Below are 144,179 nucleotides of genomic sequence, written 5' to 3' on the forward strand. Positions count from 1 at the left end.
GGATTAATGAAGCAAAGAAAAACGTTTCATCCAGCACTTGAAAATATAGTATCCCAATTCCACGAAATTCACGGACTTGATAAAATCATTATTAATTTTATTGGTGTACAAAAGTACAAATAATTAAAATCATTGCGTCTTACGCGTTTCAAGCCGAACAAGGGCTCTTACTCATAGCATAACGTAAGTAAACAAACTAAAAACACTTTATACACCATACCAGGAAGAGGAAAACTCACCCCACCTCTAACTAATTAATCTATGCATCCAGATGGGTCATCAGGGTGTGAACACGTAACCAGCAAACTTTATCATGAATCCTAAGAAAAATTCCCTTCACATAGTGAGTGAATGAAGAACAAACATCAAAATATTTTTTTATGTTCAAAATATTACTTAATTATTATTATTATAATTATTATAATTATTACTAGCAAAACATTTGATCACATCAGGCATACATTTAGACATATACATATTAAATGTGTTATGCATTTAAAAAAAAATAAATCGAAAAATACCAGATCTAATATGTGTATCACGGTAAACTCCAAAGGATACAAAAATTGAATAAATATATGCCCAAAGGAATGTGTCACAACATTTTTGACAATAATATTTGTATACAAAAATTTGTTTGATGTTTGATGCTTGTGACACATACCTTTGAGCATATATTTATTCAATGTTTGTGACGGCATGTAGCAGCGGAAGAGAAGCAGGGACGCCAGGACTCTGCCATAACGTTCCTGGACCCCGCAGAGGAAAGATGGTGGCAGCGCGGGACTGGTCACCAGAGCAGGCTGCTCCCTGGACCGCGACTTGAATCGAACAAGAAACGAAGCAGCTATGCAGGAGGATATGGACGCATTTCCTCTTCATACAAGACCACTGGAGGGAAGAGATGAGGAGCCTGGCAGTGGTGGTGCAAGCCCGTGAGATCTAAATCCCACGTGAGAAGCGGGTAAGCGGATACCCAGTCCCAGTTGATTCCACTAATCCGGCCGATGCGGCTGTGGGATCCGGTCCGCCCCCGCTCACAGGAAGCGCCTTACTACCGCCACCCCCGTCCTCAGCGGACGCCAAGCTGCCCATTCCAACCCCGGCAGCGGAACCTTCAGCCCCAATCTATGAGGAACCAGCTGCGGAGCTCCCAACCCCGTTACCCAATCAGGTCACGACAGTGGTCACCCAGACACCGGCCCGACCAGACCCAGCCGGATCACTGGGCCCGTACCTCGAAATGGAGCACCTGGACTCTGCACCCCCGGCTGTGGAGAAGTCGGTTCTTCTTCATGAAGTGGCGAGGGCGGAACCTGAGGAGCTACCGGTTCTGCCACCGCGCGGCATCCCAGCGGCTGTTGGGGCTGCAGGAATAAAGCTACTACCCATGCCAGCAAGGGAAGCGAGGTCGGACGCTGACACCCCCTACTGGGAACGACACCAGCAAAAGCTCTATCCGGAGATGACAACCCAAGATCAGCGATGACAGAAGATTGTTGCCCATGCTCGGAAGGAGAAAGAGCATCTTAGGAGGGCCACCTTCCACGTAAAGGGACCGCAGCGCAAGGGCCATCTGAGGCATTTTGACCCCAACAGAGGATGGAGGTTTCTGATGGAAGCGGGCCTTCAGGAGGAGGTGTTTGTCTCCCGGAGAGATATAGAGGAGCATCTTCCGAGAGAGCACTCGGGCCGCAACCTAGAACCAGGAGACGTGGTGTCCTATACTCGGCATTGGGGAGAGCGGGGTTGGTATGCCCTGGATGTGAAGCGGCTTGCCATGGTTAATGAGCAGGTCCTGCCAGCCTCCGCTGTCGATTATAGGCACCCAAGTGAGTGGAACCCGGCCATTTAAAGTTAGTAATGTTAGAAAGAAAATCTGTGTTTTCCTTTATTATTTCCCATAGTTTGTTACTTTCCTTGCATCATAGTAAATAGTAATGTTTATAAAAGAAAAAAAATACTGAATAATCACACCGGGTTAATCAACAGAGAATTTTACCAGATTGAAAAGTTGATAGAATGTTTGCACAAGGTGCATGGACTACGGTTTTATCTATACATATATTTTAGTAATAAAAATAGACCATGGCCATGGGACTAGTTGTGGCCAACACAGAGTTGTGTTATTATATATAGTTGCACCTCCTGTGCCTACCAGAGTCGTCTTTGCAACACCCGGGACCTTAACCTGGTCACGGACAAACCGGATAGGAATGCAGCAGGTCTGGTTGTTTGGGTGGCGGGTTGATGGGATCCGGGACATTGGGACTGGACTGTCACAGGAAGAGGCTGCAACAGAGTAGGTTGAGCCTCCGCTACTGACATAACCGGTAGCGTTCCTAGTTGAAATGATGAACTCTGACTGTTAAGTAATGTTTAAGAAATGTGCCTCCCTTATGTGGGATGAAAATCATGTAAATAAAATGTTCCTTTTTTCTTATAGTTATGCAAATAAATCTCTGAATGTCCTGTAGCTCGAGGACAAGCGACGTTTAAACAAGGGGGAATGTGACGCCCCTGGACTATCAGGTCGTCACAGGGTACTGCACAAGCTGCCCTTCCGTGCAGTATTCCGCCTCCCTCTTGGTTCTGGGTCCCTAACTAAATGGTGTTGCTTCCAACAGCAAATCAAATCCTAGATACACCCTGCACCACACCCATCATACACACCAGTAGACAGCTTGAGTGGAATAGAGTCACCCACCTGAGGGGTCAGGGAGGGAAGGTGAGCAGTGTAGTCAGTGTAGTGTGAGGAGAGTTGAAGGAGGGTTGGGAAGTAGCCCTCGAGCTGAGAAGAGCTCAAAGGAAGTCAGGAGCGGTGATTCCTGAAGTAGCTGTCTAGGTTGGAGATGGTGGTCTGGGCCTAGAGGAGTCGGACCCCCGGTCACAGGGGATTGTGGTGAGGTGCTCAGACCTGTCGAGGAGGAAAGCCTAGCACTATCACCAGTCCGGGACCGAAGGCACGACAGGGTACATGAACCCTAAGTTGGGGAGTAGCTTCAGGCAACTCGATTATCACCTGAGGAGAACGGAGCCTTTATGATCTGTTCCCACCCGCTTCAGAATCAAGGCATTAGCGCAACGAGGGGGATAGTACTTTCCAAACCAAAACGGTCCAGAAAATCCCAAGCGTGAGCCCTGAGAGAAAGCTCCCATACTTATCCATAGTAGGGAGCGGGGCCTGGCTAGTTCCATGCTACCGGGCCATCAAGTTGAAGTCAAACTAAGTGCCAGGAGGCAGGTCACGGATCCCCAGGCAGCACCATTGGGGACGAGACCCGGACGAGCTCCCCTCAGCGGCAGCGGTACCCAGAGACTTGGTCTACCCGGTTGTCAGTGTCTGCTTATGAACTGAGTAAGTACGAGAGTGATCCCTGCACCCCACGGCACCCCTCACCTAGTCCCGGGGCCTTCCCCTACCCGTGGAGGGTAACAACACCTTGCTTCCCCATTTCATCACCCCGGGTACTCCCAGCGGAAGCGGTGGTACTTCCCAAATTACCGTACACCACGGGGGGGCGTCACAAACTACATATCAATTCCCCTGTAAATAGCCCCCTTTCATTTAAGTGGCCGCATGACCCCCAGGTCCGGAGACCCTCGAGCCACAGCGAATCCGGATCCGAGCAGCTCAGCAAAAACCTGCTGACAGATTCCCTTTAATCCTTCATGTATGGCATAGCAGACAAGGAATTCCTGTAAAGCACCGTATTTGTACGGTGGGATGAAGGCGCCAGCTCAGAAACAGAGCCAATGCAATCAGCAGCGTGTGTCATCTTTATATTACAGCTGACACTTTGCTGTAATGGCTGCGAGTGGTGCTAGCAGCCATTTAATCATTTTCATGTAATAATAACAAGTGCAGAATGTAGGTGCACTTTGACTTAATTGTGAGAAAAGCGGAATACAAATATTTATTGTTGTTGTAATTGTTTTGATAGAGAGGTGCAACCTTTTACACTTCCTCAGCATCCATGTCATGCAATCACTGGATGCTGAAGGTTTCCATGGCAACCATAGGAAACACAATGACCTACCAGGGCAGAGGCGTATCTAGGGGGGCTGGAGGGGCATCTGCCCCGGGCGCAACTATCAGGGGATGCTGTCGGACTCCCTGATGTGATGCAGTGAAAGTAGGCAGCGAGGGTGAGGGAGGAATGTATACGAACATGGTTTGGGGAGCAAACAGGTAAGAAATTTTGAAGACACAGAATAAAGAGTTAAATGGTATGAGGAGCAAGTGGGCAGGATGGGGAGTGAGGGGGAAAAGTATATGGACATGCAGGAGGTAGTGAGGAGACAGTAAGGGATGACAAGAATGAAAGTATAAAAACTGGGTAGCATAAGGAGACACAGTGTGAAGGACAATGTGAAGAGGCTTAGTATGGAAAGGAGAGGGAATGTGGGGGGCATGTACTATAAGAGGGCCAGTGTGGGGTCATATTTCGTGCAGACAACACAGTGAGGGGTCATTATTTATTCTGGGGCACAGTGTAGGGCAGATATTTTTAAATAGGAGTATTCTAATCATTCTGCTATTTTTTTGGGCATTGTGTCGGGATGTGCTGCAGAGAACTGGAGAAGATGGAAATCTGCAGAGACGAGATGTGAATGTGAACAGTAATCATGGTGTCAGGACAAGGTGAAGATTAGAAAGAAACGACTAGAGACAATGTCATCTATAAGGTACCTGAATGTAAATGTTCATTTGTGATACTGACTGTGTCTCATCATAATCCTCGGTCCCACTTGCGAATTGCTTCTGATGTGAGCGCTATGGAACCCCCACTGATCAGCTGTTCTTGGTGCAGGTGGCTGGAAATGCTGGAAATGCTTATTTCTGGATCTGCTCCATCCTCTGATGGTGTCCGCGGCCGGGTACTGCACATCCACCTCATTGATTTTAATAGGAGACTGCTGCCACTATCAGAAGATGGAGCAGATCCAGAACTGAGCACTTCCGGCCACCTGCCACCACCGACATGGCACCTAGAATAGGCGATTGGCTAGTGTGCCAGGTGCCGGACCCTGACCAATCGGACATCGGTGACCTATACTAAGGAAAGGCCATCAATGTTAAAGTAGAGGACAATGTCTTTAATAAAGTCTTGTGTCGTCTGACGAGTTAAGGGTTACTATGTTTTTATTTATGTTGTTAAGAGTATTAAAGGGGTTGTCCAAGTTTGTGATGAGCCTGCAGTCAGTCTATGTGTCACTTAATGTGACTGCAGACTTCTGCATTCTCACAGTGCACATACTGCACGCTGTCAAGATTCTCTGGTGCTGGTGGTGAGAGCTGGAGGTTATAAAGCTGCAAGTATGCGATTTACATAGGTGTGGTCACGTGCTGAACAGACATGCTCAATGAAAATGAATTGACTGAGGCTGGACACGTCAAATCAGAATGTGGCCAGAAGTTTACAAATCTCATACTTGTGCTCACATGATCGTCCACTATCGTCACTGGCACCGGAGAATTGTAAAAGTGTGCAGAGCATGCATTTAAAGAATTAAAAAGCCTGAAGTCACGAATAGAGTCACTGCAGACCTTCATCTCTAATCTGGACAACCCCTTTAATTACAAAATTAAGCAGTGTAGGATCCTCAGTTCTAACAGCATGTAATATACCCACTGTCACAATTCAGCTCTGCTTGCTGGTTCCAGCAGTCACCACATGGCCACTCTACTCATATGTGATTTTCATACTTGCATGTGACAATTAGCATTTCTTCATACGTTTCTCATGGAACATTGAGAGAATTATGAAGAGAAGCTCGTCATCACGTGACTGTAAGTGTGCAAGTGATTGGTCACACGACGACCACCCAAACTGCTTGGTGGGGTTAGAGTGCCAAACTGAATTCTTGCCCTTGGCGCTGAAAAGCCTAGATACACCTCTGTCCCAGGGGCCTGTTAGTCCCTGCTATAAATGGAGTCTAACAGGTCAACTGGCAGTGTAAAGGTTCATTCAGATGTCCACTTTTTTCATACAAGTGCTATCCGTGGTTTTCATGGATAGAACTCGTAACTCTGGTAGTCTATGTTGTCATTCAAATATCCGTGATTTTTCAATTATCAAAGTCTGGTCCAAAAAAAGGTTTTTTGATTTTTTTTCGTATGTGAGAAAATTGAACATCTTAATGAGCTCTTAAACTGACAGATCTAATAATTTGCAACAAACAAGTATTTTAGCATATTATACCAGTGATTAGACAAATAAAAGTTCAAGTTCTTTAGCGTGACTAAGTAAAAAAATCAAATAAATTCTGTGAAAATATAAATAAATAAAATATGAAGAAAATAACAAAAAAATGTTTTGCCAATAAAAATACTGTTTTTATTTTGAACCAAAAATAAACAAAAAGCGTACACTGATGAGCAAAGGGTAATGACGATGTTTTAAATTTTGACTTTCAGGCTCCATATCTCACCATGCACTACAGCTTAGAATGTGAGACTACCTTCATTTTATAGACAATCATCTTGTCTATCTCATACATAAATTTGACTTGCAACTATTTAGCATATAATTTGTTATACAGATTCTTGTCATTTCACTGCATTGTTACTATTTACTCCGAAAATCTACATTTAAATATGTATTGTTTTGTTAATATTTTGTAAATCCACCTTTGACTTTCAACACTGCCTGAATCCTTCTGGGCATACTCCAGATCAGATTCAACCATGTCTCTCTCGACCATTATCTGATCCCAGGTCTCTTCAACATACTCCCAATGTTGGTGCATACTGGTTGACACACTTGAATATATATACAGCTTTTTCTTCAACTCTATCAATACGTTTTTGAGTGGCTTGAGGTCTGGGGGGCCAATCCAGCACCTCTACTTCATTGTAATTGGACCATTTCTTCACCAATCTCCATGTATGCTTCAGGTCATTGTCCTGCTGGAACACTATATTTTCTTTTTCATACCCATAGTACTCGAGTGTATGAATTAACTCATCTTTTAGGATACTGACATATAGCTCAGCATTGAAACCATCCTAGATCCTGGTCAAATAGCCAACGTTTTTGCCTGTGAAACATCCCCTTATCATTAGACTTCCTCTGCCGAACTTGACAGTTCCTTCAATTTCTCGATCCGTTAGCCCCTTTTTCCCTTATTTCTTTCAGACCCATTTGCACCCATTAGAGCCTAGTCTATTGACTTTTGTCTCATCGCTCCAAATTACCCAATTCTTATCTTTTACTGTCCATTTTTCATACTTTTTTGCAAAGTCGAGCCAGCACATCTTATGACAATATGGAAGTCAAGGCTTCTTCACCTTTTTTCAGTCCACAATTTTAGACTTGTATAACTTTCGTCACAAGGTGCTTGCATGGACGTCTGTGATGTCACTATTTTGAAGCATATGAGCCACGTACACTACCATGATTGTCAAGCCTACTTGTTCACTCCGATTTTTTACCTCAACATCCATCTCTTATCTTTTGGCTAGATAAAGGGACTTCATTTCATATTCTTCCAACTGTTATTGCACTAACATTATGCAGTGTGGCAATTTGCTTGACTGAAACACCGATATCAATGAGCTGGATGATGCTGTTTTTCTTTTCTTGAGAAATGTTCTTGATGACTGCTCTTTGATTTAAACCAGTGACCTTTCACTTCGTAATCAACCTAATAACACACTGAGGGGCACTGCAGACAAAATTTGAGATGCTGCCACCTGACTGCAGGCCCCCTATGCTAATGCTAGGTGGTTTCTCCCCCTGGAAAGACTCACCAGCTACCCCCGGCTCCTGTGGTATGACCTGATCGGATATATGTCACTGCACTGCCCAGCTTCCGGTCTCTTTGTTCCTGGACCCGGACCTGTTTGGGCGGCCGGTGGCGTATACCCGCTTCGGAAGGCGGTAAGAGAGCTATCAGCAGGGAGGGAGAGTTTTGCCCACGGTGCTTTAGCTGTGAGCGGCTCCCTCCCTGCTGAGGAAAAGGTGACATGTGCCGGCGAGCGGTGTTTTCAGGGAAATACCCGCCCGCCGGTCCGCCTGTGCTCGCCGTCCGTCGCAAATCCCCCATCAGCAGGGAAGGAAGCGTCCTACTCACAGCGCTGTTAGTTGTGAGCCGCTTCCTCCCTGCTGAGGCTCCAGCTAGGTGTGCCGGCGAGCGGCGTTCTGAGTGAACTACCCGCCCGCCGGTCAGCTGGAGCCCGCCCCTCATTTTGAAAAGAGCGCGAAAGCGCTCTTTGCTTATGGTGCCGTCCGCCCGCCGCCCTGCCTCTGCCAGCAGTGGGTGCGAGTGCAGGCTGTGAGCCGGGCGGTCCCTGATGCAGCGCAGGTGGAAGCGCTGCAGCGGAGGACCCGCCGGTTTTTGTGGGAATAACAAACCCCGTGCCCCTGCTCCCTCCAGTGCCCTGTCACCGCTGCCCTGTCACAGCCAGTACAGGGGAGCGGGGAGAATGCGGGGGCAGGCTGTGGATGGGCACAGCCTCTGATGCAGCTCGGATTGGAGGTGCTGCATTGGTGTCTGTGCTGACTGCAGAAGTCAGCAGAATCCACCCATCCCCATTGGTATCCCCAGACAAGTTAAAATAAATAAATAAATTAGAAAAAATAAATAAATAAATTAGAAATAAAAAATAAATAAATTAAGTAAATAACTTATAAATAAATAAATAAATTGAATAAATAAATTATAAAAAAAAAAAAAAAAAAAACTGTTAGTCATGAAGGAGCTAGGGGTCATCTGGGTATCCCGGCCAGTGGGGTGAATTACGGGGTATGGTCAGGCCTCACTTCAACTGTGCAGGGTGGGGGGGAGGTAAGCTGTGACATGTGCATTGTACAACCCTCACTCACTTGTATAATCCCCTACCTCCCCTTCTGTGGGTAGCGGCTTGGATCGGACTCTGTCCCCCCTCCCCCACCCACCTGGGGATATGCACGGGCGTTGGGGCCCCGGGCGTCATGAGTCACATGTAGATTTAGACCCCCTTTTTCTTCAGACTAACCCCTGGTGGGGTCCCGCGGCGGGATGATGAGCATCAGGGTGTACATTGGCCTGGACAGCGGAGTGCTGTTGGAATTGGGCAGGAACATCCGGAGTCCGGCCGCCCCCTTTTTATTCTGCACATTCTAACAAGTACCGTTACGTGGAATTGCGGGGTGGAATAAGCGCCCTGGGGGGGGGTCACGTGACCAGGTCACCAGGCAACAGGTTTTCCTCCCTATTCAACATTCTGTAATTAAGTTATGTTTGACCGACACTATAGGTGTACTGAGGAAATCATACACCCGCCTTAATAGGCGCTATAGCAGCTGCCATTACTACCTCTTGTGGTCGGCATTCCGCAGTCTGATTGCTTTTACTGTAAAGAACCCTTCCCATATAGCTGCGGTAGGAGGAAGTAATGTTCCAGTCCTTTATAGTGAACACACACGATTTATGCAAAAAAAAAAAAAAAAAAATGGAATCCCCTCCTCCATTCCTTGCAATAATCTAGTTGTCTTCAGATGTAGCCTGTCAAGTGATTTATAGGAGGGTTACAATATGTGGGCTCACAGGAGATGTGAGATGCGAAAATTGTCATTTTATGTAAGTGCATAATTATGCCCGCTGATATTTCCTGAGCAATTAGGTCCACATAAATAGCCTCAAAAAAAAAAAAAAAAATACACAATTTTAGTTTAGGTCTCAGGTGTGCACAACTGACCAGTGTTTTCCCATGTGTTAGTAGACAACAATCATTCTAATACTAGACTATAGAGGGTGTCAAGTAGCTTCATTATTTGAAGCACCTATTATGAATTTTAAAAAAAAAAAAAATTATGGAAAAGCCCCTCCCTTTGGGTTTGACTTTTGTTTTGGAAGGTTTTGCCGCATGAAAATAGCGTTTATCGGCTATTACCCATCGTATGGAGGTTTATCTTTCGGCCCCTGCGGTTCCATAGGTATGAACTTCAACTTTGCGGTTAAGGTCATTTCTATTGCTGTCATTGTTTCCAAGGCGCCTTTCCTAGGCTTCCGGGGTAGGACTAAGCGGCAGGATCACGTTACCCGGTATCGGTACATTGGTCCAACCCTAGGTGCGGTAAGATTAAACTTTATTTTCCGCTACATGGAATCAGGCACCTGAAAAGGAGGAACTGATTGTGTAGCTGAATTTTTCTTTAAGCTTCAACGGCTACATTCGCTTCAAGAGCAGTAACGGCTGAACCGATAGGGGGTGTATTTAACAGCAGCAGGTCTGGCTGTTTGGGTTTGTTTTCAACACGTTTTTTAAAAAAAAAAAAAAAGTGGTATTATCAGTTGGTTACCAAGCCCGGGGGAAAAACCCGTCTAACCACCTGTTTACAACTTTCCTTATCAGTAGTGGGCTGTTTAGGCTTTTCGGTTTTTAGAATGCGCATAAGTTAACGAAAGGTTAAAGTCATACCAGGTATCCAGTTGCCGTGATAGTATTGTTTACTCCCTATTGATTTTCCAATTCCAGGTATCCTCCTTACCTCCGTCCGCTGGCAGGTCCAAAGGGTTTTGATTCCTTAAATTCGTAATGGTACTCCCATCGAAAGGAGGCCGATGACCCGGCCTCTCGTTAAAACACAGACATGGTGGGCCCATGGTAGGGTATGCAGCGAGTGGGGTTTACCAGGCGGGTGAAAAGCATGATGATTTTCAAGCGATCCCTTGCTAATGTATAACCGGCAGTATTTAGTGATTCTACTTCACCAATGGGTACCATTTTTTCCTGTTGTGAGCAAACTGGTACGGGCTTTTTGCCCTGCAATTTTTCAGTTGCGGAACTGGACCTGCGCGACCAAGGCCTAGTGGGACCCACGGTATGGAATGGGTAGTGGTTTAGCGGCAGGTGGGTGGATGTCAGGAGGCCTAATACTCCTGGCTGTTTGTCGATCTTATAAGGTGCCGGGTCGGGTGGTTACGCCCATTGTGGTTTTGATCTTAAAGCTTAGTCACACAGGCTGAAGAAAGGCCTAGGTCTATCTAGCCAAGCCTGTCTTTCCTCACAGTTTTGGGATCTTTTTCCCCACCTCTGGTTGGTATGCCTAAGGGGTTAGTGATAGCCCTCAGACGAACAGGGATGACGGGGAGCATCTTTTAACCATGAAGATTTTTTCCCATATTTGGCGGACAATTTCATAGCGGTAAATTGGTGATGGTTGTTATTGTAGGTGCGCTAGTTGCAGTACCTGGGATGTAAACACCCCTCCCTTCCCCCCCAGAACTGGGGTGCTGCTGAAGCTTTGGGGCAAGTGTGTATGAGCGTGGTTTCAATGGGATGGGTTTGGCAACGCAAATGCATTTTGAGGAACGTCCGTACCGAGTTTGTTTTATAAACCATCACTAGTAGAAGGGCAAGAGGCTACTGACTGTCATATAGGCTAGCGTAACATTACATACGTTCCAGATTTGTGTATTAATAAAAAAAAAAAAAAAACGCGAGTTTTTGCCAAATCACCCCAAGGGAAAGGGGGTCTGCTGGTTAAGAGAATTTTGATGGTTTCGAGAGTTTTTCCTTTCTGACAATGTTTTCCTTTTCAGATGTAAGTCGGCCTAGGTTTCAAGCTTAGGTCATGCCCATACTTTTCGGGCAGCGGGAAAAGGTGATCCTCGCCCTGGCGGTTCGTCCGTGGTTTCCATTGGCCTGGATGTGATTGGAGAAGTTGCCGGGAGCTGGTTGAGCTGAGTGTGCTACCTGAGGTGTTCAGGATTGGTGAGCCGCCCTCCACAGTTGACTTAGCGATACAAGTAGATGTCACAGATTTGGTCTCCTGCAACCTAGCGGCGCTTCGCCTCGTACCCTCATCCGGTCAGAGATGGTACAACTTTTCCTGTTATTTTCCTAATTTAAGATGGGCAAGGCAGAGGTGATTTTCAGCTCATATTGGAACGTATCCAAGGAAGGATGTGTTACGGGGCTGTCCTTGGTGCACGGGCAACCAGTGCCTACCTAAGTTGATTGTGTAAAATATATATATATATAATTAAAAAAAAAAACAAATGGTGTGGTACCGCCAGCTGGAAGGTATTAACTTTGTTGTCCTTATGAGGGAGCGGGTGCATCTTCAATGATGCGGTTTCGGATGGGTTGATAGTGGGAATGTGCGAGGAGATGGTTCAGGTATTGTGGTTTTTGGGGGGGTCGCCGCTTGCTAGCGCTGTGCTGCTCCTTGGCGGAAGGGGTAGGAAAAGTGGTGGTGAAATACCTGCACTGGACGGCCGGTGGCGGAAAATTTCCCAAAACCCCATGGTGTTGGCTGGTAATGCCTAATTTGAAAGCTGCGACCATAATTTACGCCAAAGTAAAAGATGAGAGTGTTTTTTCCCTATGCCTCTCCATAAGTGAAAATAAAAGTAATTTAATTTATAATGAACTGTGTGGTGTCTTTCTAGGGGGGAAAAGGTGGTGTTTGGGTCCTGGCAGTCTGAGGGGCACTGCAGCCAAAATTTGAGATGCTGCCACCTGACTGCAGGCCCCCTATGCTAATGCTAGGTGGTTTCTCCCCCTGGAAAGACTCACCAGCTACCCCCGGCTCCTGTGGTATGACCTGATCGGATATATGTCACTGCGCTGCCCAGCTTCCGGTCTCTTTGTTCCTGGACCCGGACCTGTTTCCCACCCTCCCTCCCCTTTGTTTTATGAGTTTTTGTGGAGTGTCTTTGTGTTAAGTCGCAGCAGCGGAAGGGGTAGGAAAAGTGGTGGTGAAATACCCGCACCGGACGGCCGGTGGCGGAAAATTTCCCAAAACCCTATGGTGTTGGCTGGTAATGCCTAATTTGAAAGCTGCGACCATAATTTACGCCAAAGTAAAAGATGAGAGGGTTTTTTCCCTATGCCTCTCCATAAGTGAAAATAAAAGTAATTTAATTTATAATGAACTGTGTGGTGTCTTTCTAGGGGGGAAAAGGTGGTGTTTGGGTCCTGGCAGTCTCAGCTATTCAGGAATATGAGAACAGGTTGTAATTTGTAGTTTCTAATCATTGTGGGTCATTGTTGTGGATTACATAGACTTGGGCGGGTGTTTGAGGGTTATTAAAGGGGTTAAAGAGGGTATTTGTTTTCTATTTCAAATACAGGATTTTTCTCTGTTTGTGTTTATTTCTTTTGACTTACAGTAATGATGATGTCTCATGGACAACTCTTCAGTACCAACCAATGGCTTTATGGTAGCTGTGATTTTTGACAAATCACATGTATCATCAATCCCATATTACCCCAATTGCCACCTCACCAGGGTAATCGGCTGCGGGCTGATATTTTTTAGCTGGGAAGGGACAAATAACCATGGACCTTCATAGCCTGATAATAGCAGTCCCCAACTATCTGCTTTGCCTTGGCTGGTTATAAAAACTGGGGGAACTTCACATCATTTTTTCAATTATTTATTTATTTATTTAATATGTGGGGGCCTCCCTTTTTTTGATAACCAGCCAAGGTAAAGCTGACAACTGAGGGCTGCTATTATCAGGGTGGAAAGAACCATGGATGTTGGCCACTTAAAATCAAAATTTAATTCTCTGCTTAGGAGGGTAATAAATAAGTATATCATAGAACAAAAAACCCTTTAAAATCAATTTATTGTTTTTTTACATTAAGCACTGTGCACTTTATTGTATCAATATGGCAGTTTATTAGACACTTCACTTTTTTCGGCAGGGATATACAGGGATAGGCAGGGGAAGTCCATTATGTAACATAGGGTGCCTACCTCTGCTGCCAGGTAGGGTACAGGAGGAATGACTCAATTAAGGTCAGCATTAGTGCATCCAGAAAGAAAAGAAGAGTGGTAGTTATGGGCGACTCACTACTAAGAGGCACGGAGGCAACTATCTGCAGGCCGGACATAACCGCACGAGAAGTATGCTGCCTCCCGGGAGCAAAAATCAAGGATGTGGCCAATAGGATACCAACGATCCTCGGATCCAAGGACGAATACCCGTTCCTATTGATACATGTAGGAACAAACGACACGGCAAGAAATGATCTACCAACTAGTTGTGAAGACTTTGAAATTCTGGGGAAGAAAATAAAGGAACGGAACGCACAGGTTGTTTTCTCATCAATCCTCCAAGTCGATGGCCATGGTGTCAGAAGATGGAATAGGATATTAGATTTGAACAACTGGCTACGACGATGGTGCAGGCAGCAAGGATTTGGATTCTTGGACCATGGAGTGAATTACCTCTACGATGGACTTCTCGCAAGAGACGGGATACACCTCACAAAACCTGGGAAACACACGTTCGCCAGAAGGCTTGCCACACTCATCAGGAGGGCTTTAAACTAGAAGAAGAGGGGATGGGAGAAAAAACAGCAGACAAGAACATGCAGCAGAAGGACAAACTAATCAAGGATACTAGATGCTGTTAAGAGGACCCAAGACAGGGTACTAAGAAGGAAGCTAAGAAAAGGGGAGCAAAACTTCTTTCCTGCATGCTGACCAATGCAAGAAGCCTGACCAATAAGATGGAAGAACTGGAGCTGGTAATGTATGAGGAAAAATACGACATAGTAGGAATAACTGAGACATGGTTAGATGACAGTTATGACTGGGTGGCTAACCTGCAAGGATATGAATTGTTTAGGAGGAATCGTAAAAAAAGGAAAGGGGGTGGAGTCTGTCTATATATAAAGTCCAGTTTAAAGCCCAGAATAAGAGAAGATATTCAAGAGGGAAATGAAGAGGTGGAGTCTCTATGGGTGGAGATACAAAAAGGGAAAACTAATAAAATCTTCATAGGGGTTTGTTATAAGCCACCAAATATAACAGAAACCACTGAAAATGTATTATTGAAACAAATAGACAAAGCAGCAAATCACAATGAGGTGATTATTATGGGGGACTTCAACTACCCCGATATAGACTGGGAAACTGAAACCTGCGTATCTGTTAGGGCCAGATGGACGGGTAGACCCTGGAGGTGGATCCACTGGGCCGAACTCCCGGATGAGGGAAAGGAGTCCGGTAGCCGGAGCACTTTAGGTAGCAGGACAGTCCGTGCACTGGGAGAAAATGGAGAAGTCCCTGGGACCACGAGGTCACCGATGGTGGTCCGGGTGACGGAGCTCAGGTTCGGAAGCCGTGATGGTGTCAGGCGGGGTCCGGAACCGTTGGAGCGAGATGACGGGTCACCGCAGGGATCCGAGATGGTACGGACTGTCAGGATGGCAGATGGGCAGCGTTCGGGGTTCGAGGTACAGCAGGACCGGATGGCGATGCAGGCTCGGCTCTAGAAGACAGAGAGGTAAGTATCTCACAAAACACAAGGAGACCTGACTCCTAGCTTGGGAAAACACGAAGAACAGGCCCCGCTCCCTTGGACATTAACCCCCTATATACCCTGTACCTGTGTGCATCATTTCCTGTTAATTGACACTAGCCCTTTAAGAAAGGGTCAGTGACCGCGCTCGCGCCCTAATGCGCATGCGCGCGGCCCGGGTGCCAGAAGCCAAGGCAGGAAGCTGAGAGGAGGACGCAGGGGAGCCGGCCAGGAACTGGGAAGCCGTCGGGCGCCGGGAGCGGAGACCAGGGGGCCTGGGAAGTACGGGCACCGGAGGCTGGAGAGCGGGGAGCGTGGCAGGTGAGCCGGGGAGCGACGCAGAGGACCCGGGGAGCGTGACAGTATCTCAGAAAGGAAACCGGCTTCTGTCAGTAACTAAGGATAATTATCTGTCCCAACTTGTGCCGGGCCCAACTAGAGGGGCAGCCCTTCTCGACTTAATTTTAAGCAACAGGCCAGATAGAATAACAGACGTACGAGTGGATGGGCACCTAGGGAATAGTGACCACAATATAATACAATTCCACTTGTCCTTCAGTAAGGTGCCTTGGAGGGGGGTTACAAAAACGCTGAATTTCAGGAAAGCAAAGTTTGATCAGCTTAGAGAAGACCTTCGCCAAATTGATTGGGACAATGTCCTCAAAAATGGGAGCACAGAAAATAAGTGGGAAATTTTTAAATCGGTATTAAACACCCACTGCGAGCGAGCCATACCATACGGAAATAAAAGGGCTAGGAACAGGAGAAAACCAATGTGGCTAAATAAAGATGTAAAAGGGGCAATGAATAATAAGAAAAAGGCATTTAAAAAGCTAAAACAAGAAGGCAGCGAAGAAGCATTAAAAATATATAGAGAAAAAAATAAAATGTGTAAAAAAACAAATACATTTAGCAAAAGTAGAAACTGAGAGACTCATTGCTAAGGAAAGCAAAACAAATCCCAAACTATTCTTTAATTATATAAACAGAAAAAAGATTAAAATTGATGGTGTTGGCCCTTTAAAGAATAATGAGGGTAAAATCATAGAAAGCGATGTGGGAAAAGCAAATGTTTTAAATACTTTTTTCTCAACTGTGTTCACACAGGAAAAGCATATGCCAGGGGAAATGCAGAGTGATCATGTAAACGCTTCATTAAGTATGACCTGCCTAACCCAGGAAGAAGTGCAGAACCGACTTAGTAACATTAAAATTGACAAATCACCAGGCCCTGATGGCGTTCACCCTCGGGTATTAAGGGAGTTAAGTAATGTGATAGACAGGCCTCTATTCCTTATATTTAAAGACTCTATAGAAACTGGGTCTGTTCCACTGGATTGGCGGCTAGCAAATGTGGTACCGATATTCAAAAAAGGGTGTAAACGGGAACCTGGAAACTATAGGCCGGTAAGCTTAACATCTGTTGTGGGTAAAATGTTTGAAAGGTGTTTAATGGATACTATTATGGAATGTCTCAATGTTAATAATTGTTTAACTCCATATCAACATGGATTTATGAAGGATCGCTCCTGTCAAACTAACCTGATCAGCTTCTATGAGGATGTAAGCTCTCACATGGACCGAGGAGAATCATTGGATGTCATTTATCTCGACTTCGGTAAAGCATTTGACACTGTCCCACATAAAAGACTGCTAAGTAAAAGGAGAAAGCTCGGGCTCGGGAAAATGTGTGTAGATGGGTAGGTAGCTGGCTTAGTGGTAGAAAACAAAGAGTGGTTATTAATGGCGCATACTCAGATTGGGCCAGGGTTACTAGTGGGGTGCCACAGGGGTCTGTATTGGGCCCCCTACTATTTAATATATTTATTAATGATCTGGTGGATGGTTTACAGAGTAAAATATCAGTATTTGCAGATGATACAAAACTATGTAAGGTAGTTAACACAAAGGAGGACAGTTTGCAACTACAGATGGATTTGAGTAAATTGGAGAATTGGGCTGAAAAATGGCAAATGAGGTTTAACACAGATAAGTGTAAGGTTATGCACGTGGGAAGGAGAAACAGATGCTACGATTACTTACTAAATGGGAAACCGCTGGGGAAATCAGACATGGAAAAAGATCTTAGTCAATAAGAATCTAAATTGGAGTGCCCAGTGTCAGGCAGCAGCCACCAAAGCAAATATGGTGATGGGATGCATTAGAAGAGGTCTGGGGGCACGAGATGAAAACATCATTCTCCCTCTGTACAAATCACTCGTCAGACCACACTTGGAGTATTGTGTGCAATTTTGGGCGCCGGTGCTCAAGAAAGACATTACTGAACTTGAAAGGGTTCAGAGGCGGGCTACTAAAATAATAAATGGAGTGGGTGCATTACAATACACGGAAAGGTTATCAAAATTAGGTCTATTTACTCTAGAAAAGAGAAGACTTAGGGGAGACCTAATAAATATGTACAAATATATCAGAGGGCCATATAGAGATCTCTCCCATGATCTGTTTGTACCAAGGACTATGACAAGAACAAGGGGGCATTCTCTTCGATTGGAGGAAAGAAAATTCCTACATCAGCATAGAAGAGGGTTCTTCACGGTAAGAGCAGTGAGGCTCTGTAACTCTCTTCCTGAGGAAGTGGTGATGGCCAACTCACTGAATGAATTTAAGAGAGGAATGGATGCTTTTCTTGATAGCAAAAGTATAGAAGGTTATAAATAGAATAATCTTACAGGTAGATAGAAGAGCGACCAAGATTATTAGAGGAATGGGTGGGCTGCAACACCAAGACAGGTTATTAAACTTGGGGTTATTTAGTTTGGAAAAACAAAAGCTTAGGGGGGATCTAATCACAATGTATAAACATATGAGGGGACAGTACAGAGACCTTTCCAAAGATCTCTTTACACCTAGGCCTGCGACTGGAACACGGGGGCATCCGCTACGTCTCAAGGAAAGAAGGTTTAATCATAACCACAGACGAGGATTCTTTACTGTACGAGCAGTGAGACTATGGAACTCTCTGCCGCATGGTGTTGTAATGAGTGATTCACTACTAACATTTAAGCAGAGCCTGGACACCTTTCTTGAAAAATATAATATTACCAGTTATGTATATTAGATTTTATGACAGGGTGTTGATCCAGGGAACTAGTTTGATTGCCGGATGTGGAGTCAGGAAGGAATTTTTTCCCCATTGGAGCTTATTTGACACATTGGGGGTTTTTTGCCTTCCTCTGGATCAACATGTTAGGCTACGGGTTGAACTAGATGGACTTAGAGTCTCCCTTCAACCTTAAAAACTATGAAACTATGAATTATTTTCCCTTTTCTGTGCACTTACAGTAAATGTTTGATTTTTTTTCACAAAAATTACACCTGGTTGGGATTTTAATATTATTCTAATACGTATTGGCCACTTGCCAGCCTGAATTGCAATATATTTGTTGACTTTGTTTTCCAAAAATTGTAAACAAATTGATTAAAAATGTTATACAGCCCCAAATCATGTCTATAAAAACTTGAACTCATCCCACAAAAAACAGGTCTATCGTCTGTCAATGGAAAAATTGAGGTTTTTCACTATACCAATAGCTAATTACTAGTTGGATAACTAATTTATATGAGATTGGTGGAGGTTCAACACCCGGCACAGATCAGTTGAAACATTTCCGTCAGTGAATAGAACTAACAGCAGCCCCATACTTAGTTAAGTGACCTGTACTGTGTTTTATCACCAATTGAAGTAGAAGGAATACAGTACTCAGCATCAATTTACAGGACTGCTTTGTACCACCCATACATTGCTTAGTGTGGAGCAGTTTAAGCTAATTGACGAGAGTGTCAGACACCCACCAATCTCATATTGAGATAGGTCATCAATTGTTAAGAACTGAATAACTCATTTAACATTTCATAGAATCATAGAATGTTAGAGTTGGAAGGGACCTACAGGGTCATCTGGTCCAACCCCCTGCTCACAGCAGGATTCACAATATCATCCTACACATGTCTGTCCAGTCTCTTTTTGAAGACTTCTATTGAAGGGCAAGTCACTACCTCTTGTGGGAGCCTTTTCCACTCATTGACCACCCTCACTGTAAAAAAGATTTTTCTAATATCTAATTTGTGTCTCTTCTTAACCCGTTCACCCTCGGGCGATTTTCCGTTTTTCCGTTTTTTGGGGGGGGGGGTTTCTCCCCTTCTTCCAAGAGCTGTAACTTTATTTATTTTTGTGTCAGTATAAGGGTTTGTTTTTTGTGGGACGAGTTGTACTTTTAAATTAAATCAAAAGTTTTACCATATAATGTACTGGAAAACAAGAAAAAAAATTGCAAGTGCGGAAAAACAGCAAAAAAAATGTGATCGCACAAAAGGTTTTGGTATATTTATTCACCATGTTCACTATATTTTTAAAACTGATGTGTTTGTGTGATGTCACAGGGCGGTATGAGTTTGTAGACACCAAACATGTATAGGTTTACTTTTATCTAAGGGGTTAAAAAAATTCACACGTTTATCCAAAAAAAGTGGCGCACTTTTTGCGCTATTTTCCAAAATTCATAGCGTTGTAATTTTACGGAATCTATGGCTCAATGATACCTTATTTTTTGCGTCTCGAGCTAAGGTTTTCAATGGTACTATTTTTGCGCAGATGCTACGTTTTGATCGCCTGTTATTGCATTTTGGGTAAAATTTGCGGCGACCAAAAAAACTAATTATGGCATTTGGAATTTCTTTGCCGCTACTCTGTTTGTCAATCAGATTAATTGATTTTATATTTTGATAGATTGGGCATTTCTGAACGCGGTGATAACAAATATGTGTATATTTTTTATTTTTTAAGTCTTTAATTTTGAATGGGCTGAATGGGAGTGATTTGAACTTTAGGTTTTTTTATTTTTTTAAAACTGTTTTTAACTTTTTTATTTTACTAGGTCCCCTAGGGGACTATAACGATCTACAGTCTGATTGCTCTTCCATTTCTCCAGATCACAGCTACACAGCTGAGATCTGGAGAAAACTGTTTTACTCTCACACACTGTCCTCTGTCGGTAGTGAGAGAATGTAACTAATGATAGCTACAGAAGTCATCAAATGACCCTGTGCTACCATGGCAATCATGTTATGTGACTTCAGATGGGTGTGGGTAAGTTATCCATATGGCGGCGCGCTGATACATCTCGCTGTCAGAATTTGACAGTGAGATGTAAGGGGTTAATAGGCGCGGGTGGAATGCAATTCCACTCGCGCCTGGCAGGCATACATATCAGCTGTTGAAATCAGGCAGCCTGCGGGGATTAACCTCACATGATCCATGATGTAACCAGTACGTAATGTGTTGTGAAGATTAATCAGTTTCATCCCATTGCTTTTAGTCTTTCTTTGTGCAAATGAGAATATCGCGGATCCCTCTACAATGTGATAGCCCTTGAAATATTTGTGGACAGCAATTAAATCTCCTCTCAATCTTCTTTTTTGCAAGCTAAACATTCCCAAATCCTATAACTGTTCCTCTTAGGACATGGTTGGTAGACTGGTCACAACTCTGGTTGCTCTTCTCTGAACTTGATCCAGTTTGCTAATATCTTTTTTAAAATGTGGTGCCCAGAACTGAACACAGTTTTTCAGTATTCAGTGCTTGAAGACTTGGCCAAGGTAAGGAAGGGGGAAATCCAAGCATCACTGAACACGACACACAAGTTGAAATGTAAAAACTGGGCCAAGAAATGGTTAGCCAAGAAGTGGACTTCTTCAATGTATGTGATGGAGCATTGTCCAGAATAAAAATCATGGTTTTCTTCAAAGATACAAACCTTTTCCTTTACCACTGCTTAAATAAAATGTCTTTTAATAAAAAGCAAATCTGGCAGCAAATTTTGGAAGTTGATTTTCAGCCTACCTTCAACCCAAAAGTTCCAAGTGATATATTTCATGGTCCTCAATTATAACTGTTGTGTATGTTTAATCCTCATATTCTCTCTCAACTTGCAACCAACTTATTAGATGTTCTCCCTTTCCCAGTTTTACCTCCCTTTTTTCTTCCCCCTCTTACCAGTTTCCCCAATAAAAATTTCACTACTCTCCTCAACCCCATACTCCTCTTCCTATCCTTACTCCCTTTCTCATTTTTACAGTACTTACAGTGCTGGCCAAAAGTATTGGCACCCCTGCAATTCTGTCAGATAATACTCAGTTTCTTCTTGAAAATGATTGCAATCACATATTCTTTGGTATTATTATCTTCATTTATTTTGCTTGCAATGAAAAAACACAAAAGAGAATGAAACAAAAATCAAATCATTGATCATTTTACACAAGACTCCAAAAATGGGCCAGACAAAAGTATTGGCACCCTTAGCCTAATAGTTGGTTGCACAACCTTTAGCCAAAATAACTGCAAACAACCGCTTCCAGTAACCATCAATGAGTTTCTTACAATTCTCTGTTTGAATTTTAGACCATTCTTCTTTGGCAAACTGCTCCAGGTCCCTAAGATTTGAAGGGTGCCTTCTTCAAACTGCCATTTTGAGATGTCTCCACAGGTGTTCTATGGGATTCAGGTCTGGACTCATTGCTGGCCACTTTAGTAGTCTCCAGTGCTTTCTATCAAACCATTTTCTAGTGCTTTTTGAAGTGTGTTTTGGGTCATTGTCCTGCTGGAAGACCCATGACCTCTGAGGAAGACCCAGCTTTCTCACACTGGGCCCTACATTATGCTGCAAAATTTGTTGGTAGTCTTCAGACTTCATAATGCCATGCACACGGTCAAGCAGTCCAGTGCCAGAGGCCGCAAAGCAACCCCAAAACATCAGGGAACCTGTTTGACTGTAGGGACCGTGTTCTTTTCTTTGAATGCCTCTTTTTTTTTCCTGTAAACTCTATGTTGATGGCTTTTCCCAAAAAGCTCTACTTTTGTCTCATCTGACCAGAGAACATTCTTCCAAAACGTTTTAGGCTTTCTCAGGTAAGTTTTGGCAAACTCCAGCCTGGCTTTTTTATGTCTCGGGGTAAGAAGTGGGGTCTTCCTGGGTATCCTACCATACAGTCCCTTTTCATTCAGACGCCGACGGATAGTACGGGTTGACACTGTTGTACCCTCGGACTGCAGGGCAGCTTGAACTTGTTTGGATGTTAGTCGAGGTTCTTTATCCACCATCCGCACAATCTTGCGTTGAAATCTCTCGTCAATTTTTCTTTTCCTTCCACATCTAGGGAGGTTAGCCACAGTGCCAAGTGCTTTAAACTTCTTGATGACACTGCGCACCATAGACACAGGAACTTTAAGGTTTTTGGAGATGGATTTGTAGCCTTGAGATTGCTCATGCTTCCTCACAATTTGGATTCTCAAGTCCTCAGACAGTTCTTTGATCTTCTTTCTTTTCTCCATGCTCAATGTGGTACACACATAGACACAGGACAGAGGTTGAGTCAACATAAATCCATGTCAACTGGCTGCAAGTGTGATTTAGTTATTGCCAACATCTGTTAGGTGCCACGGGTAAGTTACTGGTGCTATTAATTACACAAATTAGATAAGCATCACATGATTTTTCAACCAGTGCCAATACTTTTGTCCACCTCCTTTTTTATGTTTGGTGTGGAATTATATACAATTTGGCTTTATGACAATTTATTTTTTTTTTTCATTGAAGACAAATTAAATGAAGATAATAATTAGAGATGAGCGAACTGGTCCCGGTTCGGCTCGAGGCCGGTTCGCCGAACGAGGGTCCCGTTCGAGTTCGGTTCGTCGAACGTTCGACAAACCGAACTCGAACGTATAGGCTATAATGGGAGGCAATCACAAACACATAAAAATGCATTATAAATGTACACAAACAGTTAATAAACATTGCCATAACACTTACCGGTCCTCGCGATCCCTTCTGCACTCTGTCTCCTGCCGCTATTCCATCCGATGATCGCTGAATCCTCCCGGTGACCTGCATAGCCAGCAGAGATGCAGGACCTATCGTGACGTCAAAATAGCCATGTGACCAGTCACGTGGCTATTATCTCATTGGCTACAGACTGGTCACATGACTATGACACGTCATGTAGGACCTGCGAGTGCATCTCTCTGGTACATGGTGCACATATGTGTATCGCCGTGTACCGGCGACATGCTCTAGCACACGGTCGACTCCCCGTTCCGTTAGGGACCGGCTGACACAGCCGGTCATTAACGGAGATCACCGTTGCCATAGCAACGCAGTTAGCGGTGACGCCACCGCTAACCGCGGCTCCGGGAGCACCGTTGCTATGGTAACGCGTCTGTCAGCGTTACCGCTGTTACCGCTGACAGCCAGCAGTGATCACTCACGGAGTGAAGGCTGCACGCTGCTTCCCGATTGTAGTGAGCATTGTAGTGAGGATGGAGGTTCCCCAGCCCCAAGTGATGAGCTGGTGAATCTCATCCTCACTACAATCGTCACTACTACTACACTAGAAAGAAAGAAGACAGAAGAGCAGGATCGTGGAGGGCTGACAGGGGTAATAAAGATGGAGTCTCTAATGTGTCTGTGTATTTATTTCTATTAAAGTATTTTTTCTCTGTGTGGTGTCTTTTTTTTAACCCTTTATTGGAGATTCTTAATGGCCGGGTCAAACGTGCCTGACATTAAGAATCTCTGGCTTAATACTGGCTGGTAAAACAAAGCCAGTATTAACTCATGATTACCCAACAAGCCACCCGGCTCCAGGGCTGTTGGAAGAGTTGGATACAGCGCCAGATGATGGCGCTTCTATGAGAGCGCCATTTTCTGGGACGGCTGCGGACTGAAATCCGCAGCAGAGGCGCCCACAAACCTCGGGCTAACCTGTGCTGCGGATTCCAATCCCCAGCTGCCTAGTTGTACCCGGCTGGACACAAAAATAGGGCGAAGCCCACGTCATTTGTTTTTTAATTATTTCATGAAATAAGTGAAATAATTAAAAAAAACGGGCTTCCCTATATTTTTGGTTCCCAGCCGGGTACAAATAGGCAACTGGGGGTTGGAGGCAGCCCGTGGCTGCCAGCTGTACCTGGCTAGCATACAAAAATATGGCGAAGCCCACGTCATTTTTTTGGTGGGCAAAAAACTTCTGCATACAGTCCTGGATGGAGTATGCTGAGCCTTGTAGTTCTGCAGCTGCTGTCTGCTCTTCTCCATACAGACAGACAGCAGCTGCAGAACTACAAGGCTCAGCATACTCCATCCAGGACTGTATGCAGAAGTTTTTTGCCCCCTGAAAAAATTATGTGGGCTTCGCCATATTTTTGTATGCTAGCCAGGTACAGCAGGCAGGTACGGCTGCCCCCAACCCCCAGTTGCCTATTTGTACCTGGCTGGGAACCAAAAATAAAGGGAAGCCCTTTTTTTATTATTTCATGAATTTCATGAAATAATTAGAAAACAAATGACGTAGGCTTTGCCCCATTTTTGTGTCCAGCCAGGTACAACTAGGCAGCTGGGGATTGGAATCCGCACCACCGGTTGGCCTGAGCTTTCTGGGCCCCACTGCTGCGAATTGCAGTCTGCAGCCACCTCAGAAAATGGCATTTTCATAGAAGCGCCATCTTCTGGCACTGTATCCAACTCTTCCAGCACCTGCCTGCTATACCTGGCTAGCATACAAAAATATGGCGAAGCTCACGTCCTTTTTTTGTAGTTTTTTGGCAAAAAAAATAAAAAATGCTTCCCTGGATTTTCCATTGCCAGTGAAGGTAACACCAAGCAGTGGGGGTTAGCAGCCAGTAGCTGCTTGGATTACCCTTAGCTAGCAATACAAAAAATGCAGCGGGAGCCCATATATATTTTTTTTAATTATTTATTTAAATAACTAAAAATAAAATGGGCTTCCCTGTATTTTGATTGCTGGACATCACAGTGCTGTTAAAATAAATCTTTAAAAAAATGACGTAGCGCTCCGCGGTATTTTTGATTCTCAGCGCAGATAAAGCAGACAGCTATGGGTTGCCACCCCCATCTGCCTGCCGTTACCTTGGTTGGCAATCAAAATACAGGGAAGCCCATTAATTTTTTCTATTTAAAAAATAGTTAAAAAAAAAAAATTACGTTGGGTCCCCCCATTTTTGATAGCCAGCTAGGGTAAAGCAGACGGCTGTAGCCTGAAAACCACAGCTGGCAGCTTTACCGTGGTTGGGGATCCAATGTGGAGGTCCCCTCAGGCTCTTTTTTATAATTATTTTATAAATATTAATAATTACACAATAAAAGTAGGGTCCCCCCCAAATTGGATCACCAGCCAAGGTAAAGCGGACAGCTGTGGTCTGGTATTCTCAGGGTGGGAAGGTCCATAGTTATTGGGCCTTCACAGCCTAAAAATAGCAGGCCGCAGGCACCCCAGACGTGGCGCATCCACTAGATGCGCCAATCCTGGCGCTTCACCCCAGCTCATCCCGTGCCCTGGTGCAGTGGCAAACGGGGTAATAAATCGGGTTGATACTAGCTGTAAAGTCACCTGAGATCAAGCCCAGCAGTTTGTGATGTCATGGCGTCTATTAGATTCCCAACATCATAAACTGTCAGTACTAACAAAAAAAAAATCGACAAAAGAAATTTATTTGAAAAAACAGTCCCCAAAACATTTCCTCTTTCACCAATTTATTGTAAGAAAAAAAATAAAGGGGTCCCACGACGACTCTGGACCGTCTAGAATATGGGGGGGAGACACTCAGGGAACGTATCCACCATTTTCTAGGAGTGCGGACCCTTCATGTGAGGAGTGTGGGTGCAATGAATCTGCACTCACTCTCCCCGGGTCCACAGCAGCAGAGTCCATGTCGTAATGGTTGCTACCAAAGCTGCAATGCCCTGCTCATGAGGTAAGGGCATGCCTAATCAGGAGAACTACTGTAGAGGAAACTCTGCTCACTGGTATATAGGTGCTCAGAGGTAATAATAGATAAAATTAGTGAGTAACCTCGGCACTCTAAATCTCCCAGACTAAGTCAGTAAGTCACAATGGATAGTAATGCAAAATCACTCTTTATTGGTCCGTATTAAGAAAAATTTTTTTTTCATAAGCATATATGTTTTTGTCCAAAACAAGTTACAAATGACGTTTCGGCCTGAGCCTTCGTCAGATTGGACTTATCTGCATGTAATCATGAAAAATGACAATAATCAGTATCACATAAGAGTGAGAGAACAATAACATAAACTTGAACAATGTAGAGGTACAATTGGGATGCAGCAAAAAAATTGCAACACAGCAAGAAATGAAACACATGATACAAATGTCATAATACAGTACAAGGACAATATAGTAATGACAAATATGGGGTCAGAGTAGACTTAGACAGCTCTGGTACGAAAGAGATGTCAATCATAAAGTAACATGTGCAGTAGGTGTAGAGCTACAGTATGTATGGCAGAGCTAATGGTTAGACCGACCATAGAAAAAGAATGGAGAAAAAGTGGAGAAAAAGTGGAGCATAAGAGGAGAAAAAGTGGAGAAAAAGTGGAGAAAAAGTGGAGAAAAAAGTGGAGAAAAAGTGGAGAAAAAGTGGAGCATAAGAGGAGAAAAAGTGGAGAAAAAGTGGAGAAAAAGTGGAGAAAAAGTGGAGCATAAGAGGAGAAAAAGTGGAGAAAAAAGTGGAGAAAAAGTGGAGAAAAAGTGGAGAAAAAGTGGAGAAAAAGTGGAGCATAAGAGGAGAAAAAGTGGAGAAAAAAGTGGAGAAAAAGTGGAGAAAAAGTGGAGCATAAGAGGAGAAAAAGTGGAGAAAAAAGTGGAGAAAAAGTGGAGAAAAAGTGGAGAAAAAGTGGAGAAAAAAGTGGAGAAAAAGTGGAGAAAAAGTGGAGCATAAGAGGAGAAAAAGTGGAGAAAAAAGTGGAGAAAAAGTGGAGAAAAAGTGGAGCATAAGAGGAGAAAAAGTGGAGAAAAAGTGGAGAAAAAGTGGAGAAAAAGTGGAGAAAAAAGTGGAGAAAAAGTGGAGAAAAAAGTGGAGAAAAAGTGGAGAAAAAGTGGAGAAAAAGTGGAGCATAAGAGGAGAAAAAGTGGAGAAAAAAGTGGAGAAAAAGTGGAGAAAAAGTGGAGCATAAGAGGAGAAAAAAGTGGAGAAAAAGTGGAGAAAAAGTGGAGCATAAGAGGAGAAAAAGTGGAGAAAAAGTGGAGAAAAAAGTGGAGAAAAAGTGGAGAAAAAGTGGAGATTAAGAGGAGAAAAAGTGGAGAAAAAGTGGAGCATAAGAGGAGAAAAAGTGGAGAAAAAGTGGAGAAAAAGTGGAGAAAAAGTGGAGAAAAAGTGGAGCATAAGAGGAGAAAAAGTGGAGAAAAAAGTGGAGAAAAAGTGGAGAAAAAGTGGAGCATAAGAGGAGAAAAAGTGGAGAAAAAGTGGAGAAAAAAGTGGAGAAAAAAGTGGAGAAAAAGTGGAGAAAAAGTGGAGCATAAGAGGAGAAAAAGTGGAGATTAAGAGGAGAAAAAGTGGAGAAAAAGTGGAGCATAAGAGGAGAAAAAGTGGAGAAAAAGTGGAGAAAAAGTGGAGCATAAGAGGAGAAAAAGTGGAGAAAAAAGTGGAGAAAAAGTGGAGAAAAAGTGGAGCATAAGAGGAGAAAAAGTGGAGAAAAAGTGGAGAAAAAGTGGAGAAAAAGAGGAGAAAAAGTGGAGCATAAGAGGAGAAAAAGTGGAGAAAAAGTGGAGAAAAAAGTGGAGAAAAAAGTGGAGAAAAAGTGGAGAAAAAGTGGAGAAAAAGAGGAGAAAAAGTGGAGAAAAAGTGGAGAAAAAGTGGAGAAAAAGTGGAGCATAAGAGGAGAAAAAGTGGAGAAAAAAGTGGAGAAAAAGTGGAGAAAAAGTGGAGAAAAAGTGGAGCATAAGAGGAGAAAAAGTGGAGAAAAAGTGGAGAAAAAGTGGAGAAAAAGTGGAGAAAAAGTGGAGCATAAGAGGAGAAAAAGTGGAGAAAAAGTGGAGAAAAAAGTGGAGAAAAATTGGAGAAAAAAGTGAAGAAAAAGTGGAGAAAAAGTGGAGAAAAAGTGGAGCATAAGAGGAGAAAAAGTGGAGAAAAAAGTGGAGAAAAAGTGGAGAAAAAGTGGAGCATAAGAGGAGAAAAAGTGGAGAAAAAAGTGGAGAAAAAGTGGAGAAAAAGTGGAGCATAAGAGGAGAAAAAGTGGAGAAAAAAGTGGAGAAAAAGTGGAGAAAAAGTGGAGCATAAGAGGAGAAAAAGTGGAGAAAAAGTGGAGAAAAAGTGGAGAAAAAGAGGAGCATAAGAGGAGAAAAAGTGGAGAAAAAGTGGAGAAAAAGTGGAGAAAAAGTGGAGAAAAAGGGGAGAAAAAGTGGAGAAAAAGTGGAGATTAAGAGGAGAAAAAGTGGAGCATAAGAGGAGAAAAAGTGGAGAAAAAAGTGGAGAAAAAGTGGAGAAAAAGTGGAGAAAAAAATGGAGAAAAAGTGGAGAAAAAGTGGAGAAAAAGTGGAGAATAAGAGGAGAAAAAGTGGAGAAAAAGTGGAGAATAAGAGGAGAAAATAAATGGAGAAATAGTGGATAAAAAGTGGAGAAAAAAATGGAGAAAAAGTGGAGCACCCTTTGGTACCTTTCATGTGGCACTAAGGGGTGCTTAGCTTTGTATTTAGCCAAAAAAATGAAAAAAAAAATGACGTAGGGTTCCCCCTAGTTTTGTAGCCAGCTAGGGTAAAGCAGACGGCTGCAGCCTGCAGACCACAGCTGGCAACCTCACCTTGGCTGGTAATCCAAAACTGAGGGCACCCCACGCTGTTATTTTAAATTAAATAAATAATTAAAAAAAAAAACACGTAGGGGTCCCCCAAAATTGGATCACCAGCCAAGGTAAAGCAGACAGCTGGGGCCTGATATTCTCAGACTAGGGAGGTCCATGGTTATTGGAATCTCCCCAGCCTAAAAATAGCAGGCCGCAGCCGCCCCAGAAGTGGCGCATCCATTAGATGCGCCAATCCTGGTGCTTCGCCCCAGCTCATCCCGCGCCCTGGTGCGGTGGCAAACGGGGTAATATATGGGGTTAATACCAGATGTGTAATGTCACCTGGCATCAAGCCCTGGGGTTGGTGAGGTCAGGCGTCTATCAGATACCCGACATCACCAACCCAGTCAGTAATAAAAAAAAATAGACGACAAACACATTTTTATTTGAAAAAACACTCCCCAAAACATTCCCTCTTTAACCAATTTATTAGATTGAAAAACAAATCCAGGTCTGCTGTAATCCAAGGGGTTGCCATGACGATCCACACTGTCCCAGTCAATGAAGAGCAGGATGTTCCCCATTGGCTGGGAGAGCAATGCAGTGACCTGAGCTAACATCAATGGGTCAGCCCAGGTCACTGCAGGGGGGTGACAAGTGCTGCTGTCAGCGAGGTACATTACCTGCGCTGATCTCCAGCACTGCCGACAGCCCCTGTCACTGAGTTCAATGACCGGCGCCTTCCCCTCAAGTATCGCGAGAGGTCCGTGACGTCACCGCTAGTCAGTCTCGGGTCGGAAGCGAGAGGTGATGTGACAAGCGGCGGCCATGGAGGACAGTGACAGCGCTGAGGTCGGGATGGCGGGACTTCATCACCGCAGGTAAGCCGAGCGGGACCATGTGTGTGTGTGTGTGTGTATGTGTGTGTGTGTGTGTGTGTATGTGTGTGTATGTATGTGTACATGCCGCGGGCAGGAGGGGGCGGAGTGAGCTTGAGCTGAGCGGGAAGTGTGGGCTTCCTGCACGTAACTAGGATAAACATCGGGTTACTAACCAAAGCGCTTTGGTTGGATACCCGATGTTTATCTTGGTTACCAGCTTCTGGCAGGCTGCCAGCGATGGCTCCTGCACACTGTAGCTGTAAAAAGCCCTGCTTTTTGCTGCTAGAACCGTTCTCGAACGTATCTAGAACTATCGAGCTTTTGCAAAAAGCTCGAGTTCTAGTTCGATCTCGAACAGCCCCAAAAATCACTCGAGCCCCGAACTGGAGAACCTCGAACCACGAACCGCGCTCAACTCTAATAATAATACCAAAGAATCTGTGATTGCAATCATTTTCAAGAAGAAACTGAGTATTATCTGACAGAATTGCAGGGGTGCCAATACTTTTGGCCAGCACTGTAAATGGTAAGATTATAGAACATAAGAATGAATAATGCAATGATAATACAACTCCTTCAAATTTGTACTTCCCCACAAATTTTCTAAATAAAAATATTTTAAAACAAAAAGGTCCAAGCAGCTCATCTCTAATAATACCATCCCATAGCAGTATCCCACCTCCACCTTGCTGACATCTGAGTCAAAATGAATGTTGATGCCCATTACTGATCCAGCCATCCAACCATTTAAAAACTTTAAAGATATTTAAAGATATTTTTTGGCCTAGTCTTCACATTTCAACTTATGTATCTTGTTCAATGGTGGTCAGGTTTCAACTTCCTTTACCATGGCCATGTTTCTGAGCACTGAACACCTTCCACTTCTGGGCACTCCAGGGAGGTTAAAGTTTTGGCATGTGACAGTATGGGATGATAAAAAATTAGCCTTAAGCGGGCTTTACACGCTACGAGATCGCTACAGCGATCTCGTTGGGGTCACGGATTTTGTGACGCACATCCGGCCGCTGTAGCAATCTCGTTGTGTGTGACTCCTAGGAGCGATTTTGGATCATTACAAAAACGTCCAAAATCGCTCCTCGTTGACATGGGGGTCACTTCTCAAATATCGCTGCTGCAGCGTGTACGATGTAGTTTGTCGCTCCTGCGGCAGCACACATCGCTCCATGTGACGCCGCAGGAGCGAGGAACCTCACCTTACCTGCCGCCTCCCGCAATGCGGAAGGAATGAGGTGGGCGGGATGTTACATCCCACTCATCTCCGCCCCTCCGCTTTGATTGGTAGGCCGCTTAGTGACGTCGCTGTGACGCCGCACGGACCACCCCCTTAGAAATTAGGCGGTTCGTCAGCCAGAGCGACGTCGCAGGGAAGGTAAGTAGTGTGACGGGTCCGGCCAATGTTGTGCGCCATGGGCAGCGATTTACCCGTGTCGCACAACCGTTGGGTGCGGGTACTCACGCTAGCGATATCGGTATCGATATAGCAGCGTGTAAAGTGGCCTTTACAATGGATTCTCCTCAAATCTTTGGCAATTATTATGAATATATTTTTCTCAACATTGTTTTGCAACCCTGTTGATTAATTGTAAGAAAAACTTTTGATAAGTCTGTGATCACACCACAATATCATAATAATTTCAAGAACATTGCATCCCTATGTAAGACATGTAATAATTTTTTATCAAAATACCTAGTTTACGAATAATTCTGTATGCTGTGTATACATAGAAGCTCAATAGACAGCATATAATGCTCTGTGTAGGGATGCAGAAGAGCTGAGTTTGGGTCATGCGCACTACTTCAGTTTGAAGCCAGGACGCGTACACCTGGCTTCATAGTGCGCATGACCAAAACTCTGGGGTCATGCGCACTGAGGCACAATCCAGTGTCAGGCGGCGATGGCAGCGGAGAGGTGAATGAGATCATCCTCTGACGCTGCACATTCATTAGCATGATAGCATGCCCACAGAGTCATACTAACATGCTAATGGGGGCGACTGGCCAGGGAATTAACTCCCAGGGGACTACTGCCCTTGCTCAATAGCATACAGTAAAAGATTTTTAGAAATACTTTTTCTAAAGATCCCTTTATTTATGCTAGTGTATACAGGGATGGTTAGGCAGGGATTAGCAATATGTACACAGAACTGCTTGTGGATCTGGGTGCATATATGACCTGACAAATTCCCTGTAACTGTATAGTTAAATAAAACAACAAAACAGTAAATGCAGAGATATTTATTATTATAAACCCTTCCACGTGTCATCTCACAGTGCTGTCAGTTCTCACCCTGCCCCACACTGACTGCCATGAGATGAGATCTGGAAAGGTTTGCAATGAAACATTATTGCTGTATCTCCACATGGTAGCTTCAGAGATCAGTGAGGAGAGGAGGGCATTTATTTTTTTTTTTCTGCATGACGTTGTGGAAGAAGTACAGGCCCAAAGAGACAAATCTCTGGTAATACCTAATTGAATTATAACATAACTTATAATCTAAACTTCACAAGATAATATCTCTGCAACAGAGACGAGAAATGAAAAAAAAAATCACATTTTACTCAGCTCTGCAGCCATTATTCCATGATGTAATGTGTTAAAACTGGTGAAAGGTCCTCCCACAAAAGATCAGAAATGACAAAAAGTAAGTCCTACCTAAGAATCCTAAATACTGCTAAGATTTGAGAGTAAACACTATTATTAGAGCTAAAGGAATCTTCCCATCAGGATCCTTCCCTCGATTGTGGGAGTGAATTTCATTACCAAAGTACATCTATGGATAGTTACCGGTAACTAATTTTTAAGTTAAAGCACCACTTCAGCGGTTTTTTTATTGCACCTCTGGAGTGGTGCTTTAATTTTAGGTCCCCTGCCTTCTGTCTAATACTCACCTTCTAGTGGTTTCACCTTTTATCACACCCGTTCTAGACGGTTCCAGACGGTCCCAGTGTTTCATGGAGAGCGCCGGAGGTCATAAGTCAATACAACTCTATGAGAGCCTCGTTCTGGCTCTCATAGAGATGCATTGAGAGCTTGTGACTTCCGACCGGTCAGAGGTTCTTATCACAAAATGGTGCAGCGGGACCGGAGCAGTGTAAGTAAAAGGCGAAGACGCCAGAAGGTGAGTATAAGATGGGGGCAGGGGGCTTACATTTTAAGAGCCACTCCTGCGCTGAAAAAAAAAATCCTGCTGGAGTGGTGCTTTAAAGAAAGTATGGTGTAGTCTAATAAAACTGCATATTATTTGCACACTTTGGGCAGATTAGTCAATAAAGATTTCATTGACTTGAAATATTAGTTTTCAGTAATTAGACATTTCCTTTAAATGCAATGAAATATAATACTTAGTTAAGCAAATAATATTCAGTATGTTCTCGGATTAAACATGCAAAGAAATATCTTGATTTATTTCACTACATCACATTGCCCGCCAGGGGGCACTGTTAACCCTTATTATTGCTGTTGTAGAAAGACGGCTGCCATTAGATCAGTGTTTTTCTTAAGATCAAGGAGATCATGTTTGAAGGATTTCCCATAGAGAGAACATCAGTGGCAGTTAGTGATGTAATAATACTCCAGTTCACTATTAAAGTTGTTTTCCATTTTCTGAAAAGTGGTTCTTAAATCATTCCAATAGTGTAAAACACCAGAGCCACCAGTACTCACCATGCCCTCTTGTCGGCGGCCGGCTCCCCTCTTGTCTCTGATTTTTAGCCTCAGTGATGATGTCACATTGACAGCTCACAATCATTACAACTGCAGCCAATTACCGAGCTAAGCAGCTTGTGCCGTCTGCATTTTCAAAGCTGCTGGGCTCTGTGGTTGGCTAAAATAGAGATATGAGCTGTGGACATGACACCATTGCTGCAACCAAAGCATAGTTTTTTTTTTTATCATCCATTTACAATCCATATTCAATCTGTGTTTTTACAGCAGCAGATATGAATAATTTACATGACCATATACAGTTTCCTATGTTAAAGAATTGCATTGAATGTGTAAGAGTGGAGAATGGTGGACAATGTTGGTCATGTTCCTACCCCTGAAGACACCAATCTCGTCAATGTTGTGTAATGTGAATTGTGTCCTGCGTCTTTTGTACATAATGTCAAGTGATGTACCATGTGAATTGTGATGTATTGTGTTTCTGTATAATGTATGTTGTAATAGAATAATATATAATGTGAAGTATAATATGCATAGTAATGTAGCAGTGTTGATAATGTAATGAATGTGTAATAGAATAACATGACTGATTGCTCTCAGTGAGAGAAACAAAATAAAAGTTTTGTAGTTGTGATACCTTTTAATGGCTAACTAAAATAAAATAAAATGTTACAAAGCAAGCTTTCAAGACATCTCAGGTCTCATGGTCATCAGGCATGGTATGACAAAATATCTGAAGAAACACAAATATATACACAAACAGAGCAGGGGGATGGCATAATAAAAGGACATTTAAATTCACAAACACTGAGCTTAGAAAGTGAATCCTTAATAAGCTTTGATTAGTGATGTGAGACTTTTATTGTCCCAATATCCATATAGGATCAGAGGTCTGGTGCCTTCAGTCTCTGGAGTCCCCTCAGATTCTGTAGTGGGTCATAAATCCTCCTGACAGGTTGAGTCCTGTGTGAACAGAGTTAAACATTGTAATGAATTTGTATTCCCAGACCCTTCGATGGCTCTGTGATCTGAAGTTGCCTTTCAATATGACAACTTTCATGTGGTTTATGTTGTGTCCTGAAATACAGAAATGTTTCACCACAGGTAAATGGGGTTTTTTGTCTGTAATTGTGTGGCAGTGAGATCTCATTCTTGCTCTTAGTCTCTGTCCTGTTTCTCCAACATAAACACTCCAATAGAACATAAAGTGCACAGTATTAAGTATGTCACGTTGGAAGAGGAACATGTGAATGTCTCAGGAATCTTATATTCCTGCTGTGTGTTAGGGATCTGTATCCAGTCTTACAGTCTTACAGCTACTAAAGCTAATCTCTGCAAAAGACTTTTCAATTCCTGGTATTCTTATCCAATTCTGATCAGAAAAGGTGACTCTTCAGATTGGTGCATGACACATCGGGGACATTTCTTTTATAATGTTGACACTATCTAATGCACCAATGCTTTTGGGACATTTGTGGCTACATGCTATGGGATTGTGAATAAGGAAGTATATTCCGAAACGCGTCCCTTGTCTGTATTTTAACTTCACGTTTTAACATGGATTAATAAAGCAACAAAAAAATTTTATCCATTGGATGTCGTGCTGGATTCCTTTTTTTTGTATATCAATATGTCCTAGTCTATTTGACCAACATACTAATCTTATCCACTATGGCAATTCTGGAAAAACGTACTATCGGCCGAAACATGTCAGATTTCTCTTAATATGTCCTCCCCTCACTGTTTTCAGGATTTATAAACCTTTTTTTAATAGAACTTCAATAAATATTTTTTAACCTTTTTGAAGTGTTGGGGCTTATACTCTATGCTGCTTGCTAATGTTCTGCCTTAGGTCAGGGCAGCTCCGTGCACCAACATCGATCCTGATGTGGATTATAGGAAGGGTGAGCTGAACTACTTTTTCTATTTTTCTGAATCTTATTCACAGACTAAAGGCCCCGTTACACGCAACGACATCGCTAACGAGATATTGCTGAGGTCACGGAATTCGTGACGCACATCCGGCGTCGTTAGCGACATCGTTGCATGTGACACCTATGAGCGACCGCTAACAATCCGGAAAATGGCAAAAATCGTTGATTGTTGACACGTCGTTCCTTTCCCAAATATCGTTGATCTTTTCGGACGCAGGTTGTTCGTCGTTCCTAAGGCAGCACACACCGCTACGTGTGACAATCTGGGAACGACGAACAACAGCGTTCCTACGTCCTCCAGCAACGAGGTGGGAGTGACGTTAATGCTGCTGCTCTCCGCCCCTCCGCTTATATTGGTGGCGCACTGTGTGACGTCGCTGTGATGCCGCACGAACCTCCCCCTTAAAAAAGAGTTTGTTCGGCGGCCACAGCAACGTCGTTAGGAAGTTATGTGCGTGTGACGCGTACTAGCGATATTGTTCACCACTGACAGCGATTTGCCGGTGATGCACGCATGACGAGGGCGGGTGCTATCACTAGCGACATTGCTAGCAATATCGTTGTGTGTAAAGCGACCGTTAGACTCTCAAAACATCCATGCACTCTGTATTCTGAAGAGACTGCGACAAAACCACTTATATGTGGAATTGCACAAATGTCTCTTTGAGCTGTAAGAAGTGTCATTCCTCAGCTACATAATTTCTTCTAGAAGTTTGGGTATGGATCCAGAGAAAGTTTCCTAGGTTTTGGATTGGCCCCAACCCGACAGTCTCAAGGCCCTCCAAAGATTCCTAAGCTTTGCTTATTATTACTACCAGTCCATTCAAAGCTACTCTCTTCGTGATTGCCCCTCTTGCAGCCCTAACTTGGAAGGGCGCTAATACCTAGAACTTGTAAGTCTGCTGTTCAACACTTTCAAGAACCTAAAACTTATCTTTTAACAACACAAGTCCTTCACTATCGTAAATGATCCATCCTCATTGAAATGGATGCCTCTCCTATTTGTGTAGAAGAAGTTCTCTTACAAAATCAAATCTGTCACAAGAAACCACACAAATGGACTGTTCTCCAAGAAATTTTCTTCAGAAAAGTGGAATTAATCCATTGGTGGCAGTGAGATCTTTGCTATAAATTTAACCTTTGATAGCAACATTTTTTGAAGGCGATAAGATCCCAGAGAGAATCTATACTGATCACAAAATCCTGGAGAATATTCAGTAAGCTTATAGGCTAAATCCCCAGCAAGCTTGATGGTCATTTCACTTGTTACAATTTTATTCCATCGTAACCTATCATCCTACTGAGAAAAAATGCAGGGCTAACCTAATAAATAAAAAAAACCACATATATGGTATCACTGCATTTGAAAGAAACATATAAAATAAATTCATCTGATCGGTAAATGGTGTAATGAGGAAAATATCAATACACCAAAATTGTGGGTTTTGGCCACTACAAATACACAAAAAAGATGTATTAAGAGATGATCAAAACATTTTACCTATTTCAAAGTGATACCAATAATAACATTGGCTTGGGGAGCAAAAAACAAGCCCTCACACAGCCCCATATGCCACAAATTGAAAGCATTATAGCTCTTGGAAAATTGTGACACAAGGAAAAATATATATTTTTTTACTAAATAAAATAAAATTCACTATCTAAATTGAACAAAAACTATGCATGTTTGGCATCTTCGTAATTGTACTGACCTGGAGAATCATATGGCCAGGTCATTTTTATCGTACAATCAATGCTATGTTAAAAAAAAACAATTGTGTACTTGCGTTTTCTTTGCTATTTTGCCACACATGGAATTTTTTCACACTTTCCATTAAATCACATAATGAAATGCATGCATGTCATTCAAAAGTAGAACTTGTCCCACAAACAACAAGCCCAAACGGCTATGAAGACAGAAAAATAAAAAAGATATGGCTCTTGCAATAAGGAAGGAAAAAACAAAAGCGCAAAAACAGAAAATCGCCCAGTCAAAATGGGTTGACCACTGATGTTTCCCTATGACCCAGTTCACGATGGTATCGAGTCGGGACAGGGTCACCCGCCTAGCGGTCAGGCAGACTGGTGGGAGGGGCTGAGTCAGTGAAGTGGTAGCCCTCAGAGAGTGAGGAGCTGGAGGGAGTTGGAGCTCCCTGGGAGACGTTGGCTAGGTCGCAGACGGTGGTCTGGGAACGGAGGGTCGGAGACCCGGTCACAGGGTATTAGAGAGGGGTGCCAGACTTAGTTTGCCAGAACGGTCGGCACCGGAAAATCTAGTAACCGAACTGGTACTGAGCACGGCGGGGTACTGGACCCTAGATCAGGGAGTAGCTTCACGCTACCTGATAATTAACCTGTGGAGGATAGTCTCTTTATGAACTTTCCCCAAGAGCTCAGAGCTTGAAGGCATCAACACAATGAGGGGGATAGGGCTTTCTAGCTTATGTGGCCCACTGAGATCCCAAATGTCAGCCATCGAGAGCACAGCTCCTCTAATTTCAGGCTGAGGGGTCACTCAGAACACTCTAAATTAGTGCATGGAGGCAGGTCCAGAACCATCAGGAATACCCACGGAGACGGATTCCCAGACGAGCTCCCCCTGAAGCGGCAGCGGCACCCAGAGACTTGGTTTACTTCTGTGTCAGAGTCTGCTTAATGGTCGCACCAACATCCATACGGCCTGAGTGAGTACGCTTTCCCCTGAATCTCCCTGACTGGCCTGCACCACGCTCCCCTACACCTCCACCGTCCAGAGTCCAAGGGCCTCCCCTATTTGTGGAGGGAATGTCATCTGGCTTTCCCACTCCATCTCCCCCGGGTACTCCCATTGGCAGCGGCAGTACTCCCCTTACCGCGAACCACGGGTGGCGTCACGAACATTAATCCCCTGTAAATAGCCCCTTTCATTTTCAGGTGACCCCGAACCCCCGGGTCCGGAGACCCTCGAGCCACGGCAACCCTGGATCCGAGCAGTTCCACTGCTGTAGGGGCTATACACTAATACCTCTGTCTGCAGAGGTGTAACTAGAGTCCGATGGGCCCCGGTGCAAAATTTGGACTCCCCACTACTCATAGGTCAGATGTATGGCCACTTGTAGCATTTCTTAGCCCTATAAGGAGATAAGTGTTGCCTCCCCTGCCCCTTCATTATGCAGTAATGTCCCCTTCTTGTACTTATGTCCCCATCCAGGGCCCCTTCCGGGTAAATATGTCCACCTACCTGTTAAATATGTCTTCCATAGTGGCATCCTAGGTTCCATCCTGGTATATATGTCCATCATACTGGTATTTATGTCTCCCATCCAGGGCCCCTTCCTGATAAATATTTTCCCCATCCTGCTGTATGTCTCCATCCTGGGCCCCTACCTGGTAAATAATGTCCCCCATCCCGGTATATATGTCTACCATCCCAGGCCTCATCTTGGTATACATGTCCCTCATCCACTGCAACCACGATGATCGTTACATCCCTGTCTGTCAGTTAGATGAGAGATGAGAAAGCAAACAGATTCAGTGCCATCTATGATGACAGGGCATTGTGGTATTACCGAATTCCGTAGCCCATTAGTGCACAGGCCGACTGAGAAGCAGGCAACTGGACTACAAAAAGATAGGCAAAGGTGAGTATACTGTTTTTTTTTTCTTTTATTGACATATTGTTCTTTTACTAAGGGATATCAGCAGCAAGATCCAAATCAAAATACACAATACAATTGTTGAATTTACTGCTAAGTATCAAAAATTTGCCTAACCTTTAATATCTCTTTTATTATATTGATATTTTACTGTCTGGATTTTTAGCTGTGTGTTTTCCATGTGGATAAAACAGTAGTGAAAGGCCTGTAAAAATGCTTAGAAGTCACATTCGAATGGAATTGAAATCTATTATGCATTTGAATTTAGATGGTTTGGAAAACTGTTAGCAAAGGGATAATTAACAATTAAAAATGAAAATGCAAACAGGTGCAGATTAGCATAAGTGTTTTGTCCTCCTTGAATTTTACTGTTGTATAAAGGGCTAAGCATAAACACAGGGATTAAGAGGTAATCACTTTCATTGCATTATTGGTGACACATTTTAAGCAAAGGCAATATGATTCTGGAAAGTTCTGTATGAGATGGTAGATGAAGAACATTATTAAAGATGTGTTACCCTATACTTTTATTGTACTTTCTTTAGAAAATTTTAGCTAAAAGTATTTTTATTTTAGAATTTAGTTTATTAAGAATTAAACATTGTATATTTAAAAATGTCTTCATACGAAGGTGAAAACTTCAATGTTCTTATAGGAAATCTGTCAGAAGGTTTTTGCTATGGAAGCTGAGGACATCATGATGTAGGGGTTAAAAAACAAAAAGCAACTATACCTCTAAATATGCCTGTCTTATCTGTGTGTGAGCTATTGTTTACTTAAACTAATGGCTTTATTTCTTTGTGATTGTCTCACAGGAGTGATGGGTAGCTGAAGCTGGGGCACCTGCGCCGTCCTTTATCCAAGAGGTACGCTCCATGCTGGCGAGGTCTGGACCGCCAGTGTGGCCCTAACTTTTGTCCTGGTCTAATCATCCCTCTCCCCCACATCTGGGGAGGGCCAGGACCGCAGTAACAAACCCCACAAATAACACAGACAGAGGACAACCAAAACACATACACATTGCAATCAGACCCAGGGGAGAGACAAAATGTGCACAGGAAGAAATAACATACAGGGAAGAAATAAACTGACAACAAGGATATTGTCAAGCCACACAAGGTATCATACAAATGATCACCAGTAACTGGATCACATGCTAAGACCGGAATTGCTGGAGCTATTATAGGCGATGAGGAACCAGACCAAGCACCTTATAAAGGGTGGAGGCGGCTGTGAGTGGTCATTAGAAACCTGAGCTTCTAGCAGCAGTTCACAAACCAGCAGGGATCTTACTGGACTGATGAGCAGTGAACATGAAACAGCCGAGGCTCGGCCAGGCTGAACAACTCAGGGACCTCAGGTTGCCTGTCAGACTTTGAAGTATGAACAGAGTCTGCCACCGCCATGACACTTAGTGAATGCAGAGCAGAACAACGCATGACAGATTAACATTGTGGGACTAGAAACTCAGGTGCTCGTGCTCGGAAGTCCAACACCCCTCCTGATGTGATTGACACCTCATAGCCAATGAACAATCTCTATAGAGCCTGGTTTGGGCAGGAAAGCTCCCTGGGCTCAGCGACATGCTTAAAACACAATATTTTTTGTCTCTGTGAGAACGGCTGCATTCAGTGATACACAATTGTATTCAAAATCTCTTTGCCTACATTATGTTGCTCTCAGACAAGGTAGCAAAAACCTGATAGCAGATTCCCTTTAATTCCTTCTGTGTGCTGTTAACAGTTTATGTGAATGTGTTGCTTCAGACTTTTTGATCCTGATGCTGATGTAACGCAATGGATCAGAACTAATGGAAAAACTGATGCAAAAATGCATAAGTTGTCATCATGCTTTTAAAATCCCCCAAGTGCTGACCGACTCCCAATATTACATAAAACATTGCAATCGTATTATGAGACCGACGCCTGCGCCAATCTAGCACAACACTGATGCAAACAATTTAATCGGTTATCCTGCATTTTTATTAGAAAAGACAACACAGCCCCGGATATTTGAGACCAAGCCCAACTTCAACTGTTTTACTCCAGACACTATCTGAAGATTCTGTAAAGCTCTGTTCCAGAGCCAGACTGACCTTTTAGCATTTTTAGCAAATACTAAATAGGTTGGTCTGACAGTGAGCCGCATTTGTCTAAAAAGTTTTAATAGTATTCACATCCCTAGGATTTTGATACTGTTAACCAGTGGCATCACTAGAGTTTGATGGGCCCATCCCCTGCTTGTATCTTTGTCCCTCCTTGGATATAGTTCTCCAAATACTATAATGGCCCCCACATCACCTTCCATGTTGTATAAAGGGTCTCACATAACCCTTCCTATTAGAATGCAGCTCCATAGTCCTCCATGTATAATAATGCATTTCCCATAGTTCTCCATATATTATAATTCACCCCATTGTCCTCCATATATTATTATTCACCCCAGGCCTCCATGTATGATGCAGCCAGCCCCCCATGTATAATGCAGCCAGCCCCCCATGTTCCATGTATAATGCAGCCCCCCATGCTCCATGTATAGTGCAAGCCCCCCCATGCTGCATGTATAATGCAAGCCCCCCCCCATGCTCCATGTATAATGGTGGAAGCTCCCCATGCTCCATGTATAATGCAAGTCCCCCCCCCATGCTCCATGTATAATGCTGGCAACCCGCCATGCTCCATGTATAATGCTGGCAGCCCCCCATGCTCCATGTATAATGCTAGCAGCCCCCCATGCTCCATGTATAATACTGGCAGTCCCCCATGCTCCATGTACAATGCTGGCAGCCCCCCTTGCTCCATGTATAATGCAAGCCCCCCATGCTCCATGTATAATGCTGACAGCCCCCCATGCTCCATGTATAATTCTGGCAGCCCCCCATGCTCCATGTATAATGCTGGCAGCCCCCCCATGCTCCATGTATAATGCTAGCAGCCCCCCATGCTCCATGTATAATGCTGGCAGCCCCCCCATGCTCCATGTATAATGCAACCTCCCATGCTCCATGTATAATGTAGGTGTCGCGGGCGGGGAGGGAGCCGTCACTGCTGCACTCTCGCTGGCGCTCGGGTCCGGCGCTGCTGCTGCTCGGTGGCTCGAGCGGTGGGCCGGATCCGGGGACTCGAGCGGCGCTCCTCGCCCGTGAGTGAAAAGGGGTGGTTTGGGTTTGGGGAGTTGGTCCGTGACGCCACCCACGGTTTGTGGTGAGGTTGGGGCACCACCGCTGCTCTGGACGGGGATCCCGGGAGCGATGACAGGGAGCAGCCGAGATGTTTATCTCCCCTCCATGGGTAGGTGGTTGGTGGTCCCGGGGCCCGGTGAGGTGCGACGGGGAGGCAGGGTTGGCGAGGTGCAGGGTCGTGGGGGCAGCGCGGTGCCAGATGGCACAGTGGTACTCACTCAGCCAAGAATGGATACAGAGTCTCCGGTAAAACAAACGGCTGGATGGACGGGTCCTGCAGCCGGCTGCTGTGGTTACTCCCGGTAGGTTGGTGGTGGCTGCCTTTCCCTGCACCTGCTGTGTATCTTCGGTCCCGATAACTTCCCACTGGTAACCCGCTCCCCAGCTTGGATATGGGCCGGAGGAGCCCCTTTTGCCCGCAGGCTCTGGCCCTGGGAATTCTAACTGTGGCGGTAGTTGTATTTCCCTTTCTCTGTTTGGACGGTTGCCTTCAGTCGGGTCTTTGTTGCTAGGAAACCCCGGAGGTTCCAGTTGCTAATGGATTTGACCAGTTTAACAGCGACTCCAAGCCTGGTCGGGGTCCGTAGGCCCTGCCGGTTTGTGCTGGCTTCTCTTCGTTCCCCAGTTCGGTACCGGCGGGCCACCGCCCGTCCCAGGTCCTATGGTTCCACGTCGATCGGCCTCTCCTGCAGACGGCCACCACCGTCTGCCAACCTTGCTCTCGGTGCCCGGGCCACGTACCCGGACACGGTCAGTCTGCTCTCACTACTCTGACTTCCTTTCCCGCCTCCAGGACTGTGACCAACCACCTGGCTCCACCCCACCTGGTGTGGACATCAGACACTGGAGAGAGGCAACAAGGATTTGTGTGTGACTGGTGTGCCTATCTCGGGGTGTGGGGTGTGTTGTTGCAGTACCTGTGACGACCTGGCTAGTCCAGGGCGCCACATTCCCCCTTGGTTAAATGCAGACCGTCCGCGGGCTGCCCGTCCATCACCGGTTTTATTTTTGTAAACTGTAAAAAGAGGTAGAAAACAATCCAGCTGTGCTGCATGAAGGTGACCGGAGCAGCAGAAGACACCGCTGCTCCTGTCAGCTCCACGCAGCTAATGAAGGGAATAGCGCGATCAGCTGTATTCAGCGTTGGCCGCGAGTTACCTCAGTGACAGCTCAGCTGATCACGCTATTCCCTTTATTAGCTGCGTGGAGCTGACAGGAGCGGCGGTGTCTTCTGCAGCTCCGGTCACCTTCATGCAGCAGAGCTGGATGCGACGCTGGACCATCCTGGATTACGCCGGACATGGAGGGCTTTTTTGGGCTTATAAAATTGGTGAACAAGGCAATTTGTTAGTGTTTTTTTTTCTAATAAAGGATTGTTCGGGTGTGTGTGTTTATTTACTGTAATTTACAGATTAATCATGGAAGGTATCTCGGGGAGACGCCTGACATGATTAATCTAGGACTTATTGGCAGCTATGGGCTGCCAAAAACTCCTTATTACCCCGAATGCCAATGCACCAGGGCAAATCTGGAAGAGCCGGGTACAGTCCCAGAACTGTCGCATATAATGTATGCGGCAATTCTGGGCGGCTGCTGACTGATATTGTTAGGCTGGGGGGCTCCCCATAACGTGGGGCTCCCCATCCTGAGAATACCAGCTTTCAGCCGTATGGCTTTATCTGGCTGGTATTAAAATTGGGGGGGACCGCACGCCCTTTTTTTTAATTATTTATTTATTTATTTTACTGCACAGTATAGACACGCCCACCGGCTGCTGTGATTGGGTGCAGTGAGACAGCTGTCACTCAGCACGTGGGCGTGTCTCACTACAACCAATCACAGGTGTCTGTGGGTGGGGAAAGCAGGGAATACGAGATTGATTAATGAGCGGCCGGCATATTCAAAGTAATTGTTGCCGCATATTCTCTGCACAGCTGTTCCTCGCCGCCCTGGTGATCGGGGAGTGGTAAGTATGAGAGAGGGCTGCTCACTTCAGTCACTCGGGGGATTAGTGGTCACTGGCGAATCCTTCACAGGTGACCGCTAATCAGTACGCGGCACACAGACAGAGCCGCGGCATGACAATGAAGTCGGGTGAAGTTCACCCGAGTTCATTCTCATCGCGCAACTCTGTCTGCTGTCAGCCGACATGTATCAACGACATTGTGCAACACACAAATGGACATTCCACACGGACATTCCACGTACACATACACGGGCATTTTACACACAAACACGGACATTTTACACGTACACACGGCTCGCATACGCCATCACACGGATGCCATACGTACCGGAGAAACGCCCCAAAAAAACAGAACACGGACCCGAAAAAAGGACCGTGTCACACGGACGTTTTTTATGCGGAAGTGTGTTTTAGGCCTAAGGGAAACATATCGGATTACCAGTCTCGATACAAAATATCCCAAAGGTATGAATTATAGAGATGATACATAGTTTACTTCCTAGTTTTGATGTTTGTTTCGTCTATATTGTTTAAAAAATAGATATTATTTTATGATGCTATTGGGAATTTATGCTTTCTATTCTAGATAATAATAATCTTTGCATGTTACCGGTAAATGTTTTGCAAGCATGTTATTTTGTTGCTTTTTTGGTTTGTCCAAAATAATTTTCTTTGTCAAAAACAAGATAATCAAACTAGAGAATTTACCGCAATTGTGTTCTCCATGCTCCATACCTGCAATGAATAGATTCTTGATGAGTTGTTTCTCCAGGATTGGCAGTTGAGGTTTTTAATAGTGTCTGGAATCCTCCTTATGCTATGATATAGCTCTAGCAAGGAACCTGAGCAAATCTACCCTTAGATCTGTAAACTATTGTCCAAAATTATATTTAAACCTTTGTAATTCGATGGATAGAGTGTGGTTGGGGGAGTGGGTATCATGTTACCTGAGGATCTGTTCACATCTGCATTGGTATTTCCATATTTCTGTTCTGTTACAGGAACAGAAATGGAAAAATAACAGAAATACCAGACCACCTTTATGCCAGACACCAGCAACACCAGACAGACCCCATTTCCATCATATTGTCTGTAGTTTTAACAAAACAGAGACTTTTATGTCCTTCTGTTCTCCATTCTGTTGCTCGTCAGGTATGCCCTGTGTCTGCAATTTCTGCATTTGTCAGCAATTTCACTGAGAGCAACAGAAAAATTGACAGTTGAGGCATAAAAAGGGAAAATTAAAATAGAACTGTGTGAGATATACTATTTAAAAAGCTGAAACCTCTTACCATACATTAGTTCAGCAAACTCCACTGCAAACGAGGACATATTACACGTCTCAAGTAGAGACGAGCGAACCGGTCGTGATTCGGCTCGAGTTCGGTTCGTCGAACAGAGGTCTCGTTCGAGTTCAGTTCGTCGAACGTTCGACGAACCAAACTTGAACCGCATAGGAAACAATGGCAGGCAATCACAAACACATAAAAACACCTAGAAAACACCCTCAAAGGTGTCCAAAAGGTGACAAACAACTCACAACACAACACAAACACATGGGAAAGTGACAAGGACATATACTCATGCGAAAACAAAAGAGCTGGACAAGGAAAAAGAGGAGGAGACACAGATATAGGCATGGCACGCCCTTCTAAAATCATGTAAAACACCACAAGGTGACTCCAAGTGGAGTCTCCCTTTTTTCCAAAAATTGGACCACACACACACCCACCCCTTCAGTGGCAGCACTTGTGCCCCAGTTGTACACTTCACAGCTAGATTTGCATCAAGCACATTCAAAAATACGCCATTCTTAACCGTCCCCAGGATGACACCGGGGTAGGTAGCAAAGTCTTTGCTGAACCATGACTTGTTCATCTTGGCTCCTTTTAAAAAACACAGCAAGCAAGGGTTACTCCAAGCGGATTCTCCCTTTTTTCCAAAAATTGGGCCACACAGACACTAACCCCTTCAGTGGCAGCACTTGTGCCCCAGTTGTACACTTCACAGCTAGATTTGCATCAAGCACATTCAAAAATACGCCATCCTTAACCGTCCCCAGGATAACACCGGGGTAGGTAGCTAAGTCTTTCCTGATCCCAGCTCTGTTCATCTTGGCTCCTTTTTAAAAACACTGTAAGCAAGGGTTACTCCAAGTGGAGTCTCCCTTTTTTACAAAAATTGGGCCCCACACACACCCACCCCTTCAGTGGCAGCACTTGTGCCCCAGTTGTACACTTCACAGCTAGATTTGCATCAAGCACATTCAAAAATACGCCATTCTTAACCGTCCCCAGGATGACACCGGGGTAGGTAGCAAAGTCTTTGCTGAACCATGACTTGTTCATCTTGGCTCCTTTTAAAAAACACAGCAAGCAAGGGTTACTCCAAGCGGAGTCTCCCTTTTTTCCAAAAATTGGGCCACACAGACACTAACCCCTTCAGTGGCAGCACTTGTGCCCCAGTTGTACACTTCACAGCTAGATTTGCATCAAGCACATTCAAAAATACGCCATTCTTAACCGTCCCCAGGATGACACCGGGGTAGGTAGCAAAGTCTTTGCTGAACCATGACTTGTTCATCTTGGCTCCTTTTTAAAAACACGGCAAGCAAGGGTTACTCCAAGCGGAGTCTCCATTTTTTCCAAAAGTTGGGCCCCACACACACCCACCCCTTCAGTGGCAGCACTTGTGCCCCAGTTGTACACTTTACAGCTAGATTTGCATCAAGCACATTCAAAAATACGCCATCCTTAACCGTCCCCAGGATGACACCGGGGTAGGTAGCTAAGTCTTTCCTGATCCCAGCTCTGTTCATCTTGGCTCCTTTTTAAAAACACTGTAAGCAAGGGTTACTCTAAGCGGAGTCTCCCTTTTTTCCAAAAATTGGGCCCCACACACACCCACCCCTTCAGTGGCAGCAGTTGTGCCCCAGTTGTACACTTCACAGCTAGATTTGCATCAAGCACATTCAAAAATACGCCATTCTTAACCGTCCCCAGGATGACACCGGGGTAGGTAGCAAAGTCTTTGCTGAACCATGACTTGTTCATCTTGGCTCCTTTTAAAAAACACAGCAAGCAAGGGTTACTCCAAGCGGAGTCTCACTTTTTTCCAAAAATTGGGCCACACAGACACTAACCCCTTCAGTGGCAGCACTTGTGCACCAGTTGTACACTTCACAGCTAGATTTGCATCAAGCACATTCAAAAATACGCCATCCTTAACAGTCCCCAGGATGACACCGATGTAGGTAGCTAAGTCTTTCCTGATCCCAGCTCTGTTCATCTTGGCTCCTTTTTAAAAACAATGTAAGCAAGGGTTACTCTAAGCGGAGTCTCCCTTTTTTCCAAAAATTGGGCCCCACACACACCCACCCCTTCAGTGGCAGCAGTTGTGCCCCAGTTGTACACTTCACAGCTATATTTGCATCAAGCACATTCAAAAATACGCCATTCTTAACCGTCCCCAGGATGACACCGGGGTAGGTAGTAAAGTCTTTGCTGAATCATGACTTGTTCATCTTGGCTCCTTTTAAAAAACACAGCAAGCAAGGGTTACTCCAAGCAGAGTCTCTCTTTTTTCCAAAAATTGGGCCACACAGACATTAACCTCTTCAGTGGCAGCACTTGTGCACCAGTTGTACACTTCACAGCTAGATTTGCATCAAGCACATTCAAAATACGCCATCCTTAACCATCCCCAGGATGACACCGGGGTAGGTAGCAAAGTCTTTGCTGAACCATGACTTGTTCATCTTGGCTCCTTTTTAAAAACACGGCAAGCAAGGGTTACTCCAAGCGGAGTCTCCATTTTTTCCAAAAGTTGGGCCCCACACACACCCACCCTTTCAGTGGCAGCACTTGTGCCCCAGTTGTACACTTCACAGCTAGATTTGCATCAAGCACATTCAAAAATACGCCATTCTTAACCGTCCCCAGGATGACACCGGGGTAGGTAGCTAAGTCTTTCCTCATCGCAGCTCTGTTCATCTTGGCTCCTTTTAAAAAACACTGTAAGCAAGGGTTACTCCAAGCGGAGTCTCCCTTTTTTTCCAAAAATTGGGCCACACAGACACTAACCCCTTCAGTGGCAGCATTTGTGCCCCAGTTGTACACTTCACAGCTAGATTTGCATCAAGCACATTCAAAAATACGCCATCCTTAACCGTCCCCAGGATGACACCGGGGTAGCTAGCTTAGTCTTTCCTGATCGCAGCTCTGTTCATCTTGGCTCCTTTTAAAAAACACTGTAAGCAAGGGTTACTCCAAGCGGAGTCTCCCTTTTTTCCAAAAATTGAGCCCCACACACACCCACCCCTTCAGTGGCAGCAGTTGTGCCCCAGGTGTACACTTCACAGCTAGATTTGCATCAAGCACATTAAAAAATACGCCATTCTTAACCGTCCCCAGGATGACACCGGGGTTGGTAGCAAAGTCTTTGCTGAACCATGACTTGTTCATCTTGGCTCCTTTTAAAAAACACAGCAAGCAAGGGTTACTCCAAGCGGAGTCTCCCTTTTTTCCAAAAATTGGGCCACACAGACACTAACCCCTTCAGTGGCAGCACTTGTGCCCCAGTTGTACACTTCACAGCTAGATTTGCATCAAGCACATTCAAAAATACGCCATCCTTAACCGTCCCCAGGATGACACCGGGGTAGGTAGCTAAGTCTTTCCTGATCGCAGCTCTGTTCATCTTGGCTCCTTTTAAAAAACACTGTAAGCAAGGGTTACTCCAAGCGGAGTCTCCCTTTTTTCCAAAAATTGAGCCCCACACACACCCCTTCAGTGGCAGCAGTTGTGCCCCAGGTGTACACTTCACAGCTAGATTTGCATCAAGCACATTAAAAAATACGCCATTCTTAACCGTCCCCAGGATGACACCGGGGTTGGTAGCAAAGTCTTTGCTGAACCATGACTTTTTCATCTTGGCTCCTTTTAAAAAACACAGCAAGCAAGGGTTACTCCAAGCGGAGTTTCCCTTTTTTCCAAAAATTGGGCCACACAGACACCCACCCCTTCAGTGGCAGCACTTGTGACCCAGTTGTACACTTCACAGCTAGATTTGCATCAAGCACATTCAAAAATACGCCATTCTTAACCGTCCCCAGGATGACACCGGGGTTGGTAGCAAAGTCTTTGCTGAACCATGACTTGTTCATCTTGGCTCCTTTTAAAAAACACAGCAAGCAAGGGTTACTCCAAGTGGAATCTCCCTTTTTTCCAAAAATTGGGCCACACAGACACTAACCCCTTCAGTGGCAGCACTTGTGCCCCAGTTGTACACTTCACAGCTAGATTTGCATCAAGCACATTCAAAAATACGCCATCCTTAACCGTCCCCAGGATGACACCCGGGTAGGTAGCTAAGTCTTTCCTGATCCCAGCTCTGTTCATCTTGGCTCCTTTTTAAAAACACTGTAAGCAAGGGTTACTCTAAGCGGATTCTCCCTTTTTTTCCAAAAATTGGGCCCCACACACACCCACCCCTTCAGTGGCAGCAGTTGTGCCCCAGTTGTACACTTCACAGCTAGATTTGCATCAAGCACATTCAAAAATACGCCATTCTTAACCGTCCCCAGGATGACACCGGGGTAGGTAGCAAAGTCTTTGCTGAACCATGACTTGTTCATCTTGGCTCCTTTTAAAAAACACAGCAAGCAAGGGTTACTCCAAGCGGAGTCTCCCTTTTTTCCAAAAATTGGGCCACACAGACACTAACCCCTTCAGTGGCAGCACTTGTGCACCAGTTGTACACTTCACAGCTAGATTTGCATCAAGCACATTCAAAAATACGCCATCCTTAACCATCCCCAGAATGACACCGGGGTAGGTAGCAAAGTCTTTGCTGAACCATGACTTGTTCATCTTGGCTCCTTTTAAAAAACACAGCAAGAATGGGTTACTCCAAGCGGAGTCTCCCTTTTTTTCCAAAAATTGGGCCACACAGACACTAACCCCTTCAGTGGCAGCATTTGTGCCCCAGTTGTACACTTCACAGCTAGATTTGCACCAAGCACATTCAAAAATACGCCATCCTTAACCGTCCCCAGAATGACACCGGGGTAGCTAGCTTAGTCTTTCCTGATCGCAGCTCTGTTCATCTTGGCTCCTTTTAAAAAACACTGTAAGCAAGGGTTACTCCAAGCGGAGTCTCCCTTTTTTCCAAAAATTGAGCCCCACACACACCCACCCCTTCAGTGGCAGCAGTTGTGCCCCAGGTGTACACTTCACAGCTAGATTTGCATGAAGCACATTAAAAAATACGCCATTCTTACCCGTCCCCAGGATGACACCGGGGTTGGTAGCAAAGTCTTTGCTGAACCATGACTTGTTCATCTTGGCTCCTTTTAAAAAACACAGCAAGCAAGGGTTACTCCAACCGGAGTCTCCCTTTTTTCCAAAAATTGGGCCACACCGACACCCACCCCTTCAGTGGCAGCACTTGTGCCCCAGTTGTACACTTCACAGCTAGATTTGCATCAAGCACATTCAAAAATACGCCATTCTTAACCGTCCCCAGGATGACACCGGGGTAGGTAGCAAAGTCTTTGCTGAACCATGACTTGTTCATCTTGGCTCCTTTTTAAAAACACGGCAAGCAAGGGTTACTCCAAGCGGAGTCTCCATTTTATCCAAATATTGGGCCCCACACACACCCACCCTTTCAGTGGCAGCACTTGTACCCCAGTTGTACACTTCACAGCTAGATTTGCCTCAAGCATATTCAAAAATACGCCATTCTTAACCATCCCCAGGATGACACCGGGGTAGGTAGCAAAGTCTTTGCTGAACCATGACTTGTTCATCTTGGCTCCTTTTTAAAAACACGGCAAGCAAGGATTACTCCAAGCGGAGTCTCCCTTTTTTCCAAAAATTGGGCCCCACACACACCCACCCCTTCAGTGGCAGCAGTTGTGCCCCAGTTGTACACTTCACAGCTAGATTTGCATCAAGCACATTCAAAAATACGCCATTCTTAACCGTCCCCAGGATGACACCGGGGTAGGTAGCAAAGTCTTTGCTGAACCATGACTTGTTCATCTTGGCTCCTTTTAAAAAACACAGCAAGCAAGGGTTACTCCAAGCGGAGTCTCCCTTTTTTCCAAAAATTGGGCCACACAGACACCCCATCAGTGGCAGCATTTGTGCCCTAGTTGCAAACAGGATGTTTAGATTTGCATCAAGCACATTCCAAATCCACAAGCATTTACTCTCCCCAGGATGACACAGGGGTAGTAAATTCCTTGTGGATCCATGACTTTTTCATTTTGATGAACGTTAGTCTGTCCACATTGTCACTGGACAGACTCGTGCGCTTATCTGTCAGCACACACCCAGCAGCACTGAAGACACGTTCAGAGACAACGCTGGCAGCTGGACACGACAAAATCTCCAAGGCGTAAGTTGAGAGCTCTGGCCATTTTTCAAGATTTGAAGCCCAAAATGAGCAAGGCTCCATTTGCAAAGTCATGGCATCAGTGTTCATTTGGAGATACTCCTGTATCATCCTCTCCAGCCGTTGACTATGTGTCAGACTTGTTGTCTCTGGTGGCCTGGCAAAGGACGGTCTAAAAAAATTATGAAAAGATTCCATAAAATTGCTGTTACCAGCACCAGATACGGTGCTACTGGTATGGGTAAATTTGAAATAACTCCGGCACACTACTAATTCCCATAAGAATCAAGGAGACATGGTAAATTGAAAAATCTTTTTTCTTTTATTTTGCTCGTGAAAAAGTGAAAAAGTGCTTTACATGCGTCCGCCGACGTTTCGGCCAATAGGCCTTCCTCAGGTCGGACAAAACTGTGTATTTACAATGGTGGAGACACAAAATAAAACAAAAAGACATTAATCAATACAGGTAATATAGGATGTATAATTTACAACGGTATACATTGCTTCTCCTCCTGCTGCTCTCCAGCCGCGATGGGCTCTAACGTCGCGCCCCCCTACGCTAACATTTTCATGGCATCCTTTGAAGAGCAATACGTACATTCACATCCCCTGATTTTACGCCACGCCCTTTTGTGGCGCCGATATATCGACGACATTTTCCTCATTTGGGACGGCGATCTGGACTCTCTGATGACATTCTACGATGAAATTAATACATTTCTACCTGGTCTAACATTCACTATTCATTACAACATCAACAGGATTAATTTCTTAGACTGTATGGTTATTAAAAATAGCGACGGCATCATTTCCACAGATATTTACGTTAAACCTACGGATAAGAACAGTCTCCTCCATTTCAACAGCAATCATCCCAAGCACACCAAATACTCTTTACCTATCAGCCAACATACCAGGGTTAATTGCATAGTCAGCGACAAGGACATCCGCCAGACAAGACACAAGGAAATGAGTGCCAAATTTAAACAGCGAGGATATCCTCACGACATAGCCACCAAAATGACATCAGATTCCTCCAACCATTCAACACAGTCTGACCGCATTCCTCTGATCAATACATTTCACCCTTTTTCCCCATTGGTCAAAAAAATAGTGTTAAAACACTGGCCATTATTAGGACTTGCTTACCCTCAGATCAAGGAATTTCAGTCACCTCCTTTGTTTTGTTATAAGAAGTCACCTAACATCAGGGACAAGCTCGTACGGGCAGACATAGGCCCCTCCACCCGTCTTCCCAAACAAACATTTCTCGGCAACCCACAATATGGCACTTTCCCGTGCCTTAGTTGTGCCCAATGCTCTAATGTCACTAGAGGTTGTTCATTCACACACCCTAGAACAGGTAAATCCTTCCCGATTAGGGACTTTTTCACATGCGATAGCACTTTCGTCGTATACTACATTAAGTGCCCTTGCGGTCTCGGATATGTTGGGGAAACCACCCAACATGTCCGAGACCGCATTAATAAACACAAATCGGACATCAGATGTGGAAGAACTCTACTACCCATTCCGTTTCACTTCACGACAGCTGGCCACAGAATTTCTCAACTCAGATTTCAGGTCATTGACCACGTGGGCATTAATCGTAGGGGCGGGGATAGGGTTAGGTCACTTCGCGAAAGAGAAGCTCGCTGGATTTTTACCTTGGGTACCCTCGAACCCCATGGTTTAAATCGCAAATATGAACTCGGTTACTGAGGTCATCGGTTACATGTGTTTTACGGTCAATGTATACTTATGGTAACCATATGTCCTTTTTCCTCTATATACGTGCGCAGGTCAGTACCTGTAGGTTTACTGAGATTCACCACCTGGTAATCATAACGATGTTTGTTCCCATCATTGCTGCATTTATTTATACCATATAGGATAACACCGTTGACACTGTCAGCTCGCCCCTACTATTTTTGTAGTGTATTGATTATCCCATTCACATGCCCCTATTTTTTTGCATTTTCCTTTTCCAATCCTTATGACATATTCACTTCATGATGAATATTCCATTATCTACATTATTTATCTATCATGTTTCTGTATAGTTTGGCCAGTGTTCACGGTGTTACCCTTTCCCCATATTATGTGCATTTATCACATGTCCTATATATGTACCGTTCAATTCATTATGTACTAATGATTTTTCCTTTATTCCCTTCTCCCTTCGTTTTCAGAACTAGCATCACTTTCAGGGTTTAGTACACATGCCACACCCTCAGCCTTCTCAGCCCATCACTGGTCCGAGCACTGGAGCTGCACGTCCGTCATGACCATCGGGAACGCCCCCTATACATGGGCACTCCACCTCTTCACTTCCGTGCCCAATCCAGCGATAGTGACGCACGCCATTAGGTCACTATAATGTGCATTCCTCCTTGCACATGCGCGATGATTATCATTCAAGTGTTTCACATTTTTTCCGAAACCGGAAGTGACGTCGCGGCACCATCCGAAACCGGAAGTGACGTCGCGGCACTATTTCCTTCAAATACTCACTCTTCCCATGCATGCCGCACCTCACAGGACGAGCGGTCTACCTCCCCAGCACCTCTGATACCCGGTAAGTGGCGCACCTGGACAGTAGCAGACCTTTTTTTGGAAACTCTTTCTTACGGATCTAATCACTCAATCTTCCTCCTCCAGTCGGTAGTCGCCTGGATTCTCCTTGTCTCCTTGGACCTTTTCCCATACACAGGCTACTGGAATCATAGGTATACATCACCCTTTTTTGCCTGCTATCTGTATATTCCTTGTGATTTCTCATACATCCCCCATCATTTATTTTTTGTGCAGGCTACTACCTGGGTCAGGTCCCACCTTACTTTGCATACCCTTTAACCATATTCCTCCTCCAATCCCTATCCCAGAACTATCTCTGGAGGTACGTCATTTAATGCATTTTCAATTCCCCCTCCCCCCTTTTCTTTCTCCTGATACCTTGTTTGACATTCATTATCTTCTCTTAAACCTGATATATGACACAGTCACAGCCGTCTCCGAATGATAGGATTCCTGAGCACCTACTAGTAATGGTAATATACATAGAACATGGAAACATAATTATCTCTGCATATTAAAGAGTACTGGATACTTACCTCAACACAGGTGATTGATTAGATAACTCCTCTGTTCCCACTTTTTATTCTCCCTCTACGTTTTCTCCTTTGTGATTCTATCCGTTTTCACACATAGGTCTCTGGTCATGGTTGACGAGACTTGTTAACTCCCAATGCCTATTCTCCGGTATTCACACTACAGCCACCAGATGACCGTCATACTCGAGATTTTAGATTGACAAGAGGTATTCTCACTATACATGTCAGAACTCTTATTACTCTGTCTATACTCACTATATCGTATAATAGACCCTTGTATCGTATCTTTGTTCCTAGAGTGAGCCAGTACCCTCAGTTGAATCATATAGATTTTCCTGTGTATAACAGTGGTCACCCCACTGTTCCAACATACGGTATGATTACTCCAACTTCATATTCTTTCCTTTTCTTTTTCTTTTTTCCCTCAATGCATTCTTATCAATCACTCTTATGTTACAGGTCTGATACATCTACTTTTATTTGCTTCTCCTCCTGCTGCTCTCCAGGTGAGCGATCCCAGATCACTCCCAGCCTCCTGATATGGCTAGATATAGCAAAATATAGTATCACTAGAAACGTCGTTGGTACCATCACTGACTCCAGACACGTACCTATCAAAGGACTCTTTTTTTATCTATAAGCCTATAATATCAACCTGATCTTTATTTACTTATATTAACTCCTTGGTGAGGTTACACCCTAATTATGACATAATTATGACATAATCCCTGTATGATGATTACTATCTCCAACACTGTATCATGGCTTCTCCTTGACTATTTGTACCCCATTATGTATTAATGTATGTATATCCTTGCGCTCATATGACTTCAAATACACTGACACTCTCCAGTGAAATTTAACCTGTATCATGATATACTCTTTGTATGGTGACTAATACTTCTGACACTATATCATGGTCCCCTCATTTGACTTATTGTACCCTGTCATGTACCAATTTATGTATACCGTTGTAAATTATACATCCTATATTACCTGTATTGATTAATGTCTTTTTGTTTTATTTTGTGTCTCCACCATTGTAAATACACAGTTTTGTCCGACCTGAGGAAGGCCTATTGGCCGAAACGTCGGCGGACGCATGTAAAGCACTTTTTCACTTTTTCACGAGCAAAATAAAAGAAAAAAGATTTTTCAATTTACCATGTCTCCTTGATTCTTATGGGAATTAGTAGTGTGCCGGAGTTATTTCAAATTTACTGACTCTTTTTCTCCAGAGCACCTACACAAGGTGAGGCGAGGTCTTCTCTTATAAATTATTAACTACTGGTATGGGTAGACTGTTGAAGATGACGAGACCGTCCCATGTTTGTCAAGTTACAACTGGGAGATTCACTCCCTGCACCTGCATGGTTGTTTGGTGGAAAAGCCGAGCTAAGATCGAGTAACAGCTTCTGCTGATACTCCTGCATACGTGCATCTCTTTCTATGGCTGGAATTATGTCACAAAATTTGGACTTGTACCGGGGATCTAATAGTGTGGCAAGTCAGTAGTCATCATCACTTCTAATTTTGACAATACGAGGGTCATGTTGGAGGTAGTGCAGCAAGAAGGCGCTCATGTGTCTTGCGCAGCCATGCGGACCAAGTCCACGCTGTGTTTGTGGCATACAGGTGCTAACCGTTCTTTCTTCCTCTGACATCTCCCCCCAACCTCTTTCAACAGAAATTTGACCAAGGTCTCCCTCATCCGCTGAGTCTTCCATGTCCATGGACAGTTGTTCCTCCATTTCTTCATGTTCTCTTGCACCTTCCTCAACATTTCGCCTGCTACCATGCGCCCTTGTTGATCCCTGTCCCCCATGGTCCCATGCCTGCCGCGTTGGTGATGATGAACGTCTGGACCTTGGTGATGTTGTTGTGTCTTGCGCATATGAATCCTCCTGTAGTTCCTCCCCTTCCTGTTGTCTCACCCCCTGACTCCGAATAGTGTTTAGCGTGTGCTCCAGCATGTAAATGACTGGAATTGTCATGCTGATAATGGCATTGTCAGAGCTAAACATATTCGTCGCCATGTCGAAACTGTGCAGAAGGGTGCATAGGTCCTTGATCTGAGACCACTCCATCAGGGTGATCTGCCCCACCTCTGCATCTCGTTGGCCCAGGCTATATGTCATGACGTATTGCAGCAGGGCTCGGCGGTGCTGCAACAGTCGCTGTAACATGTGGAGAGTCGAATTCCAGCGTGTCGCCACATCGCATTTCAGGCGATGAACCGGCAGGCCAAAAGACTTCTGGAGCGATGCAAGTCGCTCAGCTGCGGCGCTTGAACGGTGGAAGTGAGCAGACAGTTTTCGTGCCCTGGTCAGAAGGCCATCTAGGCCGGGATAATGTGTTAAAAATTGCTGGACAATAAGGTTCAACAAGTGAGCCATACAAGGCACGTGTGTCACCTTGCCCAGGCGAAGGGCCACACCCAGGTTTGCAGCATTGTCGCACACGGCCTTACCAGGCTGCAGGTTGAGTGGAGACAACCATTTATTAAACTCAGTCTCCAGAGCTGCCCACAACTCAGCCGCTGTGTGACTCCTATTTCCAAGACATGTCAAGCTAAAGACCGCCTGATGCCGTTGCGCTCTGCTGCCAGCATAGTAATGAGGGGTGTGTGATTCCTTCTGCGCAGTGCGAACGCTGGTGGCCTGACCAGGCAGGCTTGGGGCGGAGGTGGAGGACCCAGATGAGGTGGAGGAGGCAGAAGCAGTGGCGGAACTTGGACAGACAGAGGATTGACACACAAGTCGTGGGGACGGCAAGACTTGTGCAGCAGACCCTTCACCATCTATCACCATAGTTACCCAGTGCCCAGTCAGCGACATGTAACGTCCCTGTCCATGCTTACTGGTCCAAGTATCGGTGATGAAATGCACCCGTTGACACACAGAGTTTCTCAAGGAAGCGGTGATGTTGTGTGTGACATGCTGGTGTAGCACGGGCACACCTTTCTTAGAGAAGTAGTGGCGACTGGGCATCTGGTACTGGGGCACAGCGACAGACATAAGGTCTCTAAAATCCTGTGTGTCCACCAGGCGGAAAGACAGCATTTCGGTAGCCAAGAGCTTACAGAGGGATAAAGTCAACCTCTTAGCTTTGTCATGGGTCGCAGGAAATGGCCTTTTATTTGTCCACATCTGAGGGACAGAGATCTGGCTGCTGAGTGTAGACGGTGTTGAGCAGGATGTCCCTGGAAAAATGCAGCTTTATGAGGAAAGTGCAGGCGTAGACATGATGTCCAACGTTGGCGCTATCGATGTCTGAGAGAGCTGTACACACGTACTTGTTTCCCCTTCCAAACCAACTGACGACCTACCAAGCAAACTGCCTGTTGCTGTTACAGTGGTGGAAGTTGTGCGTGGAAAACCAGGTGTGACAGCTGTCCCCACAGTCCTAGAAGATGAAGAGCGCGCTGATGCACTAGAAGGGGCAGGTGGTGGATGGTTCGCTCCGCTAGGCCGCATTGCAGCACGGTGAGCTGCCCACCGGGACATAAGATATTTATTCATGTGACGATTCATGGAAGAAGTTGTCAAACTGCTGAGGTTTTGCCCTCTACTAACAGAATCATGACAAATTTTACAGATCACATAATTTGGGCGATCTTTTGCTATGTCAAAAAAGGACCAGGCTAGGCAAGGCTTAGAGGGCATACGACCTGCTGTTCCACCCTGACTAGTGCTCAGAGGCACAGTGGTGGCTGAGGATGCAGTTGTAGACGTGCTACCAGTACTCCTACTCTGTCCAGGAAGGCGCAAGGTAACTTCGTCGTCAGTTGCATCATCCTCCACCATCTCTGTTGACCTCCTCGAGGGCCTGACTGTGGATTGGCAGTAGGTGGGATCTAGAACTTCCTCATCAATTGTTGTTTTTGCACTCCCCTCACCCTCAGACCGAGCCTCTTCTTGCCCTGACTGAATATTTAAGTTGTCATCCCAATCTGGTATCTGCATCTCATCGTCATCAGTATGTTCCTCATTGTCTATAACAACAGGTGTTACAGTTTGTGAAAAAGGGTCAACATTATGCTCAGAAACTTGGTCCTCACGGCCTGAATCAGAGTCACAAAGGTTCTGGGCATCACTGCAGACCATTTCCTGGTCTGTACTCACTGTAGCTTGGGAGCAGACCTCTGATTCCCAGGCTATAGTGTGACTGAACAGCTCTGGAGACTCAGCCATCTCAGTTCCACTATACTGTGCAGGGCGGATGGAGACTTCAGAGCTGGGAGAAAGCAAGTTTGATTGGGATGACAACTCAGAGGACTGGTGTTTTTTGGATGCGGTAGTTGAGGTGGCGGAGAGGGCACTTTTTGGACCACTTGAGATCCATTCAAGCATTTTCCTTTTTTGGCCATCATCTACCTTTGTTCCAGTTGCTCGTGTCCGTAAAAAAGGGAGCACATCGGATTGTCCACGGTAAGTAGTAGACATCTTACTTTTGCTGGAAGATGGTCTATCTTCAGCAGATGTTAATGGAGCTTTGCCACCTTCCCCACGGACAAACCCTTTTTTTCCTTTTCCAACACACCTCTTCCCCTTTCCACCAGCATCTGTCATTTTGCCACTCATTTTGATTGCGACAAGATTGTGCACTTAAAATGTGGTAGTAAAAATTGGGAGGTGGTGTAGATTTCAGCGGTGGTCTAGCTTTATTAACAGCAGAATAAACAACAATAATTATCCCTGACAATGCAACTACGGCCCTTAAACTGGCAGCAGTGTTTGCTAGTATAATGGCTTAGTAACAATGAGTTTGAGTGTGCAATGCAGGCAGACGTGCTGCAAATATCTTTACACTAGTGGGACGATACAGAAGTCCAACAGCCACGTTTAGGATGCCACTAAGTTCACTCAGTGTTTGCTAGCATAATGGCTTAGTAACAATGAGTTTGAGTGTGCAATGCAGGCAGACGTGCTGCAAATATCTTTGCACTAGTGGGATAATACAGAAGTCCAACAGCCACTTTTATGATGCCATTAAGTTCACTCAGTGTTTGCTAGTATAATGGCTTAGTAACAATGAGTTTGAGTGTGCAATGCAGGCAGACGTGCTGCAAATATCTTTGCACTAGTGGGACAATACAGAAGTCCAACAGCCACTTTTATGATGCCACTAAGTTCACTCAGTGTTTGCTAGTATAATGGCTTAGTAACAATGAGTTTGAGTGTAACGCAGAAAGGCAGTAGAAAGTATGGCACTCACCAGTTTACTTTGCTGTGTAGGATCTTGTTTATTAACCACAGAACGAACAATTTCCACATTTATAATTACCTGTAGGACCCTCCTGGTGTAACCAAGTTTTCGGGGGTATATATCGCTTTTTGACTATGATGTCACCAACATTCCTACATCTCCTATGCGTTATTAGCGGTTTATTAAGGGCCATTTCCCTAAGCTCAGATACACTCTCAATTATATGCCAGTTCTTATTTATAATTGTTTTAATCATCCGGTCCATCGTGCCATATTTAAAATTAAAAATGAAACGGTCTGATTTTTTAACAGGTGCCATACTCTGGTTTCTACTGGAATTATTTATCTCCTGCTGTATCTTACATTCCGCTTGTTTCTGCATAGAATTGATAAGATCTAAGGGATAACCCCTATCCAAAAACCTTTGTTTTAAATCACTCCTCTGCATAATGACAGTGTCTGGGTTATTCGTAATTCTGTTCAGCCTCAAAAACTGGCTAAGGCCTCTGCCACACTCACGTGAAATTCACGCACGTGCCGAGAGACACGTATTTTCCCTGCGTGTTGCGTGCAGGTAAGTACGTGTCTCTGGTACGTGCGTGACAATTATTGCGTGTAATTATTATACTCACCTGGTCCTTCCTGATGTCCGCGCTGCTGTCCGTGGTGCTGATCCTCAGTCTCCAGCCCTCCCGTCTCCCCGCTGCTGCTGCTGCCAGGCAGTGAAGTGAATATTCAATGAGAATAATGAGCGGCGGTCGGCAGCAAGAGGCAGCAGCGGCAGAGACAGGAGGGCTGGAGAAGGTGAGTTAATGTTTTGTTTTTTTTTTCAATGACATGTGTGTTTTCTCCGGCGCGTGTCACACGGGACCGCATCCACACTACACCCGTGTGGTGCGGGTGCGGGCCGTGTGACACCCGTGCTGCCGGTGAAAAAACGGACATGTCAGCGCTTTCAAAAACGCACACACGTACAAACGCACACGGACACACGTTCCGTGTGGTTTTACGTGTGTGTGCCTGCTACAATAGGGTAGCATTGGTTAAAGTGTCTCCGTGCCGCCGGTACGTGTAAAAAATGACAAACACGTGCCGGAGGCACGGATGTGTGGCGCAGGCCTTAAGGGAACAGATCTCAGTACATGAGGCGGATGTGCACTATCAAAGTGTAGTAACGCATTAACGGTAGTGGGCTTCCTATAGAGCTCACGTACAATTTTCCCTTCATTTACCATCAATTTAACGTCTAAAAACGCAATGGTTTTGTCTCCAAAATAATGCGTGAACAGCATATTATAGTTGTTTTTTTCATTCAGGTATGTAACAAAGGACTCGAACTGAGATCTGTCCCCATCCCAGATAATTAATATACAAATGGCTGTTCTCTGCAGATGATCGCATCTCTCCCTCCATCAATGACATATACATACGGCCATTCTCTGCAGATCGTTGCATCCTTCCATCAATGGCATATACATATGGCTATGAGATTCAATGCAATAGGCCCCCTAGGGTTAAATGTTAAAAATGACCTGAGTGTATTTTTAGGTTGATTTAATGAGCATTTTGCTTCATTTGGATAAATTTCTATATGTCCGCTGTATATAATGGCTGAATTTCAAGTTTTGTATGTATTGTTTGTTTTTATTATATATTTTAATTATCTGACATCATCCCCATCTTTTTGGATGAGGATAAAACGGACATGATGTCATACCTAATCAGACCAGCTGAAGCACCGGACAGGTGCGAAACGGCCGTCGTCTGCCACAGCGTACACTCCCTCTCCCCACCAGCCCTCTCCGCACATGTAACCTCCGTTGTTTAATAAACAAGATCCTGCACAGCAAAGTAAGCTGGTGAGTGCCATACTTTCTACTGCCTTTCTGCGTTACTTGCTAATTTGGATATAGGCACCCCAGTGCTTGCTTTCAGCTCCAGTATATGAGACTTTCTTCTGCATTAAATGGAATGTCTGGCTATATGTTAAGCAGTGCCCTGGAACCCTTCTCACATTCCTGAATGAGTTTGAGTGTGCAATGCAGGCAGACGTGCTGCAAATATCTTTGCACTAGTGGGACTATACAGAAGTCCAATAGCCACGTTTAGGATGCCACTAAGTTCACTCAGTGTTTGCTAGTATAATGGCTTAGTAACAATGAGTTTGAGTGTGCAATGCAGGCAGACGTGCTGCAAATATCTTTGCACTAGTGGGACTATACAGAAGTCCAACAGCCACTTTTATGATGCCACTAAGTTCACTCAGTGTTTGCTAGTATAATGGCTTAGTAACAATGAGTTTGAGTGTGCAATGCAGGCAGACGTGCTGCAAATATCTTTGCACTAGTGGGGCAATACAGAAGTCCAACAGCCACTTTTATGATGCCACTAAGTTCACTCAGTGTTTGCTAGTATAATGGCTTAGTAACAATGAGTTTGAGTGTGCAATGCAGGCAGACGTGCTGCAAATATCTTTGCACTAGTGGGACAATACAGAAGTCCAACAGCCACGTTTAGGATGCCACTAAGTTCACTCAGTGTTTGCTAGTATAATGGCTTAGTAAAAATGAGATTGAGTGTGCAATGCAGGCAGACGTGCTGCAAATATCTTTACACTAGTGGGACAATACAGAAGTCCAACAGCCACGTTTAGGATGCCACTAAGTTCACTCAGTGTTTGCTAGTATAATGGCTTAGTAACAATGAGTTTGAGTGTGCAAAGGGCAGGAGGATACAGTGGCAGGGTTGTGGGTCTCTGGGTAGATTAAAGGAAGCCTGCCTTTCTATCCCTCCTAATGGGGAAATGCAGCGAGGAAATCCCTGACCTTAGCTACACAGACGCTGTCATCTTGTGTAGCTGTTAAACTCTGTTTTCACGGACCTGTCACCTATGGCTCTGACCCTGCCGGTATTAGCCCTTAAAAGGACTGATAGAAAGTGCTATCCCTATTCCGTACAGCGCTGTGTATAGAGCGTACACAGCAGTATCGGAGATAGGCGCTGCGCCAGCGGTGACTGACACCAAGGACGCAGAAGAGATAATGGCGTCCGGACGGGCAGATACTCGTTTTTATAATGCAGGGACATGTGACATGGACATCCTATCACACATGCCGTTGCTTCTCTGGCTAAAAGTACACTTAGCTGTGTGTGTGTCTGGGATTGGCTGACATGCTGGCCCGCCCCACTACACGCGCGCGCTTAGGGAAGGAAGACAAGGAAAAAAAAAAAATGGCGATCACCATTATCCATACAGCAGTGATCTGAATGCGCTGTTCCCACACACTATACACTGAAATTTCATAATAGTGTGAGTAACAGAGTGACTTACACTATTACAGCGGAAAGCCAGCTAGTAATTAGCTGGTCTTTTTGTTGCTAGAACCGTTCTCAAACGTATCTAGAACTATCGAGCTTTAGCAAAAAGCTCGAGTTCTAGTTCTATCTAGAACAGCCCCCAAAATCACTCGAACCGCGAACTGGAGAACCTCGAACCGCGAACTGCGCTCAACTCTAGTCTCAAGACAACCATAGTTCCACTGCACATGGCCTACCTGGAATTAGCTGTAGTGTTCTCTGGATCTACCAAGCAAAACCACTTTGTCTTCCTCTTGGAGTGACATTTCTCAGAACCCTGACAAACTCCCGTGAACTGACGACTACTTCTAGGTTGACAAAATGTGAACTAGTCATGACCAAACCGATTAGAAGCCAGGAAAGCGTTAAACTCCCTTCCATAGACCATTCCAGCCCCCAAGTCTGCAAGTGGAAACAATTCTCCACTGTCTTCTACTTGGGGCAAGCTACAGATATTTTTCAGATAAAGGAAAGTGGTCTCTTATTGTGCAGTGGCTCCATTGGCCCTATTTCACACTTTTTTGCTTCCATTCCACTGCCTCTCTTGTCAGCATCCGGCGCACCCAAGCAAGTGCTGGGTCCCTGGACCGCTGGGGGACCCAGTCACAGTCGGCAGGGATAGTGATGTATTCTGTGGCCTCGGGGCTAATTTCCGGGGACCGCACTGTTTGGGCTGGCAGCCGCACTTTCCTGGCTGCTGGCCTTTTAAATCGGAACTTGCACGCAGCGTTCACTGCATTAAAGTTCATCTGTGGGCAGAGCTAGTGTAGCGCCCCATGAGACAGGCGGTTAACCTTCTCATCGCCTGCACCATTTCGGGTCGGGTCAGGCGCTCTCACGGGGTGGCCTTGCCCAGTAACGTTGCCCCGAGGCGTACAGGTAATGGTGAAGGAAGAGGGGTATTGGGAAAAGTTTGTCGTGACGCCACTAGTGGTATGCGGCCAGTAGTAACTGCTGCTGCAGGATTCCTCTCCGGGGAAGGTGTTAAGGTAGCCGGGATGGTGTCGCTCCCCACAGGTGGAGCAGGCCCTGGGTGGATGTAGACGGCTGGAATGGACGTTGGCACCTAAGCGCTGGGCGGCGGTGCCGGTAAGGACGAGCCAACACAATCTCTGCGGTTCAGGGTGTAGTTTACTCACAACTTCAGCCGCCAGCCCAGTCACACTGGTCACTGCTGTGATGGGCCCAGGTCAATCCCAGATCCGGTAAGGGGTCACCACCGGTGTGTTGAAGAGAGAAGGAGAGAGAGTGTCCAATTTCCAGGGTGTCCCCCTCAACAGTTAGGTACCCTGGCTAAGCTCCCGCTCCAAGCCCCAGGCCCAGTAAAGTCCAAGCTTTCCAGAGATGTCTTGCCAGAACTATGGTCCTGACTTAACTAACTATGTGAGTGTGTTGCACCTTCCTATACCCCAGGTGGAACCTGCCCCCCAGGTGGCTGGCTTCAGTGACCGGGAAGTCCCATGACCGTTAGGGCCACACCCCTGCCTACCCTGTGCCAACCCACCCTAAGTGAAGGCTCCAAAAGCTGTATGTAGTGTGTTAATGTGGAACACTGATGATTAACACCCCTCCTTACCTGAGATAGATACCACACCTTAACTGAGGTGCAGTACCCTGTGGCGACCTGAACCTCAGGGGTGCCACACTAGCGCGCTGTATTCTCCCGTCCCAATGGGGAAGAGAGGAGCTGCAGCACTGCCAGCATTCCGCTTGCACAAAGCTGTATGTCCACTCCACCCTAGTGCTGTATATCCCGCAGAGCTGTATGTTCCCCCACCCCAGTGGTGTATACACCCAGAGCTGTATGTCTCCTCCACCGCAGTGCTGTATACCCCCCAGAGCTGCATATCTCCTCCACCCCAGTACTGTATACCCCGGAGCTGTATGTCCCCTCCACCCCAATGCTGTAACCCCCAGAGCTGTATGTCCCCTCCACCCCAGTGCTGTATACCTCCAGAGCTGTATGTTCCCTCCACCCCAGTGCTGTACACCCCACAGAGATGTATGTCCCCTCCATGCCAGAGCTGTATACCCCCAGAGCTGTATTTCTCCTTCACCCCAGTGATGTATATCCTCCAGAGCTGAATGTCCTCTTCATTCCAGTGCTGTATACCCCTGCCAGAGCTGTATGTCCCCGAACCCCAGTGATTTATACCCCCAGTGCTGTATGTCCCCCAACCCCAGTGCTGTATACCCCCAGAGCTGTATGTCCAAACCACCCAAGTGCTGTATACCCCCAGAATTGTATGTCTCCTCCACCCCAGTGATGTATACCCCCAGAGCTGTATGTCCCCTCCATCCCAATGCTTTACACCCCACAGAGCTGTATGTCCCCTCCATGCCACAGCTGTATATACCCAGAGCTGTATGTCCCCTTCACCCCAGAGGGGTATACCCCCCAGAGCTGTATGTCCCTTCCATCCCAGTGCTGTATACCCCTGCCAGAGCTGTATGTCCCTCAACCTCAGTGCTTTATACCCCAGGTGCTGTATGCCCCCCAACCCCAGTACTGTATACCCCCCAGAACCGTTTGTACAAACCACACAAGTGCTGTATACCCCCAGAACTGTATGTTCCCTCCACCCCAGTGCTGTATACCCTCAGAGCTGTATGTACCTCCCACTCCAGTGCTGTACACCCCACAGAGCTGTATGTCCCTCCATGCCAGAGATGTATACCCCCAGAGCTGTATGTACCCTTCACCCCAGTGGTGTATACCCCCCAGAGCTGTATGTCCCCTCCATCCCTGTGCTGTATACTCCTGCCAGAGGTGTTTGTCCCCCAACCCCAGTACTGTATACCCCCCAGAGCTGTATGTTCAAACCACCCAAGTGCTGTATACCTCCAGAACTGTATGTCCCCTCCACCCAAGTGCTGAACACCCCCAGAGCTATATGTCCCCTTCACCCCAGTGGCGTATACCCCTGGAAGAGCTATATGTCCCCAACCCAAGTGCTGTGTACTTCCTAGAGCTCTATGTCCCCAAACCTCAGTGGTGTATATCCCCCCAGAGATGCATGTCACTCCCCACCCCAGTGCTGAATACCCCCCTTAGCTGTATGTCCCAGCACCCTAGTGCTGTATATGTCGCGGGCGGAGGAGGGGACGCTGCGCTCTCCCACTGCTCGGGTCCGGCCGCCGCTGCTCTGCGGCTGCTGCTGCTCGGTGGCTCGAGCGATGGGCGGGATCCCAGGGACTCGAGCGGCGCTCCTCGCCCGTGAGTGAAAAGGGGTGGTTTGGGTTTTTGGGGATATTGTCCGTGACGCCACCCACGGTTGTGGTGATTTTGGTGACACCACCGCTGCTCTAGACGGGGATCCCCGAAGCGGTGACAGGGAGCAGCCGAGTTGTTATTTCTCCCCTCCGTGGGTAGGGGGTTGGTTGTCCTGGGGCCCGGTGATGGGGTAAGGGTTGAATGGCAGGCGGGTTGCGGGGCCTGATGAGGTGCAGGGTCGCAGGGGCAGTGCTGTGCCGCACGGCACGGAGGTACTCACTCAGCCCAATGATGGTGACACAGTTCATGGTAAAACAAGCGGCTGGATGGACGGGTCCCTCGGACGGCTGCGGTGTTGTTGTTCCCTGCAGGTTAGCGGTGACTGTCTCTCCCTGTACCTATGTTCTATGTTGATTCTGATGGGTTCCCACCGGTAACCCGCTCCCCGACTTGGATGTAGGCCGGAGGAGCCCCTTTTGCCCGCAGGCGCTGGCCCTGGGAAACGGTTGCCCTTGGCGGTGGCGGTGTCTCCCCTTCACGGTTGGACGGTTGCCTTCTGTCGGGACTTGACTGTTTGGAGGTTCCCTTCACTAACGGATTCGGCAACTTCACGGCGACTCCTAGCCTTGCCGGGGTCCGAAAAGCCCCTGCCAATGGTGCTGGCTTCTCCTTGTGTACCGGTCTGGTACCGCTGGGCCACTGCCCGTCCACGGTCCTTACGGCAAACTCCGATAGGCCACTCCTGCAGACGGTCACCACTGTCTGCCAACCTTGCTGCTCTGTCCGGGACACACACCCGGACTCACTTCAGTCTGCTCTCTTGCCACTTCACTACTCCTCACTTTCCCTCCTTCCACTTTCACTCTCCAAACTAGACTGCTCCTTTTCCCTCCTCCAGGACTGTGAACTCCTTGGTGGGTGGAGACCAACCACCTGGCTCCACCCCCTGCTGTGGACATCAGCCCCTGGAGGAAGGCAACAAGGGTTTTGTGTCTGACCTTGATGTGCCTGCAGGGAGTGTGGGGTGTGTAGGTGTTGTGGTCTGTGGCCCCTGGCTTGTCCAGGGCGACACATATAGCCCCATAGCTGTGTGTTCCCCCAGAGCTGTATTTTCCTCCACCTCAGATCTAAATGCCCCCTATAGAACCCTATGCCCCCCTCTGGAGCTGTATGCCCCCATTGCTGTATGCCCCCTCCCCTGTAATGTGTATGCCCCACAGTAATGAGTATTTCTCCAACCTCTCCTGTGATATATATATATTTATATATATATATATATATATATATACAGCAGTGTCAGTGTGCATTGTGTGTGGCTATGTCTATTAGTGACGGCCACCAATCAGCTCGACACAGCCACATGCCCGAGAGGAGTTGGACAGGAGACAAGCGGGGGAGGAAAGTGAGGCTGCTGCCATTTTCTCCATATTATATATACCTCTATTGTGTCTGTATGTGCATGTTGAGGGGCACTGCAGCCAAATTTGAGATGCTGCCCCCTGACTGCTGGCCCCCTATGCTAGATTAGGAGGTGTCACCCCCTGGAAAGACACTGTTCAGCTACCCCCGCTCCTGTGGTATGACCTGCTCTTGCCCCGCCTCCCAGATATAGGTCACCACGCTGGCCAGCTTCCGGTCTCTCTGTTCAAGGACCCGGACCTGTTTGGATGGCCGGTGTCGTGTACCCACTCCGGGAGGCGGTAAGAGAGGTATCAGCAGGGAGGGAAGCGTTCTGCCCACGGCGCTTTAGCTGTGAGCGGCTCCCTCCCTGCTGAGGCACAAGCGACATGTGCCGGCGAGCGGGGTTCTCTGGGAATTACCCGCCCGCCGGTCAGCTTGTGCTCGCTGTCCATCACAAAACCCCCATCAGCAGGGAGGGATGCATCCTGCTCGCGACGCTGTTAGTTGTGAGCTGCTCCCTCCCTGCTGAGGCTCAGGCTGGTGCCGGCGGGCGGCGTTCTGAGGGAACTGCCCGCCCGCCGGTCGGCTTGAGCCCGCCGCTAAGTTTAACCCTTTAACGACCCATGACGTACTGGGTACGTCATGGATCGTGTGCCGTTAAGCCTCGCCCCCTGCCGCGGGCAGGAGGCGATCCGCGCACATTTCAGCTGTTTTTAACAGCTGACATGTGTATGTGTGTCTGCTAGATGCGGGTGGAATCGCTTCCACCCGCGGCTATTAACCCCTTACATCTCGCTGCCAAAATCTGGCAGCAAGATTTATATGCGCGCCGCCATGACAGTCACTTACCCCGCCCCCACCGGAAGTCACGTGACATGACCACGTGACTTTCGTTGGTTGCCATGGTAGCACAGGGTCATGTGATAACGCCTGTAGCTAACATGAGTCACTTCCTCTCAATGCCGGAATACAGCCGGCATTGAAAGTAAAGCACCAAATCTGCAGTTCTCAGCTCTGTAGCTGTGATCTGCAGATAGTGCAGAGCGATCGGATTGCTGATCGCTATAGCCCCCTAGGGGGACTAGTAAAATAAATAAAAAAAAAAAAAACCCTAAAAGTTCAAATCACCCCCCTTTCACCTCATTGAAAATTAAAGGGTTAAAAAAAAAAAAAAATTAAAAAAAAAATATACACATATTTGGTATTGCCGCATTCAAAAATGCCCGATCTATCAAAATATAAAATCAATTGATCTGATCAGTAAATGGTGTAGCGGCAAAACAAAAAATTCCAAACGCCAAAATTACGGGGTTTTTTTTTTGGTCGCCGCAAACTTTGCGCAAAATGCAATAACCTGCAATCAAAACGTAGCATCTCTGCAAAAATGGTACCGTTAAAAACGTCAGGTCGAGACGCAAAAAATAAGCAGTCACTGAGCCATAGATCCAAAAACGAAAAATGAGAACGCTATGGGTTTTGGAAAATGGCGCAAAACGTGCGCCACTTTTTTTTTTTTGGACAAGCTTGTGAATTTTTTTTTAACCCATTAGATACAAGTAAACCTATACATGTTTGGTGTCTACAAACTCGCACTGACCTGTGGCATCCCATAGATACATCAGTTGTACCATATAGTGAAAACCGTGAATAAAATATCCCAAAAAGTATTGTACGATCAAATTTTTTTTTTTTTTGCAATTTTTCCGCACTTGGAATTTTTTTTGCCGTTTTCCAGTAAACTATATGGTAAAACCTATGGTTTCATTTAAAAGTACAACTCGTCCGGGCGTCGTGAGCGTCATAGTAGCAGGGTCACATGTGTAGAGCTAGATCCCCCTTTTCTTCAGACTAAGCTCCGGTGCGGTCCCGCGGCGGGATGAAGCGCATCTTGGCGTACATTGGCCTGGACAGCGGAGTTGCTGTTGGAATTGGGCAAGGAACATCCAGAGTTGGGCCACCTTTTTCCTGCATAATCTGGCAAGTACCATTATGTGGAAGTGTGGGGGGGAATAAGTGCCCCGGGGGAGGGGTCACATGATGTCACCAGGCAACAGGTTTTCCTCCCAATTCAACATTCTGTAACTAAGTTATGTATGACCAACACCGTGGGTGTACTGAGGAAATCATACACCCGTTGTAAAAGCTGCTATAGTATCTGCCATTAATACCTTTTGCGGTCGGCATTCCACAGTCTGACTGCTCTAAGGCTATGTGCGCACGTTGCGTCGGAGTACCTGCAGTTTATTCTGCACGTTTTCCTTCCCTTGGTTTTTGACCAAATGGCTTTTGGCCATTTTTTAGCGCTAAAAACGCATGCGTATTTACCGCGTTTTTAGTGCGTTTTCAGCGCATTTTACCTGCGTTTTCACCTGCGTTTCTGCAGATGAGTTTTGTAGATCAAGACACTGAGAAATAAAGTTGGAATAGTCAAAAAGAATGAAAAAAGAGAAAAAAAGGATAAAATTAACTTTTAATAAAAATATATGGAACATTATCATTTTTAATGAAATAATAGCGGTTATGCACATTTTAACAGAAAAATAGGTAAAGTTTAATATTTTTTATCATTTAAATTTTCGGTTTTTGTGTGTGTGTAAAGGAACATTATAACCCTTTAATTTTATGCCAGAAAAGCATGCGTTTTTGAAGCCAAAAACGCAATGGAAAAGCAGGTAAAAAGCATGAAAAACACAGGAAAGTTGATTTTGGTTGCGTTTTGCCATTTCTCATTGACTTCAATGTTAAGGAAACGCTGCAGAAATGGCAAAAACAACTGACATGCTGCTTCTTTTTCAGCATGGTTTTTGACCACAAATATGCAAATCAAACGCTGCAGAAAAAAAAGCAAAGTGCAGACAGGATTTCTGCTTTTCCCATAGACTTTGCTGGCAATGAAAAATGCATGCGTTTTAGCGCAAAAACGCTGCTGCTAAAAACGCTGCAGAAACGCGGAAAAAAACGTAACGTGCGAACATAGCCTAACTGTAAAGAACCCTTTCCTATTTAGCTGCGGAGGAGGAAGTCATGTTCCAGTCCTTTATATTGACCACACATGTATTTATTCATATAAATGAGATCTCCTCCTCCTTTCCTTACAATAATCTAGTTGCCAATTATGTCCACCTAAATATTCTCAAAAAAAAAAAATATACACAATTTTAGTTTTTGATCTTGGGTGCGTATAACTGGCAAGTGCTCTCCAATGTTTTATCAGACAGCAATCATTCTAATACTATAGAGGGTGCCAAGTAGCTTCATTATTTGAGGCACCTATTATGAATTTGAAAAAAAAAAAAAAAAGCCCCCCACCCTTTGGGTTTGTCTTTCGTTTTGGAAGGTTTTGCCGCATGGAAATAGGCTTTACCTGCTATTACTCATTGTATGGAGGTTTATCAGCTTTCGGCACTGTGGATCCACAGATATGAACCTCAACTTTGCGTGTAAGGTCATTTCCATTGCGGTCATTTTTTCCCAAGGCGCCTTTGCTAGGCCGCCCAGTGCATGACTAAGCGGCAGTGTCACGTTACCCGGAATTGGCACACTGGTCCAACCCTAGGTGGGGAAAGATTAAACGTTATTTTTCCGCTACATGGAATTAGGCACCTGAAAAGGAGGACCTGATGGTGTAGCTGAATTTTACTTTAAGTTTCAACGGCTACATTCACTTCAAGTGCAGGAACGGACAAATTGGTATGTGGAGTATTTAACAGCAGCAGGTCCAGCTGTTTCGGGATGATTTTCAATACAACAGGGTTTTCACACACACACAAAATTAAAAAAAAAAAATAGGCTTGGCCTAGGGGCCATGTTTTGAGAAACCTACCCCCTGGCCGCAACTTTCCCCCAAGTAGGTTGCAGTTGGAAAAGGGGGTGGTTGAAGACTCCAAAAAAGTGGTATGACCAGTTGGTTTACCAAGCCTGGGGGAAAAACCATCTAACCACTTGTCTACAACTTCCCTCATCAGTAAGTGGGCTGATTAGGCTTTTTGGTGTTTAGAATGCACATCAGTCAACGAAAGGTTAAAGTCATAACAGGTATTCGGTTGTCGTGATAGCATTGTTTTACACCTTATTGCATTTCCAATCCCAGGTATTCCCGTTAACTCCATCCGCTGGCAGGATCAAGGGTTTGATTTCTTAAATTCGTAGTGGGATGCCCAGTGAAAGGAGGCTGATGACCCGGCCTCCCGTTACAACACAGACATGACGGGCCTATGGTAAGGTATGCAGCGAGTGGGGTTTACCAGGTGGGTGAAGAGCACGATGATTTTCAAGCAATCCCTTGTTAATATACAACCGGCAGTATTTAGTTATTCTACATCACCAACGGGCACTGTTTTTTCTTGTTGCGAGCAAACTGGTACAGGGTTTTGCCTTGCCATTTTTTCAATTGCGGAACTGGACTTGCGTGACCAAGGCTTAGTGGGAACCACGGTATGGAAGGGTTAGAGGATTAGCGGCAAGTGGGTGGATGTTAGGAGGCCTAATACTTCCTAGCTGTTTGCCGACCTAATAAAAGGTACCGGGCTGGGTGGTTATGCCCATTGCGGACTTACTCTTAAAGCATAGTCACATAAGTTGAAGAAAGACTTAGGTCTATCTAGTCAAGCCTTTTCTTCCCTCGCAGTTTTGGGGACCTTTTTCCCCAACCCCTGGTGGGTATGCCCGAGGGTGTTAGTGATGGCCCTTAGACGAGGGGCGACGGGGGAGCATTTTTTAACCACAAAGATTTTTTCCCATATTTAGCGGACAGTTTTGGTGGTGGCTGTTTATTTTGGGTTCTCCAGCTGCAGGATCTGGGTTGTAACCCCCACCCCCACCCCCCCAGAACCAGGGAGCTCCTGAGGCGTTGGGTGCAAGTGTGTATGAGCGTGGTTTCAATGGGATGGGGGTTGGCAATGCAAATGCATTTTTGAAGGACGTTTGTACAGAGTTTGTTTTAAAAACAGTCCACCAGTAGACGCGCAAGAGGCTACTGACTGTCATATAGGCTGGCGTAACATTACATATGTTCCAGATTTGTGTATTTTATTAATAATAATAAAAAAAAAAAAAGTACGTGGGGTTTTGCCAAATCCACCCCAGGGAGAAGAGGGTCTGCTGGTTATGAGAATTTTGCTGGTTACGAGAATTTTCCTTTCTGACAATGTTTTTCTTTTCAGATGTAAGTCGGCCTAGTGTCCGAGCTTAGGTCATGCCCATACTTCTCGGGCAGCGTTAAAAGGTGATCCTCGCCCTGGCGGTCGGTCCTTTGTTTCCATTGACCTGGATGGTAATTTGGAGAAGTTGCCGGGGGCTGGTTTAGCTGAGGGCGCTACCTGAGGTGTTCAGGATTGGTGAGCCACCTTCCACAGTTGACTTGGCGACCCAAGTAAGCGTCACAGATCTGGTCTCCTGCCCCGTACCCTCATGCGGTCAGAGATGTACAATTTTCCCTGTTATTTTCCGAAGTTAAGATGGGCCAGCCAGAGGTGATTTTCAGCTCATATGGGAACGTATCTTAAGGAAGGATGTGTTATGGAGCTGTCCTTGGCACACGGGCAACCAGTGCCTACCTAAGTTGATTCTGTAAAATATTAAAAAAAAAAAAAATAAATAAAAGTTGTTGGTGGGGTACCGCCAGCTGGAAGGTATTAACTTGGCCTTCCTTATGAGGAAGCGGGTACATCTTAAATGATGCTGTTTCGGATATGTTGGTAGTGGGAATGTGCGAGGAGATGGCTCAGGTACGGTGGTTTTTGGGGGGGGGGTCGCAGCTTGCTAGCGCTGTGCTGCTCCTTGGCGGAAGGGGTAGGAAAAGTGGTGGTGAAATACCCGCACCGGACGGCCGGTGGTGGAAAATTTCCCAAAACCCCGTGGTGTTGGCTGGTAATGCCTAATTTAAAAGCTGCGACCAAAAATTTATGCCAAAGGAAATGATGAGAGTGTTTTTTCCCCATGCCTCTCCAAAATTGAATAAGTGAAAATAAAAGCAATTTAACTTATAAAGAATGGTGTGGTGTCTTTCTAGGGGGGAAAAAGTGGTGTTTGGGTCCTGGCAGTCATGATGTGTATATCTATGTATGTCAGTGTATATGACTGTGATAGATTTATGTTTATTTATATGTGTTTTTCCGAATTTGTCTTTAAATATGTACATGTATATATGCCTGTATGTGTATGTATCTGTGTATATGTATGTCTGTGTGTGGATGGGACCCACTGAGACTCTTTCGCCCGGGATCCACAAAAACATTGTCTCCTGTAACACACCAACTGCTCCAAAATCAAATTCACCGTTGCTCCCCTGATAAATTAGCCGTCAATAGGGCTTAGTTCACTGACTCTCCTCCAATAGTCAGTCCTCAAGCTTAGAGGGGTATTCTCAAGTTGTCTATTGAGCAGCACATAACTTTGCGTTCTATTTACTTTCCTAACTTCCTGGCATGGCGGACACTAATGCTTGAGTGACAGCTCTGGTCAGCAGAGCTGTGCTATTAGCAGAACTATAAAGCTCAACACAAGTTCTGCTATAATACATTTAGCTATCAGTGGTTTGTTCTGACGTTTACACTGTTATTACCATATTTATATGTACAGATAAAAGGCCATTTGAACAAAACACATGTCTCAGGAAACAGAGCTATCATTAAGAGACCTGCTGTGAGAGAAGCCAATCTAATGCTGCAGGCTGGTGATTTTGCAAGATTTATAATAGCAGCTCATCAGAACAAATGGGGTGGGGTAGGGAGGTGAGCATCTAACTGATGTATAGGAACCAATGGGCTGGAGAGAATTGGCTGGTATGTTAGGAGTCATCCTGGAATGTAACTACTGCACACTCTCTGTTAGGGTCTGTGCAATCCCTAGTGGCCGAGCTCCATGGAAACAAGGTGTGCACTATGACAGATAAAAGCTCCCATTGCAGGAGAATTACAGCAGCTAAAAAAAAGTCAATTGCAAATTTCTTATTTCAATCTTATCTAATTGAAGGGAATCTGTCAGCAGGTTATTGATATGTAATCTGAGGACAGTATGAGGTAAGGTCAGAGACACTAATTTTAGCAATGTGTTGCTCATTAGGCTGTGTGCTTTTGCTTCAATAGAATGAATGTTTTATCAGTAAGAGATTATCACAGCGCAGACTACCTGCCTATGTGCTTCCTGGTCCAGCCATGCCTCCTGCACTGATTAACAGCTTACTGTCAATATACAATGTACATAGAAAGCTACAAATTGGGGTTGTGAGCGGAGTTAGCTTTCTGAGCTCTGCTACATCTACAGCAGAGAAAGCTTTATTTGAGCACAACTGTTGCACCCAGTAAACTAATACATTGCTGGAATTAGAGTCTCTTTCCCTACATTTTGCTGGTCTCAGATGAGGTTGCAAAAACCTCTTGACATATTCCATTTAAAGCAATCCAATAACTTGAGAATAGCCATTTAGCTTGGTGCACAGACCATCCATAGGGTTGCTGGACATTACTATAGTATTTGCACCCTGCCTCCTTGGTACCAAGCCACATCCTTTATTATATCTTTACTGCTTCTGAGCTTCATAGTGCACACTCATTATAAGTGTAGGCTTTTCCTGTGTAGATGTCGCGGGCGGGGCCGCCGCCGCCGCTGCGCGCTCGCTAACGCTCGGGTCCGGCGCTGCTGCGGCTGCTGTTGCTCGGTGGCTCGAGCGGTGGGCCGGATCCGGGGACTCGAGCGGCGCCCCTCGCCCATGAGTGAAAAGGATGGTTGGTTTGGGGGATTTAGTCCGTGACGCCACCCACGGGTTGTGGTGAAGATGGGCACCACCGCTGCTGGTGACGGGGATCCCGGGAGCGATGGTAGGGAGCAGCTGAGATGTTGTTTTCCCCCTCCGTGGGTAAGGGTCGGTGGTCCCGGGGCCCGGTGATGTGACGGGGAGGCTGGGTTGGTGAGGTGTAGGGTTGCAGGGACAGCGTGGTGCGGTGCCGGATGGCACGGGTGTACTCACTCAGTAAGAGATGCACAAAGTCCTCGGTAAACCAAACGGCTGGATGGACGGGTCCCGCAGCCGGCTGCAGTGTCTCTCCCCGGACAGGTGATGGCGGCTGTCTTTCCCTGCACCTTGATGTACTTGATTGACTACTATGGATCCCCAACGGTAGTCCACTCCCCGGTGGATGGATGCCGGAGGAGCCCGTTTGCCCACAGGCGCTGGCCCTTGGGTCTCTAGCCTTAGGCAGTAGCTGTATACCCTCACAGTGTGGGCGGTTGCCTTCTATCGGGTCTTTTGCTGTTAGGAAACCCCTGGGGTTCCGGTCACACTCGGATTTGACTATTGTCGGCGGCTCCAAGCCTGGTCGGGGTCCGATGGCCCTGCCTGTGTGTGCTGGCTTCACTTCGCTCCCCGGTCGGTACCGGCGGGCCAACGCCTGACCCCGGTCCTACGGTTCCGCGTTGCTTCACCACTCCTGCAGACGGCCACCACCGTCTGCCAACCTTGCTGTCAGTGCCTGGGCCACAAACCCAGACACTCAAGTGCTTGCTCCTCTCACTTCAAACTCCTACACTGTTCTCCCACTTTTCCCACCTCCAGGCCTGTGAACTCCTCGGTGGGTGGGGCCAACCGCTTGGTTCCGCCCCACCTGGTGTGGACATCAGACCCTGGAGGGAGGCAACAAGGGTTTTGTGTTTGGCTGGTGTCACTGTCTAATGGGGGTGGGGGTGTTTGAGTGTTATCTGTGATGACCTGGCTAGTCCAGGGCGCCACATAGACTCTTCCTGAACCTATGCTTCTGCTGGAACCTCTTTAGATGACAAAGAAAACATTTTCACTGCTAGCAATGGTGTCAGTGCATACAAGCCTAAATAGAATGGGCCACTAGTTCAGAATGAAACGTTCACATTCACCACATTTCATATACATAATATGCTGTAATATACAGTCATATGAAAAAGTTTGGGCACCCCTATTAATGTTAACCTTTTTTCTTTATAACAAATTGGGTTTTTGCAACAGCTATTTCAGTTTCATATATCTAATAACTGATGGACTGAGTAATATTTCTGGATTCAAATGAGGTTTATTTTACTAACAGAAAATGTGCAATTCGCATTTAAACAAAATTTGACTGGTGCAAAAGTATGGGCACCTCAACATAAAAGTGACATTAATATTTTGTAGATCCTCCTTTTTCAAAAATAACAGCCTCTAGTCGCTTCCTGTAGCTTTTATTGAGTTCCTGGATCCTGGGTGAAGGTATATTTGACCATTTCTGTTTACAAAACAATTCCAGTTCAGTTAAGTTTGATGGTCGCCGAGCATGGACAGCATGCTTCAAATCATCCCACAGATGTTCAATGATATTCAGGTCTGGGGATTGGGATGGCCATTCCAGAACATTGTTATTGTTCCTCTGCATGAATGCCTGAGTAGATTTAGAGCGGTGTTTTGGATCATTGTCTTGCTGAAATATCCATCCCCTGCGTAACTTCAACTTCGTCACTGATTCTTGCACATTATTGTCAAGAATCTGCTGATACTGAGTTGAATCCATGCGACCCTCAACTTTAACAAGATTCCCGGTGCCGGCATTGGCCACACAGCCCCAAAACATGATGGAACTTCCACCAAATTTTACTGTGGGTAGCAAGTGCTTTTCTTGGAATGCCAATTGCAATCTTTGTTTCATCAGTCCACAGGACCTTCTTCCAAATTGTAACTGGCTTGTCCAAATGTGCTTTTGCATACCTCAGGCGACTCTGTTTGTGGCGTGCTTGCAGAAATGGGTTCTTTCGCATCACTCTCCCATACAGCTTCTCCTTGTGCAAAGTGTGCTGTATTGTTGACTGATGCACATTGACACCATCTGCAGCAAGATGATGCTGCAGGTCTTTGGAGGTGGTCTGTTGATTGTACTTGACTGTTCTCACCATTTTTCTTCTCTGCCTTTCTGATATTTGTCTTGGCCTGACATTTCTGGGCTTAACAAGAACTGTACCTGTGTTCTTCCATTTCCTTACTATGTTCCTCACAGTGGAAACTGACAGTTTACATCTCTGAGACAACTTTTTGTATCCTTCCCCTGAACAACTATGTTGAATAATCTTTGTTTTCAGATCATTTGAGAGTTGTTTTGAGGAGCCCATGATGCCACTCTTCATAGGAGATTCAAATAGGAGAACAACTTCCAAGTGGCCACCTTAAATACCTTTTCTCATGATTGGATACACCTGGTTATGAAGTTCAATGCTCAATGAGGTTACAAAATCAATTTAGTAGTTTAGTAAGTCAGTAAAAAGTAGTTAGGAGTGTTCAAATCAAGAAATTGATAAGGGTGCCCATACTTTTGCACCGGTCAAATTTTGTTTAAATGCGGATTGCACATTTTCTGTTAGTACAATGAACCTCATTTCAATCCAGAAATATTACTCAGTCCATCAGTTATTAGATATATGAAACTGAAATAGCTGTTGCAAAAACCCAAATTGTTATAAAGAAAAAAGGTTAACATTAATAAGGGTGCCCAAACTTTTTCATATGACTGTATATAATATATTTACATAAAATATACAAGATAAAAACTATTACACAGTAAAGCAGTCTTTTGTATCCAGCTGAGTAGAAATGAGCAAATCAATTTAATACAAATGAATGTCAAGTCAACTTTATTAAATGTCCTCTACCATTTTATATATTTCAAAAGATTACATTAGCAACATTAGGCTCAAATGAGCTCAAGCGCAATCTCACATGTGTGAGAATGTCAGGGCTCACATCCCAACAATAAAGACAGAAATTACCCGAAATTTCCCTAAAATATTGGGCAAAAACTGTGATATGTTGTACAATCACAGCAGTGAAGACTACATGTTTTTTGCATAGCTTTAGTAGTAGATAAATTTTAGTATACACCACAATAATACAGTGCTGGCTTTTTGGAAATATACCTACCTTGTATGTTAGATTTTTGGGAAGGGGGTTGCGTTGTGTTAGGCTAGGTTCACATTTCCGTCAATTTGTATCAGTCACAATCTGTGGCTCTGGTAAACAATGGAATCCGTTTGGCGGATTCCGTTGTTCCCATATACTTGTGTGAGCGGCGGATTGTGACTGATGCCCTTGCGTTGCATCCTCCGCCTGACTGATCAGTCATGGAACGACTAACCGTTGGGCGGCAGGAACGCAGCATGTAGTGTTTTTGGAGCAGCAGAATCCTTTTGATTCCGCTGCGCATGCTCTCTCTCGGCGGCCGAACGATTAGCTGTTCGCTGCCAGCCACCTTCTGTGAGCGATCAGCTGATCACCCGGCGGCCGGCTAATGAGAGCGATTAGCTGATCACCCGGCGGCCAGCTAATGAGAGCGATCAGTTGATCGCCCAGCTGCCACCTTCTGTGAGCGATCAGCTGATCACCCGGCTGCCGCCTTCTGTGAGCGATCAGCTGATCACCTGGCGGCCGGCTTCTGTGAGCGATCAGCTGATCACCTGGCGGCCGGCTTCTGTGAGCGATCAGCTGATCACCCGGTGGCCGGCTAATGAGAGTGATCAGCTGATCACCCGGTGGCTGGCTAATGTGAGCGATCTTCATTAAATACATATTAACTGTATGTAAAATGTAAATAATGTATATTAAGAATGTTGACCCTACAGATACTGACCAGTATGGACTTTTGGGTCACTAACAACTGTTCGTAATGTTTGTTTAAGAACTGTGCCTCCCTTTGGGAAGAATCCAGGTTTTTCCCCATCCTTTGTTTTTATGGACCTAAGCCACAGGACTGGCGTGGCACAAAAACATTTGTATATAGTTGCACACTTGGTGCTTTTCATTGGTATTACCCAGGAACTGAACTTTTGTTCCCAACACCCTAAAAGGAGAGCCGGAAGTCGCAGGGAGGGTCTGCAGACGGAGCAGGCTGAGACCCCCATCACCATCATGACCGGTGATGTGCTCCCTTGGGCAGTCCCCACAGGGAACAGTCACCAGGACGTTCGGAGAGGTCCACCGGATAGTGGCCTCAGAGACTGTGGGTGGTGGGAAGAAAAGTGTACGGAGTACTAACCTGTTACAAATGTATATTTGTTATTTATTGCCATTTTAAAAATAATATATATTTTGCAGATTTTCTTGTTTTGCAGCCCGCGGACGTGCTGGTCTTAACCAAGGGGGAATGCAGCACCCTGGGATATGCTTCCCCAGTGATCTGCAGGATCCTAAGGCTTTCTGGAACACCCTATGCTGACAACCCACACCTCACACACAGGTAGGGGCACATTCCCTGAGACCTGGGTGCAGCATGTAGAGGGTTAACAGTGATCAGATGTGAGAACCAATCTCTTAGCTGTTAGCCTGGGAAAGGGATGTGGCTTGTGGGAAGCAACAGGTGTTGCTAGGCAGAGTTGGCAGAGAGGAAAAATGACAGTTGAAGGCGTGACAGTTGAAAGGAGCCAGTGAGTGAGAGGGGTGTGAGGATTGTGAGGAGACCCCCGAAAGGCGACTAGGAAGTAGTAGCCTGAGGGTAGACAGATCCCAGGCACTACGCACGAGGGGGTACTGGACCCTAGAGTAGACGACAGCTGCAGGCGGTCTGCTGATCCAGCCATGTGTGGTGACTTCCAGGGTACCACACCACCCATAGGCTCAGGGACACAGCCTCATATATAGAACCCGGGAGAGGGCACAGAGAAGTAGCCTACCGCACAAGGGACCGCGAGGCCTGTCATACTGGGCCCGGAAAACAAAGGAGCGGAGTGCCGCAGGTCACCAACAGCTTCAGGCAAGGGGACAATCAGCTATGCATGTGCACGGAGGGCTCAACTGGGACTCACGTCAGCACCGGGACAAAGGAAAGTCGGTTGACCAGCCGTGCCAAACTGCACTTGAAACATCTAGTGAGTAAATTACCAGTTAATCTGCAAGAACTGTGTTGTATCTATTACTGGTGCACCACAAGGCGCAGCACACCTACATGGGACTTAAGCCCCTACTGGCGGAGGGTGCGAACACACTTGCTGCTATACCATCTGTCCCTAAAACCACAGCAGCGGCGGGACATCTTATTACCGCAACCCGCCAGTGGCGTCACAAGTGACATATAAAATAACCCTGTTAATGAGCGCCCCCCCCCAGGTAACGGAACCGGGCACGGCCACCTGTGACGGCGATCCCCATTATCCATCACCCGGAACCGAGTATCCCAAGGGCCTGGGGTGTGGCAGCGCTCTGCAAATGCATGCTTGCAGTGATGCCATCCTCTACAAGGTCTCTGACTTGTAGGTAGTGTTATCTTGTAGGACTGGACTACATGAAGTAGAAAAGCGATGGCTCGAACGAGTGACTTCCAAGTCAAAAACCTGCTGAATCGTTGAGATTTGAGGTGATTACTTGAGGTCAGTGCATGTAGAACAGACACTTGAGGACGAAGCTCTTTATCGTCATCTGGGTCCACTAGCTCAAATGTATCAGACTCTTTGATGTCAGGCATTGAACGGTGCAAGAAGGAAGGCAGGACCTGTGAACCATGTAGTGTCTCTCAGATGACTTGGTGCAACGGTTCTAGTCGCGTGGTCTGCAGGATTGTGATGGGTAGACACATAGTGCCATTGATTAGGGCAAGTGGATCTTCTTATCCTTAGTACCCAGTTGCTGACGTAGACATAAAAGCTTCGCGATTCATTGCAGATATACCCAAGTACCACTTTGCTGTCTGTATAAAATTCGATGTCTTTGATCTCCAGACTAATCCCATCTGAGATAAGTTAGGCAAATTCGACCGCGAGGACGGCAGCGCAGAGCTCAAGTCTGGGTATCGTGTGTTCACGGAGTGGCGCCAGTTTTGCCCGTCATAACGAAACCGATGTGTCTCTGTTCATTCGCATCTGTGGTTTTGAGGTACGCTACTGCTGCGATCGCTTTGACTGATGCGTCATAGAAGACACAACGTTTTTGTGTTTTGACTTCCGTGGATGGCACAGGAGCATACGTCGTTTTACACGAAGGTCGGTCAAGGCTTCGATAGACTTCCTCCACTCAGTCCACAGATCTGCTTTTTCTGCTGGAAGTGGGTCATCCCAATCAGATGTCTCTTGGGTAAAGTCCCTTAGCATCATCTTGCCTTGGATGGTTACTGGAGCCACGAATCCCAATGGGTCGTACAAGCTACTCACAAAAGAAAGAACTCCTCTGCGCATGAAGGGTTTCTCGTCTTTGTTGATCTGAATGGTGAAGGCATCCGTCTTCAAATCCCAAAGCAATCCTAGGCTCCGCTGCATAGGAAGGGAGTCAATGCTTAGGTCTAAGTCCTTTAGATCATTGGAATAGTCTTTAGAGGGAAAGGCTTCCATCAATTATAGGCTGTTGGAGGCAATTTTATGCAACCAGAGGTTAGACAGAGCAAGCATTTCTTGAGCCCTTTTTAGCAGACTGATTGCAGCCTCAGTTGTTGGTGTGGACTTCAGGCAGTCGTCTACATAGAAGTCTTTTTCCACGAATGATCTGACATATGACCCACCCTCTTTGGCGGAATTTCTGAGGCCGTAGATGGCGACTGCTGGGGAAGGACTGTTGCCGAAGATGTGTACCCTCATCCGGTATGCTGCAATGTCTTTTTCGGGGTCATTGTCGCGAAACCTCAAATAGTTTCTGTGTTCCTCTTTAACGAGAAAACAGTGGAACATCTGTTGTATGTGCCATGAATGCCACTGAATCCTTGTGGAAACAGAGTAGTACTTCTAGGAGTCTGTTGTTGAGGTCTGGGCCCGACAAAAGGACATCATTCAATGAGACGTCTTCACATTTGGCGCTCGAGTCGAATACCACTCTTATCTGACCTGGCTTTTTGGGATGGTACACACCGAAGATAGGTAAGTACCAACACTCCTCAGAGTCTTCAAGTGCGGGTGCGACCTCCGCATGGTTGTTCTGTAAGATCTTCTCCATGAAGGTAAAGAAGTGTTCTTTTGTCTCAAGTGACCTCTGAAGTTTGTGCTTGAGGGAGCTGAAGCGATTTTAAACCATTTCCCTGTTGTAGGTGTCGTCTCCAAGGTCGAAATGGTAGTGGTGCGACCCAACTGTTTGATTTGTCTTTGACTATTTCCCGATCCATGGTGTCCAAGAACATCCTATCTTCTATGGACATCGCTGTCTTGTTGTCTTCCTTTGTCCTGTGGAAGACTGCACACTGTATGTGGTTTTGTTCACCTTCACAAGCGTGGTCTTCGTTGGAAGGAACTGAGAAAGGGCAAGGCAGAGGGGTGCTACCTGCGCATGTCTTCAAGGAATAGGGAGAACCGGGGCCTACAATGCTGAAGTTGTTGAAGAAGATGGACGTGCCTAGCGATCTGTTGCTCTGGTCATCCAGGATTGCATATATCTTGATCGCTTTGTCCCTATGGCCTGCTGGGTAGACTCGGACAAGGCAGATTTTTAACAGGATCTTCCTTCTACGGGTCCTCTGCAGATCTCGGTACATTGAGAGGTGACTTCAGGGGAGTTCACGTCAGTATCCTTCTGCTTGGCATTGTGCTCCTCTGCTTGTGACAACACTCGTGGGGGTGGTCCAGGGTGTAAAGCTGTATTGTGATCCGTGCTGCTGCATTCTGCACATTTCACGCTAGCTTCACAATTCCTGGTGAGGTGTGATGTTGTAGCACAGCATTTGAAGCAGATGTTGTTTTCGTTGAGGAAACCTTTGCGATCCTCTAAAGACTTCTCCCTGAAGGCTCTGCATTTTAGTAGCGGATGCGGTTTCTTGTGTAGCGGACACTGCTTACTGACATCTTGAGGTCTGTTCTCTTCTGGAGGTGGCTTACTAGCATGTTGAGAGGGTCCTGTGGAAACAATGTTAGTTTTATGGACTGCCACGGGTGTCCTACTGAGTGGGACATGACAAGGTGAAGTCAAAACTGGGGTCATTTCTGACTTTAGCTTGTTGAACAACAAAATTTACAAATACAGTGAAGGGAGGAAAAGGCACATTATGAATTTGCTAGTACCGTGAACCACATGTGACCCACTTTTCTTGTAGGTTGTAAGGAAGTTTCTGCACGATCAGATTAAAGCTGGGTTCACACATAGCGACAGCGACAATGACATCGCTGTTACATCACCATTTTCTGTGACGCAACAGCGACCTTGTAAGTCGCTGTTATGATCGCTGCTTAGCTGTCAAACACAGCAGACGCAGTAATGATCATAACGACATGCGTCGCTGTGCTACATGTGCAAAGAGCAGGGAGCCGCGCACACTGCTTAGCGCTGGCTCCCTGCACTCCTAGCTACAGTACACATCGGGTTAATTACCCGATGTGTACTGCAGCTACATGTGCAGAGAGCAGGGAGCCAGCACTGGCAGCGTGAGAGCGGCGGACGCTGGTAACGAAGGTAAATATCGGGTAATCAGGGAAAGGTCTTCCTTTGGTTACCCGATGTTTACCCTGGTTACAGCTTACCGCAGCTGCTAGATGCCGGCTCCTGCTCCCTGCTCGCTTCATTTCGTCGCTCTCTCGCTGTCACACACAGCGATGTGTGCGTCACAGTGGGAGAGCGACGACCAAAAAAGGAAGCTGGACATTCAGCAACGACCGGCGACCTCACAGCAGGGGCCAGGTTGTTGCTGGATATCACACACAGCGACAGCGACGGGACGTCGCTGCAACATCACAGAAAATGGTGACGTAGTGACGACGACAACGACGTGTGTGACACCACCTGTATCTCTATCAACAAATCACTCAGTTCTCTGAGTTTTTGATAACCTTTAGGCCCTATCTTAGGAAAACCATCAATTCTTTGGTATAAAGCATTTTCAATGGCTTCTATGGACCCATAGCATTCATCAAGTCTTTCCCAAACCTTACGTAGGCCTGTGGCTGGATGCTTTATATTAATGTCTCTTAGACGTTTGGCGTGCTCAGCCGACTAATTACCAAGCCACTTTACTAGGAGATCTAACTCCTCGCTACAAGAAAGGTCCAGACCCTGAATGGTGTTCTGGAACGAGGCTCGCCATGACCTATAGTTCTCAGCTTTGTCAGTGAACTTTACAAGTCCCTTGGTAACCAGTTCTCGGCGAGCAAAGAACTTTGCAAAGTCCATGGTAGCTTGGTTGGTGCTGGTGCGAGCTGGTGTGTTATAGTCATATCTAATGTGTGGTGTATCACCATACCTTTTAGGGGCTTCAGTCTCAGGGTAGTCTGTATAATACCGTTCTGAAGCAAAGGGTGTCCCTCTAATTCGGGATAGAGGTGATACCGTCTGTTCTGTAGAACTGTAGTTGTAGTCGACGTCGACCTGCTGCATACTTTCTTGCTTACAGTACTGCAGTTTGGGATGGAGTCTCTGGTAGTCAATATAGGCTGATCGATGTCGTGGATCAGGGTTGTCATCCGTTCCGGGATGCTGGTGGACATACTCTGAGACACGTTGGGTTGGATCTTGTTGCTCTACGTCTGGTCCAAGTACGTTGCTGCGTTCCTCGGATTCAGAATACTCCACAACCTCCAGGAACTCTGCTTTGGCTATTGCCGCTGCTGCCTCCTTTTCTGCAATAAGTTTGTCCAGAGAGGCCTGCAGGCGTGCTTTTTCAGCTTCTTGTTCAGCTACCAAGCGTGTTCTGTCTGCTTGCAGTCGTGCACTTTCTGCTTCTTGATCTGCTTGCAGGCGTGCACTTTCTGCATCTCGGTCTGCTTGTCTTAGCTTTAGTTGCATCTCTTGTACGGCAAAGGTGGATTTTACTTTTGCAACCTCAGCTTCTGCACGAGCGAGAGCAGCGAACTCTTTCACTGAAGACTTGTTAGAGCAGCTTGCTCGGGACCTTGTCCTGACTGAGGGTGCTCGGGACGCAGGCATTGTGCACTCAGCTGTGGATTGATGATAACTTATATAAAAGCTGGGTCTATACGTGAACGGGTTCCGCGTGGCGGGAAAGGTGTCGTGCTTGCTGGGGAGGACTGCGGTCTTGATCCCTGCGGCTGTATGGCAGCTGCTGTAGTACCCGTATGCGGTGCAGTGTGGGTGATAGCGGTCCCATGCAGTCTATTCAACTACCGCCTGCGGTCAGTGTCCGTTTTTACTGTTCTGCCTTCTTTCACGTAACGCTGTGAATCTCCGGCATACAGCTAAACCCTCGTTCACATTTCAAATAAACAGACTGGAATTCAGTAGCCTTGATTTATTAGCTGGTAACGTGAACTTGATTGCAGTATACGTGGAATATACAGTGAATATAGGAATATCCAAGATGCAGGTGAATAAGGTATATCCAAGATGCAGTTGAATACGGTATACGTAATATGGTATATCCAAGATACTGTTTTATACGGGTAAAAACTATAACAAGAAAATGATTACAGTCAGTACAGTGTTAATACAGAGTTAACATAGCATAACAGTGCATGAGATGCAGTTATAATGAGAATCTAGGTGAAAGGTCACTGCAGCTACAACACATAGAAAATCTTATCTATACAAACAAGACAGGGATGACACTAAAGGTGTAGAATTACAATGTACAATGCATTTACTACACTCTTCACCTAAGATTCTATCACTAACACATGTAATTTGATTTGCTCACCGGATTACACTAGGCTGGGGTGAATGTACAGAGATGTAAGTCGGCAGGTCCTTTCCTAACAAGTCCAAGGAGAAAATGGCTGCAGGCTTCTTCTCAGCTTAGGGAGGAGTTCCTTACCCAGAATACATTTAGCTTAAAGGGAAACTCAGCAATTCAAAAGAATAACAACGACCTCTAGGGGTTGTAACAGAAATTGCAATGAATGACTATTAGCAGGCTGCCATGAGGCAGAACACTACCCAGTGCATTATTAAATAGTAGCACAGATAAATGTGTGAATGAGGCAAATGTAATATTTACAGGTAGCTAAACAGTAGGCCCCCAGAGTCCGGGTTACATGTTTTCAGGACAATTGGAGGCTTTGCATTTATGTGGTTAGTGACAAATCGATTCACTGTGCATCAAATTTTGGTGAAAAATGAGTTAAACCTGACAAATCTGAATTTCAAAAGATTTGATCATCTCTACAGCGGAGCAGACTCTGAAATAAAACATGTAGTCTCTTTACCTGAAAAAGGCAATCTATGTTTACTGCTTTATACGTTCATGATAATGATCAGTTAAAATATCATGGAGAAGGATTTTTATATGACAGCTGTCCAGGGAATGCGACCTTTCCAGCAAGCTAGGTCAGTCTCAGGGTAAGGTTTTACTCAATACTGTGGAATGAGATGATTCAGTCAATGTAGTGTCAGTAAAAATCCCCTATTATCATATGTAAGCCACTGAAATCTGGATCTGCTTTACTAAACTGAAAACAAAAATTATGGAGGATGGGGCTGGAGTAATTTTAATAAGTTACATAAAATACATGAAGAGAATTCTCTTTACTCTATCTCTTACACTAAAATGTATATGTAGCACCCTGTCCTTGTGCGGCACCCTTGCACGCTCTCGCTCTCATGTTCCCCTCACCTGTCCCATGTGCCCAGTTTCTGCCCCGGGGCCTTCAGCATCCTTCTGCTTCCAGGCCACATGCACTCCTTCTGGGAGTGTTCAAAGGGTGCATGTGTTGCCACACACCCTTTCTTAAAGGGCCAACGTCCTGTTACCCGGAAGTGATCCTTGAGGTCAGCAATCATCCTAAAGGTATTTAAGGCAATTTTACCTTAAAGGGAACCAATCAGCAGGATGCTGGTAGTCGCATGTACAGGGGTTGCCAGGCCGACCCGCCTCCTTATTAAGGGGGCGGGTCGTGCGGCGTCACAGCGACGTCACACGGCAGGCGGCCAATAGGAGCGGAGGGGCGGATATGAGTGGGATGTAAACATCCCGCCCACATCCTTCCTTCCGCATATCCTACGGAAGCCGCGGTGACGCCGGTAGGAGATGTTGCTCGCTCCTGCGACTTCACACACACGCGATGTGTGCTGCCGCAGTAGCGAGGAACAACATCGGACCGTCGCGTCAGCATAATTATGGAGTACGCCGACACTGCACCGATGATACGATTACAACGCTTTTGCGCTTGTTAATCGTATCATCGAACCTTTACACACTACGATGTCGCATGCGATGCCGGAAGTACGTCATTTTCAATTTGACCCCACCGACATCGCACCTGCGATGTCGTAGTGTACAAAGCCCGCCTAAGAGAATACTGAATTGCTGGGCACATGTTGCAGATTTTTTTCCTTGCACATTTTGGTGCAGAAAAATTTGCAGCATATCAATTCTTTCAGTGATTTCTCCTGCGTCTGATATTATCCACTGCAGTGCTCGTGCTTGATCACTGAAGTAAATTATATCTGTCACCAGACACTTCGCCTCACAAACCATGCTATCCGGCATTGTGTGTGAGTCTCTCCGTACCTCAGTAACCCAGGGTCATCATGGTAACAACCCAGGGTTGCCACGGCAGCGATCAGGTCCATGTGATCAAATTACAGGGACCTGATCACCAGGGAGAGGTAAGCAACTCCTGTCCCTACCTCCTGAATGCTGCGATAACGATTGCAACATTTAAGTGGGTTAAACTGCTGAGAGCGGCGCAGGCATCACTCCTGGGCACTGAGAGCCGGATCTCAGCTGTAACATCAGCCAGAGACCCAGTGGTGATCCCGTGGGTACAGCGCAGGAACCCCCACGATCACCATGATGTAAAAACTCAGGAAAAAATGCATAAGAAAACCCTGCAAAAACACAATAAAAAAGTGTGTTTTGTCTGCTGCGTTTTTCCTGCCAAAACATGCAGTTTTGCGTGCAGAAAATCTGCACACAAATCTACCACTTGGGCACATACCCTTAGGCGGGCTTTGCACGCTGCGACATCGGTAACAATGTGTTACCGATGCTGCAGCAATAGTCCCGCCCCCGTCGCACGTGCAATATCTAGTGAAAGCTGCCGTAGCGATTATTATCGCTACGGCAGTTTCACACGCACATGCCTGCCGTGCGACGTCCCTCTGGCCGGCGACCCGCCTCCTTCCTAAGGGGCGGGTCGTGCGGCGTCACAGCGACGTCACACGGCAGGCGGCCAATTGAAGTGGAGGGGCGGAGATGAGCAGGATGTAAACATCCCGCCCACCTCCGTCCTTCTCATTGCAGCCAGCGGCAGGTAAGGTGAAGTTCCTTGCTCCTGCGGCTTTACACACAGCGATGTGTGCTGCCGCAGGAGCGAGGAACAACATCGCACCTGTCGCCGCACCGGCATTATGGAAATGTCGGAGGCTGCAGCGATGATACGATAACGACGCTTTTGCCCTCGTTCATCGTATCAAAAAGGATTTGCACGTTGCGATATCGACTGCGACGCCAGATGTGCGTCACTTTCGTTTTGACCCCATCAACATCGCACGTGCAATGTCGCAACGTACAAAGCCGCCCTTATTGTTGTCAGAGCACACAAACCACGAAGACCCAGTGAACAGACAGAGTTTAAGCTTGACACTGGCTGGTGGCCATCTCTAAAGGGAATTTAGAATCTTGTCGTATTCTGTTATCCATTGAACTCAATAACTATAAGCTTCTAAGCCTCCTTAGGTGGTGACCGCAGCCGAGTAAAATTGTATTATTTAAGTCTAGTTTTATGCAGATTTGTCTAAAAACAAAGTTTCATCTATAAAGGAACTTCATCAGTACAGAATTATGGTCTTAGAAACAACAAGATCTCGATGTAACGCAGCAAGGCCTACATCGATGTCATTTTAGGTAAACTAAGCGCCTTCATACTAGCCATTAACAATACTCTGCAAATGATTAAGCCATGTCATTTAAGGTTACAATGCATAGCAACGTAAAAAAGCAACTCCAAACTTTCAGAACGTTCTAGTATATCATGGCATTGTCTAATAAGGACAGCGCTTTATGAGGAACAATGCTTTTGCTTACTGCTCTTTTTCTGCGTCTTCATTATCTGCTATTAAGTTAAATTAGGAGAATCCAAATATTTATAGCAATGCTTTCTCAATAATTATGTGTTTTCTCTGAACATTTCATTCAGCAACGGAACATAAAGGAGGCTAACGTGTGCAAATAAAATGTCTACAAAGGCATATGTTAGTAATTATGAGCTAATGATTTTCAGAATGTTACATAGCTGCGTAATACATTCTGTATATAGTTTGCTGAGATCCTGAATCATTTTGTGGTAGACTGCACCTTAATCCTATGCACATAATGTCATGACAAGCTAAGTCCTAGTTGTTCACATTTTCCTTGAACAAAAGAAAAATGTTCCCTTGTTTTTTTATTTTTTCCGTTTATCACAGTCGGCATATTTGACTTATGTCCAAGGTTATTAATCCAGTTGACTAAAGCGATAAAGTAATATGAAAATAGGTATAATGTATACCAAGCCATGTTCTACTAATGGCTGCATACATAAGTAATTCCCTAGGGAGATGTTTGTTTTAATTGCCATGTTTCTCACTATTTCATTCTATTTCCCAGACCATTCAGATTATTATACCTGCATATGTCAAGGTTTGATTCCTAAGAAGCTATAAAGAACATGAATGGCTTCCCTGGAGCCATTGCAATGTAACACAAAGACGCTGCTATATAGCCCCTGATGAAGCACAAACATTTTTTGCCCCCACACTGCCTATACTATGCAAAGATATCGCAGCACTTGTAGTGTAGAGATAACTTGCTGCAACTTACAAATTTAGTAAACCAACATTACCCAGCAGGTGGGGCCAGATCCAATGTCTAGAAGATCGCGACAGAAGTTCAAAGAGACACTGCAAGTAGTCAAAAATGTGTCTCTGGCTGTGAGAGAATTATGCGGGCTTCACATGGTACGATCTATCGTGCGATTGCACGAGCGATCGTACCCGCACGCGTCGTTTGTGCGTTACGGGCAATTAGTTTCCCATGGCACACAAAGTCGTTAAACCCCCGTCACACGCACTTACCTGCTGAGCAACCTCGCTGTGGGCGGCGAACATCCACTTCCTGAAGGGGGAGGGACGTTCAGTGTCACAGCAACATCACACAGCGGCCGGCCAATAGGAGCGGAGGGGCGGAGATGAGCGGGACGTAAACATCCCGCCCACCTCCTTCCTTCCGCATTGCCGGCAGGAGCCGCGGGAAGCAGGTAAGCTGTGTTCATCGTTCCCGGGGTGTGACACGGAGCGATGTGTGCTGGCACGGGTACGATGAACAACCGGCGCCATTAAAATTAAACAATTTTTTCAAAATAAGCAACAAGTACACGACTTACGATTTGTGAGCGATTCTGCGTCGCTCGGAGGTGTCACACGAAACGACGTCGCAAGCGATGCCAGATGTGAGTCACGAAAATCGTGACCACGACGATGCATAGCGCGATAGCTCGTCTCGTGTGACGCCCACATAAGGCATGTGAAGTAGAACATTATGAAGGTATGTAGCGCCCCACGGGGCAGGCAGATAACCTACTCGTCGCCGGGCTGTCGACTGTCATTGTCATGGGCGGCCTAGCCCGGCTACATTGCCCCAAAGCGTACAGAAGATGGCAAGGGAGAAATGTAGGGGGTAGTAGTGAGGTGAATGTCGTGACGCCACCTGTGGTATGCGTCAAGGGAATCGGCCGTTGTTGCTGTCGCTGTCCTCTGGGGCGGATGGTGGTAGCAGCTATGGATGGTATCACTCCCCACAGGTGGAGCGGGCCCCCGGGGAGGATGATGAGGGGAGTAGTAATGGCGGGCGCTGAGCGGCAGTGACGGGAATGAAGAGACATAGTATATGGCTGCAGTTCCAGGTTGATTACTTACCTTGGTTTGCGGCACAGTACAAAAAGTAATACCGATCACTTGCTATGATGGGCTCCGTTGAAGCTGAATCTTTTAGAGATCAGTCCAGTGTCGTGTTTGGTAGGTTCCCTCTTTATAGCGCCTGTCAGCGGATCCCCTGCCTTGAAGCTACATGGGGACCCGGGTTTTCTCGAGTAATACTCTTGTCCCTATATGCAGGTGCTGCGGTTCCGATATGGGGTCCGGCGTGACGCGAGGCCCCGGATCCTCTATGGCACTGTGCTTTAGGGCACTGTGTGGCCAGGGAAGCTTGAAACTTTCCCCATCCAGGCAGATTCTGGAAAACCAATGTGAGGTATGATCTTCCTTAGGGTCTTGCCGCCCTGTGTGGCGCCGATTCTGAGGGGAGCAGATGCACTCTCCCCACGGCAACCGTGTGAACTCCTCCTCCTTCCCACTGGAGCACCTGTGAGGCACGTCTGCTCCGTTGCTCTCCTGCTGGGGAACTCCCTAACCGTTGTGTTGGCTCCTGACTCCCCCTGCTGGCTGCTCCTCCTTCCTCCGAGGTCCTAAGCTAGTGGGACTGGGGCCCCTTTTGAGGGCATCCAGCAAATGCTGTTCTGTCGGCGACCCCTTTATTACCCTACCCTAGCCCAGTCCCCAGTGGGAACAGGGCAACCTGGTGTGTATTTGAGTGTGTAAGTGGTGAAACTGGGACTGACCTCCTCAGGATCCGGGTTAAGGATTACACCCAAATTTGGGTGCAATACTCTGTGGCTACTGAGGCCTCAGGGGCGCCAGAGATAAGATGGAGATAAACAGCCAACAGAGATTTCCATATAAAGGGAACCTGTAAGGTGCAATAATGCTATTAACCTGCAAATGTAGGCTTAAAGGGAATCTGTCATCAGGTTTTTGCCATGTAATCTGAGAGCAGCATAATGTAGGGGCAGAGATCCTGATTACAGGGATGTGTCACTTGCTGAGCTGCTTAGTGTAGTTTTGAGAAAATCACTGATTAATCAGCAGCGGATTATCATTAGAGAACTACTTTGTGTGCTGTCAGGTAGTCCAGCATATTCATGAGCTCTGTATAACTGCTAGATCTGCAGAAGAGAAAATATTGATTTTATCAAAATGACAGCAAACAGCTCACTAATGACATATCGCTGGAATCAGGGTCTCTGTCGCTACATTATGCTGCACTCAGATGGGGGAGCAAAAACCAAAATTATCTTTAAAGAGTCATTAATGTCTGATCAGCCGGGGTCCAACACCATGCACCCACGCCAATCAGCTGTTTTCATTCCCGACAGCAGATGTTCAGTTTTGGTGATGCGCCGTCTTTGGATAGCATCTGCGGTCGGGTACTGCACATATGCCTCCTATTTATATCAATAGAAGGTGGATGTACAGTATGCGGCTTCTGCTATCAGAAGACAATGCAGCGCCAGAACTAAGTATTTCCAGACACCTGTTGCTGCGGGCGACACCAACAACAGCTGATCGGCAGGGGTGTATGGTGTTTGACTCCGGGCTGATCAAACATTGATCACCTATCCTAAAGATAGGCCATCAATGTAAAAGAAGTAGACAACCTCTTTAATCTGAAGGTTAATTGCTTTATATAGGTGCCCAGCTACAGTACTGAAAGTGTGTCACCTGGAAGAAAATTTACTTTTCTTTTCTCCTAGAAGTTATTTTACGTCACCACCGGAGTCCGCTCCATCGACTTCTACTCCGATCACCCGGCGACGCCGTGTTCCTGCCGTGGATAGTGCTGGTGGTGGGAGAGGAGTCGATGCCAGCGGCGCCGGTGGGCGCAGGCTCCGCTCATCCACTGGTCTGGGTTTCCTGGGGATCTGCAGTGCCACTGGCTGACTGTAGGTGGCGGGTGTCTCCCAGCTGAAGTATCATCATTCAGCTACAGCCTATGGGAAGACACTACACCCTTTTTAATACCCCTTCTGTCTGCTAACCCCTGCCAGAGATAGCTCTGAGAATTCTGGCTCCTGTTTCGTCCGTGATTTTGTGTGCTGATTACCGCTTGTTTCCTGACTACCCTCCTGTCTGCTGTTTTTGTACCTCGCTGCCCGATCTGGATTTGACCTCTGCTAGGTTTTCAGATTACGTCCTTGCCTGCCGATTCTGTCCCTGTTCCGAAATTCCTGGTTTGACCCTGACTAATGACTACTCTCTCAAACTGCAGCTTTCCACAGGTAGTGATCTCCAGGGCCCTGTGTAATTCCAAATCCCTGTATAGGGGTTAAAGGGTTTCAGAGTTCTGGGGGTCCTGCCTGGTGAGTGGCTCCCCTCTAGCCTGTCCATTACAGCCTGTCTGAGTCTGTGGATCCAGGCAGGCGTTACAAGTTACTGGTTTTAGACAAGCAAGCCTGCTCACAGCAAACAGTAGTCATATTGCTTAAAGGGAACCTGCCAACTGAGTCATGCTGCCCAAAGTGCGGGCATCATGAATAAGAGCCTGACTGAATGATTGCAGCTAGGTATGTTGTTCTCTGAAAGGCTTCTGCTTTTCAGAGAAAGTATAGTTTGAAGATCCATTTGGGGAACAAATGCCAAAATGAGATTAGTTAAATTCCCTTTAATCCATTAAGGGATTGGATCAATGGCTTACGCCCCACCACCGTGCGGAGCTGCCGCCCCACCACCGTGCGGAGCTGCCGCCCCACCTACACCCCACCTACTGTCTCCTCCCCAAAATCCTTTAGGATGTAAGCCCGCAAGGGCAGGGCCCTCTTCCCCCTGTGCTAGTCTGTCTATTGTAACGTGTACATGTATTCTGTATGTAACCCCCTCATGTACAGCACCATGGAATCAATGGTGCTCTATAAATAAACAATAATAATAATAATAATAATAACCAGAACTGGTGAAGTGACTGATTATAACTACTGTTAAAGGGAACCTGTCACCAGATTTTTACCTATTAAACTAAAAGAATCACCTTCTGCAGCTCCTTCTGTAGTGCCTTGAAAAAGAATTCATACCCTGTGCACTTGCCCACATCTTTTTACGTGACACATACAAATTTAAATGTGTGTTATTGGGATTATATGCACTATACCAACACTACTGTAAGTACCAAGTATCTGTACAAGAAATGATACATGCTGTAGACTGTGAGCCCTCGCGGGCAGGGTCCTCTCTCCTCCTGTACCAGTCTGTTTTGTACTGTAAATGATTGTAGTACGTATACCCTCTTTCACTTGTAAAGCGCCATGGAATAAATGGCGCTATAATAATAAATAATAATAATAATGCTAGAGCTATTTTGCAAAGAAGAATGGTCAAACATTTCAGCCTTTACATGGGCAAAGCTGGTAGAATAATCTACCAACAGAAGTAATGGCAGCAAAAGGTGGTTTTACAAAGTTTTGACTCAGGGGGCTGAATGCATATGCATGTCTCAATTTTCAGATTTCTAGTTTTAAAACATTTAGAAAACAATATCATTTCCTTTACACTTCACAGATTCTTGCTACTTTGTGTTGGAATACCACATGAAATCCCAATAAAATACAATTAGGTTTGTGGGTGTAATGTGAAAAAAAGTGGCAGGGTATAAGGTATGAATACTTTTTCAAGGGACTGTACATGGCCAAAGACCGGTTTAAGTATTTGCCACATACTGCCTTTAGTTTAATACTGCGGTATTACCACAGTTACTACATTCCGCTTACGGTATATTCTTTTTGCCCCTCTTATTTTGAGATTAGAAACTTAGAGTAAACTTCAGTGTATCACACTTTCCTGCCCCTGATTTACGGCTGCCATCCACCTGCAATCTTACATGCATAGCTACTCACTGTTATGACTTATGGGTGAGAATAATTAAAGCATATGCACAGCAAATCCATAACTGGAAGAAATGATAGGTGTGGAGTCATCTCCTTGGCATGAGTTAGATATAGCCTAGATTTTGAACAGTCAACCTCCATTTTTCTAAAGTACATGAACTAATACAATAGCACACAGTTGTTTTCCAGTATGTATATGTAAAGGAGTGGAGAAGCTGTCAACCCCTCCCTTGAAGATCTTATAGTAACTTAATGCATTGTCAATGTTTAAAGGGAAACTGTCAAAAGATTTTTGCTATGTAAGCTAAAACCAGCATGCCGTAAGGGTTAACATGGAGAATTGAGGGATACCTTTCTTGTCACAGTTTAATCTGTTGCTTATTTGCTATGTTTGTTTAAACCAAAGGATTTATCATTGCTACAATGTTACAAGCATGGCAATCTGACAAGTCCCCTTCTCTGATTGACACCTAAATGTCAATGTACAATCTCTATAGAGAGCCTGGTGTGGGCAGGACAGCTCTCTCTGCTCTGCTACATGGCTAAATCTAAAAATTCTGATTGTGCCAGAATGGCTGCACCCAGTAATCTCAGTGATACATCATTGGATTCAGGAACTCTTTGTCTACATCATGATGCTCTCCAATGAGGTAGCAAAAACCTGCTGACAGATGTGTTTTAGTGGCCTGCAACACTTATCTTAAGACAATATTACCTATTAGCGCCAACTCATGGTGCGAAGAATTTCATGGGCATTGGACATAGGAAGTTACTTCCAGTTTGTTTGGCAGATACGGTAGCTAAAAGTATTGAACATAAAAGGAGACCTAAGGTCCTATTGTTTGCTGATCTGCATTGAAAAGGGTGTTTGTTTGGAAAGAAGGGAGATCATAAATGGCACATTCTGTAGATAGGAAGGACTTGGTGGCAAAGAAGGATTCTTTCTCTTTCGCTCGCTTTTTAAGTTTATTTATTTTATTATTTATATTGTTCAGGCTAAATGTGGAAAACCATTAAATAGGATTTTAAAGACATTCTCTTGTTATATACTGTACAAAGAATGTTTCTGACTTTGGGAAATAATTTGTAAATAGTTTAGATGATTAAAGAGGAACTCGCTTCTATAAGATAAATTGTGGTACCATTTCCTCTTTTCAGTTCCAGTCATTACACCGCAGAAGTGAACGCATGGTGGCACTGACAACACATGGTTTTATGGGTATTATTTCCTACTGTCTGTGTTTTTTATTTCCACTGTCTGTCATGAAAACAACTTTGAGTACAATGTCTCATCTCTGACATTTATGGCATACTAATAAGTAAGACCAGCACCTATCTCGAAAGCAGGGCTCCATGTAATGCTGCCGGTAATGGGGAGGTGGTTGCCCAGATAAGGGACCTGTATGCTGTAGATTTACATCATTGGGAGTAGTGTATATTTTTATATAATTCTCTGAGAATTTTCAAAAAGTAAATTAGTAGCTGTCATGCAACGGTTCACAAAGGCATCAAGACTTCTATTTTTACTGGAAACCTGAAGGTATGATATCAGGATTCTGTTTGGGTCCATCATGATTTCTTTCATAGGATAAATTCAATAAAAAAAATGTTTAAATCTATCATGTTTCCAGTGTGAAATCATTTCATTGGTCCATAACATAAGATGGAGATGAAAGGTTAGAAGGTATTTTGTTAAAACTTCAATTTCTGCACCAAATCAACAGAGTTGAAAGGAATTTTGGAGTGATGGATTGGCTAAAATAAAGAAAAAAATCTGTATATTCAAAGACCAGCACTGCACTCACAAGTAATGTCATTGCGGGAGCGGCGCTGATCTCTGCACGCCACCAGGTACGCTGAGTGCACTGACAATGTGCGCTGCTCGGTGTCGCCAGCTCTACTGATCAACAGAGCGGACGCTGTCACTGATCACACATAGTGCACACAAAGCGGGGGGGACAGTACGGGGACACAGAAGGGACAGAGCAGCCCCTGACACGAGCATCACTGACGGACAAGTACAATCTGATAAAACATCAGATTGCACTCATGTAGAAGGGCGCAGTAGTCATTGCTGTGTGTAGCCCTCGTCACTCCTACATAAATTATCCCTCCTAGGGTTGCAGGTCTGTCACTTACAAATCAGACAGCACTCCATTATAGTAGATATCAGAAATTCTTTATTTGACATCAACTTGTTAACAGGTATTTGCACGGTATGTTACACTTTAGGGTAATCCTTAACATCTTCCTAGACTGCTGTATTCACTGAACACTACAGTAGCCAGATCCTTCAGTCCTAGGACCATGAAACCCTCTGGGATAGTCTTTCTACCCCTGCCGCAACTACATGACCATCCTCTCTCAGAGACCAGTCTCCCAATTGCTGGTTTTCCTCTCTCCATGAGCTTCCATCTGCTTCAGCCCTTTACCAGGGCAACAGCTTCTTCTGAACGGGGATGTAACTTCACATGAGCACTACCTAGCCTTCCCCATCTAATCTATCAGAAAGCTTTCTCTATCCTCTCACTAGCCCGTACTATAGAAGCTAATCCTTTTCTCAGGTATAAATGCCCCTGAAATACTTTTACAGTCATGGTTACTAATGCAAGTGTGGCGCCCCTGAGGCTTTCGTCGCCACAGGTCATTGCACCCCATCCAGCGGTGTGATGCCCCATTCTGGGAGAGGAAGGGAGTGAACTCCTGTCCCCTGGTAAATCCACACTACACCCATTGCTAGGAACACACTGGGACCAGGGAAAGTGGCAGAAAACCCTCCCATGCTGCATGCTGGGAGGGGTCGTAAGACCCATCCCTGCTCCTATAGGGTAGAACAAAGCAACTGGGGAGGTGGGAGGAGCCACAGAGTGCAGACACAGAGAGGAAGGTCTAGTTTAGTCAGAAGGAGAATGAGAGAGAGTGGGGAAGGAGGAGGAGGCCTGCTGGAGGCAGGCAAGGAGGAGAAGAGAAAGGAAAGAAAGCTCCAAGTCAGTCAGGAGCGGAAAGGAAAGAAAGAGACGCTTCCTGGTGAAGATCCTGGGACTCAGAGGGTCCAGGTGACACCAAGCAGAGAACAGAAGGGGTCCCAGGGCCATGGGTAGCTGTAGAGCTGCGGTGGCCTGTTCCACAAGAACATCGGTGGAGGGCTCAAGCTGCAACAGGGGACGGTCCCTAGAAACCGGAGGAGTGCAAAATCATCTCCAGACAGTAAAAACCGAGGCCCAGGGAATGTTGTAAACTCCCCGGGCCACAGCCCACAGCAGTACCTCTAGAAAAGGGATAATCAGCCGACAGGTGACTCCCCAGCCTGGAGGCTGTTGTGGAGGCCAATCCAGGTTCAACCTACCAAGGCAAGGCTAAGGAAGACAGCTGAAGGCAGAGACACTTAAGAGAAGGGTACCGGTTTTTACTCTCAGAATCACCCAGAAACGGCGGAGGTCCCTGACAGTGGTCCCAGCAGTCCAAGGGTCCCTGCAGGACTGTGACAAGAATTGTGAGTAAAGAACTTGAAACTGTACCCTTGAAGTTGCCTCTGTTATTTCATCTGCATAGACACTCACAAGCACCAACTGTGCCCCGGGGCATTGCTCCACCTGTGGGGAGTAGTACCACCACTGCTGCCATATCATCCCCCGGAGGCCTCATACAGCAGCGGCGGCTTATTAGCCGCATACCACAGGTGGCGTCACGAACACAAACTTTATTCACCAAGCCACATATTCTACTGACACCCACCAGGGCCACGGAGCCGGGCCCAGCCACCACTGACTACCACCGGACTAGTCCGGCCCGGCACCGGGTGTCCCACAGCCCTGGGGTGGGCGAGTCACAAGAACCCTACATAGCAATACCTTACCAACTATTTCACTAACATGACTAACACTGCTACTGCTCATCTGCCTACCATCTATACCTTATTGCTATACAGACATATTTTCATGGAACATTACATAACAACAATATGGTCAACATCTCCGAAGGAAGGGGCACAACCACCCCCCTACACTCACACCAATGTTAAATAATTAGGCAGTGTCCATCTGCAATTTTTTTCTGACGCTGAATTGGCATCAGAAAAAAATACAGCATGCTGCATCTGGCAGTGAGTCTCGTATCATATGCATCCTTAAAAGTCTATGGGTAAGTGTGAAACATCGGACTGCACTCGGATGTTATCCGACTGCAGTGTGAAATACGCAGCGAGAGGTAGTGGAAAAAATGCAAAGATTAAGATCTCCTTCTTTCCGCACCTGAGATCCGTATTTCGCATTGGGAGAGAATCGGATCACAGTATAATGATACTCAGCACACACTCGCAGTAGAGATTGAGCCGAGGGTTACTAGCAAATCACATCTGATTTTTTTCACAGTAGGCGCCATATGTGTGACGCCCTGGACTAGCCAGGTAGTCACATACATAACAACATACACACCCCCCACCCTAGACAGTAACAACAGTCAATCAAAAACCCTTGTTGCCTCCCTCCAGGGTCTGATGTCCCCACCAGGTGGGGCGGAGCCAGGCGGTTGGCCCCACCCACTGAGGAGTTCACAGGCCTGGAGGCGGGAAAAGTGTCAGATCAGTTTTGGAGGTGAAAGTGAGAGGAGTAAATACTTCAGGTGTCTGGGTAGGAGCCCAGGCACTGACAGCAAGGTTGGCAGACGGTGGTGGCTGTCTGCAGGAGTTGGTGGAACTCCGCAGAGCTGTAAGGACCGGGGTTGGGCGTCGGCCGGGAAACGGAGTGAAGCTAAGCACACAGGCAGGGCCATCGGACCCCGATCAGGCTTGGAGCCGCCGTCAATAGTCAAATCTGAATGTGACAGGAACCCCAGGGGTTTCCTAACAACCAAGTCCCGATTGAAGGCAACAGTCCACCCAGAGAGGATATACAGCCACCGCCACAGGCTAGAGATCCAAGGGCCAGCGCCTGCAGGCAAAACGGGCCCCTACGGCACCTATATGCCGGGGAGTGGACTACCGGTGGGCAACCACAGGAGTCAAGAATATCTTCACAGGTGCAGGGAAAGACAGCCACCATCAGCCATCTGGGGAGAGCAAAACAACAACACTGCAGCCGGCTGCGGGACCCGTCCATCCGGCCGCTTTTGGTTTACCAATGACTCTGTCAGTGATTGTCTGAGTGAGTACACCAGTGCCGTCTGGCACCACGCCGCGCAGTCCCTGCACCCTAGCCATCCAGCCTCCCCGTTACACCACCGGGCCCCGGGATCACCAACCCCCCTACCCATGGAGGGGACAACATCCTAGCTGCACCCTACCATCTCTCCCGGGATCCCCGTTACCAGCAGCGGTGGGGCCATCATCACCACGTCCCATGGGTGGCGTCGCGAACAATCTCCCTAAACATACCACCCCCTTTTCACTCATGGGTGAGGAGCGCTGCTCGAGTCCCTGGGTCCGGTCCACCACTCGAGCCACCGAGCAGCAGAAGCCCCGGACCCAAGCGTGGCGAGTGCTTCCCTCCGCCAGCGACATGTGTAGCGCCCTTAAAACCATCAGGGTGCTACAAGGTTGTGCATCCTCACAAGGATGCAGGGCCTACCCCCTTAGGGACCCAGAACCCCAGTACCGGTACCAACAAAAACTCAGGTAATCCCAGTTTTTCCCCAACAATCCCCCATACAATGGTACCCAGCTAAGGTAGTGTGCCACCCCTGCAGCGGTCCGAACCGCTCGGGTCCGGGAGTGATTATTCGTGGCTCGAGGGTCTCCGGACCGGGGGCTAGGGGTCACACTCGAATGAAGAAGGGGGAGGGTATTTACAGGGGAGAGGTAGTTCGTGACACCACCCGTGGTGTACGGTAATTGGGGGTACCGCCGTTGCTGTTGGGAGTATCCGGGGTAATAGAGTAGGGCAGCTAAGGTGTCGTCACCCTCCACGGGTAGGGGAAGGCCCGGGGACTCGGTGGGATGCCGTGGGATGCAGCGGTCACTCAGGTACTCACTCAGTCAATAAGCAGACGCTGACAACCGGGTAAACCAAATCTCGGGGTAACGCTGCCACTTGAGGGGAGCTCGTCCGGTTCCCGTCCCCTATGGTGTTGCATGGTGATCCGTGACCTGCCTCCTGGCACTAAGTTTAACTTCAACGTGGTGGCCCAATAGTCTGAAACTTGCCGAGGCCCGCTCCCCACTTTGGCTAAGTGTGGGAGCCTGCTCTCAGGGCTCACGCTTGGGATTTTCTGGACCGTTTGGTTGGAAGGCCCTATCCACCTCGTTGCACTAGTGCCCCGATTCTGGAGCGGGTGGGAACAGATCATAAAGGCTCCATTCTTCTCAGGTGAATTGCCGGGTTGCCTGAAGCTTCTCCCCGTCCTAGGGTCCGTGTACCCCACCGTGCCTTCGGTCCCGGACCGGTGACAGTGCCAGGCTGCTGACCGTCCTCCTTGACAGGTGCAGGCACCTAGTCGCAATCCCCTGCGACCGGGGGTCCGACTCCTCTAGGTCCAGACCACAGTCTGCAACCTAGACAGCTTCTCTTGGAAGCAACCACTCCCAACCTCCTCTGAGCTCCTCACAGCTCAAGGGCTACTTCCCAACTCTCCACTCACTGACAGACTGACTACACTACTTACCTCCCCTCCCTGACCCCCCAGGTGGGCGACTCTATTCCACTCATGCCATCCACTGGTGTGCCTGGTAGGTGTGGTGCAGTGTATCTTGGATTTGATTTGCTGTTAGAGGCAACACGAATAAGATAGGGACCCAGAACCATGAGGGACTTGGAATACTGCATGGAAGGGCAGTTTATGCAGTACCCTGTGACGACCTGATAGGCCAGGGGCGTCACAGTAGGACCATGGGTGGCTGCCTAGAGGTGGAGCCAATCCAGTCCATTAGTTGACCAGGTGGGAGAGGCAGACTGTAGAGAGTGGAGAGACAAGTGTGAGACAGGCGAGGGGTGAGGGTGGAAGCGAAGCGACGTCCTGACTCGGGTTAACAGTGACCTGGTACCCAGGAGAAGTAGTTGCCGGTGGATTACTCCCGGAACTACGCACCGACGGGGTACAGGACTGTTGTGAACACATTTGGACTGGGTTCCAGTTTTGGGCTCCCTCTGGTGGCCAATGCTGGTAGTGGAGTTGGCTTGCTTGATAAAGGCCAGACAGCTGTTGAGGATTGGAAGTCAGGTGATTCTAACTGGCCTATATAACTGTGTAGTGTTCTCTTGTTCCTGGCCAGTGCTCAATGTTTTCTCCTGTGTTCTAGGACATCCTGAAGCCAGCCTAACCTTCTGTTTCTACCTGGACTCATTTCAGATAAGTCTGGTCTTTGTACCTTGCTAGTTGCTTCCATTTACTTGTTGTTTGCTGTTTAGGTACTAAGGCATATTTTCTGATTTTTCTTGTGTGGAGTCTGGGTGGAGTTGGATCATTCCCTACTGGGAATGTCTGTGTACCTTACTTCATTTTCTGCAGTATATTTTGTTTTGTCATGCTTGGTACTGATTTCAGTCCCTCCTCTATATTAGTGTTTTGCTTGGATCCCAGTAACACCAGAGTACTGATATAGTGGGGGCAGAGTCCGTGTGGACTCAGTATTTTTCCATATCAGGCGTGTTGGTATTTTCTAGGGTTTTGCACGGCTGCAGACAGTGCTCTTTCCTATCCTTTCCTATATTGATAGTTTGGGCCTCATCTTTCCTGAATCTGTTTTCTTCCTGTGTATTGTGCTTTCCTACATCACCGTAATCTTTATATGTGGGGGGCTATCAATATCTTTGGAGGACTGCTACGAGGCAGATTAGCTTTTCTTGTATTTCTCTCTGTAGGAATAATTAGTTCTCCGGCTGTGTCGAAGCGACCAGGTCATCGTAGGCACATCCCATGGCTACTTCTAGTTGTGTGTCAGTGTGAGGTCTGCAGTCCACTAAGATTCCAACCACTCTGGTGACACTCTGGGATTCCCAGTTTTTGTCTTTTATTCTGATCCTCCGCAGTCACTGAATCACAACACAGGACCCTAGGACAGGAAACAGCTCCAATCCAGCCTGTTAATACCTCCACAGTAAGGGGACCATCAAGGACCTTGCTGACCCTAAAGAATCTGAAGACTCAGTAGCAAAGGGAGAGCCGGGCACAAGACCAGAGACTCCAACCCCACAGGGTTCACGCTACTGTCAGGCGGACAGAAGTGAACAAACCACAGAACGGGGTCCCACTTACCAGAGACAGGTGCAGGGGAAGAAGGTACCAGAGAACGAAACTGGCACTGGGATGAAGGGGGCCTTGGGCACACAGTCAACACTAGAGTTAAGCGATGTTCGGGGTTCGCCACTTTCATGTTCGAGTGATTTTGGGGGGTGTTAGAGCTCGAGCTCGAACTCGAGCTTTTTGCTAAAAGCTCGACAGTTCGAGTTAGGTTCGAGAATGGTTCGATCAACAAAAACGTGGCTTTTCACAGTAAGGCTATGTGCACATGTTGCTATCTGCATGCGTTCTGCGTCCCCAGCACAATCCCTCTCTTTCCTACTCACCGATCACGGGCGTCTCGCTGCACGGCTGTCAGAAATCTGCGGCGTCTTTTCCTCTTTAGAAAATGGCTGCCGCTTCATTATTCAATCAGGTATTCCGTGCTTTTGTGGCGCCCTGGACTAGCCAGGTGGCCACAGACAAAACACCCCCACACCCCCACTCCCAGACAGTTACATTAGTCAGACACAAAACCCTTGTTGCCTCCCTCCAGGGTCTGATGTCCACACCAGGTGGAGCGGAGCCAGGCGGTTGGCGCCACCCACCGAGGAGTTCACAGGCCTGGAGGCGGGAACAGTGACAGTTTAGTTCAGGATGTGGAAGTGAGAGGAGTGAACACTTGAGGTGTCTGGGTCGGAGCCCAGACACTGACAGCAAGGTTGGCAGACGGTGGTGGCCGTCTGCGGGAGTGGTGGATCAACGTGGAACCGTAGGACCGGGGTCGGGCGGTGGCCCGCCGGTACCGAACCGGGGAGCGAAGTGAAGCTAGCACACACAGGCAGGGCCATCGGACCCTGGCTAGGCTTGGAGCCGCTGTTAACAGTCAAACCCCCAGGGGTTTCCTAACAACCCAAGTCCCGTCAGAAGGCAACCGTCCGCACCGTGAGGGTATACAGCCACCACCACAGGCTAGAGACCCAAGAGCCAGCGCCTGCGGGAAAAACGGGCTCCTCCGGCATCCATACACCGGGGAGCGGACTACCGTTGGGAACCCATCAAGACAGTACACAAAGGTGCAGGGAGAGACAGCCACCATCACCTGTCCGGGGAGAGACACTGCAGCCAGCTGCGGGACCCGTCCATCCAACCGTTTGGTTTACCGTAGACTTTGTGCATCTCTTACTGAGTGAGTACAACTGTGCCATCCGGCACCGCGCCGCGCTGTCCCTGCAACCCTGCACCTCACCGACCCTGCCTCCCCGTCTCACCACCGGGCCCCGGGACCACTAACCCCTACCCACGGAGGGGGAAAACAACATCCCAGCTGCTCCCTACCATTGCTCCTGGGATCCCCGTCACCAGCAGCGGTGGTGCCCATCTTCACCACAACCCGTGGGTGGCGTCACGGACTAAATCCCCAAACAAACCACCCCATTTTCACTCACGAGCGAGGAGCGCCGCTCGAGTTCCCGGATCCGGAAATTCATGAAATAATTTAAAAAAAAAAGGGCTTCCCTATATTTTTGGTTCCCAGCCGGGTACAAATAGGCAGCTGGGGGTTGGGGGCAGCCCGTAGCTGCCTACTGTACCTGGCTAGCATACAAAAACATGGCAAAGCCCACGTAATTTTTTTTGGGGGGGGGAACTCCTGCATACAGTCCTGGATGGAGATGATTAAGAGATTTCACCAGCACAAAACTCCAGGCATCTTGTACTTTAAAATAAAAACTTCTTTATTTTCTTGTCATTAAAAAGTCCATGCTATAATGGTTAAGCCCATGTCAGAGAGGACGCGTTTCGAACATCCAGTTCTTATTCAGTCTCTAAACCATCTAGTCACAGAACTGTTTAAAAAGGGCTGAACCCAAACATGTGATCAAATGCAAGGAGAGAGCAAGACAATTACAAAAACATTAACCCATTAAGTTGGATCAATCCATATAGTGCCATAACACTTATATACATACATAGTATTTAAGCAAGATTAATATGCAAACATCAATTCATTTCTTTTATTTAAACCCTTAGGAAATCTTGTGCCCATTAAAAACATCCATTTTATTTCTCTCTGAAAAAGGATATCTTTCAAATTTCCACCTCTTCTAGGTAGTTTGATTTTTTCAATGGCATTAACTTTCATGCCTTTCAAATCACCTGCATGTGCGTCGCGAAAATGTTGAGACACTCCTGATAATTTTCTCGTGGTGGCATTATTCACATCATAGATGTGTTCAGATATCCTCTTTCTGAGGGAACGACAAGTGCTGCCTATATATTGTAACTGACAAATAGTACAAGATATCAAATAAACCACATGGTCTGAACTGCAGTTTATAAGTGACATTATTTTATAAGTTTTTTTATCAGTGAATGAAGAAAAATCCTTTACATTTAACATATAACCGCATAGTCCACAAGATCTATGGCCACATTTAAACGAACCTGTACTAGGTAACCAATTGCCGGCATTTTTTTCCCCATTAGTGGAACCGCACCTGTTCATGTGATCACTGGGTGATAACATGGATCCCAATGTAATGTTCCTTTTTGAACATGGCATAATTGGCATAATTCTAGGAGATTTTTTCAAGCTGGTCCTAAATCCATATTGAAAAATAATAAAAGACGCAACAATTCCACTCGTGTAAATTTTTCTTCTACAGATTTTGAAACGACTGATGTGGACTCTACAGATTACAATACAGACACGTCCGATAATAATTTTGACACTCCATCTACTTCATCAAGTGTGTCAAAAAACTTGAAAAATCAGCCGTTTTTCCAGAAAAATCGAAAAAAACAAGGAGGAGCGGCCGGAAACATAGAAAGTCATGTGTATCAACACAATCATTATACGAGGGGGAAAAGGAAATGAATATTGATAATAATAATTTCTCTGTTATAAATATGTCGGCATGCATTTTAAACAGTAGTGAAATAAGTGTTTTGAAAAGGGGTTTAAATTTTGTTCCCAATAAGAGGTTTGATCTTTTTAAAACAATATTAGATGTTAATAAGTTCATTCGAAAATTAACAGTAAAAAAACACTTCTTTCAAGATGAAAATGGGTCTAATGTTCCTAATGTTTCAAATGCATCAGCCGACACATATTTCTCTCCTATGTCATTTAAAGAACAAATGGCTTTACAAAATTTGCATGATTTATCAAGTGATAGTGGTATCAGATCTAATTCACATTGTGCGGTTTCCCATTTTAATGTTCCTAATCCAAGTTTTTATCCCATCCCCTCGAGGTGTGATCAGATGACTGACTTCCAGAATATAGTAGAAAAAGAATTAACTGCTCTTTCTCATTTACAAGAACCTATGGTTCAAAATTTGTCTAAAACTGAGAAAGATGCGGTTATTTCCCTGCAAAAAAACTTGAACATCATAATAAAAAATTCTGACAAGGGGGGGGCAGTCGTAGTTTTGGACACAGGACTTTATGAAAGGGAGGTATTGACTATGTTACAGGATTGCGATACCTACAGGAGAGTCGATCATGACCCCTCTGCAGGCATAAAAAAATCCTTGGAGAAAATTTTAGAGGAAGGCTTACATTTGGGTTTAATTGATGAAAAATTGAGAGATTATCTTAATCCCTCTTATTGTTTAATACCATTATTGCATGCCTTACCCAAGTCACATAAAAACCAATTTCCCCCAAAAATGAGACCAATTGTTTCAGGTATCGATTCTTACACTGAACATCTGGCAGAGTGGTTGGACAACCACCTCCAATTTCTTCCCAAAATGTCTCCTGGCTATGTATTGGATAGCAAACATGTGTTGAATATTATCTCTCAGATGAAATGGCAGGATAATTACAGTTGGTTAACTTGTGATGTGCAATCACTGTATACATCCATCCCACATTCTCTTGCCATTTTGGCTTTGAGAGATTTGCTCAACAAATATTCTGACTACTCGCTTGAACTACAAAATTATTTGGTGGATGTGACTGAATTTTGACTTAAGAACAACTATTTTACCTTTCTAAATAAAGGATATGTTCAGTTGCAGGGATGTTCAATGGGCGCATGATTTTCCCCCTCATTAGCGGGCATATTCATGTTTTGGTGGGAAGAACAATATATTTTTAATCAATGTAATCCTTTTTTCTCGGATATAGCATTATATCTGAGATTTATAGATGATGTACTCATTGTATGGCAAAATCCAAACAAAAAAATTGAGGATTTCATATTTTACATCAATAACAATGCCCATAATCTTTTTTTCACTTTTTTTCATGATGTATCAAAAATTAATTTTTTGGATATACAATTTCATGGGATGGGTGATAATGGAGAAATTAATTGCAGCCTCTATAGAAAACCCATATCAGGCAATTCGCTGTTACATGCGGGAAGCTGCCATCCAAAACATGTTATAAATAACATCCCTGCAGGTGAATATGTCCGTGCTAGGAGGTGTTGCAACACCCAAAATGGTTTTGAGGTGGAATGCAACATTATTGAAAAAAGGTTTTTGGCAAGAGGTTATAAAATGAAAAATCTCCAAAAAGCCAAAACCAAGGCAAATAAAGCGAGTAGGTCACAATATTTGGACATGAATAAAATCAAAGACAGTCCTCAGAAAGAATTGTCAGTTGTTTTTTCAACAACATACAGTAAAAACTATTATGATGTAATTAAAATTATCAAAAAATATTTACCCATTTTATCTACAGATGACACATCATATCAAATCTTAAAAAATGGAGTTAAATTTGTTTCAAAAAGGAACATTACATTGGGATCCATGTTATCACCCAGTGATCACATGAACAGGTGCGGTTCCACTAATGGGGAAAAAAATGCCGGCAATTGGTTACCTAGTACAGGTTCGTTTAAATGTGGCCATAGATCTTGTGGACTATGCGGTTATATGTTAAATGTAAAGGATTTTTCTTCATTTACTGATAAAAAAACGTATAAAATAATGTCACTCATAAACTGCGGTTCAGACCATGTGGTTTATTTAATATCTTGTACTATTTGTCAGTTACAATATATAGGCAGCACTTGTCGTTCCCTCAGAAAGAGGATATCTGAACACATCTATGATGTGAATAATGCCACCACGAGAAAATTATCAGGAGTGTCTCAACATTTTCGCGACGCACATGCAGGTGATTTGAAAGGCATGAAAGTTAATGCCATTGAAAAAATCAAACTACCTAGAAGAGGTGGAAATTTGAAAGATATCCTTTTTCAGAGAGAAATAAAATGGATGTTTTTAATGGGCACAAGATTTCCTAAGGGTTTAAATAAAAGAAATGAATTGATGTTTGCATATTAATCTTGCTTAAATACTATGTATGTATATAAGTGTTATGGCACTATATGGATTGATCCAACTTAATGGGTTAATGTTTTTGTAATTGTCTTGCTCTCTCCTTGCATTTGATCACATGTTTGGGTTCAGCCCTTTTTAAACAGTTCTGTGACTAGATGGTTTAGAGACTGAATAAGAACTGGATGTTCGAAACGCGTCCTCTCTGACATGGGCTTAACCATTATAGCATGGACTTTTTAATGACAAGAAAATAAAGAAGTTTTTATTTTAAAGTACAAGATGCCTGGAGTTTTGTGCTGGTGAAATCTCTTAATCACTTCCTATGCACATGGACTGGCTCTCCAAATCTCTTCTCCGTGCACAGCCCAGGATTACTGGCTTCCATTGCACAGGTGAGCTGGGCAAAAAAACCTTTTTCACTATTAGTCCTGGATGGAGTATGCTGAGCCTTGTAGTTCTGCAGCTGCTGTCTGTCTGTATGGAGGAGAGCAGACAGTAGCTTCAGAACTACAAGGCTCAGCATTCTCCATTCACTAGTGTATGCAGGAGAGCAGACAGCAGCTGCAGAACTACAAGACTCAGCATACTCCATCCAGGACTGTATACAGGAGTTTTTTGCCCACCAAAAAAATGACGTGGGCTTCGCCATATTTTTGTATGCTAGCCAGGTACAGCAGGAAGGTACGGCTGCCCCCAACCCCCAGCTGCCTATTTTTACCCGGCTGGGAACAAAAAAAGTAGGGAAGCACTTTTTTTTAATTATTTCATAAATTTCATGAAATAATTTAAAAAAATTCAACATGAGCTTCGCCACATTTTTGTGTCCAGCCAGGTACAACTAGGCAGCTGGGGATTGGAATCCGCAGCACAGGTTGGCCTGAGCTTTCTGGGTCCCTCTGCTGCGAATTGCAGTCCGCAGCCGCCCCAGAAAATGGCGCTTTCATAGAAGCGCCATCACCTGGCGCTGTATCCAACTCTTTCAGCTGCCCTGAAGCTGGGTGGCTTGCTGGGTAATAATGAGTTAATACTAGCTTTGTTTTAACAGCTAGTATTAAGTCAGAGATTCTTAATGTCAGGCAAGTTTGACCCAGCCATTAAGAATCTCCAATAAAGGGTTAAAAAAAAGACCCCACACAGAGATAAAATACTTTAATAGAAATAATACACAGACACATTAGAGACTCCATGTTTATTAATCCCTCTCATCCCTCCACGATACATGGTCTTCTGTCTTCTTTTTCCTTCAACCCATGCAGCTCTGCTACATCAGACAGTGCTGCATGGGAGGAAGGATGCTGCTGCTCCCTGTGAACTGCAGTCTATTTACTCAGTCAGTGAGCAGAGGCTGCAGGCTGTAAGCGGTGACGTCACCGCTGACAGGCGGGTTGCTATAGCAACGGTGATCTCTGTTATTGACCGGCTGTGGCAGCCGGTGAATAACGGAACGGGGAAGCAGAACGGGGAGTCGACCATGTGCCAGAGCATTTCGCCGGTATACGGAGATGCTGGAACGATCACCGCGTACCGGGGAGTGCAATGACAGGACCTAGCGTGATGTCATAGCCATGTGACCAGTCTGTAGCCAATGAGACAATAGACACTTGACTGGTCCCATGCTTTTTTTGACGTCACGGAAGGTCCTATCATCAGTGCTGGTTACCGGGAGGACGCAGCGATTATCGGAAGGAAAAGTGGCGGGAGACAGGGTGCAGGATGCATCGCGGGGACCTGTAAGTGTTATGGCAATGTTTATTAACTGTATGTGTACATTTATAATGTGTTTTTATGTGTTTGTGTTTGCCTCCCATTGTTTTCAATGGGGTTCGAGAGGTTCGTTGAACTGTTTGCCGAACCGAACTCGAACGCGGCCTCCGTTCGACGAACCGAACTCGAGCCTTTAGAGGCTGTCTCATCTCTAGTCAACACCTACCAGCAGTGAGTAAACCAGTTGCACTTAACACCTGTGTGGACTACCTTCTTCTGACGCCCACTGCATCATACACCCTCTGGGGCAAAACACTACTTGCGGAGGGTCTACCATTCTAGCTGCCAATTCCACCAGCCCCAGTAGAGACATTCTGCAGCGGTGACTCCCTACTCTTAGCCGCAACACCGCAAGTGGCGTCACAAGTGAACACCACCAGGGCATGGAACCGGGCAACGGCCACCACCGTGACATTCCCAATAGAGACACTGCCCGGGACCGAGTACCCCATATCCCTGGGCGTGACACCTTAAGCTAATGAGAGCGAGGCCTAAATGTGGTCAACATGATTAGGATTAAAGTTCATTCTACAATTGGTGTAGCTGTACTCTGCACTCTTTTGTCTTTTGTTTATAGGGTGTGTGTGCGTGCAATAAATGCGGTAAATCTGAGGGCACAGCCGTACGACTCATCCGAGGATCACACCGCAATGCTCAGACTGACCAGTGGCTCTCCTGACTCGAGCATGATAGGTGAATAGAAATATATGCTGTCAGCATAGCCGCCGATCAGTCCGAGCATTGTGATTCTCAGACAAGTCGTACGGCCATGTGACTGTGCCTTAAGAGCAATTTTGCAGATATTTGCAGTTTTTCTTCTCAAATCAATTAAAGGGGAAAGAAAATATTTATCTGATAACATTTCTCTAAATAGAATTATTTCTCAATTTTACCTTCACTGATTTATCATGTACCTGCTTAGCCACGGCTTTCATTCCTGGTTTCTATCACATGCTTATTTTGAGGTTAAGATTATGTCTTTCCTCAACAACAATTGGTGTCTTCTATGCTTCGCTGACTGCATCATATGATGAAGGTGTCCAAGTGTGACATACTGAAATTAAGATCTAGAACTAATGGGGATGTCCCCTTTCAGAAGCATTTGCATAAACTCACAATCTTCTGTTAAAAATAAGGTACGATTTACTTACCATTCATGGGTCTAGCTCAGTATCTCTGACATTGACCTGCTTCCATTGTTTGTCTCCTGTGGTAATATCACAATGATATCGATGGAACCAATCACTGAACTAAACATTTTGTCATCTACATCTGTACTCGCTGAGGTCAGTGATTGGCTGCAGCGATGCCGATGTGACGTCACCACTGCAGCCAAACCAGTGTCAGAGGAAGCAGTGGGAACAATGTACTGTACCCAGAAAATGGCAAGTAAGGGTACCTTCACACTTAGCGATGCAGCAGCGATCCGACCAGCGATCTGACCTGGTCAGGATCGCTGCTGCATCGCTACATGGTCGCTGGTGAGCTGTCAAACAGGCAGATCTCACCAGCGACCAGTGAACAGCCCCCAGCCAGCAGCGACGTGCAAGCGACGCTGCGCTTGCACGGAGCCGCCGTCTGGAAGCTGCGGAGACTGGTAACTAAGGTAAACATCGGGTATGGTTACCCGATGTTTACATTAGTTACCAGTGTGAGCAGGGAGCAGGGAGCCGCGCACACTGAGCGCTGGCTCCTTGCTCTCCTAGCTACAGTACACATCGGGTTAATTAACCCGATGTGTAATGCAGCTACATGTGCAGAGAGCAGGGAGCCGCGCACACTGCTTAGCGCTGGCTCCTTGCTCTCCTAGCTGCTGTACACATCGTGTTAATTAACCCGATGTGTACAGCAGCTACATGTGCAGAGAGCCGGAGCCGGCAGCACAGGCAGCGTGAGAGCTGCAGAGGCTGGTAACTAAGGTAAATATCGGGTAACCACCTTGGTTACCCGATGTTTATCTTGGATACAGCTTACCTCAGCTGTCAGACGCCGGCTCCTGCTCCCTGCTCGCTTCATTTGTCGCTCTCTTGCTGTCACACACAGCGATCTGTGTGTCACAGCAGGAGAGCGGCTTTGAAGAAAACGAACCAGGGCTGTGTGTAACGAGCAGCGATCTCGCAGCAGGGGCCAGATCGCTGCTCAGTGTCACACACAGCGAGATCGCTAATGAGGTCACTGCTGCGTCACAAAAAGCGTGACTCAGCAGCGATCTCGGCAGCGAGCTCGCTGTGTGTGAAGCACCCCTAAAGCACAGCTTGGTTTTTATAGCTAAATGTGAATATAACAAAAGGTTTTCTGAAAGGAAGTAACCACTGTAAGCAATGGAAATGAAGTGCAATGGAAATCAATAAACTGTAAAACTGATTGTTTTTATATAACCATCCGTGGCAAAAGAAGAATCAGTTTAGTAAAAGGAGTATCCGCAGATCGCTTTCAATCTATTTGCACATATATTATATACATGTGAGTGCAGAAGTACTGTAGGTATAGAGAATAAATAATACTTAGGGGTACTTTGCACGCTGCAACATCGCAAGCCGATGCTGCGATGTCGAGCGCGATAGTCCCCGCCCCCGTCGCAGCAGCGATATCTTGTGATTGCTGGCGTAGCGAACATTATCGCTATGCCAGCTTCACATGCACTCACCTGTCCTGCGACGTCGCTCTGGCCGGCGACCCGCCTCCTTCCTAAGGGGGCAGGTCGTGCGGCGTCACAGCGACGTCACACGGCAGGCGGCCAATAGCAGCGGAGGGGCGGAGATGAGCATGATGTAAACATCCCACCCACCTCTTTCCTTCCGCATTGCAGCCGGGATGCAGGTAAGAGATGTTCCTCGCTCCTGCAGCTTTACACACAGCGATGTGTGCTGCCACTGGAATGAGGAACAACATCGTACCTGTCGCTGCACCGGCATTATGGAAATGTCGGACCCTACACCGATGATACGATAACGGCGCTTTTGCGCTCGTTAATCGTATCAAAAAGGATTTGCACACTACGATATCGACTGCGACGCCGGATGTGTATCACTTTCGATTTGACCCCACCGACATCGCACCTGCGATGTCGTAGTGTGCAAAGCCCGCCTTAGATTAGAATCATGTTATCAACTATGCATGGTTTTCTTGAATATACTTAATCTTTGATAACTCCTCAAATTAAAAAGTTCATCTGCATAAGATCTGTGGCCATTCAACAAGGCCTCCTTTACCTATCAACTTATTGTAATGCCTACATACAGTATGTACCCTCATTGAAAATCTACATAAGTGTTGTGAATCATTATGAACTAAAGTAATAAACTAATGTATTTTCTTTTACAAAGAGAAAAAAAAATCACCGGAATACGTAAGGAAATGTATAGCAATCCCTTGTCAGGTCAAGAATGAATAGCCCGCAGTCACTCCATGTGACTGCAGACTTGTGAGTTCTCCCAATGCACGTGCTACAAAGATTTGTTGGTGTCTGCTCCAGGAATGGTAGTCAAGTATCTGATATGCATACCCCCGGATAGATCCCAAGTAGTGGGCATGGCCTTGCTCAATACAATGTGTGCGCTTAGAGGACTCACTCCATGAGACTGCAGATGTGACACCCCTGATCTAGTCAGGGTGTCACAGGGTACTGCACTTGAGGCGCCCTGGACTAGCCAGGTAGCCACAGACAGAACACACACACACCCCCACCCCCCAGACAGTAAAATTAGCCAGACACAAAACCCTTGTTGCCTCCCTCCAGTATCCGATGTCCACACCAGGTGGGGCGGAGCCAGGTGGTTGGCCCCACCCCCCGAGGAGTTCACAGGCCTGGAGGCGGGAAAAGCAGTGGAGTAGTTCAGGAGGTTGAAGTGAGAGGAGTGAAGTGGAGAGTGTCTGGGTTTGTGGCCCAGGCACTCACAGCAAGGTTGGCAGACGGTGGTGGCCATGTGCAGGAGTGGTGGATCAACGCGGAACCATAGGACCGGGGTCGGGCGGTGGCCCGCCGGTACCGACCGGGGAGCGAAGTGAAGCTAGCACTCACAGGCAGGGCCTTCGGACCCCGACTAGGCTTGGAGCCGCCGTCAACAGTCAAATCCGAGTGTGACCGGAACCCCAGGGGTTTCCTAACAACCAAAGACCCGTTAGAAGGCAACCATCCGCACCGTGAGGGTATATAGCCACCGCCAACGGCTAGAGACCCAAGGGCCAGCGCCTGCGGGCAAAACGGCCTCCTCCGGCATCCATACACCGGGGAGCCAACTACCGTTGGGGACCCATCGTAGTCAACACAGTACACAAAGGTGCAGGGAAAGACAGCCGCCATCACCTGTCCGGGGAGAGAGACACTGCAGCCGGCTGCGGGACCCGTCCATCCAGCTGTTTGGTTTACCGGAGACTTTGTGCATCAATTGCTGAGTGAGTACACCCGTGCCATCCGGCACCGCGCCGCGCTGTCCCTGCAACCCTGCACCTCACCGACCCTGCCTCCCCGTCACACCACCGGGCCCCGGGACCACCAACCCCTACCCACGGAGGAGTAAAACAACATCCCAGCTGCTCCCTACCATCACTCCCGGGATCCCCGTCACCAGCAGCGGTGGTGCCCATCTTCACCACAACCCATGGGTGGCGTCACGGACTAAATCCCCAAACAAACCACCCCCTTTTCACTCACGGGCGAGGAGCGCCGCTTGAGTCCCTGGATCCGGCCCACCGCTCTAGCCACCGAGCAGCAGCAGCAGCAGCGCCGGACCTGAGCGTTAGCGAGCGCAGCGCCCCGCCGCCCGCGACACACTTTTTTCTCTTCTGGTGCAGGACTCAACCCCCCATGGTTCTGGGATCCTAACCTTTGGTATTGCTCCATCAGCATTCAAATCCTAGTCACACCTCACACCACACCATGTCAGGCACACCAGTGGGTGGTCTAGCTGGAACAGGGCCACCTGCCTAGGGGTTAGGCAGACTGGTGGGAGGGAGGAAGTCAGAGAGAGGAAGTGAGTGAAATAACAGTGGTAGCTCCCAAAGAGTGAGGAGCAGGGAGTTGGAGCCCTGGACTAGCCAGATAGTCACAGACATACCAACATACACACCCCCCACCCTAGACAGTAACAACAGTCAGACAAAAACCCTTGTTGCCTCCCTCCAAGGTCTGATGTCCACACCAAGTGGGGCGGAGCCAGGCGGTTGGTCCCACCCACCGAGGAGTTCACAGGCCTGGAGGCGGGAAAAGTGTGAGATGAGTTCTGGAGGTGGAAGTGAGAGGAGTAAACACTTCAGGTGGCCATCTGCAGGAGTTGGTGGAACTCTGCAAAGCCGTAAGGACCGGGGTCAGGCGTTGGCCCGCCGGTACCGAACCGGGGAGCGAAGTGAAGCTAAGCACACAGGTAGGGCCATCGGACCCCGACCAGGCTTGGAGCCGCCGTCAATAGTCAAATCCGAGTGTGACAAGAACCCCAGGGGTTCCCCAACAACCAAGTCCCGACAGAAGGCAACAGTCCACACTGTGAGGATATACAGCCACCGCCACAGGCTAGAGATCCAAGGGCCAGCGCCTGCGGGCAAAACGGGCTCCTACGGCACCTATACGCCAGGGAGCGGACTACCGGTGGGCAACCACAGGAGTCAGAACATTCTAAAAGGTGCAGGGAAAGACAGCCACCATCAGCCGTTCGGGGAGAGCACAACAACAACACTGCAGCCGGATGCGGGACCCATCCATCCGGCCGTTTTGGTTTACCAGAGACTCTGTCAGTGATTGTCTGAGTGAGTACACCAGTGCTGTCCGGCACCGCGCCGTGCAGTCCCTGCACCCCAGCCATCCAGCCTCCCCGTTACATCACCGGGCCCCAGGAGCACCAACCCCCCTACCCACGGAGGGGACAACATCCCAGCTGCACCCTACCATCTCTCCCGGGAACCCCGTTACCAGCAGCGGTGGTGCCATCATCACCACGTCCCGTGGGTGGCGTCGCGAAAAATCTCCCTAGACATACCACCCCTTTTCACTCACGGGCGAGGAGCGTTTCTCGAGTTCCCGGGTCCGGCCCACCGCTTGAGCCACCAAGCAGCAGCAGCCGAAGCCCCGGACCCGAGCGTGGCGAGCGCGTCCCCTCCGCCCGCGAAACTATACAGGATGGGAACAGAAGCATTCCCATGACCCGTGTCCCAGCGTAGCTTCAAGCCACATGGACTCACACAACACAGCGCAGGGAGGAAGGTCTCACTGAAAGAAACACCGCTTCTGACTTCCGAACTATCTGGGATTGGCTGGAGCCCATGACACCGGAGTCCGGCAGTCCAAAAGTGGTGACATCTTAGTGAATAAAGAACTTTAACGCAACCCCTGTGTCATACCTTCCTTCCAACGCCTTAGCTGTGCAGCAGCTGGAGTGAACTACTACTCCCAAACTCCCTATGGGCCCAAGCTCTGCCTGTGGAGAGCTGTACCAATCAAGCTGCATTACCATCGTCCCTCAGAGGAAATTCCCCCTTCTTTGCAATGGCTGCTTCCATCATAGCCGCATACCACAGGTCACGTCACGAATCAAACTACATTCATCTCCCCTTTTTATTGAATCCGATGGGGTCACGGATCTGGGCCTGGCCAACTGTGACAACCCTCTCCCCGCACCGGCCCAGCAACGAGTAAACTCCCAAGACCCCGTGGGCGCCTCACCTGGACCAGCTACTTCCAGACCCAGGCCCCCTCCTCCTCTTTTCAGCTATCACCCCCTTCACCCAGAAGGCTTGCTGTGAGGTAGGAGGAGGGGGCCTCTGGGAACTGGGATCACCTTCCCCGTTGGCGGAGCGAGGTCAGCAATGATCTCCCGGGACTTGTGCCTCCTTTCCCCCCAAGAACCCCCCTGTTCTGTACTCACTGCCTCCACCATCATTACTGCAGCAGCCAGTTCAGCCGTCGCAGGGCTTCCAGCGACCGGTATGGCGACCTCCTCCGGTCCCCTTCCTCCAGCCTGAGACCTCCATCTCTCTTGTAGGCCTCCAGGCTGGGTCGTGATGGCATGCATTGCCTTAATCCAGGCACAGCTGCGGGCCCTCTTTGTTCCTACCAAGGCCTCCAGCCTGCTCCCGCGCTTGGAGTCTGTCCACTTCGCTCCATGCTCCTTACCAACAATGGCACCGGCTTCCTGTCTTCTTCCAGGAAACTCACTTCCAGCCACGCTTTCAGGGGCGGGACCTCTTCCGGCCGCAATTGTGATCGTCAAAGGTGCACAGGTGGCATTATTACTTTCTAGAAACGAAATGTGGACACTTTTCTAGGGCACTTGCACACGGCATTAATATTTTCTAGGGAACAATTTATCATCTCTAGGGCGCAGAGGAGTCATTATCACTCTTTAAGGGGCACAGTGGTATTATTATTTGGGGGGACAGTAGGAGGAGCACTGTTATTGTGCAATACAGCAGGTGCAGTAATATGGACACATACAGCCAGGGGTAGGATTCAGCCGGTTGTGTCCGGTTTTGGAGAACCGGTTGTTAAAATAGCAGCCGGTTCCCAGAACCAGCAAGAAACAGTTGCGGCGACCCGGTTCCCTGTATTCATTTGTGTTAGTGTCTCTTTAAGACACTGACACAAATGAATCCCCATACCTCCGTGCCGCACTTCCGGGTACAGTGAAGCCTGTCTGCTCCCTGACCCAGCGGGCAGCGACGCGCTGACGCTACAGAGGTCACGGCAGCGTGGGGAGGTAGCTCCTCCTACTGCCGTCTGTCAGGGTCAGCGTGCAGAGACGAGCCACGGAGGAGGACGGAGGACAGAGGAGAAGCTGCCGGTGCTTGCAGAAGGTAAGCGCTCAGTGAGCCGAAGATGCAGGGAGAGGAGCTGCATAGATGGCAGCTATATGTGGCTATATGGGGAGAGGCCACATAAGATGGGAACTATATGGGGAGAGTGTCCACATAATATGGGAGCTATATGTGGCTATATGGGGAGAGGGGACACATAAGATTGGAGCTATATGGGGAGAGGCCACATAAGATGGGAGCTATATGGGGAGAGGCAACATAAGATGGGAACTATATGGGGAGAGGGGCCACATAAGGTGGGAGCTATATGGGGAGAGTGGCCACATAAGGTGGGAGCTATATGGGGAGAGGCCACGTAAGGTGGGAGCGCTATATGGGGAGAGGGGCCACATAAGATGGGAGTTATATGGGGAGAGGCCACATAAGGTGGGAGCGCTATATGGGGAGAGGGGCCACATAAGATGGGAGCTATAAGGGGAGAGGGGCCACATAAGGTGGGAGTGCTATATGGGGAGAGGGGCCACATAAGATGGGAGCTATATGTGGCTATATGGGGAGAGGAGGCCATATAAGATGGGATCTATATGTGGCTATATGGGGAGAGGGGCCACATAAGATGGGAGCTATACGGGAAAAGGAGCCATATGGGACAGGATCTGCATGGGAAAAGGAGCCACATGGGATGAGATCTGTAGGGGGAAAGAGGCCATGATGTGATGGGATCTGCTTGGGAAAGAGGCCATAATGGGATGGGATCTGCTGGGGAAAGAGGCCACATGGGATGAGATCTGTAGGGGGAAAGGAGCCACATGGGATGAGATCTGTATGGGGAAGGTCGCCCATTCCAATTTCAGCAGGGCTCCTTTAGTAATAATTTTTAAAAACTGTAGAAAAACCATTTAATACAATATGACTGGAACAACTGGTGCTGGACAAGAGAGTGACGGTATAGTAGGGGAAGGAGATTTTACTTTAAATTACTTGTATTTTTTGGCTGAGGAAACTGCGTGAAAATGGGTGTGGCTAACAAAATGGGTGTGGTTACAGAATGGGTGTGGTTTTCAAATAGGCGGGGTTTACAGAGAACCTGTTGTTAAAAATTTGAATCCCACCCCTGCATACAGCAGCAGTGGCTCAGTATTGGGGTATCAGTAGGATGAGAGGTTTGTGCAGGTTGGGAACATATGGGAATGGTGCCAGGAACGTGAGAAGTCCAATGTGTTTCTGTTGTAATCTTTGCAGTCGCCATGTGATTCTGTACAATTTCAACATATATGCGATACATGTGAAACCCTAGCCTACAGACTAATGCTGATCAGCTGTGGAGTGCAAAAATGATGTTCATCATCTGCCCTATAAGACTAGTTATATCATCAGCTTTCATCACCAAATTTTGTAAAAAGATGGACAAAACTGATATAAAGTATCTGACAGGTAAATAAGATCCTAAAGATAATATATGATAGCATATAGTATACAGTGGTAAATACATGTTAAAAAATTAATCTCCGGAGGAGAATATAAAATGGAGCTCTTAGATATAGATAAATACACTGGACACAGATGTGAAAAGGACCACGGTTCAAGAACGGTGGCTGCACAGACTGCACCAATGATATGTTCGCACCTTGATAAAATACGCATACTTGTCTGTGATTCATGTTTTGCTTCAATTTTTGCTTGGGCGAGTATCCAAAGTTTCTTCCCATTAACCTATATTTAATTCCAAAGTCTGAAGATCAAAATGAAATCAACCAACAAACACCATAGGATTGATAAGCAGCTAAAATTAGGTCATCTCCAAACAGCTGCTGCAGATAAAGTGCCTAGCTGCTGCTAGCTTTCTCAGCAAAGATCTACTGCTGCATCTTAATGGAAATACACAGAAAAGCGGATATTTCATTAGAATATGTTATGATTATTTATCATTCACTACTCTGCTCCGTATTTCTGCCAAATGACATGATTGAAGATATAAAGCCACCAGAAGTGACTCGTTCAGTGAAGAATCAGGAAATATAATGCATAATTTTCAGCAATAAATCCCTTTATTGGGATGTTTTCCAAGCAAAGCTCACGTAGTACAAAATGTTCACGTGTGCTGAATAAGGTCTTTGTAAAAGAAATGTACGTGCCTTGGATGAGGTAGAGCAATAAAATGTAAGCATGACAGGCTGGAAAGGTAAAGCAAGTTCACCAGAGATAGGATGTGATGAGTACAGAGTGCTACTATCGGTCCAGTCAATGAGGCTTGCTTATAAACCATACAGATATTAGTGATGAGCGAGTACTAAAAAGCTCGGGTGCTCGAGGCTCAGGCCGAGCATCCCAAGATACTCGTGTACTCGGCCCGAGCAACGAGCCCAATGTTATCCTATGGGAGACCCGAGTATTTTTATGAAATGACCCCCGGCAGCATGTAGAAACCCTAAAAATGTCACAAAAGTCTCAGAAGAGTGCTCAAATGACATGGCAACAGCATGGGGAAGACCCCTTGAAGCATTTATCACTCAAAAGTCACAGCTGTGAACACTTTTGTCCGCGTTTTACGCCATTTTTACGGACTCACCAGAAAACCTTCAAAAATGACACCAAAATGAATTTTCATGGCGGAAATGTTAAGGGCACATACCCAATAGTGAGATAGAGCTGGTGTATGTTACTTTTGGAGATTAAATGAAAGATTTTACGTGAAAACATTGTGTGGCACTCCGATGTCCCTGAGAAGAGACGTACATGAAGGCCTCTTGAGTCTAATGTGCCCATTTTGAGGAAGTGAGTCTTTGTAGTATTTTCCTTTGCCAGGGCAGTCCAAAATTGTGAGGTTCACCAATGCCCCTGCATACAGACGTGCATGAGGGCCTGTAAACCTGAAGTGCCCATTGTAAGGAAGTGGGTCTATTGTAGTATAGCCCTTTGGCAGGACAGCCAAAAATTGGGAGGCTCCACATTGTCCCTGGATAGAGACGTGCATGAGGGCCTGTAAACCTGAAGTGCCCATTGTAAGGAAGTGGGTCTATTGTAGTGTAGCCCTTTGGCAGGACAGCCAAAAACTGGGAGGCTCCACATTATCCCTGGATAGAGACATGCATGAGGGCCTGTAAACCTGAAGTGCCCATTGTAAGGAAGTGGGTCTATTGTAGTATAGCCCTTTGGCAGGACAGCCAAAAATTGGGAGGCTCCACATTGTCCCTGGATAGAGACGTGCATGAGGGCCTGTAAACCTGAAGTGCCCATTGTAAGGAAGTGGGTCTATTGTAGTATAGACCTTTGGCAGGACAGCCAAAAATTGGGAGGCTCCACATTGTCCCTGGATAGAGACATGCATGAGGGCCTGTAAACCTGAAATGCCCATTGTAAGGAAGTGGGTCTATTGTAGTATAGCCCTTTGGCAGGACAGCCAAATATTGGGAGGCTCCACATTGTCCCTGGATAGAGACGTGCATGAGGGCCTGTAAACCAGAAGTGCCCATTGTAAGGAAGTGAGTCTATTGTAGTATAGCCCTTTGGCAGGGCAGCCAAAAATTGTGAGGCTCCACATTGTCCCTGGATAGAGATGTGCATGAGGGCCTCAAAACATTGTTCCCATTGCAAAGGAGCGGGTCTCTTGTCGTTGTAATGTCCATTCTGAAAGAATGGGCGAAAAAATTTACCACTGGGGTATACCTGAAACAACGGCCTAACTATTGTAACGGTCATCATGGTGGCGCATGAGGAGAAGGAGGAGCAGTCCAGCGATTATCCAAAGTCCAGAAGTGTGTACCCATGGGTGAGTGGAGGTACATGGAAAATTCCCGTTACAAACTTTAAATTCCGCTCTCATTTGCTGGTGGTGTGGTGAAGTCTGGCCCAATCCAACCCTTGTTCATCTTGATCAGAGTCAGCCTGTCAGCATTTTCAGTTGACAGGCGGGAGCGTTTATCTGTAATGATTCCACCTGCGGCACTAAAAACACGCTCTGACAAAACGCTAGCGGCAGGGCAGGCCAGGACTTCCAAGGCGTAGAGAGCCAATTCATGCCATGTGTCCAGCTTGGATACTCAATAATTGTAAGGCACAGAGGAATGTCGGAGTACAGTTGTTCGATCTGCAAGGTACTTGTCAGGTTTCCGGGATTTCCAGTTCTCTTTTGAAAGAGCTTGCCCTCGGTTAACATGGAGTTTACTGTTCTGTTGCCCTACTTCCTGTCCAGCTGCTTAAAAGGCCGCCTCTAAGCCTAGTCCAGTGCCTGAGTATACTGCTTGCTGTGTGCTCCTGCTTTGCTGCTCCTAATTCCTGATTGCCTTTGGATCCTCCTGAAAGACTACCGACACCGACTCTGGACCGTACCCGGTTTCTTCAAGCTGTGCCCGGACTCCGTCTGCCGTCTTTGGTCAGCACTTCTGCCCGGTTCCTTCCGGTTCGTAACCACTCTGGACTATCATCCCGTACGGACACTTCTGGACTTTACCACTTGCCCCTGGTGTCCCGGCTGCTGCGCATTTAGGCCTTCCGGGGTGATTGCCAGACAGTCCCTGTATAGGGGTTCGCTCTTGGTGGTCTCCCTTGGGGAGTCCGGTGCGTGGCCCCGGGAATTCCCTTCGCTCCGTTTCGGGAAGGAATTTCGTGTGTTATTGTTCTACTGTGTTTGTTCCGTTGTGTACCTATCGTGGTTACATATTATAAACATCTTTGTACCAAGAACTCGTCTCTGGTTGTCATTGCCCTAACGCTATCGAAATCCTCAGAACATACAATAGTATTACATTATACTCAGGCCACTAAAGGATTTCGCTGGGGCAATGACTGAGACACGAGTAGATCAGCTCTTTTCCATGATTAACTCCTTGCAGCAGGAGATGGAGGCGGTACAAACTAAACTTAGAGATGTGGAGGCACAGCTGGGCCATGATCACCAGGTACTGGGTCTGGCTATTCAGGATTTGCAAGTCAGAGTGGAGGCTCAGGAAGCCGCCCCCACTACGTCCGTATCAGCTGCCGGTATGCCTAGGTTACCCCCATTCCATTTCAATGGTGATCGTAGTCAGTTTCGTGGATTTGTTAACCAATGTATACTGTTTTTTGATGTACATGCTGATTATTACCGTTCTGACCGGTCAAAAGTGTTATGTATAATCATGTTATTAACCTCACGAGCACTGGCTTGGGCTAATCCTATGATAGAGAATCGGGATATCCGTTTAAATCACCTGGATGACTTTCTGACCGCAATGGCGCAAATGTTTGATGATCCGAATTGCCGTGCTACCGCTGAATCGGCTCTCCTTTCCTTACGTCAGGGAAAGCGTTCTGTCGTTGAATACGCCACTGAGTTCAAGAGGTTAGTGGTAGACACCGACTGGGGAAACAATGCATTATTGTCTGTTTTCAGAAAAGGTTTGTCCGGTACCATCAAGGACGAGTTAGCTCGTTCCGAATCTCCAGGGGATTTTGAACTGTTTCTCCAGCACTGTGTGCGTATTGATACCCGCTTGACGGAACGTAGACAGGAAAAATGGGCAGCTGTAAACCGGGTAACCAACTTTGCGTTTCCTTCCAGAGAACCCGCTCTCAGGACGCCACGGGAGGCCGAGGACGTTCCTATGCAAGTGGACTCTCTGCAAAAGCGAGAGACCAACGAACGTCGTGAACACCGGCTCCGTGAGCGTTTGTGTTTCTATTGCGGTCAATCGGACCATTTCTTGATCGACTGCCCGAGACGTCCAAATCGCCCAAATAAGGTATTGGCAGCCATGGCAGAGTGTGACAACACGGACGCAGAGTCCGATATCTCTGAGGCAAGTGGACACCTGGATGCGGTATTTCCCTTGACTGTAATGTCAACATCACCGAAGGACTCAGAAGGGAAATATACCCATTGCTCGCTTCCCATTCAGATCCGGTGGGAGGGACAGCTAATACCTACATCTGCAATGATAGACTCTGGGGCAGGGGGAAATTTCATGGACTCTTCTTTTGCCAGGAAACACGGTATCCGGACTCAGCAAAGATCCTCACCGGTTACCATGGAGATGGTAGACGGATCTCCGTTAGTTTCTGGACCAGTTGATCGGGAAACAGTACCCCTAGAATGCGTGATGAAGCCAGGTCAGCAGGAGACCCTTGTTTTCATGTTGATTTCTTCTCCTCATTTTCCGATTATTTTAGGAATTCCGTGGCTACGGTCTACAAATCCAGTCATCGATTGGGAGACTAAGGAAATATCCTTCCCACCGCAGAGTGGTCCGACCATTAGTCCAACTGTACCGGTTCCAGTAACACCGAATGCGGAGGGCACTGTACAGGTACCTGTTTTACCCCCGGTTTATCATGACTTCGCTGATATATGCGACAAAAGAAAAGCCGATCGGCTTCCCCCGCATAGACCGTATGATTGCCCCATAGACTTACTCCCAGGGGCGGAGATCCCGTTTGGTCATGTCTACCCGTTGGCGGCACCTGAGCTAGAAGCACTAAAAGAGTACATCGATGAAAGTCTAGCCAAGGGATTTATTCGCCCGTCTACCTCACCAGCAGGGGCACCCATCTTTTTCGTGAAAAAGAAAGAGGGGACTCTGAGACCCTGTATTGACTACCGGGAACTGAATAAAATAACCATCCGGAACCGGTATCCGTTACCGTTGATTCCTGAGCTATTGGAGAGAGTCCAACAGGCAAAAATATTCACTAAATTGGATCTCCGTGGGGCATATAATCTACTTCGCATACGTCCCGGAGACGAGTGGAAGACCGCGTTCCGATGTCGGTATGGACATTATGAGTACCTAGTGATGCCTTTTGGACTTTGTAACGCTCCCGCGGCTTTCCAACATCTAGTTAACGATATTTTTAGGGATATAATGGACCAATTCATGGTGATTTATCTGGATGATATCCTGATCTTTTCTGATTCCCTATAGGAACACCAGGAGCACGTCAAGACCGTACTTACCCGTCTCAGGGATAACCACCTGTACATTAAACTGGAGAAATGCGAATTCCATTGCTCACAAATACAATTCTTAGGTTATGTCATCTCTCCTCAGGGACTGAACATGGAGTCTGGCAAGATACAAGCAATTCTAGACTGGCCGGAACCGGGAAACATCAAAGAGGTTCAACGCTTTGTCGGTTTTGCCAACTTTTACCGACGCTTTATCCGTAACTTTTCAGAGATCGTCCGTCCCATCACTCTGTTAACCAAGAAAGGACAGAAGTTTGTGTGGTCCGCCCAGGCCCAGGAAGCTTTCCATCGTCTCAAGGTTTGTTTTACCTCAGCGCCAATATTAGTACATCCGAATCCCGCACTTCACTTTATCGTGGAAGTCGACGCTTCCGACTATGCATTAGGGGCAATCCTTTCTCAAAGGACTGGGGACAAGAGTCTCTTGCATCCGTGTGCTTTCTTTTCTCGCCGGTTGTCCCCTGCAGAAAGGAACTATGACATTGCGGACAAGGAATTGTTGGCGATTATTTCAGCTTTTAAGGAATGGAGACACCACTTACAGGGAGCTGCGCAGCAAGTGATAGTACTCACAGATCATCGTAACCTGGAATTTCTTAAGTCTGCCAGGTGCCTGTCTCCACGGCAAGCCCGTTGGAGCCTATTCCTTAACCAGTTCAATTTTATCGTTACATACCGTCCAGGTTCACGTAATGGGAAAGCCGATGCCTTGTCCCGAATCCACGCCGTGGACTCCGTGCCTGGAACCCCGTCTCAGACCGTGTTATCGGATGCCAATTTCGTTGGAGTAATCCAGGACCAGGACTTGTGGAAGGACATCAAGCTGGCCTATGATGGTGACGTATTTCTTGCTGCCCCCCCGAATGATGTAACTCTTGTTCTTCGGAATGGTGTGTGGTTGAGAGAGCGACGCATTTATGTCCCGGAGGCCGTAAGACTTCGGGTTCTCAAGTTGGTCCATGACTCCGTGTTGGCTGGTCATAGGGGGGTACAGAAGACGCAGGAATTTCTGAGCCGTTTTTTCTGGTGGCCTACCTGTTTAAAGGATGTAAAGGACTATGTCCACTCATGTGTGGTTTGTGCCCGGTGCAAGGTCCCTCGTGTGGCTCCTACGGGACTCCTCCAACCGTTACCCGTTCCATCTCGCCCTTGGGGATCTATCTCAATGGATTTTATTGTGGAGTTGCCAGTCTCAGGCGGTCACAATACCATTTTAGTGGTGGTGGATCGGTTGACAAAAGCTGCTCACTTTATTCCGTGTACCGGTCTTCCCTCAGCCGCAGAGACAGTGGATTTGGTTATCCAGAACGTATTCCGATTGCATGGGGTACCAGAAGAGATCATCTCTGACCGGGGCGTGCAGTTCACGTCTAGGTTCTGGAAGGGGTTTTGTACGGCACTCCAGATTGATGTCTGTTTGTCTTCTGCATACCATCCTCAGACAAATGGGCAAACCGAACGGACTAATCAAACCCTGGAACAATACCTTCGATGTTATGTCAGCCATCTGCAGGACGATTGGTTGAAGATGCTTCCATTGGCGGAGTTCTCGTACAACAACACTCAGAGCAGCTCCACTAAGGTAACGCCCTTTTTCGCTAACTTGGGTTACCATCCGAATGTTTTGCCTAGGTCACCGGTTGCGGTTTCGGTGCCAGCGGTGGAGGACAGATTGACAGAGCTACGACACAATCTGGAGGTTCTAAAGGACACTGTGGCTACGGCTCAGGAGCGTTACAAGAGGTCGGCAGACACTCACCGGAAACCGGCACCCATGTATAAGGTAGGGGACTCTGTATGGTTATCCACCAAAAACCTGAGATTGGGTGTTCCTTCGCAGAAGCTGGGACAAAAATTCATCGGTCCGTTTAAGATCACCGGGATCGTGAGCCCTGTGGCCTGTCGGCTGCGGTTACCGCACCATCTAAAGGTACACCCGGTCTTTCATGTTTCTCTCCTCAAACCCGTTTCTCCTAATACGTTTCATGGTCGTGTCGTGCTCCTCCTCCGCCTGTGATGGTGGACGGCGAGGAGCAGTTCGTGGTTGAGGACATTATTGACTCCCGGCTCCATCGTCGTCGGCTTCAGTATCTGGTACGTTGGCAGGGGTACGCCCCCGAGGACGATTCCTGGGAACCGGTGGGTAACATTCGGGCACCCCGGAAGATTGCTCAGTTTCATCGGCGGTACCCGGACAAGCTAGGCCCTGATCCGTCCTGAGGCCGTTTCTGGGGGGGGGAGTACTGTCAGGTTTCCGGGATTTCCAGTTCTCTTTTGAAAGAGCTTGCCCTCGGTTAACATGGAGTTTACTGTTCTGTTGCCCTACTTCCTGTCCAGCTGCTTAAAAGGCCGCCTCTAAGCCTAGTCCAGTGCCTGAGTATACTGCTTGCTGTGTGCTCCTGCTTTGCTGCTCCTAATTCCTGATTGCCTTTGGATCCTCCTGAAAGACTACCGACACCGACTCTGGACCGTACCCGGTTTCTTCAAGCTGTGCCCGGACTCCGTCTGCCGTCTTTGGTCAGCACTTCTGCCCGGTTCCTTCCGGTTCGTAACCACTCTGGACTATCATCCCGTACGGACACTTCTGGACTTTACCACTTGCCCCTGGTGTCCCGGCTGCTGCGCATTTAGGCCTTCCGGGGTGATTGCCAGACAGTCCCTGTATAGGGGTTCGCTCTTGGTGGTCTCCCTGGGGGAGTCCGGTGCGTGGCCCCGGGAATTCCCTTCGCTCCGTTTCGGGAAGGTATTTCGTGTGTTATTGTTCTACTGTGTTTGTTCCATTGTGTACCTATCGTGGTTACATATTATAAACATCTTTGTACCAAGAACTCGTCTCTGGTTGTCATTGCCCTAACGCTATCGAAATCCTCAGAACATACAATAGTATTACAGTACTCCTTGAGCATCTGGGCAAACTTAGGATTTCTTGTGGCACTACCCCGCACCTCAGGGGCTGTGGTACGTGAGGGGCTGAGAAAACTGTCCCACATCTTAAAGACTGTTCCCCTACCTCTGTTGGATTGGACTTGTGCCCCTCTCGGCTGTACGCCTTGGTTGTCCACTGATTCCTGACCTATGCCGCTAGCGTTTTGTGAGGGGAATGCTTTGCCTACTTCCGTGACTATGGCCTTCCGGAACTGCTGCATTTTGGCTGACCTCTCCGTCTCGGGAATAAGAGACATAAAGTTCTCCTTGTAGCGTGGGTCTAACAGTGTTACCAACCAGTAATGATTGTTGGCCAAGATGTTCTTAACGCGAGGGTCACGAGACAGGCAGCTTACCATAAAGTCAGCCATGTGCGCCAGACTCTTAACAGCCAGTACTTCAGTATCCTGACCAACACGATGACTGAACATGCTGTCCTCCTCCTTCTCCTCCTCATCTACCCTGTCCTCTGGCCAGCCACGCTGAACCGAGGATATGACAGGTGTGCATGTCATATCCTCAATTTGGCCGGAGAGCTGCTCCATGTCTTCATCCTCCTCCTCGTCATAGTCCTCCACTGCACGTTGTGATGAGACGAGGCTCGGCTGTGTGTTATCACCCACACCCACTACTGTTTCTTGCTCCAACTCATCGCGCTCCGCCTGCAATGCATCATGTTTGTTTTTGAGCAGAGACCGTTTTAGAAGGCAGAGAAGTGGTATGGTGACGCTAATAATGGCGTCATCCTCACTCACCATCTTTGTAGAGTCCTCAAAGTTTTGGAGGATGGTACATAGGTCGGACATCCATCTCCACTCCTCAGGTGTTATGTGTGGAGTTTGACCCATTTCCCGACGGCTTAGGTGATGCAGGTACTCAACAACTGCCCTCTTCTGCTCACATATCCTGACCAACATGTGCAGAGTTGAATTCCAACTCGTGGGGACATCACACACCAGTCTGTGAGCCGGAAGATGCAAACGGCGCTGAAAGCCGGCAAGGCCGGCTGAAGCAGTAGGTGACTTTCGAAAATGTGCAGACAGGCGGCGAACTTTTACCAGCAGATCAGACAGCTCTGGGTATGACTTTAGAAACCGCTGAACCACGAGGTTGAGCACATGGGCCACGCATGGAACATGTGTCAGCTGGCCTCGCCTCAAAGCCGCCACCAGGTTCCGGCCATTGTCACACACGACCTTTCCTGGCTTTAGGTTCAGAGGTGTGAGCCAGTGATCTGCCTGCTGTTTCAGAGCTGTCCACACCTCTTCTGCATTGTGGGGTTTGTCACCTATGCAGATTAGCTTCAGCACAGCCTGTTGCCGCTTCGCCGAGGCAGTGCTGCAGTGCTTCCAGCTTGTGACCGGTGTGGAGGGTACAGTGGATGAGGATGCGCAGGAGGAGGAGGAGGCTGAAGAGCATGACATTCCGGAGCTGTAGAGTGTGGGTGAAACACTGACTGAGGTAGGGCCTGCAAACCTTGGTGTGGGAAGGACGTGTTCCGTCCCTCGCTCAGACTGGGTCCCAGCTTCCACAATATTAACCCAGTGTGCCGACAACGAGATGTAGCGGCCTTGCCCACAAGCACTTGTCCACGTGTCTGTGGTTAGGTGGACCTTGGGTGAAACAGCGTTGTTCAGGGCACGTGTGATGTTTTGTGACACGTGGTTATGCAACGCGGGGACGGCACACCGGGAGAAATAGTGGCGGCTGGGGACCGAGTAACGTGGGACAGCTGCCGCCATCAGGTCACGGAATGCTTCTGTCTCCACCAGCCTAAAAGGCAACATTTCCAGCGCAAGCAGTCGCGAAATGTTAGCATTTAGAACTGTGGCATGTGGGGCGTTGGCAGTGTATTTGCGCCTGCGTTCAAAGGTTTGCTGAATGGATAACTGAACGCTGCGCTGGGACAAGGACGTGCTTGATGATGGTGTTATTTCTGCGTAGGCAACTGCAGGTGCAGGGCCGGAGGAGGCTTGTTCGCAGGCAGCATGGACAGGGGATTGGCTCGCATGCACAACAAGCAAAGACGTAGCAGTGACATCAGCAAGCACTGCTCCTCGACTCTGTTGTACCTCCCACAAAGTCGGGTGCTTGGCTGACATGTGCCTGATCATGCTGGTGGTGGTCAGGCTGCTAGTTTTGGTACCCCTGCTGATGCTGGCACGGCAGGTGTTGCAAATGGCCTTTTTAGAATCATCTGGAGCCAACTTAAAAAACTGCCAGACTCGGGAAGACCTAACATTTGTACAGGCACCTTGTGTCGTGTTGTTGTTCCGGGGAACGGTTGCCTGACTTCTGCCTGGGGCCACCACCCTGCTTCTTACTGCCTGTTGGGATGCTACGCCTCCCTCCCCCTGTGCACTGCTGTCCTCGCTCTGCATATCCTCCTGCCAGGTTGGGTCAGTTACTGGATCATCCACCACGTCGTCTTCCTCTTCCGCACCCTGCTCCTCCTCCTGACTTCCTGACAATTGTGTCTCATCATCGTCCACCCCTTGTTGAGACACATTGCCAACTTCGTGAGAACGTGGCTGCTCAAATATTTGGGCATCTGTACATACAATCTCGTCATGGCCCACTTCAACAGGAGCTGGCGAGAGGCCAGAATGTGCGAATGGAAACGTGAACAGCTTTTCCGAGTGTCCAAGTGTGGGATCAGTAATGTCCGTGGACGTGTACTCAGCCTTTTGGTAGGAAGAAGGATCAGGTTCTGAAATGTGCGGTGCAGTATCACGGCTACTGACACTTGACCGTGTGGAAGACAGAGTGTTTGTGGTGGTGCCAATCTGACTGGAAGCATTATCCGCTATCCAACTAACAACCTGTTGACACTGGTCTTGGTTCAAGAGCGGTGTACTGCTGCGGTCCCCAAGAATTTGGGACAGGCCGTGCGAGCGAGTAGATGTGGCCCTTTGTTGTGGCGAAATTAGAGCTTGCCCACGACCTCGGCCTCTGCCTGCACCACCATCACGTCCACTTCCTTGTTCGTTGCCAACGCCCTTTCGCATTTTGCAATGCTGTGCTGATGTGTATTCACTAGACTTGTGCGTTATATCCAAGTTTGTGCAAAACGCACACAAGTGCACCTCTACGCTGCCACCGACAGGCACACACGTGCGGTTTTTAAATGCAAGCACGGACGCACTAAGAACCTAACAGGTTTTTAGGAGCGACAATTACTGAGAAGTTTGACACTATCAGACACTGCTGACTGACGTGTATTATTCACTAGACTTGTGCGTTATATACTAGTTTGTGCAAAACGTGTACCTGTACGCTGCCACTGACAGGCACACACGTGCAGTTTTTAAATGCAAGCACGGACGCACTAAGAACCTAACAGGTTTTTAGGAGCGACAATTACTGAGAAGTCTGACACTATCAGACACTGCAGACTGACGTGTATTAATCACTAGACTTGTGCGTTATATACTAGTTTGTGCAAAACGTGTACCTGTACGCTGCCACCGACAGGCACACACGTGCGGTTTTTAAATGCAAGCACGGACGCACTAAGAACCTAACAGGTTTTTAGGAGCGACAATTACTGAGAAGTTTGACACTATCAGACACTGCTGACTGATGTGTATTATTCACTAGACTTGTGCGTTATATACTAGTTTGTGCAAAACGTGTACCTGTACGCTGCCACCGACAGGCACACATGTGCGGTTTTTAAATGCAAGCACGGACGCACTAAGAACCTAACAGGTTTTTAGGAGCGACAATTACTGAGACGTTTGACACTATCAGACACTGCTGACGGACGTGTATTATATTCACTAGACTTGTGCGTTATATCCAAGTTTGTGCAAAACGCACACAAGTGCACCTGTACGCTGCCACCGACAGGCACACACGTGCGGTTTTTAAATGCAAGCACGGACGCACTAAGAACCTAACAGGTTTTTAGGAGCGACAATTACTGAGAAGTTTGACAGTATCAGACACTGCTGACTGACGTGTATTATTCACTAGACTTGTGCGTTATATACTAGTTTGTGCAAAACGCACACAAGTGCACCTGTACGCTGCCACCGACAGGCACACACGTGCGGTTTTTAAATGCAAGCACGGACGCACTAAGAACCTAACAGGTTTTTAGGAGCGACAATTACTGAGAAGTCTGACACTATCAGGACTGTTTTAGACTGTGTACACCAGCCCCAGATATGATGAAGGCTGGTATACGGTCACCACTAGGAATGGCTATATACCCTGCCTGCCTGCCTGTATACAGCTACAATAGTCCTGAGAAGGACTCTTCTGGTCACTAGCCTGTATTCTGACCTGGCTATACCCTGCCTGCCCTGCCTGTATACAGCAACAATAGCATACCTCCCAACCGTCCCGGATTCTGCGGGACTTGCACGATTTATCAGGGCTGTCCCGCACTCCCGCGGCTCACAGCTGATGTCCCGGCTCCTCCCCTCAGTGAAGTGAATAAATTAAATTAAATTATCATCGGCTCTGGATTTTCGGGGCGGCCGGGACTCGAACTCGTGGAACTGTGACTTCATTGTTTCAAAGGCAGCAGCTCTAACCACTGAGCTACTGCCTCTATTGAAAGTAATAGGAAGATTTTGTTATCTTGACCTCTATACTGCAGGGGAGACACCAGAAGCAGGTTATTCAGCTGCAAAGATGGAGGGCTGAATGGAGGGATAGAGGGATGAAAGGAGGGATAGAGGGAGGGATGGATGAATGGAGGGATAGAGGGATGAAAGGAGGGATAGAGGGATGGATGATAGAGGGATGAATGGAGGGATGAATGGAGGGATAGAGGGATGAAAAGAGGGATAGAGGGAGGGATGGATGGATGATAGAGGGATGAATGGAGGGATAGAGGGATGAAAGGAGGGATAGAGGGAGGGATGGATGAATGATAGAGGGATGAATAGAGGGATGAATGGAGGGAAAGAAGGAGGGATGAATGGAGGGATAGAGAGATGGATAGATGGATGATAGAGGGATGAATGGAGGGATAGAGGGAGGGATGGATGATAGAGGGATTAATGGAGGGATAGAGGGATGGATGGATGATAGAGGGATGAATGGAGGGATAGAAGGAGGGATGAATGGAGGGATAGAGGGATGAAAGGAGGGATAGAGGGATGGATGGATGATAGAGGGATGAATGGAGGAATGAATGGAGGGATAGAGGGAGGGATGGATGCATGGATGATAGAGGGATGAATGGAGGGATAGAGGGATGGATGGATGGATGATAGAGGGATGAATGGAGGGATAGAGGGAGGGATGGATGGATGATAGAGGGATGAATGGAGGGATAGAGGGAGGGATGAATGGAGGGATAGAGGCAGGGATGGATGGATGATAGAGGGATGAATGGAGGGATGAATGGAGGGATAGAGGGAGGGATGGATGGATGATAGAGGGATGAATGGAGGGATAGAGGGATGAAAGTAGGGATAGAGAGAGGGATGGATGGATGATAGAGGGATGAATGGAGGGATAGAGGGAGGGATGGATGGATGATAGAGGGATGAATGGAGGGATAGAAGGAGGGATGAATGGAGGGATAGAGGGATCAAAGGAGGGATAGAGGGAGGGATGGATGGATGATAGAGGGATGAATGGAGGGATGAATGGAGGGATAGAGGGAGGGATGGATGCATGGATGATAGAGGGATGAATGGAGGGATAGAGGGATGGATGGATGGATGGATGCTAGAGGGATGAATGGAGGGATAGAGGGATGGATGGATGATAGAGGGATGAAAGGAGGGATAGAGGGATGGATGGATGATAGAGGGATGAATGGAGGGATGAATGGAGGGATAGAGGGAGGGATGGATGATAGAGGGATGAATGGAGGAATAGAGGGATGGATGGATGATAGAGGGATGAATGGAGGGATAGAGGGAGGGATGGATGATAGAGGGATGAATGGAGGGATAGAGGGAGGGATGAATGGAGGGATAGAGGCAGGGATGGATGGATGATAGAGGGATGAATGGAGGGATAGAGGGAGGGATGGATGGATGATAGAGGGATGAATGGAGGGATAGAGGGAGGGATGGATGGATGATAGAGGGATGAATGGAGGGATGAATGGAGGGATAGAGGGAGGGATGGATGGATGATAGAGGGATGAATGGAGGGATAGAGGGATGAAAGTAGGGATAGAGAGAGGGATGGATGGATGATAGAGGGATGAATGGTGGGATAGAGGGAGGGATGGATGGATGATAGAGGGATGAATGGAGGGATAGAAGGAGGGATGAATGGAGGGATAGAGGGATGAAAGGAGGGATAGAGGGAGGGATGGATGGATGATAGAGGGATGAATGGAGGGATGAATGGAGGGATAGAGGGAGGGATGGATGAATGGATGATAGAGGGATGAATGGAGGGATAGAGGGATGGACGGATGGATGGATGCTAGAGGGATGAATGGAGGGATAGAGGGATGGATGGATGATAGAGGGATGAATGGAGGGATGAATGGAGGGATAGAGGGAGGGATGGATGCATGGATGATAGAGGGATGAATGGAGGAATAGAGGGATGGATGGATGATAGAGGGATGAATGGAGGGATAGAGGGAGGGATGGATGATAGAGGGATGAATGGAGGGATAGAGGGAGGGATGAATGGAGGGATAGAGGCAGGGATGGATGGATGATAGAGGGATGAATGGAGGGATAGAGGGAGGGATGGATGGATGATAGAGGGATGAATGGAGGGATAGAGGGAGGGGTGGATGGATGATAGAGGGATGAATGGAGGGATAGAGGGAGGGATGAATGGAGGGATAGAGGCAGGGATGGATTGATGGATGATAGAGGGATGAATGGAGGGATAGAGGGAGGGATGAATGGAGGGATAGAGGCAGGGATGGATGGATGATAGAGGGATGAATGGAGGGATGAATGGAGGGATAGAGGGAGGGATGGATGGATGGATGAATGGAGGGATAGAGGGATGAAAGGAGGGATAGAGGGATGGATGGATGATAGAGGGATGAATGGAGGAATGAATGGAGGGATAGAGGGAGGGATGGATGCATGGATGATAGAGGGATGAATGGAGGGATAGAGGGATGGATGGATGGATGATAGAGGGATGAATGGAGGGATAGAGGGAGGGATGGATGGATGATAGAGGGATGAATGGAGGGATAGAGGGAGGGATGAATGGAGGGATAGAGGCAGGGATGGATGGATGATAGAGGGATGAATGGAGGGATGAATGGAGGGATAGAGGGAGGGATGGATGGATGATAGAGGGATGAATGGAGGGATAGAGGGATGAAAGTAGGGATAGAGAGAGGGATGGATGGATGATAGAGGGATGAATGGAGGGATAGAGGGAGGGATGGGTGGATGATAGAGGGATGAATGGAGGGATGAATGGAGGGATAGAAGGAGGGATGAATGGAGGGATAGAGGGATGAAAGGAGGGATAGAGGGAGGGATGGATGGATGATAGAGGGATGAATGGAGGGATGAATGGAGGGATAGAGGGAGGGATGGATGCATGGATGATAGAGGGATGAATGGAGGGATAGAGGGATGGATGGATGCTAGAGGGATGAATGGAGGGATAGAGGGATGGATGGATGATAGAGGGATGAAAGGAGGGATAGAGGGATGGATGGATGATAGAGGGATGAATGGAGGGATGAATGGAGGGATAGAGGGAGGGATGGATGCATGGATGATAGAGGGATGAATGGAGGGATAGAGGGATGGATGGATGATAGAGGGATGAATGGAGGGATAGAGGGAGGGATGGATGATAGAGGGATGAATGGAGGGATAGAGGGAGGGATGAATGGAGGGATAGAGGCAGGGATGGATGGAAGATAGAGGGATAAATGGAGGGATGAATGGAGGGATAGAGGGAGGGATGGATGGATGATAGAGGGATGAATGGAGGGATAGAGGGAGGGATGGATGGATGATAGAGGGATGAATGGAGGGATAGAGGGAGGGATGAATGGAGGGATAGAGGCAGGGATGGATGGATGATAGAGGGATGAATGGAGGGATGAATGGAGGGATAGAGGGAGGGATGGATGGATGGATGATAGAGGGATGGATAGAGGGATGGATGGATGGATGATAGAGGGATGAATGGAGGGATAGAGGGAGGGAGGGATGGATGGATGATAGAGGGATGAATGGAGGGATAGAGGGATGAAAGGAGGGATAGAGGGATGGATGGATTATAGAGGGATGAATGGAGGGATAGAGGGAGGGATGGATGGATGATAGAGGGATGAATGGAGGGATGAATGGAGGGATAGAAGGAGGGATGAATGGAGGGATAGAGGGATGAAAGGAGGGATAGAGGGAGGGATGGATGCATGGATGATAGAGGGATGAATGGAGGGATAGAGGGAGGGATGGATGCATGGATGATAGAGGGATGAATGGAGGGATAGAGGGATGAATGGAGGGATAGAGGGAGGGATAGAGGGAGGGATGGATGGTTGATAGAGGGATGAATGGAGGGATAGAGGGAGGGATGAATGGAGGGATAGAGGGAGGGATGGATGGATGATAGAGGGATGAATGGAGGGATGAATGGAGGGATAGAGGGAGGGATGGGTGGATGAATGGAGGGATGAATGGAGGGATAGAGGGAGGGTTAGAGGGATGAATGGAGGGATGAATGGAGAGATGAATGGAGAGATAGAGGGAGGGATGTATGATAGTGGGATGGATGGATGATAGAGGGATGGATGATAGAGGGATATATAGATACACGACAGATAATAGATAGAGATAGAATCATAGATAGATAGAATCATAGATAGATAGAGAGATAGAATCATAGATCGATAGATAGATAGATAGAGGGATAGATATAGATAGATAGATAGATAGATAGATAAATACTGTATCTCAATGTTGGTGAAAGAGTCAGATTCATTTGTTCCCATAAAACTACTATAAAGAAATGAGGAAAAAAATACAAATACAATTTTTTTTTTTTTTTATCTTCACCACCTTGGATTCAAACCAGCAACGTTCAAAACTTGTGTCCAGCAACCTCCTGGCTTTCCTAGCTGCTCTAGCTGTTGAGCCACTAGGATTGATGATGTCAGAGGGAGGATTTCACATAAATGAACCTACAATGCAGCCATCTCTATGTCCTGTATTCTAGAGGGAGAGGAAAAGAGGATTTTTTTTCTTCTAATAAAGTTACTAAAAATAAAAAAAAAAATAGAATAATGTAATTTTATTGCACTTTTTTATAAAATAATAAACATCACAAATCAGCAAATAAAAGGGACATATTTGGTGTCCCTGTAATCGTAATGACCTGAACAACACAGCGATCAGGATTATTTATGGGGATCGGTAAATGGCGGGAAAAAAAGGCGCAATTTATTATTTTTCTTTATTAAAACCCATAAAAAATGTAATAAAAATGGATCACTGAGGCCGTGTTCACACATAGCGTAAATGCTGCATTTTTTTCTGCAGGTGTCCGCGCCACGAGTGCAATAACAATGTTCTCTGATTATTGCGTGTTTGCGGTATTTTTTATGCATTGTCCCCCTTATTTGATACATATTTGTTGCTGATGTGAATCCTGAAGCTTATAAAGAAAGAAACACCAAATCCGCACCGTTCAGCAGCGTCTTTCCACGCACCAGGGGCGGAGATTTCAGGACGTCTCATCCACTTTGCTTGGACAATTAGTCCATATTCACATGTAGTGTAAATGCTGCATATTTTTCTGCTGTTTTTTTGCACATTTATTCTGCTGTGTTTAATTGTCCAAGTAAAGTGTATGTGGTTCCATGAAAAGACGCCGCTGAATTCTGCAGTTTTCGGGGGGGGTTTCTCTGGAGGTTTCTATGTGGAGCTTAAAAAATGCAGGAAAAAGCTTCTCTGTACAATAAAAACACTTAAAAACGCAGATTCACATCTGAACCAAAAACGCATTAAATAATGGAGAAAAGGCAGAAAAAATGCAGCAAAAATGGAAAAAACAGAGAAGATTGTTATTGTGTAGTTTGGTGCAGACAGAAACAAAAAGAAACAGAATTTATGCAACGTGTGACCACGGATTGATAGGCACAAATAAGCAACATGTCATATAGTGACACAGAAATATAAAAACATTCTGACTGCTATGAATATGAATGAACAGTCCGGGGCATCTGCTGAATGACCCTTACTGCCAAATGGGTGTGGCTAGGGGTGTGACTAGGGGCGTGGTCAAAATTTGCCGCGGCGCGCTGCGCGCGCCGCATACTTTGTCCCTCTTTCCTTTCTTGAAAAGTTGGGAGGTATGACAATAGTCCTGAGAAGGACTCTGCTCCTGTACTCCGACCTGGCTATACCCTGCCTGTCTGTATACAACTACAATAGTCCTGAGAAGGACTTCTGGTCACACTGTTTGCAGCCCTGCTACGGAAATAACTATAAAGGGCCGCAAACCTTTCCCTGAAGCAGCAACACTCTCCCTGCACTGACTGTCTGGATGGCTGTGTGCAGAGCACAGCGCCCCCGCCGGTATAAAGGCTCGGTCACGCTGTGCAGGCCGGCCAATCACTGCAATTCCACAACTAACAGGGCTGTGGCATTGCAGTGGTCTTCCAGCCAATCCCTGCATGAGGGCTGGCTCTCAAAAGAGCGCCAACATGCAGGGATGAAGACCACGAGTACAGCACGAGTATCGCGAGATTACTCGGTCCCCGCCGAGTAGCCCGAGTACAGTGATACTCGTGCGAATACCGAGTAGTGACAAGCATACTCGCTCAACACTAACAGATATCAGCCTGACATCACACCATGTTTTTAACAGAAGTACACAGGGCGGAACTGGCCATCTGGCAAATGCCAGATGGGTGGGCTGCTAGGGATCATGAGTGCACTGCTCAAATCACTAGTTTACTTTTTTTTCTTTCAATAAACTTTATCTCTGCAGGCTCACAGACATGTAGGCACGCACACACATATGCTTGACACAGCCCTGCAACTGTGTGAGTACCTTGGTAGCTCCTCCTCCTTGCACCCTGCTCCTCCTCGATGCACCTGTAGCGCCCCTGAGAGTCTCAGGGCACTACAAGGAACTGCATCCTCTTGGGGATGCAAAACCTACCCCCTAGAGTACCAGTGCCGATTCCACCAACACACATCTAAATCCTAGTTCTCCTCTCCACACTAGGCATAAAGAGTTAACCTGTAAGGGGATGGTCGCCATGGGAACGAGTCCCTGGGTATAGCCAACCTGGTGGGTGGGGTCAGTCAGTGGCAGTCAGAGAAGTGGGTTAGCACACAGGAGAGGTGTTCGGACGTGCTTGAACTGGGTCCATGTAACGGTGACCCCAGGGGCACAGGAGAGAGGTCACCAGGACAGGTACCGGGATACCGCTGGGACCGGAGCACGCACGGGGCACAGGGCCCTAGGTCAAATGTCAAGTTTTAAACGGTTTGATAAATACCTGCATGGTGAGGACACCTTCACGGACTTCATCGAACCAAATAATCCAGGGGCATCAGCAGTAAACTAGGATCGGGGTTCGGACACTTACCTCCCAGCAGGGTCCACACTACCCTCTGTATGGAAAAGGAGACTGTACCCCAAAAGGGACAGTCAGGGTTCCTAAACGCTCTATGTTACAGGGACTCAATCTACCGAGAGTGCCGGGGACAGAGCACCCTGGTCACTACATTGGCACTGATAATCCTGGGACCGAAACCAGCAAGCTGAGGGTCCATGTGAGTAGAGATTGTTAAAGTTAACCTGGTGTGGTCTCCATCATTATACACCATACATGTCCCAGGCACAGCCCTACCTGCGAAGGGCCTACCACCATAGCTGCCACTACCACCATCCCTGGGAGTACCCACGTTGAGCAGCAGAGGCTCTCCACACCCGCAGGTGGCATCACGAACATTAACTCTATTATCCTCTGTAAATACTCCCCTTTTATTAAGCATCCCCAGGGCACGGGACCGGTCAATGGCCACCAGAGTGACATTCCCGTTTGCAACTGCCCAGGACCAAGTACCCCCTTCCCTGGGTGACACACACATCCTGCACCCCCTTAATGCACCCTGCTCCTCCTCGATGCACCCTGCTCCTCCTTGATGCACCCTGCTCCTTCTCCCAACATCCTGCAGCAGAAAATTAATCCATTTATGTGCAAAGCAATTGCACATGAGTCTTTTGGTCAAGAAATTTGCCACACAGCATCATGTGAGAGCTATGACAGTTGGAAGAACACAAAATGAAGTATTTCAATTCGTTCAAAAGCAAAGAGGTGGACGTCCAGACAAATGAATGGATTCAACAAGTCAGCTCATCACAAGGTCTATCAGTTCTAGCGTGACAAACATGGCAGTGTAGGTGGCTTGTATGCTTTGTAATAGTGAGATTGGTGGCCCGAAAACAAGTGAAGAAGTCTCTCATACAAAATCATCATAAGCAACGTCATCTCGAGTTTCCAAAGAAGTATAAAATAAGACAGTAAAAGCTTGTATATAGGTGATTTGGAGAGATGAGACGAAGGTCAATACACTAGGCTCTGATAGCTCTGATAGGTGAAAATGGGTCTGGAAAAAACAAGGGGAAAAGGGGCTAACAGATTGAGAAATGGAAGGAACTGCTCAGTTAAGGAAGCCTGATGATATGGAGAAAGGCAAAGGCGTTGGATGCTTGATCAGGATCGACGGTGGTCTCAATGATGAGCTACAGTCAGGGCCAGAAATATTTGGACAGTGACACAAGTTTTGTTATTTTAGCTGTTTACAAAAACATGTTCAGAAATACAATTATATATATAATATGGGCTGAAAGTGCACACTCCCAGCTGCAATATGAGAGTTTTCACATCCAAATCGGAGAAAGGGTTTAGGAATCATAGCTCTGTAATGCATAGCCTCCTCTTTTTCAAGGGACCAAAAGTAATTGGACAAGGGACTCTAAGGGCTGCAATTAACTCTGAAGGCGTCTCCCTCGTTAACCTGTAATCAATGAAGTAGTTAAAAGGTCTGGGGTTGATTACAGGTGTGTGGTTTTGCATTTGGAAGCTGTTGCTGTGACCAGACAACATGCGGTCTAAGGAACTCTCAATTGAGGTGAAGCAGAACATCCTGAGGCTGAAAAAAAAGAAAAATCCATCAGAGAGATAGCAGACATGCTTGGAGTAGCAAAATCAACAGTCGGGTACATTCTGAGAAAAAAGGAATTGACTGGTGAGCTTGGGAACTCAAAAAGGCCTGGGCGTCAACATGACAACAGTGGTGGATGATCGCCGCATACTTTCTTTGGTGAAGAAGAACCCGTTCACAACATCAACTGAAGTCCAGAACACTCTCAGTGAAGTAGGTGTATCTGTTTCTAAGTCAACAGTAAAGAGAAGACACCATGAAAGTAAATAGAAAGGGTTCACATCTAGATGCAAACCATTCATCAATTACAAAAATAGATAGGCCAGAGTTAAATTTGCTGAAAAACACCTCATGAAGCCAGCTCAGTTCTGGAAAAGTATTCTATGGACAGATGAGACAAAGATCAACCTGTACCAGAATGATGGGAAGAAAAAAGTTTGGAGAAGAAAGGGAACGGCACATGATCCAAGGCACACCACATCCTCTGTAAAACATGGTGGAGGCAACGTGATGGCATGGGCATGCATGGCTTTCAATGGCACTGGGTCACTTGTGTTTATTGATGATATAACAGCAGACAAGAGTAGCCGGATGAATTCTGAAGTGTACCGGGATATACTTTCAGCCCAGATTCAGCCAAATGCCGCAAAGGTGATCGGACGGCGCTTCATAGTACAGATGGACAATGACCCCAAGCATACAGCCAAAGCTACCCAGGAGTTCATGAGTGCAAAAAAGTGGAACATTCTGCAATGGCCAAGTCAATCACCAGGTCTTAACCCAATTGAGCATGCATTTCACTTGCTCAAATCCAGACTTAAGACGGAAAGACCCACAAACAATCAAGATCTGAAGGCTGCGGCTGTAAAGGCCTGGAAAAGCATTAAGAAGGAGGAAACCCAGCGTTTGGTGATGTCCATGGGTTCCAGACTTAAGGCAGTGATTGCCTCCAAAGGATTCGCAACAAAATATTGAAAATAAAAATATTTTGTTTGGGTTTGGTTTATTTGTCCAATTACTTTTGACCTCCTAAAATGTGGAGTGTTTGTAAAGAAATGTGTACAATTCCTACAATTTCTATCAGATATTTTTGTTCAAACCTTCAAATTAAACGTTACAATCTGCACTTGAATTCTGTTGTAGAGGTTTCATTTCAAATCCAATGTGGTGGCACGCAGAGCCCAACTCGCGAAAATTGTGTCACTGTCCAAATATTTCTGGACCTAACTGTATATGTGAGCATCCTACAAGACAAATTACTGCATACATGTGAGTATTATTGGTATGAAGAGGACGAAATAGTGTTCCAGCAGGACATTGACCCTAAGTATACGATACGATACGATACCATACGATACACTTTATTGATCCCATGGGAAATTATGGTATTACAGCAGCACAACTTAAGTAATAACATGAATTACTTAATTGACAAGACAGTAGAGTTGACAGAAGAACATTATACATTAGATTAGGTCATACACAGTAGGTAAACTGAAAAGTAAAGAAGAAATAAAGAAGGAAACATTCACCTTAATGATTTAACACTAATGTTATTGTTGTACATGTACGTTGTACATGTATACGTCGAGAATGGCGAAGAAGTGGTTCAATGACAATGAAGTAGAGGTGCTGGATTGGCCCCACAATCCCCAGATCTCAACCCAATAAAAAACTTGTGGGTAGAGTTGAAGAAAAAGTTGTATGCATACCCAAATGAGTCGACCAATATGCACCATCATTGGGAATGTGTAGAAGAAAATTGGGATCAGATTTCAGTGGAGACATGCTTGAATCTGATGGACAGCACACCCAGAATGGTTCAGGCAGTGTTAAAAGCCAAAGGAGGTTTACAAAATACTAACAAAATAATACAATTTTACATTTATATTTTTAGGAGCAAAACAGTAACAATGCAGTGGCATGACAAGAACATGGATAATTAAGATATATGAAATTTATTTATGAGATAGCCAATATGATTGTCTACAAGATGAAGTTAGGGGCACTTTGCACACTGCGACATCGCAGGTGCGATGTCGGTGGGGTCAAATTGAAAGTGACGCACATCCGGCATCGCATGCGACATCGCAGTGTGTAAAGCCTGGATGATACGATTAACGAGCGCAAAAGCGTCGTACTCGTATCATCGGTACAGCGTCGGCGTAATCCATAATTACGCTGACGCAATGGTCCGATGTTGTTCCTCGCTCCTGCGGCAGCACACATCGCTGTGTGTGAAGTCGCAGGAGCGAGGAACATCTCCTACCGGCCTCACTGCGGCTTCCGTAGGATATGCGGAAGGAAGGAGGTGGGCAGGATGTTTACATCCTGCTCATCTCCGCCCCTCCGCTCTGATTGGCCGCCTACCGTGTGACGTCGCAGTGACGCCGCACGACCCGCCCCCTTAACAAGGAGGCGGGTCGCCGGCCACAGGGACGTCGCACGGCAGGTGAGTGTGTGTGTGAAGCTGGCGTAGCGATAACTTTCGCTACGCCAGCTATCACCACATATCGCTGCTGCGACGGGGGCGGGGACTATCGCACTCGACATCGCAGCATCGGCCTGCGATGTCGTAGTGTGCAAAGCCCGCCTTAGTCCAACACTCAAACCTAGAGTGGATGTTGAGATATGGAGATATGGAGCTTAAAAGTCAAAAGTTCAAAACATTGCTACCACTTTGCTTGTTACTGTATAATATATATATGTATAATGTGTATGTGTGCAAGCTGTATGTCTGCAGCTATCATGTATACGAGTATATGTAATGTTAGGCCTGAGTGTCTGTATGACGTATCTATTGATGGTGTGCCATTGTGTGTATAATGTCCCACTGTGGGTGTCTGGTAAAGATCATTTCTGTGTGTAGGA

The sequence above is a fragment of the Anomaloglossus baeobatrachus genome, chromosome 1, assembly GCF_048569485.1.
Source record: "Anomaloglossus baeobatrachus isolate aAnoBae1 chromosome 1, aAnoBae1.hap1, whole genome shotgun sequence".
Taxonomy (NCBI): domain Eukaryota; kingdom Metazoa; phylum Chordata; class Amphibia; order Anura; family Aromobatidae; genus Anomaloglossus; species Anomaloglossus baeobatrachus.